This window comes from Sarcophilus harrisii, chromosome 1 (genome assembly GCF_902635505.1).
Source record: "Sarcophilus harrisii chromosome 1, mSarHar1.11, whole genome shotgun sequence".
Taxonomy (NCBI): Eukaryota; Metazoa; Chordata; class Mammalia; order Dasyuromorphia; family Dasyuridae; genus Sarcophilus; species Sarcophilus harrisii.
In genome coordinates this window covers 611,538,651-611,660,546 of record NC_045426.1, presented here as the reverse complement: position 1 = coordinate 611,660,546, position 121,896 = coordinate 611,538,651, and the positions used below count along the sequence as shown (strand labels likewise).

At 34.4% G+C, this 121,896-nt stretch overlaps 1 protein-coding gene across 3 annotated transcripts; it reads left to right on the top strand.

The window, feature by feature from the left end:
- Positions 1–1,513: 1,513 nt before the first annotated feature.
- Positions 1,514–49,417, top strand: TMEM65 (transmembrane protein 65). 3 transcript variants are annotated; one of them, XM_031947169.1, is made up of 8 exons: positions 1,514–2,330; positions 12,866–12,946; positions 27,904–27,948; positions 33,311–33,378; positions 37,068–37,122; positions 40,763–40,805; positions 43,695–43,800; positions 44,809–49,417. In XM_031947169.1, exons 1-8 carry the CDS (start codon positions 2,033–2,035, stop codon positions 44,908–44,910), a joined length of 798 nt encoding a protein of 265 aa, XP_031803029.1. In that variant the 5' UTR covers positions 1,514–2,032; the 3' UTR covers positions 44,911–49,417. The 3 variants fall into 3 exon arrangements, with proteins under 3 accessions (XP_031803029.1, XP_031803028.1, XP_031803030.1); XM_031947168.1 differs by lacking the exon at positions 12,866–12,946 and adding an exon at positions 26,360–26,443 and having other exon boundaries at positions 1,515–2,330; XM_031947170.1 differs by lacking the exon at positions 12,866–12,946 and having other exon boundaries at positions 1,518–2,330.
- Positions 49,418–121,896: the final 72,479 nt, after the last annotated feature.

The window sequence follows — 121,896 nt, the reverse complement described above, 5'->3', positions numbered from 1 at the left end:
ATTTACATTTGTCCTTATGTAGTAATCAAGAATGAGACTGCAGCAAACATCAATAGCCCTGAATTTTGGCCAGGGCAGATAAGCAGGAATAATAGCTGAATACTAGACTTTTCACTCACATATCCACAATACAGTGATCATTATCAGAGGCATGATTTTAAAGGGTAGGATTGTCAGAGTTCAACTTCGACAAAACTTTAAAGTAGGTATATTTGTTTAGAGTACATTCAGACCTCTCTGTAGTGTTTACCTATTTTTTTCAGTCCCAGGACCTTCAAGATGCTCATTATAGGATGATAAATCTGAATTCGGAAGAATTCTCGGATACCATCTAATCGAATCCTCTCCTTTCAAAGATGAAGTCCAAGGAAGTGACCTGCCCAATGTCTCTGCCCAGAGCCTTTACTGGTTCTCCCTATTTCCTTCCCGAGGGATACCTGAATTATGCTCTCTTCCTGTCTCTACTCCCTCCACACTGTCATTTTCATTGAAAATCTCTTTAAGAAACTAATCCACATTAAAGTTCAAATGTCTTAACCCTCTTAGGGGTATATATATGACTTTTTAATCCCAGACTATTAATTCAAAGCAAATCTATTTTCAATAGTTAGGGGGGATATTTTTGGATGGAGGAAGCTTGTCCTGTCTTCTGACCTATGAATAACCTTCAGAGAAGCATTAGAAAATAATGCATTTATTGCCGTTTCTTTAGCTTTGGAAATTTAGGGTCATAGAGCAGACAATTACTAGCTATAAGAAGAAAAAGTTTTGCTTGTATGAATGTTTGTTTGTGGACCCATCATATGTTGTGCAGCTGTCAGTAGAGTTAAGCAAAGCTTTGGGGAGCTGAATGGGGATTCCTGTTCTTAAACACCCCTCCCGGAAGCAGGAGAGGGGGGAATGAGAGGTGGACTGTGCCTCGCCCTCTTTTGGAAGCATCTCGGATGGCAGGGAGTGGTTGGACTTGTTCAGCCTCGCTTTGCTGACTTTGCAATGGACCGGGCTGGCAAGCAGGGGTGGATATCCGGGATGGGGTTGCTGAGGCACCAGAAGCCTAACAGAGGTTCTACAGCTGGGGTGCAAATGTCACGATCACCCAAGGCAGGGCCTGCACAGCCTGACCCTGCAGCCCAGAGCTGTAGGCAGTGACAAGGACGCACGCGGCCCCTGGGCTGGGGCATTTCAGGACGATCCCCATTTTTAGGCATCCTCCCCCCGCGCCGCACACCGAGGGCAGCTGCTCGGCTCGGGCCGGGCAGAAGGCCCGAAGCCCTTTCTCCCCATTCCAGCCGCCCAAGGCTGGGGAGGACAGCCTTGAGCTCCTGGGGGCCCGATGGGCACCTACCGGCCCCTAGGATTGGGCTGCGAGCGCCTCACTCGGGCCGAGGGTGGAGGCGAAAGAAGGAGAGAGGGAAAGAGCTTGCGCGGCTGGAGAGGAGAGCTAGCGAGAGCCTGGAGGGGACGGGACTGGGGCGGCGGAGCGGCGCCTGCGCGGTAACTCCCTCCTTCTCCGCGGCCCGCCCCTCCACTCCCCCACCCCTCTCCTGCCTCGGAGGGCGGCGGTGGCAGCGACCAGGTCGGGGAGGCGCGGGTGCCTTGAAGACGTGGAGCCGCGTAGACTGAACGCTGTAGTCTGGGAGGAGAGGAGGAGGAGGAGGAGCCGCGGCGGCAGGAGGGCGGCCTGCGGCTGACTCATCCCTCTCGGCAGCCGAGGAGACAGACAGACAAACAGACACACATAAAAATACACACAAAACCCGCCCACCCGCCCAGCCCGCGCGCGCCCCGGCTCCAGCAAGGTCTACTCGCCACTGCGCCCGCCCGCAGAGAAAGTTGTGCCCGGAGGAGGAGCCGTGGGGAGACTCGAAGTCGAAAGCGGCAGCCCGCCGGTCCCGGGGAGTGGATGGTGCCGGGCGTCCCCGCCGCCTGTCAGGAGGGCTTCGGGGCGGGGTCGGGCTGAGCCCGGGTCGGAGTCCCTCCCCCTCGGCTCCCTCCCTTGGCCTCCCTCCTGCGCCCCCTCCCATCCCCCAGCATGTCCCGGCTGCTGCTGCCCCTGCTGAGGAGCCGGACTGCGCACAGCCTGCGGCCCCTGCCCGGCTGCCGCCCGCGCGGCGCGGCCGCGGCCCCGGCGCTGCTCCTCCGGCCCCCTCCCGCCCTCGCCGCCGGGCCGCTCCCCTCCCGAGGGCTGGGAACCCACCCTAAGCGCGAGCCCATCGAATCGCTGAACACGGCGCAGGGAGCCCGCGACTTCATCTACAGCCTGCACTCCACAGAGAGGAGCTGCCTGCTCAAGGAGCTGCACCGCTTCGAGTCTATAGCCATAGCGCAAGGTAAGGGGCCCGAGCCGAGGATGGGGCCGCCAGCCCCTCGCCCCCTGGGCACAGCTTTGCCACCTCGCCTTGGCCAGCTGCTTGTCTGCTGCTCCCTGCGCGCGGCCCCCGGGGCCGCGGGCGCCTACATGTCAGGTGCCCCCCGCCCCTCCCGGGAGAGTTAGATAAGTGAGAAACCTGCCAGGCTGCGAGGGGCGTGACCGACAGGATGCTTCCTTCGCCAGCCTGGGAAGCCTCTGCCTTCCCTAGGCTTGGGAAGTCTGGCGTGGGATTTTTTTTTTTTTTTTGGTGGTGGTGGTGGTGGTGGTGGGTGCTTTTTCCTCTCATTTTCCCAAATTCTGAACTTCGACCCCTTCCCCTTATTAGTGTAGGGTGTGGCAAGTCAGCTTCTTCCCATAAGTGCCATGTACAATCATTTATGTGATGACACTTAGGTCTATTCAAGAAACAAGGCATTGACCTAGAGTTCAAGATAGTCTTACCAGTTTGTTGTCTTATGGTACAACTTGTATCCATTTAAGCAACTCAAAGAAATGTTTCCTTTGAATGGATAGAAAGTAGCTCATTTGAGTTTGGTTTTGCACAAATTAAGCACCTATGTAAGAATCAGTTTCCGGAAAGGAGGAAAAGAAAATCAATAATTCGAAATTTGTTCTGTTACAGATTAGTGTGAGTTATTAGTTCCTAGAAAAACCAGAGGATCCCAGGTAAACCAGTTAAGTTGAAATAAATGATCCAAACTACTGACTCAAGTCAATATTTTCTTTAAGATGGTGACACTATGCGGCATTTATTTCATAAGTTTGAGCTTAGGAAAAAATGTAGGAAACTGAAATGATGCACAGCAGAGGTGAAGACCAAAGTGAGAAGAATCAATTTTTTTGAAAAAAAAAAGTTACTTAAGCAGGCGAGAAGGGAGTGTTAATCCGGGAATATTAAATACTGATATGAACTAAAATAAAAGGACTATTTTTCCTTCAGTAGAAATAGCACATTTTAAAGTAATTCACACTTTAGGATACATTGATTTGTGATCTCCTGAAAGCATTACCAAAGGATGACCCTGGCTTATTTGCAAAATGTTGTCTATATTAACCAGGTGATACTAAACTGGTTTTACACGATTTATCTGTGCTACCTCTTCTGGAATTCAGTTGTGGTTTTTTACCTGCTTTCTTAGTGCGGGAATTTATAATAGATTGGTATCCCAGTTGCTGTTTACATTCACCTGCATTGCACTAAAGGTAACACCCTAAACTTACATTATTAAACATTTAGAGCAACATAATGCTATGTAAAAACACATAATTGCATGCATGTGTGTAACTGGAATTTGTGTATTATTATAAAGAGATACACAGACTGAACATTTTCAGTGACCAGCATATCAAATATTTTCTACAAATCCTAATAGTTTTGATCATATTGTAAAATGTTATTTTTCTGTATTTCCTCCATAAACTCACACAAAGTTGAGGTTCTTATCTGACATATAAGTTACTACTCTAAAACATTTATTCTATGTATGTATCTAAAGATATATTTGCATTTGAAAATTAACCCTGTTTTGAGACTGATGATTATATAGCAACTCAAGAAAAAAATGCTCTCTGCGAAACTGAAAAATTATTTCTGTATTAAGAGTTTATAGGGAAACTTACCTAATTTGAATGTAAGGACAGAAACTATTATATTCATCCCCATTGGTGTTTTGCTTGTAGTAGTGCTCAATAAATGTGTGTTTGAATATAACTGAAAAGTATGCACTATGTTGTCCATTTTTAATAGAATTCTTTTGTATAAAGGGCTTAAAACTTAGAGAGTATAGCGTTAATATCTATTTTGTATAAGAAAAACGAATACTATTTTGTGGATTTTTATTAAAATTAGTGATAAACACTGGACATGTATAGAAATATTGGTAAGGATACAGGAAATAATGCATGTTAGGAATGAATGAAATACAGCAAACTTTCATGAAGAATCCTAGCAGCTAAATAGTGCTTATTAATCATAAAACTTTGTGGGTATTCATGATAATCACTAAACTACTACATTATCTTTAAGTGCCATCTGAATCATTAAAGATTCAGTTATTGTATTAAATACTATTTATGTTAGATATTTTATTGTACTCTAATCCAAATTTCTAATTTGGTATAGCACATTTAACTAGGATATTAAGTTTATCATATTCTCTAATTCTTTTTGCTGCAAGAGAGTTTATATTCAACATATGTATAGCTCATCTTGAATTACCTAATGCACACTGAAAAACATTCTGATCCTCGTTGTGTATGTTTAAATCATCCCTGAATAGATCTTAAGTATTGCAAGCTTGCATGCTAATGAAATAGGTTCATGTTTAGGATGGGCCCTTCATGAGATTAGAAATCCTCTGTGTCCTTGAAAAGACTTATATAGTTAAATGATGTACAATGTAATTGACGAGAAAGCATTACAGAAAATAGAAATTGTTACTGGTTAAGTTTGATTCTATGGTATTCTGGCAAAATTTGAGTGTTTCTACTTAACCATTTCATCTGTCCTATTGAGATAAAGCTTAAGAATATGTTTTCTTGGAAATAAAGCAATTTTTTTTTGGTATTTTGTATATATTTATGTAGTCCAAATTTGTGTATACATTGTGAATTAAATAGTTTAAACATTTTAGAATATAATTTAATTACTCAAACTTTATATAGTACTATTTAATATATATTTTTTGAAATCTTATGAATGCTGTGATTACTAGGCAGATTACTTAATATAATTTGGATGTTATACCTGTTTAGTTTTAGTACATAATTTTCTAAATAGGTACCATGTTTAGTAGAAAAGCAAGAAATTGTATCTTAAGTGATAATTTGTAGTAAAGAGATAATCTCTGAGATTGAAAATTTCTCCAAAAATTGTCATTTAATTCAGCTTAATATATTGAAGGCAATATATTGAAGATTGAAGGCAGTGAAAAATTGTCAGAGAAAGCAAATAACTAGAATTCTTTAATGAGATGAAAATTGGGCAGTTTTTTATCTTTCATTTTCCAAGAGGACTATTACTTTAGGGAGTTGATACCATGACATGCAAGTGGATTAGATTTAAGTGAGTGAGAACTGTGTAAAGTCATCAGCCTTACTTTCTCCTTTAAAGTCATCTGGGTTCAAGGGGGCAAGATAATAGATCAAGATATAGATGACTGGAAATGGCCCTAGATGCAGTGGGAGACCTTGGCCTTTTTGAGGACAGTAATGTTTGTTGCACAATCATATATGTCTTGTGATCATATGTGACACTAAATTATAGACTTCTGGATAGGTTCCCAATTGGGATCTGTGCTCTAGAAGCAGGATTGATAAAATACTGAAATAAGAGAACTTTTGGGGCTCTAGGGTGATTCATAATATATCAGGATGATTTGAAAATAATTTTCATTTTCCTTTTGTTACTTCCCTTGTTGTCCTGATATAGATCCAGAAGATAATGTTATTCCAAAAGTCAGTTTTGGCTTCATTTTTTAAAATAGTTTTCCTGGCAGCAATACAGTTTTTCCCCCTAGATTACTCTTTAAAAATTTTAAAATAGTATTTTATTTTTCCAAATACATGTGAAGATAGTTTTCAACATTCATTTTTTTAAACCTTTGATAATTTTTCTTCTTCCTTTCCTTCCCTTCCCCTCCCCAAGACAGCAAGCAACCTGATAGAGACTAAATATGTGCAGTGTTTTGTTTTTTGCTTTTTTGGTTTTTTTTGGCTGGAGCAATTGGGGTTAAATGATTCAGGGTCACACAGTAAGGAAGTGTTAAGTGACTGAGGCCAGATTTGAACTCAGATTCTCCTGAAAACAGGGCTGGTGCTCTAGCCACTGTATCAACTAGCTGCCCCATGTGCAGTCTTATAAAACATATTTCCAGATTTGTCATATTGTGCAAGAAAAATCAGACTAAAAGGGAGAAAAAAACCACAAGAAAAAAATTAAACAAATGAAAAGGTGAAAATACTATGCTTCGATCCACATTTGGTCCCCATAGTTCTCTCCCTTGATTTGATTGGCATTTTCCATCTCAAGTCTTTTAGAAAGTAATATAGTTTGAGGAGAAAATTATACCACCACAGCTCAGAAGACATCTAGCTCAATCTTTGCTTGAACATAAGGCTTCTCTACAGCGTCCTTCACCTTAATGATCTTTTTTTTTCTTTTCTTTTTCTTGAAGATCTCTAGTAGAGTATGAATGTATTCAGCAGTTTTGATACTACAAGATAATGTATCTAAATATTTTTCCAATAATGTTAGATGTGCAATCAAAACATCAAACTGCCAAAAACAGCCAGCAACTTAGCTGAAGAAAAAGAAATAGCTTATTTTGGGCTGAAATGGGTCAACTTAGTGACTAAACTAGTAAGGCTTAGATTAGGAAAAGATCAGTGATTAAGGAAGCAGTATACATTCATATTGCTGATTAGAACTCTTCAAATGCTCAAGATTTTGCTTTCATGATATGGCAATTCACTTTTTCATTTTATCCTCTATATCGCTTGTTTGTGAATAGTTTGCATATTTTCTCCCTATTAGCCTGTGAGCTCCTTGAGAGCAGGCTCTTTTCCCTTTCTTTGTATCTCTGGTGTTTAATATAGTTCCTGGCACACTGTAGATGTTTATAAATATTTATTGATTGACTGTTCACTTACAATCTTTTGCAATGGCTGAAAAAATCCTGGTATGTTACAGATTCAATTTATAATCATTCATAAATGGTTTTATTTATGAGTTTGTCAAACTAGTAAAAATGCCTTTGTAGTTTTTTATTTCTTTTGTAAAGGGCTTCTCTGTAGGTTCATGAGTATGTTTGACATTAATTTTCTAGACATACCATATTTGAATTATGACAGTTTCTTAGTTGATAAGACTATGAATACTGGGGAGACCTGGGTATTAGGATCATTCAAACTTATTTCTATTAGTCATTTTTCAAGTGCTTTTAAATTCCTTATGATTTTTTATCCTCACAAAACTCATAAAATAGGTCCCCGAGACCCAAAAGTTAAATGGCTTGACCAAATAATGTCTAGCCCCTTGCTCATAGGTGATAAGGTAGGACTAGAACTTAAGTCAATTTTCTCCACAGTCCAGATGCTCTTTTTATATTATACTATAATGCCTTTTATTTTCTGTTATTGTCCATGGAACTATATATTCCACCCAAAAAATGTCTACTTCCTTGGAAACTTCCACTGGCTTCTTGTACTTCTATCATCTAAGGTCTAAATTTATGATCCATTCTGTTTTTATAATCTTCCCAGATCTCAAGTGAACAGGTAATAGGAGTGTTTCTTTGGGTTTCTAAAGCTAACTTCTATAATCTCCTACCACTACTGAAAGAAGCTACTTTTTTTTGATACTAGACACATAGGTTACACAACTAAAGGCTGAATATGTTAATAGGGAAAAAAATGAGTCAGTCCTTTCCCTTAAGGGACTCAAGTCATGTCTGGAACTAGCAGGTAGAGGTTAATCTGAACCTTATATGTTAGAAATAATTTTAGTTAATCTGCAAAGATATTAAAATTATTACTAGTTATGGTTCAGGCACTGTGCTAGGTGTTGAAGATGAAAATACAAAGAATGAAACAAAGCCCACCTGCAAGAAGCTTGCATTCTAACGGAGAGAGACAAGTGTGTGTATAAATATGCACAGAACATATAATGTTAATATAAGTTGAATACTGGGAGTCAGGGCACAAATTTTTGCAGGTGGGTGGGAGGATCTGGAAAAGTTTCACTTCATTCATTAAATGGTTCTTAAGCTGCTTCTTAAAGAAAGTCATGGAGGTATGAATCTATTCATTCTAAACTATTGATAAAGGCCTGTGATACTTTTTTTGAGGAGGGGAAGTTTGAGGGGAGTTTAGGCATCACAGTGGAATTTTTAGCTATTGTCTCTGCTGAAAGGTAAGTGTCCTAGAATAAATAGTATGTGCTTCCATCTGCTGACTCAGCTGTAGTCTTAGTTTGTTCTTACTATTCTCCTATTTAGGTTGGCTTTTTGTGTACTATTTACTAAGATAAGAATAACGGACTTTATAAACCAGAAAGTACTTGATCTCACTTCATCTTTCATGAAAAATAACTCTTATGCAGAAAGGGTTAATTCACCCTCTAGGATAGATGTGGAGAACCATTTTTCTGCCAAGAGCCATTTGAATATTTATAACATCATTCCCCATACAAAATTGTTAACTTACAGAACTTAAGCAGTGGGTGGTTGTTGTACCTACCTTTCAGCTCATCAGTGCCTGTGCTTGCCTTCTCAAATGATTTTGAGGGACTTTTGTGGATGAAGGCCAGACATTTCCAACTCCTTTTCTAGGAGGAGGAGTAAAGGGAAGACTAGGGGAAAATGTGCCTCTACTGGCAATTTTTTCCCCAGATCAGTGGTGAATTTGGGTCACTGGAATGATAGGGGGGTTGAGTCTTATTTTATCTCATTTACAGTGGCTCTATCCTTTGTTTGATTTTATTCTTAACCCCATTTTTGGGTTGGTTTTCCTTGTCAACCTCAACTCATCTTGGGTTTTAGTGTTTGGCACTATTCTTGAAGTACCATGCTGTGTTTTTGTGTTCATATTCCATTGCCTGTCTCCTTTTATTATTTCTCTTGTCTCTAGATGAAAGGACCTAGAGAAAAAATGACAAATTTTAGGTTGATATAAAGAAAAACTTCCTAACAGTCAATTTTCAAAGTGAAATGCTTTTTTAGGAGGTAATGATTTCTTTCTTTATGGAAGCCTTTAAGAGGAGGCTGAGATGACTATTCAAGAATATAGTAAAGGGGTTCCTGTTCAGGTACAGGTTGATCTAGATGAACTCAGATTCTTTCCATCTTTGGTTGTCTGAAATATCTAGTATTTTGTAATTTGCAAAGCAGTCATTTTATATTACCAACCAACTTATCTACAATCTTAAAAAAAAACAAAAACAAAAAACAAACACAACAAAACAAAAACTCATTATTGTTTGACTTGAATGACTGCTACACAAAACTTCACTTTTTGAAAATTAGTTTTTAAAAAATCAGAGCATTTAGTTTGCTGAATTTTTGGTCACTTTGCACAAACTAAATAAAAAAAATTTTGTCAAGAGCCTTGAGGTCATAAATTTAATTTTTTTCTTTGAATAGAACTATTTGTCTCCCATGAATATTTCTTCTTTCCTTCCCCCACTTTATGAATATTTGATGTTAAAACTTCTTAGCTTAAGTGTATTCATATAGTTAGGGTTATAAAGTATTTGCAAAGAACAGTCAACAGGTAATTTCACAGAATCTTAAGGTTTCAGAGGGATCTTTTGAAATTACTGAACCTTAACTTTACCTGAGTTTAGATCATTCCTGATTAATGGGTACCCAGCTTTTTCTTGAAAGTAAAATTTAAGTGGATTTCACTACCTTTTAACGTAGGCCACTATTTTTGAAACTTGGATACTTTATTTTTAATCAACTGCTCATTAAAATATTTTAATGACAGAGACCTATAGTATTATTGGATGGTTGTTCTTTCTATAAAAATTTTGAATCTTTTTTTAACTTAGTGAATTTTCTTTGGGTGTGTTAATTGTGGCTTAGAAATTAGCATCTAAAAACCAACTTGGCAATGAGCCTTGAATTTACTGGAAATGATTCTTGGACTGCAAACATAACTAGTTATGTACTCAAAAGCTTTTCTGCCTTGATTGACACTGTGTGCATTGGCTTGACTGGCAAACTGAATAATGCTCAGGCAGGGGAAAAAAAGGCAGAAAATAACTATAGGAGAAAGAGAATTGTAAGACGAGGTATTTATTGAAAAAGACACAGGATAAGACCAGAATCAGTAGCTCTGAAGTACATTCCTGCTAGCTTTTAGTAGATAACCCCATTATTTACATAGTTGGCCTGGGACCTAAACTTTCTGTGCTCTGGGGTAAGCTAGTTTCACAGATAAAATGTATTCATGGTGATATATGAGACACTGTCTAAACATTGAACAGATCAATTCTCCCTTTTTGTCTACCCTTCTTACAGGCTCACTGGAGAAAGAAATATCCATAAGAATAGCATCAGCTAGATTAACTCACTTGTGATAGTTGCTGGTCAGTCTCCAAGGGGCCTTTAATCTCATTAGTAACCCATGATGTCTCCACATTAAGTCTGGTATTGGCAGTTTCAGATAGGGACAGACTGTCTCAGTGAGTACCATGAGGAAAGGTGGGTATCTTCCCTTATTTATTCTGCACACCTGTGTGATTACTTATACCAAATTATTTTATTACTAATTAACAGAGCTTAGGTTCTTTCTAAGAAAGATAAACATTGTGTATCATGTTGTTTATCATTCCAAGGAAAAATTAACTGGTCTTGGATACCAATCAATTTGTTCCCAGGTTGGCTGTGACTTTTCTCTGAGCAGAATATCTTTGGGGTAGAGAATGAGGGTTAGGCATTGTGTGCAGAGTCCTTATCTCTAAGAAGGTATGTGGTACAAAAGATAGTAGAAACTAGTTCTTCAGAAGTAGAGACTTAAATGTAAAAGCAAGGCATGAATATGTGACTATTACAGGGTAATGGAATCTCTAACATTTGCTGTAATCATAAAACTTGTGCTTCATTAGCATAAGAATTTTAAGACCCCAGCCTCTTTTCTCAATAAGTGATGCATCAAAGGAGTACTTTTAGTGAAATTTTAACCTCAAACATATACATGTGTAAGGAGTTCTTGTTTATTTTAAAATGCTTTGTTTAGAAATCTTAATACATGTGAACATAGCCTCATTCATCTGTGGTTAGAAAATATTTTCCAACTGGAGAAACATGCTGTATCAATTCTATAACATTTAATTTTGAAATTACTTGATAACTGAATGATGATAATAATTATAATTAGCATTTATATAGTTCTTTAAGGTTTGTAAATGTTCTAAAACATGTATTATCTTATTTGATTCTTAAAAAACATTGTGAGGTAGGTACTGATATTATCCCCAATTTACAGATGTGGAAACTGAGGCTGAGAGGGAAGGTGAATCCCCAGACAAAAGCAAATGCTACTTCTCTGATATTTTTCTACTCTTTTCTCTGCCAGTTTCCTCTCATTCATATCAGTGCAAAAACTTTTATTACATGGAAGGCACTGTGTGTGTATTAGGAAAAAAAATTAATACAAATGAAACCTCCTCAATTGAGGATTTAACCTATAAGCCCCCCCCCCCCCAAATAATTTGAGGTGAAAAAGACTAATAATTGTAGGAAGTAGAAAAATTTCCAGGGCTGGTGCTCTATCTACTGTAGTATCTAACCACTCCATGTGAACATATCTTACAAAACTTTTTTGGATAATTTTATTTGTCTCTTTGGTTTCTTCCTTTGAAGAAAACATAGGATACTATGTTCAATGACACAGAAAAGTTAAGAACCCCTGATAATAGGTTGTACAAAAGTGATCACTACAGTTATAGAGGATGTTTTATGCAGAATTAAAATACAAGTCACATGTCCAATAAATGGTAAAGTCTATTACAGTTCTGTTTGCAGATGGCATTTCCCTGATTGCATTAAACCCCAGAACAGTATTAGGCTTTGTTAGTGAGCCTGGGTCTCCCTAGTAGATCAGTATAAAAACTAATATGGAAAAAACTCAAATGGATCAGAAATCTCTATTGTCCAGAGCAGGGGTCCTCAAACTACGGCCCCGTGGGCCAGATGCAGCAGCTAAGGACGATTATCCCCCTCACCCAGGGCCATGAAGTTTCTTTATTTAAAGGCCCACAAAACAGAGTTTTTGTTTTTACTATAGTCCGGCCCTCCAGGAGTCTGAGGGACAGTTAACTGGCCCCCTATTTAAAAAGTTTGAGGACCCCTGAGCTAGAGTATGGTGTGCACTTGAATGACTAATCTATTGAATTAGTTTATAAGACTTCACTAGCATTTTTTTTTTTTTTTTTTTGGCTTCAGTCTTTTAGGTCATTAATCATGTAATATTGCATATTATAACTATATTTATTAGTTTCTTATGCCCTTTTGATTTTGTTTTCCATGAGGATGGAGGCTTTGTTGTATCTAAGCTTATCTACATCAAGGCCTAGATCACTTAAAGGCATGGTGTGGTTATGGTTTGCATCCCTGATGAGTCCACATATCATTGGTTGAAAATGTATATAAACTAGCAGTACTAATTTTTATATATATATATATAGTATATAAATTAATAGTACTAATTTAATATTTAAGTAGGATTCAGTTCCTTAGTCTTGTGAGGGGTTATTGTCTCTTTTTGACAGCCATTGTTTGTCAGACACTTTGTTTTACTGAGCTTTTCCCAAATATAAATGTATATGGACAAAAATATGCATACTATATTTTATAAAAGATAATATTTCTTTTTCTGAGTGTATTTGTTGTGTTACATTTATTATTTTGTTGTTAACAAATGACAATTCAGAATAAAGGCATATATTATTATGAAATACATAAAAATTATTTGCTTTGAAAATATTTTTAGCATCCAGATATCCCAAACCTGAGATTGCTCTTATTCAGAGAGTGAAGCAGGCGACATCAACTGAATCCCCTCCTAGTTTTGGTATAGTAAATCTTTTAATATTTAACTTTGACAGATGTCGGTATATGGCTATAAATACAAGTCTGACAAAGCTTTGTGATTGTTTGGAAGAGAATGCTTTGGTAATGATTAAAAAGTTTGTATTTTAGTTTATTTCAATTTTTATGTGTTTAATATTTTTAATGGGTGTACATTAAACTTTCATTTTAATTATCTAACATTTTGTGGATGACTAAAAAATAGAGTGTTTTTGCTGTTGCATGTTTCAATAATCTAAAGTCTACTTAGCTTAAAAACTACTACAAAATTAGGTATATTTGCACTATAGTAAACTAGCAAAATATTCAGGAAATGAAACATTTGTAAAAGCAATATCAAGAAATTGTTTATACACCCATCACCAACGTAATGGGAAAATGGAGCCTGAAAGAATTATGTTAAGGATATAATAAAAAAATAGTGTTTTCATGAATAAAAAGCATAGTAAAGATAATAAACAAATTACATAAAAAGTCTTAATAGTTTAAGGAGTTAAATATTCAGAAAACTAAACTAACATTTTACAAAACTGATTGAAGGGGAGTATAAGTTTTATAAACCTAGGTTAAAAAACGAAATAAAAAAGTATTTACAAGTTTTTTTTTTTTTTTTTTTTTTTTTTTTTTAAAGAATCTTTCAATTGGAAAATAGTATGGTGGAAACTAGGCGCCTAATACCTAACACCAAAATAAAGTTGAGATGGGTTCATGATTTAGACATAAAGAGTGATATTATAAACAAATTAGAAGAACAGTGTATAGTCTACCTCTCAATGGAAAAGGAATGAATTTATGGTCAAAGAAGAACTAGAGTCCATAATGAAATCTAAAATGGATAATTTTGATTACATTAAATTTAAAAAGTTTTTGTACAAACAAAATCAATGCAGAAAAAATTAAAAGGTAAGCAAAAACCTGGGGGAAATTTTTATATCCAAGATTCTGATAAAGGCCTCATTTCTAAAATACATAAAGAACCAACTCAAATTTATAAGAATACAAGCCATTCTTCAGTTGCTAAATAGTCAAAGAATATGAACAATTTTCAGATGAAGAAATTAAAACCATTTCTAGAATATGAAAAAATACTTTAAATCACTATTGATCAGAAAAGGTGGAAAAACTAGGACACCAATACATGCTGGTGGAGCAGTTTGGAATTATGCCCAAGTGTTATCAAATTGTGCATATCCTTTGATTCAGCAGTGTTACTACTGGGCTTATATCCCAAAGAGATCATAGAAAAGGGAAAAGGATCCACATGTGCAAAAATGTAGCAGTTCTTTTTGTAGTATCAAGGAACTGGAAACTAAGTGGATGCCCTTCAGTTGGGAAATGACTGAATAAATTATGGTATATGAATGTTATGGAATATTATTCACTAAAACTTTTTATTCCACTTTAATTTCCACTTTAAATTAAGTAGAAAAATAGGAGTTGTATTTAAGTGCTAATGACTTAAGATGTTTGAATTGTTCTGTATGAATTTAGAGTTCATATTTCAGTGGAGTCAGAATGTAGGAATCCTTATTTTTTAGAGAGCATTGCAGTTTTACCTTATTCAGGTTTCTAAATTGATGCAAATTCTTAGATTTCTCTCTCTCTCTCTCTTTCTCTCTCTCTGTGTGTGTGTGTGTGTGTATGTATGTATGTATGTATGTAAAACTTGTTTCTCTTTTTTTTTATATTATTTTTCAAAACATGTGTGGACAATTCTTCAGCATTAGCCCTTGCACAACCTTGTGTTCCAATTTTTCCACCCTTCCCTCATGCTCTTCCCTAGATAGCAAGTAGTTCAGTATATGTTAAACATGGTAGAAATATATATTAAATCCAATATATGCATACATATTCATATAATTATCTTGCTGCACAAGGAAAAAAAGATTCAGAATCTGGGGGAGACAACATACAAAATGAAACAGAAAAGCAGAATGGAGGATCTGGAGGAGAGAACAGGGGTTACCTGTAGAGGAGGCCGAGAAGGCATCTTATTTGATAGAATTGGAACCAGGCAGAGCAGCAGATAGAATGGAGAGAGACTTTAATCACTTAAGATATTATGAAAATGAATTATGAGTTTTAATTTTTTGGCCCAATTTCTGGTATTTAAGGAAACTTCCAGTTACTATATGATTTTCAGTTAATGGGTGATTAATTCCTTTTGGGGAATAGAGGATAAATTCCAAAATTTTAGTATCATCATAGCCCACTATTATTATAATGTGATGTTGGTATATTTTGTGTTTTTTTTTAATTTGAGCTATTATTATTTTAGTTCTTTGTTCTTCAGATGAAAATATTAATAAGAGCAATGATAAATTTCTTCTTTTAGTCTTATTTCCTCTTTTATTCCTCTATTTTAGAATAGCTGTATGGTTCTTTCCCATTCTTAATCATAGTACGTGATTCTCATGTACCTAGAACAACCAAATATTTTCATTCTTCCACCCAAAGAACTTCAAGGATATTTTTCTTAAATTATTCTTGACTTATTTTAGGAAGAACATTGAAAAAATTTTGCCTGAATTTCAATTCTATAGAATTGAACATATCATCAGCTCTGCCCCCATCATCTAATTTTGATAATTTTTGTTTAATATATTCTTAATGAATAGAGTGGGAGTTTGAATAATTTGAATAATCAAGATGGTAATTTATCTGTCATTGTGACCTCCCTTAAAGCCACTTAATTACATTCCATCTCTTTTGCCAAACCTTTTCCCAACCAGGAATAGAACAATGGCCTCACAAGTATATTGATTACTCTCAGATCCCCTAACTCTGTGAGTGTTATTGAAAGAGGGTAGTGTAATGCATTGGGCCCATGACTACATTAAAATGTTAGTACAGGGTGGGAGTATATAATGTTGTCAAACCTTACACTCTTGAAAGCTTTGAAGGAGATTAGGTGTTGTAGTAAACAATGCTCTTGTGGATCCTTTCCTCAGCCACCATTTACCATTTATTAAGCATTTATTATGAGCTATTAATTCCCAGATGTACTATATGAGGAGATGGGGTAGGGCCATTACTTGTTGCTGATTTAGGGCTGATGAATCTTTCTTTTTAATAGTATTTTTTTCAAATATATGCCAAGATCGTTTTCAACATTCACCTTTGCAAAACTTTGTATTCCATATTTTTCTTCCTCTCTTCTCTCTCCCTGCTCTCCAAGATAGCAAGCAGTCTGATATAGGTTAAACACATGCAATTCTTCTAAATTCTTCCATATCCGTCATGCTGCAGAAGAAAAATCAGATCAAAAGGCAAAAGTATATGAGAAAGAAAAAGAAACAAGCAAATAACCAACAACTACAAGGTGAAAATATTATGCTTTGATCTACATTCAGTCTCTATAGTTCACTTTCTGTATATAAATGGCACTCTGTTGGAATTGCCTTGAACCACTTCATTGTTGAAAAGAGACAAGCCCATCACAGTTGATCATCACATAATCCTGTTACTGTGTACAGTGTTCTTTTAGTTCTGCTCACTTCACTCAGCATTAGTCCATATAAGTCTTTTCAGGCTTTTCTGAAATCAGTTTGCTCATCATTTCTTATAGAACAATAATAATCTAGTACATTCATATAACATAATTTATTCAGCCATTCCCCAACTGATGGACATCTATGAATATTTCTTTCATGTGAAAATAGTAGAGATTTGAAATGATATGAAACAGATGTAAATCCTTTGGTCACTAATCTAGGTACTTATATTGTAACCAGCTTAAAAGTCTCTTTAGGTTGCCTCCTAGTGTGAACTCTGCTTCTGCACATAGATTTCTAGTTCTAATTAAGTGCTTTTGAATTTTGGCACCATAGGGAAACCCAAGTTTCTGACTTCCTGACCTGTACAGCCTTTGGTTTTATACTTCCTTAGCTTCTCCTCCAGTTTTTTTTTTTCCCAGGAGGTAGGGGTTGTTTTGCTCCCATTCATTATTGGCCTGTCTAAACCAGTATAGGTGGTCAGGAAGTCTCTGCAAATGTGAGGTTACTTACTAATTTTACAATGAGGTAAAGGTGCATGTGGATAATGAGATGCTAGAATTTTTATTTAAAAATTACTAAAACGCATTTGGAGAAGTATTTTCACTAACATCTCTTATGTGGAATTCATTTTTTGAGAGATTTGAAAAATTTCTTTGTTGTTTTTCTGCCTTTTAAAGTTTCTCATTTCATTTTTTAATGCATGTTTTTTTTTGCCATATTAATTTTCATTTGTTAAAACTTGGTTGTATAAGTTATTTTTGCATGTTCATGTTTTAACTTGGAAGTACATTCAATTATATCTTTTGATTTGTGTTTTAGTAATGTGCCTTTTCATTTTTACTTTTAAAATCCATTGTTGTGATCAATCCTTTGTTTTGGGTCAAAGAATATGCACAGTTTGATAACTCCCTGGGCATGATTCCAGATTGTTTTCCAGAATGACCGGACCAGTTCACAGTTCCATCAAAAGTGTAGCTATTTTCTTTTTTCATCATTGCCAATTTGATAGGTATGAGGTAGAACCTCAGAGTTGCTTTGCTTTGTATTTCTCTTGGGAACATTTTTCATTTGCTTGCATGAAAATGTCTTAAAAGACTTTAGAACTCCGATCAGCTCTGTGATATATTGCCAGTCCAGAAGACTGAAGATGAAACACATATATATGCTCCATATAATATGTACCTCTTGGCAGAGAGCTAATGAACCTAAAATGTAGAATGTGTATCACATTTTTTGGACATAGCAAATGTGAGAATTTGTTGTACCTCAACATGTATCTATGGTCTTCTAATTCCTCCATCCTTCGGCTCTTTCTCTGTACTTGACTACATTCTCCTTCCTTGCCCAACTTGATCCTTTGATGAATAAATTCAATTCTACTTTGTCTTCTCTTAAGTCCCTTACCTCCTTATATGGTTAAGCCTTGTCAAGCCTCTGGTCTTACCTGCTTCCTAATGAAATCACAAAACCTGACTAGATCATTACAAATTTGTGTTACATAATTGGTACATAATTGGTCTTCGATGAAGAAGGCAATCTTTTTTTTTTTTTTTTTTTTTTTTAACTCCCTAATTGACTTGCTAGGGCAACTATGTGGTGCAGTAGTTACAGTGCTGGGCCTGGAATAAGGAAGACCTGAGTTGAAATCCAACCTCAGACACTTATTAGCTGTGTGACCCTGGGTAATTCACATTATTTCTGTTTGCCTTGTCTGTAAAGTGAGCTGGTGAAGGAAAAGGCAAACCACTCCAATGTCTTTCCAAGAAAACCCTAAATGGGTTCACAGAATCAGATACAACTGAAAAATGATAAGATAACAGTTGGCTCACTATATCCCACTCACCACAAAGGCTTTTACAAACTTTTTTGTCTCTCCTCAGTTTTCCCATGGCTCCTCCCATCCTTTCAGCTTGAGAACTTTGTTTCATACTTCACTGAAAAGAAATTGAAATAATTAGCTTTGAACTCATTGTTTATCCCTCCTAATCTCACATCATTCTTGTTCTCCTTCACCTATGTCACATGCTGAGGTGACCCTTCTCTTTGACAAGGCAAACCTCTCTCCCTACAGAAGTGGTACCATTTCATCCTGTTTCTTCCAGTAAATTGTCCCCTCTATCATCTTCAATTTCATTCATCTGCAATCTCTTCCTGTCTTCCCTATTGCCTACAAACTTGTTCATGTTTTCTCCACCTTCAAAAACTCCTCATTTGATTCATTCATTAGTGCTAACTATCATCCTATATCTCTTCAGCCTCTATAATTAATGCTTCAATTTCCTTTTCTCTCATTTACTTGACTCTCTGAAATGTAGCTTCCAATGTCATCACTCAACTGAAATTTCTCTTCTCCCTCCCTCTTCCTCTTCCTCTTTCTCTCTTCTTCTCTTTCTCTCTCCTTGTCTCTCTCTCCCTCTACTTCCCCTTCCCCCTTTCCCTCTACCTCCTTCTCTATTCCTCTTTCTCCCTCTCCCTTCTTCTCCCTCTCTCTTTCCTTCTATCTCCCTCTCTCCCCCGCTCTCCCCTTCTTTCTCTCTCTGTTAATCTTTCTATAACATGACTTACTCAAGGTCATACAGCCAATATTTTGAGGCTGTACTTGAACTCAGGTCATCCTGACTGCAGAGCCAGTCCTCTATCCTCTGTGACACCTAGCTGCCCCAAATGATCTCTTCAATAACAAATCTGATGACTTTTTCTCAACTTGCATCCTTTTTAATCTCTCTACAGTCGCTGACCACTATCAGTTACCCTCTTCTTAATACTCTGTTCTCTCTAGATTTCCCTAAACTATCCTCTCTTTGTTCTGCTTCTCCTTGTATGTGAGGGTTCCTTCTCAGTCTCTTAGAATGGATTTTTATCCAGGCCCACACCTGTTAACTGTGAATGTTTTCCCCAGAGTTCAGTCCTGTGCCCTCATCTTTTCTCCTTTTATACCATTTCATGTCATTATCTCATCAGGTTTCAATGATCATTTCTCTGAAGATAATTCTCAGATATATTTCTCTGGATCTCATCTCTCTGTTGACCTTCAGTCTTCTATCTCCACCTGCTTTTTGGACATTTCATTCTGGATTTCTCATAAACATCTTCAGTTTAGCATCCCTAAAGTTGAGTTTGTTTACCTTTTCATCTGAACCTTCCTCTATTAATTTCTCCATTGCTAAAGTGAGTACACCACTATCTTTAGTCACCTGGACTTGATACTTAGGTTTTTTCCTTAACTTCTCACTCTTGTCTTCTTTATTGTTTGCCAAGTCCTGTCATTTTCTATCTTCTCTCTTCTGATGCATCTATCACTCTGGTCTCAGTCCTTATGACCTGGTACTTGGATTATTAGAATTATTCCCTGGTTGGTCTCCTTGTCTCGAGTCTTTTCCCTTTTACTACAGTTTGTTCTCCACTCATCCATCAAATTGATCTTTCTAAAATTCAAGTTTGACCATAGCGACTCCCTATCTAAATTAACTGCAGTGACTCCCTATTGACTTCAAGATCAAATATAAAATCCTCTGCTTGACTTTTAAAGCCTGATTATTCCCTACCTTTGTACTTTTCTTGCATCAAGTCTGTGATCCAGTGACATTGGCCTCCTGTGTGTATCATGGGGTAGACACTCCTATCACAACTGAATGAGAATTTCCACTGGTTGTGCATTATGCCTAAACTTTTCACTTTCATCTTCATCTCCTAATTTTCCAGGATTTTTTCCAGTCTCAGTTAAAATCCCACCCTCTGCAAGAAACCTTTCCTACTTCCCTTTAATGCTAGTGCCTTCACACTGTTAATTATTCCGTATTGATTATGTATAGAGATCTTATTTGTACATAGTTATTTACATGTTGTTGTTTTCTCCCCTATTAGACTGTGAGCTCCTTGGGAGCAGGATTGTCTTTTCTTTTAGTATATGGTATAGTGCCTTGAACATAGTAAATGTGTTTGGTTGTTGTCCTTCAGGATCTATATGACATCATTATGATAATCAAGTTACAGTGTGTTTGGCTAGTCAGACCACTATGAGTTCAGAATGCTCTGTCACAAGGCCAACAATGTTGGGCACAAATAGTCCCTACGAACATTTGGGGTGGATTCTCTAACTTTGTGCATCTTAAGTTTTTTCTGAGTTAATTCAATTCCATTGTTCCCCAGAGATCCTCCCCATACATGGAGGATCAGCAGTTTTATGTTCCAGGTTATTTTAGTTCCCTAGGATATAGATATTAAGATATGGACAATTTGAATATCACAGTGAATGAAAATGAAGGGAAACAAATATTTTTAAGCATCTATCATGTGCTAGGCACTCTCTACTCACTTTACAAATATCACAACAACCTTGGGAAGTAGGTTCTGTTATTATCCTCATTTTACAGATGAGGAAACCAATGCAGAGAATAATTTAAGTGACTTGCCCAGACTCACATAGCTGGAAAGGTTCAATTATAATTCAGTTCTTCTAGACTTTAGACCAGGTATTTATTGTGCCATCTTGCTCCCTAGGTAGAGAGAAAAACAAGCTCCAGCAGATATCCAGATAATTGAAGTTCTCTAGCACTGCCTTTTCTGTTCAGACATATTAATTTTATTTCCCAAACTTTTTCATTGATTTCTTCTTTCCATAGGAGGAATTTCAGTCCAACTTTATTAAGTATTTTCTATCCACAAAATACTATACAAAGTCATGGTAATGCAAAAATAAGATTTGTTTGCTGTCCTTACATCCTACTTTGGGGCATTGGGAAGGGATTGTTTGATACATGGGATAAACATGATACCAGATACTATGACATGGAGGCAAAAAAAAAAAAAATGAGATCTTGGCAAAATCCTTTAAATTTGAAAAGGAAGAGAACATTCAGCTATGGGATCAGGATAGATTTCCTAGTCAAGGCAATCCCCTTTAAGCTGAGCCTTTAAGACTAACTGAGCCTTTAAGATAAATTGAGCCTTTAAGAGATAATCTGAAAGGCAAAAATTAAGAATATTTTTTTGGCATGGGTGATGTAATGTATGAAAGGGGTGATGTGAATTTGGGAAATGCCTATAGCTTCAATTTGGGAAAAAATATGGAATAAAAAGAGAAGAATAACTTTACATTCTTCTTTTTTTAAAGTTAGAAAGTTAGGGTGATACATTTAATCTAGTCCCCTCATTTTAACTATTGATAAAGAGATTACCTACTGAAACTATTTGCTGGTGTGTTGATGAAGGATTTTGAACATGCTGGCCTTTAGGAAGATTATTTTGGTTAGTATATGAAAAAATGATCTGGTTATGGGGTAAGTTGAAGAAAGGAAATGGGAAGCTATTGTAATAGTCTAAGCAGTAATAATGAAGGCCAAAACTGGGGTGGCTACAATATTAGGAGAGAGAAGAGAATGGATGTAGAGTGACTATGTGGAGAGAATCAGTAGGATTTAGCATTAGTAGGATATGGGGGCTGAGAAACAAGGAAAAGTCAATAATGATGCCAGTGTGATCAGATAGAGACATCGGAAAAGGGGCAGACTTATGAAAGAATATGAATACAGATTGGACATGTTGAATTTGAGGACCTAGAGGAATGGACAAGTGGAAAATATCTGGTAGGCAATTAGATATGCAGGACTAAAAGGCAGGTATCAAAGAAAAGTGAATATGTAGACTTAAAAGACATTTTTTTCTTCCTTGTATGAGTTTATTTGCTGAAAAATTATTTTTCAAAAGTAGCTACATTGCTACTTTAAAACATCAATTTAGAAGTGATATAGAAATTTATAGAAGTGATTGAGCTGAAGAGAATAAAATTAGGTGATGAGGCCTACACAAATTTGGGTGAAAAGAGATGGCTTCCTTTAAAACAGTTTTAAAGGAACTGTTTAGTGGGTTGCCATATGATAGGGATGAAGTTTTTAAAAGTCCAGGGGTAAAGCTCAGAGAAGTTTAATGACTTGAGCTTGCTAAGCTAGTGAGTGGTAGAAAGTCTTTTGTCTCTAAGTCCTTTGCTCTTTCCACTCTATCTTAAAAAAGTGAAAATATTTAAAGAGTTGCAATCTAGAAGAAATAATTAAATTATTTTATGCAGCTCCTGAGGCTAAAGCTAGGACCAATGGGGAGAAGCTAAAAAAAAAAAAAAAAAAAAAGTGACAGGTTTTGATATGATAAAAAGAATTTACCTATCTGGCTGACTGGCAATATCTGCTTCACAAAGGCATGTACTTCCCATTGTTGGAATGCCTATATTTTACTTGGTGCTATTCAATTTCAAAGTACTTAGGGTAACAATCGTCCTTGAGATAGCTATGTAAGTAATAGTCCTGTTTTAGGGAAATGGAAATAGGAGGCTCCCAAAGTAAAGTCACTCAAGCAAAACCACTGAATTGTAGAAATCAAATCTAGCACTCGAATATAGGTATTCTTGTTTACTACACCACCACCACCACCACCACCACCACTACCACCTCCATTTCTAGCTAACTAACATTTGTGTAACTCTAAAATTTGCAGAGTGTTTTAAATGTCATCCCATTTTCTCTTCAGAACAACCTTGAGAGGTAGGAGCTATTATTACCATTTTGTGGAAGAAGAAACTAAGGCTTCAGGAGGTTAGTGATTTGCCCAGGATCACACAGATTTTAAGTGTTGGAGGCAAGATTTTAATTTGGGTTTGTTGATTGCAAGTTCAGTGCTCCAGGCACTGCTCCATCTAGTGGTTTAAGCAAAGGTTATCTGAATATATGGCAGAGATGTTGCCAATCATTCCAGAATTGGAAGAAGGTTCGGATAGCTAACCTCCTAAGTTCCGTTCAGTTTCAAATATTAAAGAGGAAGCTCAAGATCATTTAGATCAAGTCCTTCATTTTACAGATAATAAAACTGAGGCCCAAGTGGTTTGGCCAGTCACACGTTGGTAGTAAATGACAGAGCCACAATTCTGAGATTCTCATTCTAGTGTTCTTGTTCTGTATCTCACTACTCCTCTCTATTGAAGACAAAGTATTATTTAATGAAGTGAGTTTTTTCAATAGGTTATCAGTTCTTTATTATTTCTAATGTTAACTTCACACCTGTCTGTATCAATAGAGGGAGTTTCCACACCTGGTGTTTTTTACATTAATAAAACCACAAATCTGGCTCCCCAAAGTTTCATTTTGAATATAATATAGTTAGAGTGTGATATTTTTACTAAATTACCTGCATATTTATCTATGTACCTCCTTATTTGGAGAAAATTAAGAAGTTTGTTTTTATTAAATCTTTTCTCTACTGTTTCCTTCCTCTTCTTTCCCCCAAACACAGTTCCTTTTCTGCTATGAAACAGCAACTGAGCTGCTAGCAAAAAGACTTTGTCAAAAGAAAATTCTTTGTTTTGCTAGGGCATGTAGGAGCTTAAATTGAAGCCATGTGCCTTTGAAGGAAGTTGGGATAGAGAATAGGTGGTAAACATTTGTTCATTAACCAGGCCTGGCAGCTTCTCACCTTATCTTTGTCTTTTTCTCACCTTCTTTGGACTTTTTTGCCCTTCCTCCCTACCTTAGTACACTTCATTTATTTACCATGACCTCCTTCTTCCTGCACCTACCTCCCCCTGCCTTCCCCATTCTGCAGGTGAATGTAAGCTTCTTGAAGGTTGGGACTGTTTTGTTTTCATCTTTGTATCTCTAGAGTGTAGCTCCTTTCCTGGCCTATGGTGGATACTCTATATTTATGGTTCTTAAATTGTATTGAATAGGTAGACTTAAATAATTAAAAAAAAAAAATAATTGCTTGAATCTTGATAACTGAGACCAAAGGCTGTTAAAGAGACTTGAAAGAAAAAAATTATATTTTTTAGTCCCTTACATATCATATTCTCCATTTCTCTCTTCTCTTCTCTTCTCTTCTCTTCTCTTCTCTTCTCTTCTCTTCTCTTCTCTTCTCTTCTCTTCTCTTCTCTTCTCTTCTCTTCTCTTCTCTTCTCTTTTCTCTTCTCTTCTCTCTGTCTCTGTCTCTGTCTCTCTGTCTCTCTCTCTCTCTCTCTCTCTCTGTCTCTCCATCCCCTTCTCTCTCTTCTTCCCCCTCTCTCTTCCCTTTTCTTGCCCCCTTTTTTTCTCCTTTTTCCCTCTCTCCCCCCTCTCTTCCATTCCCTCTCCCTCCTTCCCCCACCCCCTTTTTCTTTTTTGAAATTCTGCCACTGATTATTATAGATAAGTCTGCTCTTAAGAAAACAGAGATGGCAGTTAATTTAATTGATGTTCTTCAGATAGTAGTGAACAAGGATCCCACTTTGCATATAACTTATTTTTTTAATATCTGTTTACTATCCCTTTTATAGTGGAAATTCCAAGGAGTGTAAGTATAGTAATAATAGTAGAGAAAAATCATACAAAGGAAAAATAAAGATGTTCTAGATCTTAAAACTCTCATTGTATGATATGTTTTAGAATTGAGCCCCTCTAAAGTTAATTTTTTTTTATTATCTTCTTTATTTCTGTCTTAAAAATTACCTTACTTTTTCTTGGATGCATTTCACCATAGGTCACATCTGTGACTGGTTTGTCTTTAGGCCATAGTATTGAATTTCAATACATGTTTTATCTAAGTAATACTTATTTCTGTTATGAGTTATACGTTTTTCAGCTTTTGTAATGGAAGATAAAATCAGTTAGGGTTGGTCAATTAGGAATTAAGTCAAATATTCTGAAGATTTTTTTTCTCATTTGTTAAAAAACAACAAACAAAACATTCAGTATGTACAGGATAGTTTAGGGCATAGCATTTAGATCTTCAAAAATTACAATGTAAATTGTTATTTTAAAAGTTATATTTATAGATTCATTTCTCATATCTTACTTTGATGCCTCCTTGGGCCTGCAGATAAGCTTAGTTCTTAAAGGCAGAATCTGTAAAATATGAACTCTGCTAGATTCTAACAAACAAAAAGGCCTCTGGAACATGTCAGTAATAGGCACACACAGTTTGTAAAGGCTTTGCACCAGGTTGACTATGTGGGGAACTGAATTTTTTGGTCTCAAAGACTCTACCAAGTTGTAGTAGTTTTGCAATTGGAAATAGGACACACACTGATGAATTCACAAATCCTTGAAATATTTATGAATTTATTCTAACTAAATTTCTTCCACTTAATTAGAATTCATCATTCCATTTGCTAACCATATTTCAGCAAGGTCTTTAGAACATTTAGAAAAGGTCTTTCTTAAACTTTTTCTACTCATGATCATTTTTTGCCTGAGAAATTTTTATGTGACCCTGGGTAATCAAATATTTGTTGATAATAAATCATAAAGAAATTTATATTAAAACAATTTCATTATCCACAATTTTATTACATATTAAAGATAAAAGAAAATTTGCATACTAATGGAATGGATGTACATATTTTTACATAAAGAATGAAAACATGGTAGAATATTTAATATCTTTTACTGTCATGAAATTAGGATTTCTTATCAGCAAATATTTAATTTGTATAACCTATTTTATCTTCCTATGTACCTATATATTTAGGATTACGTAAACATTTCTTGGGTAAAAACGTGAATGCAAAAGTTTAAGAACCTCTGCTTTTAGATAAGAGACAGAATCTATTCTAATTATGGATTTATTTCACCTGTTTGCCACTCTACTATTGCTTTATTCTCTTTGTATTATTTATTTATTTTTCCTCTCCCTCATCTTCAGTTTTCTCATTACCTTTATTTTTTATATTATGTATAGAGGAAAGAAGAAGAATAATTATTAGAGTGACATCTTCTCTTTACTACTATACATTTATCCATAAACTTGACCCTCCACCTTCTTTTTACATAGTACAGAACACATTAATGTGTTTGTTCAATATTCAGGTAGTTTGAAGAGATGGAAGCAAAGGCTCCATACATTCCCATTCCATTGGGAAGGTCGTGCTTATTGAATTTTAGGTATTCCAAGAAGTTCCAGTCAACTGACAACGACCTCTCCTCACAGTGTCAGAACTGTGGTGATGATGCAACTAACTAGTGCTGGTATGTAATCACTTACTTTGCATGTTTATTTCATCAGAAATCTATATGGACTACAGTGGTAAATTATATTTTGAAAAATGTTTTCAGAAGAAATGTTTGCATGTCTTGAAAACAGGTTCTAGTGTACTGGTAAAAGAGAGCTTATAGGGAATAAAGCTTTATTTAATTCCAAATTTTGTGATGTCTGGTGTACCTCTAATGTCGAAAAGTTTAATTCTAGTTTGATATTGAATTTATTTGGTAGCAAATCTCTTTGTTTCTTATTTTGCATAGTTTAATGATATTCTTATTTTTAGTGAAATATGAAGTTATAAATGTTATATTGCTTCCTTATTGTCTTATAATATGGGTCTATCATATTTATTTAATTTTTACTTGAATCCTATAAAATCTGTCCTTATCTGAAATTAAACGTCTGCATTAGAAAAATATTAGCTGAATTAATATTTTTCTGTTTGATGTTTTTCATCATGTTGTAATAGATCTGCTTTAAAGCAGAGTCAAATCTTTAAAAGAAAATCATAACTTTAACACAGTTCTCCCATGTTTGTTCTAAGCTCATTCTTTTTGTTGTTGGTCGATGGATAATATGGTTTTTATCTACTATTGTATAACAGTTTGTTTTATTTTTATAGGTGGTAAAAACATTACTTCTTTCAGAGAAGCCAAGTTGTTGTTCTTTTAGAGTAATCATGTAGTTTTTATATTTGATAATATTATTTTAAACATGCCCATTCCACCTTATATCAGAAGAAATTTTTTATAATTTTCAAACAGTGTAAACTAATGTATTTGTGGTGTATTAGAAACCTTAACATTTGCAACATTTTTAGCTCTTTTAATAAAATTATGTTGTTCTTTATTGTACATAAATTGATTTTTTTGATTTCCTCAATGTAAAAAAATTAAGGCATAGGACAGATTTATGAATGTTACTGCTGTTATAAATTATTTTAAATGTATTCTATGACTGTTTTTAAGATTACTTCAAAGATATGTTTTATTTTTCCATCTTGTATTTTTTTCTTTAGAAATGTATGAAAAATTACAGAATAGCTTTTAATGTAGGCATATTTTGTAGATCATTACTATTTCCAGATATAATTGTGAATAAATAATTTGTGTTTTGTTGACACTAATTGATGCACACAGTTTTTTTTGTTGGGTTTTTTTTTTTCATATTGTAGGTAACCTCAGTAATAAACCAGAAATTATAGAACAAAGTAGATCTGGGATTATTCTAGTGCTAGTGCCCTGTGAATTATCATTGTTTTTGTGCTAATAGTGATAGTCTTGAAATAATATATGTGACTGGTTACCTAAGTGAAAAAGTATAAAAGTAAATTCAAATTTTTGCTCTTTTGTAAATTCCTGCTATTAAAAAGAAAATGTTTCTTATAACATTGAAAAAAAAATTTCTGAAGTAGTAACTAATTGCATCATATGCTTTTTCCCCATAGAAAAATTGGAGGCTCCACCACCTTCCCAGGCACAGCTGAGATATGGTAATAGTTCTATAAATGTTGAATACGTATCTTTTAGATTTTAATGGTTTTATTCTTAAGTAGTAGAAGGGCTTTTAGTGAAATAAATGTATACTATATATATCACAATGAGATATGTACTTATTGTATTGATATACAAGTTCTGTAATCCTTGTTAAGAAATCTCATGATACTGTGGATCATTTTATTGATAAACTGAGTTTAAAACACTAAGTATAATAACTATCCTTTAGAGGAGGAAAAAAACTACTTTAGTGGTAGAGAGTTTTTCAGTTTCCTAGGAAAAGCATTTGTTTGCTCTTTTCATTAATAGGTCTACCTTTTAATGAATTGGGAAACATAGAACTTGAACATATAAACTATAATGCTAGATCACAAAAAAATTTTTTTTTGGAGTGAGCTTGGAGTATTCAGAAAAGCCTCCTTGGACAATAATTTGTGACTCAAAGTATACTATCCTATGGAAAATATTGAAGAGCTGATTTTAGGAAAGTTGAACTGGAATTTAAATCTAGACATTTGATTCTTAATTGCCTTGAGAAAGATGCTGTTTTTCACACTTGATAATTAATTTGAAAAAGGTTAAAATATTGAGTTAAGTAGTAGATGTTGATATAACAGATATATCATAACTAACTTGTTGAATGACTCTTTCCAAAGGATTTTAAAACACTCCTTATGACTTACAAAATTCACATTACTAGACTAAATAACAGTAATGTAGTACAATACTTTATAACATACACAGACATTCCATCTCTCAACTGTGTGCTTTTGCATTGGTTGTCCCCTTTGCCAATGGTAAAATTGGTAGAATTTCTACCAAAGAATAGTTTAGATGTTGCTTCAGTTTGTTAACAAAAAAGCATTTATTATGTGCCTGTGATATGCCTAGATACGATGTTAAACACTATGGATAGGTAGAAAGGGAAACAAAAGACAGTCCCTGTCTTCAAGGAGTTCACATTCTAATGGGGAAGACAACAAGCAAACAAATATGTAGAAACCAGCTATATAGAGAATAATGTACAGAATATATAGAATAATATACAGAAATTCTAATGCTTCCTCTCTTAACTATTTCCTGTTTATTCTGTATATAGCTGGTTTCTACATATTTGAATCAGCTATATACAGAATAAATAGGAAATAGTTAAGAAAGGAGGTACTAGAATTAAAAGGAGTTAGGAAGATTCCTATAAGAAGGTGGGATTTTAGTTTACTTTTCAAGTAAGCTAGGATGAGGGGGAGCATAGTAGGTGGTGGGGGACAGCCAGAAAAAAGTGTCTGGAGTCAAAAAATGGAGTATGTTGTTTGTGGAAAAGAACGGAAGCCATTGTCTCTCAATTTAAAAGTATATGTTGGCAGTAAGATGTAAGAAAACTGGAAAGGCAGAAGGGGCTAGATTATGGAGAGATTTTAATGTCAAAAAAAGAATTTTGTATTTGGGAGCCATTGGAATTTTTTAGGGGGAGGATGACATGGAATAAAGAGTAGGGAGAGATTTGTGGCAGCATTCCATGGTAATGAGAGGTGAGGTGATGAGAGTTTCCATCAGGATGGTGGTACTATCAGAGAGAAAAGAGAATATATTTGAGAGATGTTGCAAAGGTGAAATCAGCAGGCCTTGGCAACAGATTTGATGGGAGTTTCAGGATAGTGAGGAGTTGAGAATGTATTTTAGATTGTAACCCTGGGAGGCTAGGAGTATTCTGGTATGACTTATAATAATAAGAAAGTTTAGAAGTGGAGAGGATTTAGGGGGGAAAGATGAAGAGTTCAGTTGGACATGGTAAGTTTAAAATTTCTACTGGACATCTATTCTGAAATGTCTAAAAGGCATTTGGAGATATGAGATTGGAGATCAGTAGAGAGTTGGGGCAGGATGGGTAGATTTGAGAATATCAGCATAAGAGATGGTAATTAAAATCATTGGATATGATGAGATCACCAAATGAAGTATTATAGAAGGTGAAGAGAAGGTTTAGGATAGAACTCTGTAGGACACCTACTGTGAGATGATGTGCTCTGGATGATGAGCCCACAAAGGGAATTGAGAAAGAGCGGGCTGACAAGTAGCAGGAGAACCAATTCCTTCCCATGGGAGGCTTTGTGCTACCTGCCCAGGTGTTTGCAGTCTCTACTCCCCACTTCCACGACTTTGTATTCACTCTTTCTCTATTTTGTGTGTACTTAATGTTGTATGAGTTGTCTTTATACCCTCTTCCTTTGTCCCTTTCCATGTGAGCTTTTTTGTCGTTGCTTTTGTCTGTCTTATTTGGAGGTCTAATATTGTTCTAACACATAACAGTTGCTCAACAAATTATTACTGAGTTGAGTAAGGTATGATATGGCAATCCTTATTCTTTTTTCCCCCTTTCCTTATCTCTCTCCTTTCTGTACTTTTACTAAATGAGTAACTACCTTCTTTTTACAAGTAATAAGGAAATACTTTCCCCAAACATTTTGAATTTTATCTTATTGTTTATAAAACTTAAGTTTTTGTTAAAGGACATCTATCTCAATTAGTAAACATAAAGTTAAGATTTCAAAGTCCCTCTTTGCTACTTTGTTTTTTCTTAATAACTATTTCTTAGGTAAAGGATAGTTGTTTTGATTCCATTTTGAAATAATTCTTGACCTACTGATCCTTTCTTTTTTAAAATTTATTTTATTATAGCTTTTTATTTACAAAATATATGCATGGGTAATTTTTCAACATTGACCCTTGCAAGGCCTTCTGTTCCAAATTTTTCTCTTGTTCCCCCAACTCCCTCCCATAAATGGCAGGTAGTCCAGTACATGTTAAATGTTAAAATATATGTTAAATCCATATATATACATATTTATACAGTTATCTTCCTGTATAATCGGACTATTGATTCTTTCTTAAAAATTAAAAAAAGATTTGTATAATCCCTCAATTTTCTCCTGTACCCTTCCCTCCACTCTCCCAGAGAGACATTTTGGGAATCCTAAATATTAATTTTTTTTCTAAAATATTTTCATTACTACTAAAATACTAAAAATATTTTCATTATAATGAAAGATATGTTAAGATATGTTTTATAACCATTGTAACTCTTATCTTTGAAATTCAAATTAACATACAAATTATAAAATATCCTACATAAGTCAGTTTTACTTAGCTCCATAAATTTCATAGTTATCTCATTTGAATCTCATTACTGTATATAATATGTATTTGACAAGTTAAGAGATATTTTTCATGAAATGTTTGGGAATTTTAGCATCTACTTTCATACTGCTGATTGGTCAGTATATTGTACTGGTATTTAATTGTCAATGACTCAATTTTGTTCTTTTAATAAGAACTGTTGTTGTCTTTATCATCTTGTCTGACGTTTATCTGTCAGTCTCTTTTTCTGTCTTTCTTCAACCTGCCACTTATTTCTAACCCAACTTCTATATTTCTCCTTATCAACCCTTCCTCCTCTCCCAATAAGATTTAGTTGAAAGAACTGCAGAAATAGGAACAATGTGTTCAGATTTCAAAGTAGCAAACTTAGGTTTGAAATAAAGAAAAACTTCCTAAAATTAGAGCTAGCCCCAAGTGGAGTGGGCTTCTTTCTCAGGGAATGGCTTCCTTCTTGTTGGAGATTTCAAACAAAGATTGTCCAACTGCTTTTCTGGTGTGTTATGGATGTTTTCTTTTTTTTGGATTATAATTTGGATTTGATGTACTCTCAGATTTTTTATAGCTTGGAATTCAGTGATTTTATTACTATTTATAACATTATGGATTCCTTAAAATATTAATTCTGAAGTGTTGAGTCTAGTTAAGGAAGGTGAATGATTAATAACCAGGGCTGGGTTAATTTATATTTCTTTAATTGAAAGTATCTCTTCCACTGTTTTGGAAGTTTGCTATGTTGTTTATTAGACTTTTCTCTTCTCTTTCAGCATTTAGTATATTAAACATGATGCTTAACTAAAGTATATTTTCCAATAATTTCTACCAAAAGCATATCATGAGAAGTAGAACATGAAAAGAAATTATAGTTACTTTATGATTCACTAATTTTTTTCTTGTCCTTAAAATCCTTGCTGTTTGCCATGAGTAGGAAATTCTCTTTACCATTGCATCTAGCCAAAAAAGCTTTTCTTTCTTTCCTTCCTTCCTTCCTTCCTTCCTTCCTTCCTTCCTTCCTTCCTTCCTTCCTTCCTTCCTTCCTTCCCTCTCTTCTTCCCTCCCTTCTTCCCTCCCTTCCTTCCTTCCTCCCTTCCTTCCTCCTTCCCTTCCTTCTTCCCTTCCTTCCCTCCTTCCCTTCCTTCTTCCCTTCCTTCCCTCCCTCCCTTCCTCCTTCCCTTCCTTCCTTCCTTCCTTCTTTCCTTCCTTCCTTCCTTCTTTCCTTCCTTCCTTCCTTCCCCTTCCTCCCTTCCTTCCTCCCTTCCTCCCTTCCTTCTTTCTTCCCTTCTTCCTCCCTTCCTCCATGAAAACTGGCATACAATTTCTTATTAACCTTGAGTTAACAGGAGTTAACAAGAATCCTAAAAGCATTAAAACACACCACAGAACTCCTTTGACTATCTTTTGGCTTGGCTTTATAATTAAGGGTTTTTACATTAATTTTTATGTCAATATCTTTAGTTGAACCTATATATTAACTGTTCCTTGATATATGTTGTCATATGAAATTTGTTTTAATGGGGTACTCTTGATAATTATCTCTTGATGTTAATCTTTAAGGAAAACAATAAATTGAGAATAAATCCCCATAAACCCATTTATCCCGATAAATGTCTATTACCTGTGTGAAGTTATCAGTCAGTCTCTCTTGATATTTTGAATCTTGTTATTTGTTTACCAGAATCATTTTACTTGAGTTTACAGATTTGGTAGGTTATTATTCATTACTAAAGCTTATTCTTTTCCCCCAATTTTGAAATCAGTTTAAATGTAATTTTATTTATAAGAGAGAAGCAGGTTAGTTCTAGTGGTATTGTGTCCAGGTTAAACATGGAAAAGTTATTTATCTATTTGTTTTTATTTCTGCCTCTATGAATGTGAACTTGTTATATTTATATCAATATAAAACATCTAATCATAGTAAAGAAATCTTTTTTTACATATTATATGAAATGTTTAAAAGAGTTTGGAGCTTTAATATTGTTTGTACCTGTTAGATACTGTGACTATACATATTTATTAACTGCTGTTTCATTCTGGAGATTACAGAAACGTTATATTAAACATAAGGTCCATGAGTTACAAGGACTTTTGGAAGACTTGACCATATGTTTTTTTTTTTTTTTTCCTTTTTTTTGTGCTAAAGTTGTGGCAGCCTTAAACTATATAAGGTATTTATTGCTTTTCTGTTTTTTTTTTGATGTTTTTCAGTATTCATCCACAATGCATTACCTTTCGTAGGGTTTGGCTTTTTGGATAATGCAATTATGATTGTTGCAGTAAGTTCCTTTTTTTCCCCCCCACTTCTTATTTAGTAAAGGAATTAATATGATCTTATTTTCTTGTTTATTCATATATGAAGTCATAATTTATGTACTGAAATTTTGTATTCAATGTATTGAAATATATTTTGTTTGTATTAGCAACTGTTTCCATAGTTAAATTTTTAAAAATGGTTCAGAAGAAACTTTTCACAATGTAATCTGCAGCATTAATTATATCATCAATTTGGATTAATTAGGTTTATATTTTCAAATACTTTTTATGTTCAAATTTGTTTTGAATAGTAAAAAAAAAGTGCTACAAATGTGTATACACATATTGATCTGCATGTTTTCTGTTTTTTAGAGATATATACAGATAATTCCCATTTTATAAAGAGGTTTATATTTTTAAAAATGTACTTTTTCCTTAAAGCATTTTATTTGAGCTTATTTGACCTCATTTAATTTTTACAACAACTCTGAAGTGTACTATACTTATTATCCCCATTTGGCAGATGGGGTACCAGAGACTCAAGGAAACTAAATGACTTAACTTAGACCTACTGCTAGTAAGTAACAGAGATAGTAGTTGAGCCCTGGTCTCTTCCAGTGCTTCAGCCTAGAACTCTTTCCACCATAAAATACCATCTCTCAAAGTTAATAGGAGAAGAGGATTGTCATTTTGGGATTGACTAGTATATATGTAAAAAAAAAAAAATAAACAGAAATGAACTTGATAATAGAGAATGACAAGAAATCTTGTTCTTTAAAGCTGTTCTAAAGCTTTTGAGAAAGAAAGGAGTGAATTAAATCTTTCAGTTCCCTAAGGTATAATGAAACATATAAATACATTAAATAGTATAGTTTAGTTGTAGTGTTTTGTGCTTGTAATCCTTCTTATCTAAAGAGGTTAAAATATTTTATAATTGTGACTTCTTAGTGATAATAGTAACCCAAAGAAAAAATGGAGTGTTTACCAGATTAAAAAAATATATAGACAAACTGGAGATCCTGAAAGATTGGAGTAGGATACATGGGTGTATCAATGGATTTGATCCCTAAAGTTTAATTTTTAAAAGTCTAGTCATTTGAAAATAATGCTTGTTATTTAGTTGCTTCCATTTATATATTAGAATTTACTATGTAGTCTTGATTGCTTTTATATATCTGAATATAACTTGTTATATTATGTAGTTAATGCCCTATAGTATTAAAGTGTTTAATAGTTCATATATAATTATGATATAATCATGATGAATAATTGATTACAGAGTTAACTTAATTCACACACACACACACATGGCAGATCATATGGATCTATGCTTTTTTTTTTGGTTGGCAAATCATATTGTGGCTTTCTTATTTTATTTTAAATAAATGCCCTAAACATCCTATTGTCTGCTTAAATGTTTACTTTTAAAAAAAATATGCTCTGAGGCCAAAGATAAATTTTTTGGAGGGATATTTAGCATTTCAGATTATCTATTACATTGCTTCTAAAAAATATGAGAATTACTTAGATTTATACACTCTAGAAAAATACCTTAAATAATAGTGTTCATTGATTCAATTATGCTCACTTATTGAATACTGTGATGTTTGTCTCCAATTCTTATTTACATAATACTGTAGTGAAAAAGTAATGAAACACATTATTTTGTATTGGGCAAAGAAGGAGGTTAGAAGATAACTAAGTTGAAAGAAAATTCATCCCCTAATAGTAATAGCTAAAACAAATACAGAATGTCCTGTATAATTTCTCCTCAAACCAATAAAGGAAAATCATTATTGAGGAATTCTTGCTTTATTTTACAGCTACCTTCTAATAAAAAAATCTTGGAAATTCTTCTGTTTCTATAATACATTTATTTAATCCAAGGAACATTAATATAGTGTTAATTCCCTTGGATTAAATGTATAAAAACGGAACAATTTATAAGATTCACCTTTTCATTGTGGACTTTTTGCTTTCCCATCAGTGTTCATGATAGAATTCACAGTCAGAAGTCTGTGAATCTCACTGAACTAGGATCTGGTCTGTATGGTGTAAAGCTTTGGCTTTTACAAAGATTTCCTCATATGACACCCTATCCTATCTTCATATTATTCAACAGCCTGTTTCTTACGTCAGTTGTTACATACATTTAATATTGGTTCACATATTGTACAGCTTTATTAGAGTGGATATTAGCAAAATTTTGAAATACTTGAACATAATTTAAGTTGGGTTTAAATTAATAAGCTATATTTAAATTGTTCCAAAAATTATCTTTTGCTTTATCTGAGAATTTTCAAGCTCTTTATTGTTATTTAGAAGACAAATAAGTTTCCTATATGAAACTGAGTTAATGGCTACTTGAAAAACCATTTTTATTTAAAATCCTCCCTCAGACTTCACTAATGTTATATATTTGTCTTTTCATTGCTTTCAAAGAAGCAATATGTATTTTTTTTTATATTTCTGAATCTGTGAGTCATTTTTCTTTTGCATTAATTCAAGTTACTTTTCCTTTCTAGCACATTAAACTACTTAGCACGATTCCTTTTTTATTTTTTGCTTGTATTTTCTATTTTATTTTCACAATTTATGTTTTTGAAAACTTACTTGGGTTACCACTTTGGAATTAAAAATGCTTCACATCAACTTGTTCGGTTCACATATACAATAAGTATTAGATATTAAAGTGGTAAAACAAAGATGTCTTGCAGGAAAATAAAACAAAACCAATCAAACAAACAAACTGAGGTAAAATATAATCTAAAATATTTTTCCTTCAGTTGTTCCCTTATGTCAGAGAGCATGATATTTTTCAGACACAGGAGTAGAGGTTTCTGAACCCTTATACCTTTTTAGACAAGAGTGTGAAAAACGTCTTTGAGAGGTCAGTTTCTTTAAGTGTAGCAGAGTGGATTGGATTGGGAAATGTGAACCTGGATTTACTTTCCAATTCTACATAATCAATTCCAATTGAATAATTTAATATATTGTTATCTCAAGTCGATCATTCATAAAATGGAGTCAGCAATATCTGAGCCCCTTTTCTTTTTAAGAAGAATAATGGAATTTCTATAAAATACCTTTGAATTCTTTGGATTAAATATGTTATTGAAATAGAAGATTTTGTCTTATGCTATAGCATTATTGACTCAAATATTGCTAATTCTCTTCATAAATGAGTTATCTAACTTCAGATTATCTGAAGCTTTATAAATGAATTATAAAATTAACATTAAATAATAATTTTGGGGGCACTCTAATCATAAGGATCTCTAGGAAGTGAATGTCTTTTTTTTAGCCTTGTAGTAGAAAGTAAGTTCATAAAAGAATTGCCATTTAGTGTTAAAATTATCTTAAGTTTTCCCTTAGTTCAAGGATTTTCCAAAATGTCTTTGTAAAGTGTGCCTGATTTTGTTTAATATTTATGGTAGTATATATTACTTTTTCTCCCCACAAAGAGCATTACCTAACTTTAATTAAAATATCTTTTCTGAGGTCACCTCTGCTATATGCTTTAAGTAATATGAAAGTCTATGTTAGAAATATTTGATACTAAAATTTTTTTGATGTCATCATTGTATAATACATAATGGTAGAATAATAAGAGAGTCATCTTATCAGCATAATGTTTTATAGTTTTCTATGTTTTATTTTAAAGTTTCATTTTAAAATATTAAAAACATCTTTTTCTCTCTTTTGCTTTTAGGGAACCCAAATAGAGTTGTCTATTGGAATTATTTTGGGGATTTCAACTATGGCAGGCAAGTAACATGAATGAAAAAGTATCCCTATCTTACTGTTTGTGCACTGAACGTTTTTTCTAAAATTCTTATTGAGGAAGATAATTTGTTCTAATAGCTTTTACTTTGAAGTGTTGTTTAAAATAGGAATTATTTATTTTCTCTCACTTTGTATTATATAGTACCTTTCTCAGGAACTCAAAACATTTTGGTATATTTTCCTCCTGGAAAACCTAATTATTCCCATTGAGACTCCCCTTATAGATCATAATTTTTTACTTGTCTCTCTTTTACCTTCTGCAACCCAACTTGTTTAATAAAGACTTACACTTTAAAACATTTTTCGTTACAAATCTTTTCATATATATTCTTACATGTGAAACTCTATGAAATAGGTTGTGAAAATAGTGTTTTTCCATTCTGAGGCCCATCTGTTGAATAGCTCAAAATAAAATGGCTAAGTGATGGAAGCCTGATTTGAACTGAACTCTTTTGACTCCATGTCTGTAGTCTTTCTGCTATTAATTTACTTAATTTACAATTAAGTAAAAAATTATATAGAGAAACAAAGTACCACAAAAAATGATTTCCCCCCCTCCCCTTACCACTACTTTTCCATTTTTGATGGTGAGACTTAATAGCTATATTTATTACATTGAAGACAGATAATGAAAATTCAATTCAATTCAACAGAATCACTTCCTACTGTGTGTGAGACTAGCCTTACAGTTGCAAAAGCTGGGTTTAAATCTTATCTCTGATACCGATTGTGGATCCATGAGAAAGCCATTTAAATTTTCAGATAGCTCTTGAAAAATATGTTATGATTAAATTGCCAACCTTCATTAGTGAAATTTCTACACTGGAACTTTTCTGTATATATCTGGACCAAAAAACCAAAAGGGACAAGATACTCGTAGGTAATTGGGATATAGAAATAAATACAGCAATACACTATTTTTTAAAAAAGTGATTACAATCTAATTTAGGGGAAAAATATTCAAATTTTGATTTGGGAAAATATGATCAGGATAGAGAAGAGGTTCAGGCAGTGTCCCTTTTTCTTTCTTTTTCTTTTTTCTTTTTTTAACTTTTTTCACAATCTTTTTTTTTTTTTTTTTAATTTATTTAATAGCCTTTTATTTACAGGTTATATGTATGGGTAACTTTACAGCATTGACAATTACCAAACCTCTTGTTCCAATTTTTCCCCTCCTTGCCCCCACTCCCTCCCCCAGATGGCAGGATGACCAGTAGATGTTAAATATATTAAAATATAAATTAGATAGTGTCCCTTTTTCACTGGACTCTGTGGGATTGAAAGATTTGAGTGGGCGAAAGACTTTGTGGAATTCAGTTTTGAACATTGTGAACTTGCCATGTCATAAGACTACCTAGAAGGCATTAGAAATACACCACTGGACTCTAGACAGAGGCTGAGGGCAGAGTCCTTTCTATGGAGGTGACACAGTGAAGACACAGTAGTAAAGGAAGTCACCAGAAGAATGAGAAACGAAGGGAAAGAATGCTTAGGGACTGAACTGCACAGTCCACAGTCTTGGAGTCCTGTGCTTCTTTAAGAGTGCTCTGTAACATCTTTGACAAATGATTCTTCAGCCTCTCAGAGACTGAAGACTGTAATATGCACACTATTCTTGAGTTACTAAATATGTAATTGGGGGAGAAATAAGTATACAGATAACGTTGATGGGGGAAGAATGTGATTAATGTAGTAGAGTGATATACTATACAATGAGAAATATTGATTGAGTTATTCATAGGGACTCACTGGAGGACTTCAAGTAGACTTTACATTATTGTACAATGAAAGAAGCTGTGCCTTTGAAATCAGAAGATCTAGGTTCAAATCCTGCCTTTGATGTTTGCTTCTTGAGTTATATTAGTTGAGTTACTACCTTCCTTAAGCCTCAGTTTGCTTATGCATAATGAGGTGGTTGAACTAGATGGTTTTTGAGAGCTCTTTCAGTTCTAGATTCAGGATATTTTGTATTCTACCATCTTCCAGTCAATACCTGAATCATTTTCAGCTCTTCATGTTCCTGCCCCTTACATAAGCAGAAATGTAAGGAATATTATTAGCCCACTAAGAGAAACCTTTTGAGTTTATACATCCCACTTTTATATATCTGTACCTAGAAAGTTTTTTTTTTTTTTTTAAATACCAGTACCAAAGTTTGCTTTTCTATAACTTCTATCCATTGCTGCTACTTTTACCTACTGGGATCAGGCAAAACAACTCTTAATTTCTTTTATGTGTGATTGATCTTTTGCTATCTGAAGACAGCCATCATGGCACATATCAATTTTCTCCAGGCTCAATGTCCCTAATTTCTTCAGCTGACACTTGTATAATATGTTCTTCAGTTCTTGTTCCAGCCTACAATATCCTTCCTAACATATGACATCCAGAAACAAAATACTTCACAAATGGGCTGATTGGGGAACTTCTCTTATTATAAGATCATAGATTTAGAAGAGGAAGAAACCTTAGAGTCATCTAGTTCAACTTTTTTGTTTAACAGATAGGGGAGTGAGAGAGACCTAGTAACTTGCCCAGGGCCATACAAGCTATTAACTGGCTCAGGAAGGATTTGATTAACTCTAACTGACTCGAAGTCCAGCACTCAATTCATTGCACCATGTGGCCTTTATGTAGTGATTTAAAGCTTCCAAAGTGCTTTACATAAGATGACCAAATGAGATGATATAATACATTTATTAGATAAATGCTGAACCTATTTTCTTTTCTTTCTTTCTTTTTTTGAGACGAGATTGAAACTCAGAAATTTTTTTTGTTTTTTGTTGTTTTTTGCTGAGGCAACTGGGGTTAAGTCACTTGCTCAGGGTCACACAGGTAGGAAGTGTTAAGTGTCTGAGGTCAGATTTGAACTCCGGTCCTACTGACTTCAGCGTTGGTGCTCTATCTACTGTACCACCTAGCTGCCCTCAAACTCAGAAATGTTAAAGTGATTTAAACAAGTATACTTTACCTCTCAAGGCACACTTGCATGGCATTCAGAATGCTGATTCTTGCTTTTTGGCTGTATTGTCACACACTATTGGCTCCTTAAAATTGTGCTCTGATACCATTCTGGGCTTTATCTTTTTTGGACCATCCACCTCTCCTAAATCCTTTTAAGTTGTTGGATTTTTTTTTCTTTTAGCCCAATATAGAGCTTCATATTTATACCTATCCCATTTCTTCTTACTTAGTTTTGCCCGATCATTCTAGCCTCTGATATTTTTGGATCCTGTTAGTTGTACCTCCCAGTGTCTTGTCATCTGCAGATTTGACAAGTATGTTTTCTTTGTTTTTGTCAGAGTCATTTAGACACATGTTATATGCTTCATGATCAAGGAAATATCCCCTAGGATCTCCACTAGAGACCTCCCGCCAAGGTGACATCAATTGCTAGAACAAAATTAAAAAATGCTAATTGTTAGAGGTAGAACACTATATCCTCTGTGAAATTGCTTTTGCTTTTTAATTTGTGGAGCAATTTCTGTCTTGGTAAGATAATTCTATTGCCATAAGTTCACATACTGTGGGAAATATATTAACTGGGAGCCTCTGAATTATGGTGTTTTTAGTAATCATTTTTCTAATTTTAATTTTCACATAATCTTTCCTATCTTTTAGCTGCTGCTTTGGGGAATCTTGTTTCAGATTTAGCTGGACTTGGGTAAGTTTTTTGTGTTTAAAACTTGAAATATTTGAAAAAATATAAAAGTTTTATTTTTAAGTGAAATTTTTAGAGTAAGGCTTTATGAAGATGTAAAAACTTTATAATAAACACAGTACTATAGTTATTATTCACTTAATGCTTTAAGGTTTGCAAAATACTTTATACACATTCTCCTCTGATCCACATAGCCACCATGTGAGGTACAGGTACTCTAAAGGAGGCCATCAAGATTTTGGAGGTAAAGTGACTTACCTGTACTTGTATAGGTAACATGTCAGGACAAAATTTAAAAAGTCATTTTCTTATTCCTTACAAAGCTCAGATGGGCTTCTAGTAAAGAGGTGCTTTTAGACTGGCTCTTCAAGGAGTAAAAGCTAGATGAGACCTTCAAGGTCATCATAAGTGACTTGTTCTAAGTCTTACAGATAATAAATTAAATGGCAGAGCCAGGGTTTAAAACTAGTCCCTTCTGCTCAAATCCTTGTACTCTACTAGGTTGGGGTAAGATTCATCTTAGTTATCACATTGTGTAATACTATGATAAGCAATCCTAAAGTTTGTCATCTAACTTACTCTATCCCTTCCATTGATGCTTTCTGATGTGTTGAATAAAGTCAGCCAAATCAAGAGAGAATGTTTTTGAGTTAATTCAATTCACTATTATTTTATTAAATAACTATATGCCAACCACTGTGTGAGGTGCTAGGGGAGAGACAAGGTTTACATCATGATCTCTCTCTGCATGGATCTTATAATCTAGTAATATTTAATTTTTTTTAATATTTATAAAATTATCTTTGAATTAGAATACAGCATGGCATGGGTTTGATAAATCTTTTAGACTTCAGAATCTTTGTTTTTCTTTTCTGGTTCCTTTAGGCACTATCAAATCATGAGTGCTTCAGTTTTTTCTTAATGGTCTTTTATGTATCCTTAATGTGTTCTATATGCCACACACATATACAAAGCTCTGCAAAACCTGTTTAAAATACCTTCATAATCAATGAATTTTTATGAAGATAAAAGAGTTGCTCATATCAATTAATTATATTTGGTTTTGCAAGAGTGAAAACAAATTATAGGTATAATTTCAAAGTTCTAGCAAATACTTTAAGGCTGTTTTTTAAAAGTGTATCTTAATATCATAAAATTACTTTCATTCATCTTCTATTTTCTTGGGAAACTTGACCTCTCTTTGCCTTTCTCTTTTTTATACTGCTGATTATTCTCAAATGTTTAAAAATGTGTCTGGATCTTTTGAATCTCTAAAAACTTTCACTTGATCTTACCTTCCCCTAACCACCATCCTTTTTTTTCTTTTTCACAGCTAACTCTTAGAAAAATCTGTGTTCTCCCTTTCTTTTTTTAAAAAAAAATTTCTTGGTTCCTTGCAGTGTGGCTTCATTGTTTAATCAATTATCAAGACAGGAAACAGACATCTTTCATCTACTTGGTCTTTTTTTGTGAATGGTATGGCTCATCTTTGAATGATGACAAAACTTTTCTGAGGAATGTACAGTATTCTGTTGTTTATCATGAATAGTACAATGCCATCCATAAACAGGAGCATCCTGACCTCCAAAGGGCATTTCTCTTCAATCTGTACCCTGAATTGGATTTCTTCTATCACAGTGTCAGACACTTTAGAAAAGGATGCATCTCTGTTGATATGTCTTATCTGATCAATGAGTCAAGAGCAATCATTTTGTCAAGTATCTACTATGTACCCCAGACAACATAAGAATCAATCCCTCCTTAAAAGGATCTTACACTATCAGGATGGTTGAACAGAGTTATGTCTTTTAAGAGATCATGAACAATTGTGATGTGTGGATGGGAGAAACCTTTTAAAACAGTATATATCATAGTGCTTCTTTTTACCTAATCCAATGTTTTTTTCATAGTCAGCAAACAAGTGACTTTGTGAAATTGCAGAACTTCTTTAATGGCCTTAAGCTTCCCATGAAGTAAAGGCTTGTCTTTGCAATATTATTTTTCTGTTGACATTGCTACATAGCAAAACAAAAAAAAAAAATCGGCCCATAAGTATTTATTAAGTAAGCATCCGTTATGAACTTAGATACTATGCTAAGTGCTGAGGATACAAAAGACAAAAGTGAACCACTCAGTCCTTCCCTTCAAGGAACTTAGATTCAAATGGAATACAGCAGCCTCAAAAAATCATATAGAGGGCACTCAAGGATAATGTGGTGGAGATGATTAGGCTACAACAAATGATGAGGAATGTCTATGGATATTATTTAAAAAAATGTTACTAGAACATGATCTGGTTCAATCTATATCCCACCCAGTTCTCAAAGAGTCTTTGGATTTTTTGAATCACAAATGTGATTAGTCTGCTGTGTAAGGAGATATTTGGGGGTATCCTCAAAGAAAAAATGCAAAGTCCTCTGCTTGACCCTTTACAGTGAGGCTGTAGACTTTCTTTTCAAGGTTTCTAGATATTACTTTCCTTCATATACTTTGTATTCCAACTAAACTGACCTCCTTGCTCTTCCTTGTATTCACATTCTGGCTATCATCTTCCTGTATGTACTTTTTCGTCTCCTTCACTTCATAGAATCATAATATTCCTTCAAAGCTCAGCTAAAGTGCTGGAAGACTAAATTCCTTTTATTTATAGTATTATTTCTCCCACCCCCAATTCTTTTGTAAATATTTTGTGTTTTTTTTTTCATTGTATAGTAAGTGCTGTTTCCTTCCAATAGATTATAAACTTTTTGAAAGAAGGAAATGGTACAAAGCAGTTTGTTCAGTCTTATTTTTGTTTGGAAGAAAAATTGAATGATTTCCTTCCTCAAAAAATTATCTTTGTATCTAAAGAGGTTACATTGTATCCTACTTAACTTTTTGTTTGTTTTTAAGTCTTGCAGGCTATGTTGAAGCTTTAGCTTCCAGGTTAGGCCTGTCAATTCCTGATCTCACACCCAAGCAAGTTGATATGTGGCAAACACGAGTTAGTGCGCACTTGGTAAGCATTTTTGTAAGCACTTGGTAAGATTGTAATAACATTGGTATTTGGAACATGATTCAAACCTTTGGGGAATTGCAGAAGACAGATTTGATTTTTAGCAGCATTTTACCGTTTTTTGGGGGGGAAATTCAGTAATTGACTTAATAAGAAAATAATTTTATGTTCTTAATTTCTTTCATCTTTATTTTCTTCAAATAATAATAAATACAGATTTTCATAATTTTAAATTTTTGTTGATATCTTTTCTTTTTAGATCATTTTCATTCTTAAGTGTTTCCCTCCATCCCATACTCATTTCTTATAACAAAAAATAGAGAGGAAAAAGTACTTCAGCAAAATGCATATATTCTACCAAATCTGATTATATATGCAGTGTTCAACACATTGTCTGTGAAGAAGGAAGGGAGGTGCATTTTTTCCTTTCTTCTGCACCAGTGGTGGTTATCCTAATTATTCATTGTTCAGTTTCATTTTTTTATTCTTTCCATTTACATTGTTGTCATTGTAATAAATTTTTAAAAATTACAGATTTTAATAAAATTCAGTGAAGAAAGTATTAAGCTTAATTCAATATTGTGTTAGTAGGAAGTGAACCAAATGTGAAAATAAGAGAAATCTTACCTCTTATGCATTGAAGTTTACATTCAAGAATAAATTCAGAAGTTTGTTACAGTATTATCACAGGTGTTAATTATCATGTTTAAAATTGACCACGATTTCTGAGCATAGTATTTTGTGGGTCAGAGGAGGGATATCACTTTCCTTGAGCTGAAATTGTGCTTTTGGCTCCAGGCAGCATGCTTTAGGATTGAGGGGGAAATGGGACTGTCAGAAAAGAGAAGGTGGGTTCTATCAGAAAAACCACAAAGCCTGAATTTATAACATATTTCAATCACTTTTCTGATTACATGGGGAGTGAAGCAAACAAATCTCTTTCAGGAATAAAGTAACTAAAAGAAGTGATATTAAGTATTTTTTATTTTTTGTTCTCCTTTGTTCCTTTAGGGCAAAGCTGTCGGAGTGGCTATTGGTTGCATTTTAGGAATGTTTCCTTTATTGTTCTTTAGAGGAGAAGAAGAAGAAAAAAAACTGGAAGAAAAAAATTAACTTTTAGAATCTATAGAAAGATGTAAAATAATGTACCTCACCTATTAAGTATGCTGTCACAATATTTAGGATTAAGACAGTAACTATGTATAGATATGGGAACAAGCAATTAAGCATGTTTTATTAAAACACTAACTTATTGTGGCTTGGTGTTCTTAGTACATCTTTTTATAAAAAAGATAGCTTCTTAATTTCATAAAAATTGTTAAAATGCCTTTTCATTAGTGGCAATCAACATTTTCATTTTTTTCCATTTTCATTTTTCATATGTTATAGCCAGGCTAATTTTTTTAGTCATTGATATACTGTATAGATTTGGAATTTGCTTATTTGTTATTAATCATATATGCTTGCATGAAAACATCCTCTTTTATTCATGACAATTCCAAATCAGCTTTGGACTTTTCCCATATACAAAAACTATTGCTTATTTTGGTAAAGGTTTTTAATTCCATCATTGTTCTTGCTCCTAGTATCAGTTTTGGCTTGATTTGAGATAATGAATTTCCATTCATGCATAGTGTTTCTCTTTCCTTATTGACTCATTCAACCAATGTGAAAATGAATTGTTTTAACTGTTGCTGGAGGTTTTTTTTAAATTTTTTATTTTCTTTGCTCTGATCTTTTTGAGTCTTAAGAGCCAGAAGTTAATGAGCTTATCTTCTTCACACTTACATAAAATACACCCCACATTATAAAATGTACTTTCTGCTTCATTTTTTCCCCTATTTTTTGCCTTAAAACTCCCAATTGTGAGTAATTATGTTCTGTTTTTGGCTCATAGAAAAGAAAAAACATAATTTTTGTTATGTTTTATGGGGGAAATTATCACAGAATTAAACATGGTATTCTATTTTTATAGTTAAGGGAATCAAAAGGAGAATACAAATTATATGTGAGAATTAAAAATTAAGGATACATGAATTCTATAGGCAAGAAAAATTAGGAAAAGAAATTAGAATCTAAGAAAAAGATTAGAATCTACAGATAGTGAAATTCAGCAGAATTAGAGAGGTTCTTTTGCTCTCCTGAAGAGAAGAGGGTTTTTCAAAAATTTCATCTTTATCATAAGATTTCCGTTGCTGAAATATCTAAAATTCTCTTCCTACTTCAGATCTTCACATGTGTACTTTTTTATGGATAGACTTTCAGAAAAAAAAATATTTTGTGGGCAAAACTAGCCTTTGTGTGTGTGTGTGTGTGTGTGTGTGTGTGTGTGTGTTTTCTTTTTTAAATTGTGCAGTCAAAACTTATGAGGAAACTTTTTTTTTTTGCCTTTTTTGTTATTCAAAATATGTTCTGAATAGAAGTTGCTCATTTCTATTTTTTTGTCGTTGAAATTTAATCATGAATGAAATGTAATTTTCTCAATCTTTATAGTTTTTCAATATAGGGAATATTAATTATATAATTGCAAATGGATATGTTAAGCCAATTTCTTACCTTGTATGGTGTTTTAAAATGTTATGGGGAGAAATATCAAATGGGGATTTTATTTTGACCATTCAAGGTTGTTATATTGCTGCATTGGCTTTTAAAAATTGTAGAATGACTGTAATATTTACAGTCATACTATGTTAGTTATATTTGTAGTTGGCATTTATTTACTTAATAACCCATTTTTAAAAATGAAGAGTTAAACTATCACATAAAAAATTAGTTATAAATTCTCTCAACTACTTCCACATATTCAGTGCCATTCTTTAATTGTAGAGGAAGAGAAGAAAAGAAGTAGAAACAGTAACCTAAAAAATTATAGAATGCAAAAATAGGGAAATATGGAGAAAGTATAATTTTTAATATGCAGAAATAATTTGACACTCTCATTTACCATGGACAGAAGGATAGAACTTTAAGCCTTTCTAAAAATTGTGGTTTATATCATTTCTCCATTCAGGAATTATCAAACCAATGCAGAATTATGTTGATTTGTTTGATACATGAGTAGTGTGATGGTGTTATTTTAAATGAAGACTTATTTAAATAAATGTTTTAGATACTTTTGATGATCTTGTGTACAACCAATCCCATTTATTTTCATACAAATAATTAAGTGTGGTGCTTGCATTTTTTCAAACATATCAAAATTCCTATTGTTATCCAGAAAAAGTCTGTGTGATATGTTTTCCCTCCTCAAACTAATGAAATTTTAACAAGAATCTGACCTTAACAGGAATTTTTCCCCCATAAACTTGAATGCAACATTCACAATATAATTTATCATCTCATAACATAAAGTAAATAAATTCCTAATTTGAGATTTTTAACAATTTGAATCATTCAAATAATGAGTTCTTGTTAAAGTAAATGCAATGTCTGTGCCCTTACCAAAGGTTTTTGTTGCTCAAAATCATAATTCTAAGTATGGTGCTTTATACAAGGTGGTTTGTTGGTTTGGCTTCCCAATATAATGTCTTCATATGAGTTTTTTTTTTTTTTTCTTTAAATCCTTGGAGTCTTCTGTCTATTAGAAAAATGGGTCCTTCACTTCTCATGCTAGTTATTTATTAATGTTTGAACATTAAAATAATAATGGAGCCAAGAATAGTATTAACTGCTATAGCAGTGTTCATTTAAGTCATAACATGTCCATGTATTGGTTTTTGTTTAACTTGTGAATGCATGTAAGTTGAATGTATTTTGTTGATACTGTATGCTTAATTGCAACCACTGTTTTTTAAATGAGATAAATTGAACTAAAAATATTTTAAGAAGTTGAAAATGTAGTTTTGATTTTGAAATGGATACTATTAATTATCTGCAGGTAGTGAAAACTTTAGACTTATAGAAAATTTAAGATAATATATGCATAAGTAAAGAAGATATAATCCTGCTCTGGGTACCTTGGTCTTTAATAGGGAAAAAGTCAGAGATACAAAGGTACTTGAAAATGATCAGAGTCCCAACTCTGCCACTAATAATTTTTGCTGCAAATCTTTCTAAATTGAACTCAGTTTACCTTCTTAAGAATATAGTAAACAGAATTTGACCTTTTAAACAAATCCTTCCGATTTTCCTTTCAGAACACCCCATTATCATTATATTGTATTACAAGGAAGTGATGCTTTTAAGGTTTATTGAAATTTGCAGGACTATTTGACCTTATAATAAACATCCCTAGACAACTATGCTTTTTGAGTTTTGTTTTCTGCTTTTTATGATTTCTCCTGTTTCTTCTCTAACAATTAAACTGTAAGTTATCATATGGATTTTTTAAAAATATCTGAACCTGTGATTTCATTTGTTAGAGAATGCCAGTGAGAAAATTCCCTTTACCAATGTACATTGGCAAATGTTCTGGAATTTGTAGTCTTAAGAGAATTGTCTCGAGCACTAAACGTTTAAGTGAATTTGTGACCCTGAGCAAATTCTGTATTTGTTGGAGACAGGAGTCAAGCCCAGTCTTCCCATCTGAGGATAGTTTTCTACTTACTGTATAGAACAATGTTTTGCTGCCTTTCATATAGAATGATTGAAACTTAAAATTGGAAGGAACCCTAAGGATCATCTAGTCCAATCCTCAAATGAAGCATTAATCTGTTATGTAGCATCCTGGACAAATAACCATCTAACTTCTTAAAGATTTCTAATTATAGTGAACTTATTATTTCTAAAGAATCCTGTTTTATTTTTAGATTTTTGAATGAACGTACGTTGGGATAAAGTCTATATTACTTTTATTTCTACCTAATACTCTGATCCAAGAAAACCATGCAGAATAAGCATTATTCTTTCATATGACAATTTGACAAATATTTGAAGACTGTAATTGTCTTCCTCAAATCTTTTTTTATTGGTTAGATATCTCTAGTTCCTTAAACTGATCCTCCTCCTGACTTGACTTTGAGTTTTCCTTGATATCCTGGCCATAATCATCTGGATGTGTTCTAGTATATAAATGTCCTTCCTCCATTTGTAACGTTCAAATCTGAGTATACTATTTTATTTGTGGTCTGACCAGGGAAGAATACTAGAAAATTGTGTCTTTCATTTGGGACATTATAACATTACTGGTTCATGGAATTTCATGTTATTCATCTCTATTAATTCCTGGCCCATCTTTGCATGCATACTTCAGAATTTTCAGTTTATCATGAGTTGTGGGCCTAGAAACAAGGCAACCAACACTACAGTTAATTGTCTTTAAGTGTTCAATGGGTTTTGAGTGAAAGTTCTTGAGTTTCTTGTATGAATATGTAAATGTTTTAGTGCATAAACTCTTAATGAGCCAAAATTTAAATTCCAGAGTTTTTTCTTTTTAAACATTGCTTGTTTTCTCATCTGTAAAATGAGGTACTGATTTAGATCATAGAATTTACAAAAGAAAGAAATTATTAAGAACATTAAAAAAACCAATTATTTATAATACTTAGAAGTAATTTTTTTTATTATTAGTGATTTCTGAACAAGACTGTAAAAAACCATCCTTTACGAATGTACTTTGAAGGAAAAAAAATCATGATAAATTTTAGTACCCTCACTCCCCAATAAAGCTCCTTCCCTCGGCTTTTTTAACCCCTGGCTTCATTCATTTGTGGTAGAATTTTATACAGATCGATTAAAGAACTTGATAGCATGTATAGCACACTTACCAGATTTGCTGATTATATAAAACTAGAAAGGATTGTTAACAGGGATAAATGAGCCAGGATCCAAAAACATCTTGGCAAGCTAATTGGGCTTGACATCCAGTAAGGTAAAATTTATTGAGGATAACTGTAATATCTTACATGTGAGGGCTAAAAAAAAAATCCACAAGTGTAGATTGGAAGCATATGACTAGCTAGCATTTAATCTGAAAAAAGAGATTGCAAACTCAGTGAGTCTCCAGTAAAGCGGCTAAAAATTATTTTAAAAGCCTAAGTGAATTAGATCCAAGACTGCATTAGAGAGGCATAGTATGTATGACTGGGGAGTCTATTATATTGCTGAATTTTGTTTGGGTCAGACCACATTTGAAGTGTTTCATTTCTTTTGGAAAAGGAACCCCCTTAAAAAGGCATTCATTAATAAACTAGAAAACATCCAGAGAGTGGCAACCAGAATGGGGAAGTACCTTGAGATTATGCCATATGGGAATTAAGTGAAATAATGTGTGATCTTTTGTCTAAAGAACAGATTTAAGGATCTGAGAGGGGAGTTTTTGTGTATCTGAAGGGTTATCCCTTGGAAGTCAGAGTAGATTTGTTTTACTTGTCACCAGAGGGAAGTAAGGGCAAATATGGGTTAAAAAGTTACAGAAATGGATATTGTGGTCTGAAGTATCAGGCTTCTAACAAGTAAAGTTATGCAAAAGTAGAATGGGCTGTTTGAAAAGGAGGAGTTCAAGAAATGGGGTAATTTCTTGCCAAGTAAGAGGGGGTGGAAAGGGAAGACTCTTATCTAGGCATAAATTGAACTAAATGGCTTCTGAGGTACTTTACAACTTGGGGATTCATTGAAAAATCTAATATTTCAGAGCTAAGTATTGTGGATGGATAAGTTATGTAAAGAGCATGATTCAAAAGCACCTTGTCATCTTATGCTTTGACACAGTTTGATAAAACAGTCTTGCTCCCATGCAATTTTTATTATATTAACTACTGACTGATTAACTGGGCAAGAAATTTACAAAGAGGGGAGGCAAAAGAAACCAAAAAAACCAATCCATATTAAACCTTTCAAACAAGCTTAAGAAAAAGAAGCCTAACACCTTTCAGAATTCATGTAAAGCAGATAAACTCCAGGGGAAAAAAATTTATAAGGGTGAAATACTGAAAGTTATAAACATGTTTTCTTTGTCTTAAAGTAATATTTTCCATAAAAGTTGATCCTCTTTAATGGATGTCAAATAAAATTGTGGTTTGAAGAATGGTAAATATAGTGGCATTGCGGTAATTAAAATTCTCATTGGTGACCATTTTTAAAATGCAACCCTTTAAAAGGACGTTATTTATAATGGAAACTTTTAAATGGGGCACTTTGTATTACAATTTAAGCCTAAGTCATGATTTATTATTCTAAAAAGTTTGTTTAAATGGATGTTTTTAAATAAACATGTCAGAACTTATTTATCCAAATGACTGTTATCCTTTAAAGTAACTGAAGTTTTACAAGGATTGCAATTAGTTTTTTATTGTTTAAAGCACTTTGGAATATCTCTTGGAATTGCTTTCACAACCAGTTTTCCAAGTTATACAAGAGGACTAAAGTTTATTTTATAGCACATATCTTTTTGTTCCAAAATGTTGTCACATTTTATTTAGCACCTAACCTCATAGCTCAGAACTAAAGCATGCTTTGACATGGGCTAATTTTAGTCTTGGGACTTCTCATTAAATATTTGTCTTTGTGTCATGCACATCTCTTTTGACTTGTGCTTCCAATCCAGGATTCCTCTGTAAGCATTAAAATACTGTCCACGTTAAATACTCTAGTTAACAAACCTTCAAATATAAGAAATATTTTTCTTTTACTTAGACCAAAAAACAGATTCAAACTCTACTGAAGACAACTTTACCACTTCATTGTCTGTCATCCTCCCTGAGTTCTATTCAGATTTATAATATTACTCTGGGTCACTTCTTATTAAAACAAAACAATAAAGGAAAAAATTCATTAAAGGAAAAAACCCTTTTCTCTTTTTCTATCCTCACAGTGCTTATATATGATCCAAATTATATTTTAGAATTATCCATATTTATTAAAATATGTCACAAATTCCTTATTAGTGGTCAACTAGTTGATACAATGGATAGAATATATAGGATTTCTAGAAAACCAATTATACTGAAATAGAAGTTATCAAAATATTTCTTTTGAAAACCAACTTCATGGACTTTACATTCAGACTATGTGACCTAAAATATTCTTATTTATCTATGAACTGTCCCTATATGTTTTCAGTCATTTAAAAAATTTTAGAAGTAAAGTCATTTTTATTAGCAATATATTTAACGAAGTTTATAAAAAAGAGAGATGCCATAAAAAGTTGAGCTCTTAAATTCACATCGTATTAGAATAAACAAAATAAGTAAAGCTTTAAGAAAAATCACATCAGAAAGTAAAGCACTTTTTTCTACATGTAGGTCATTTTCTTTTTTGCTGAAGCAATTAGGGTTAAGTGACTTGCCCAGGGTCACACAGCTAGGAAATGTTAAGTGTCTGAGCAGATTTGGACTCTGGTCCTCCTGTTTCAGTGCTGGTGCTCATTCTACTGCACCACCTAGCTGCCCCCATAGGTCTTTTTCTTAATACTTCCCCCCACTCCCCCCGGAAAAAAACCCAAAAACATTCATAGGATTTTATTTCTAATATATTTTGAGAAAACATGGTTATTTATTCTTTGATATCCATTTGTGCTTTGCAGATCCTGGTTGCTAAGAACTCTTGTTTTCCACAGACTCCAATTTAAGTTTCATGCTTCTGTTGGAAGATTCTGGGCTGGTATTAGCTTTCTTTAGTCAATAAAATCCCCCAAAGACGCATTTTGCTAACATAGAGATTATTTCCAATGTGCTTTTAGTTGAACAAGTTTTCACATGGGGGTTTTGCTCCCTGTGTACTCCTGTTTATGGATCCAGTTCTAATCCTTAGGATAGTCCCATGTCAAACTGTAATATTATAGTAGGGGGTAACAACCTCAGTATTTGGGAACATATCACATTTTTTTTTTCCTTTTCTTTATTTTTTTTTTGCTGAAGCAATTGATGACTTGCCTAGGGACACACAGCCAGCAAGTGTTAAGTGTCTGAGACCAGATTTGAACTCGTGTCCTCCTGACTTCAGGACTGGTGCTCTATCCACTACACCAACTAGCTGCTCTATGTATCACATTTCTTAATATTCTGCACTTTTTCCCTCTAGGACAAGATTTAGATACCCACTGCATCTCTCCATAAATCAAACATTTTGCAAAAGGCAATTCTCCAATAGACAGATTCACTTTGTTCTGCATTTGGATGTGTCTTGCTCAATAAACTGCACAGGCATGAAAAGATTCCTGTTCCAATATCTAGACTTCAGAAGACCAGGCAGTCTGAAATTCTTTCTACAATAATCACATTTATGATCAACTTAGACAATTACCTCCACCCTACTTAAAGCAAGTGATAAAATACCATGCCCTGATATATTGGGTAAGAACACTTTTCATCTTTCACTTTGTCAACAAGGTGTGAACACAGTTCCTTAGGTGTGATCAGAAGTCTATTCAGATTGGTTGAGACGCTTGGTCATACCCCTGAGGACCTGTGAAAAAACAGGAAGCTTATTGGAATCTGAGATTGAAACTTTTGGTAGCAGAGAGGAGTGAGTGGTCCAGCTAAGCTGCTATAAAGTGGGGAGGGTTGTGGGGCAAAAATAGAAGCAGAAGACTAGGTTGGTATCAGTCTTGGTCTCCTCCCTTTTGTACCCTTTTTAGCCAGGGGAGCTTTGTGAAAGTAGAGGCATCTGGGTGATTTGAATTCTTTCTTCAATATACTACTAATAGTGTCTGCATTAAGAACCAAGGACAGACTAGGCACATTTAAGGTTCTACAAGGATCCCAGCAGAAAAGCTGTGCTATACCTCGGTGGACTCTTGGGGATTCCAGCAAAAGAAAGTACACAGGATGTGAAGTACTTCTTTGCCACATATTTTTAAAGCTTTATTACATACACACATACACACACACACAACACATTTATTTACATACACATGTATAACGTATATATGTGTGTGTATATAAATAATGTACGTGTTTATATATACATAGACACACATTTATATACGTATAAAAAAGACCCTGACAGATATATGATACGTGATATGACTGACTCCTCATTAGGATGAAGACTTCCAAGGAAGGGAAACCTATTACTTCTTGAGGAACCCCTTCACTTCAGGGCAAGTCTAATTGTAAGGAACGTTTTCCTGACATCAAGCCTAACTTTGCCAACTTGTAACATCTAATTTCTTTTTTGCATAATAGTCTATAAAATTATCCAAAATGGCTCTGAAGTGTTTTCCCTGAGCCTTTTCTCCAAACTAAATATGTCAATTTATTCAACTGATCCTTCTTATCCTCTGATAAAAATCCTCTTTATCCTGGATATCCTCTGATAAGCACTCCCCAGATTAATCATAGTGTCTTAAAACTCTGGGGCCTAAAACTAAACACTCCTCCAGAGTCTAAGTCAGAGTTCAGTGACCTTATCATTTCTCTATTTTCATTCTCTTCTTAATGCAGCCCAAGTTTGCAATGAGCTTTTTGGGAAGTCACATTATGCTGACATAATCAATTTTCAGTGCACTAACCCTTTCAAAACTCCTCTACCCATTTTATCCCTTTGAATTGAATGCTTGGATCCAAGTGTAAGAATTTACATTTCCCTGTTGAATTTCATCTTATTACATTTAGCCCTTCTCTACCTTTTGGAATAGTTTTGGAGCCTATCTGATGTCTAGTGTATTAGCTACACTTCCTAGCTTTGTATCATTTGCAAATTTTGTGAGTATACAATCCATACCTTTATCTAAGACATTAAACAGCAAGGCCAAACACATTTCCCTGGGATTCTTGGAGATTACTCCTTAACTACTTTTTGATTCTTATTCAATTATTTTAGAATCTATCAGAGTATATTATAGTCTAATTCATATCTCTCCAGTTACACCAAAAAAGACAATATTAAATACCTTATCAAAAGATTTATAACATCTACGGAAACTATTTCCATTTCTCTACTGATTTAAAATAATCTTGTCCAAAAACCTGAAATTAGTTCTTGATTAAGCCGTTTATCCCAATATTCATTGCTTCCTTTTCTAGATATCACTAAATGGGCCTTAGATAAACTGAAACCTGGGAAAGACAGGTTTAAAAGGACAAGGTCTCCCATTGCATCCAAGGCCATCCATCTCCAGTTGTCTTGATCTGTGTCTTTACCACTGGACCTAGATGGATCTGGAGGAGAGACTGAGGCAAGTGACTTTGCACAAATCTCCTTACTTAAATCCAATTCACTTTCAAGCTATGACATCACCTTCTGGATGTCTGAGGTCCTCTTTAAGAATGAAAGACAAATGACAGTGATCCTTTATTGATTTTGTCAAGAATTGAAGTGAGGTACTAACAGCATTGTCATTATCGTTGACATTGATAATAACATATACTTCTATTTTTTCTTTCTGTTTTCTTTCTTGATAGTCTTTTAAAAGTTGCCATTTTTGCTCATTTCTTTCTTTTTTTTGAGGGGGGGCGTTACTGTCATCTAACTTATTATGGATCAACAATGAGTTATGCCATTCACATCTTGTCCCCTTTTCACATCTCCTATCTTGTCCTGCCAAACCTCAGCCCTGGATTACTTCCACCATCTGCTGTTATTGGTCATAATTACATGTTGCTGAAAGAAGCTCAAGACACAATGCTGATGATCCACTGCAAATTTTTGTCATAATCTCAATGGCACTCTCCCTATAGCAAGGCAATTCTTTTATACCTCCTTAATTGAATCATTATCTCACATAACAGTAGCCTTTTTCAGACATTTTTATTTCTCCTCAAACTTGCTATGTCTCCCACCCCCATGCTCTCAGCTTTTTGGAGAGAGCTTTTTGTCCCATGTTTACTGAAAATATTGAACCAATTCTCTTCAAATCTCATCACCTAGATGACTTACATTATTATCTCTACCTTCACTCTCAAATGATAAAATAGCCTTTTCCCTGAGAAAACAAGCCTCTTTGTGCATACAAACGATCCCTTTCCATTCATTCTTCTCCAACAGACTGTCCCCTATTATTTTCTCTTTCTTAGTTTCAATATCTCCTTGTCTACTGGCTGCATGCTTTTCTGATGCTAACAAACATTCCCATCTCTCCCCCATCCTCAAAAAATAAAAGCAAAACAAAACAAAAAATCCTCAGTAAATCTACCTTTTCCTTCTAGTGATAGTCCTATCATTCCTTTTTGTGGCTAAACTGTTCAATAAGGCCATTTACAGTAGATGCCTCCAATTCTTTTTCTTTCATTCTCTTTTTTAGCTCTTTACACTCTCTTTTCTGACTTCATTCAACCAATACTTCTTTCTCCAACATTACTAATGATCACTTAAAAGCCAAATTTAATGGCTCAGAAAATGTTCAGAGATGGGAGATGGAGTATATTGTATAAAGAACAAGGCATCCAGTGTTACTAGATCAAGGAGTATATGAGAAGTATAAGGAGTAAGATGATTGGAAAGGAAATATCCGGATTAGGTTATGAAGGGCTCTGAATGCCAAACAGATTTTAAAATGTCATCTTGGAGGTGATAGATAGCCAGTGGAATTGATTCAGTAGTAGTATGATATGTCCAGACTTACTTTAGAAAAGTGGCTTTGGAGAACGAATGGATGATGGATCGAAGTGGAAAGGTACTTGGAGCAGTCAAACCAAACAGCAGGTTATTGCAGTAGGACAAAGGAGAGGAAATGAGGACTTGCACCAGGGTGATAGTGGTAAGAAAGGACAGATATAGGTGTACTCAAGGTGAAATTTATATGTTTTGGCAACAGATTGGCTATGGTGGTGAGGATGAGATTGAATGAAAAATCAAAGATGACACATAGGTTGCAAATGGTGGGATAAGGAGACTGTTACTACTTTAGACAATAGTATAGAATTTTGGAAAGAGGAAAGGTTTGGGTAGAAACATAGTAAATTCTTTTTTTTTTTTTTTTTTGCTTTGTTAACTATAAGATATCTACAGGATATCCGGTTCAAGGTGTTTATTAGTCAGTTGGAGATTTAAGAGATCACAGAGATTAAAATTATAAAAGTAGGTTAGAGAATCATTAGCATAGAAATAGAGATTAAATCTCTATCTTCATCTCTTCAAATCTCTTCACCATGGGAATTAGCTCCCAACTCATGGGAGCTAATGAGATCACCAAGTGAAACATAGAGAAGAGAAGAGGGTCCAGGCCAGAGTCCTGTGGGACACCTATGTTAAGTGGCTGTGACCAGGATGATGATTCAGCAACTGAGAAGGCATGATCAGGCAGGTAAAAGGAGGACTAGGAGAGCCTGGAGTCCTGGAAACCTATAAAGAAGAAAGTATCAAGAAGAGAGTGATTGACAACATCAAAAACTTCAGAGAGGTCAAAAAAGAAAATTGAAAAAACATTGGATTTGGCATTTAAGACAACAACTTTGAAGAGTGTAGCTTCAAATGAATGATGAGATCAGAAGCTAAATTATAAAGAGTTAAAAAAGAGAATGTAGAGCAAGTGTTTACACTTATTATAGCTGGCCTTCTCAAGGAGTTAACCATGAAAGGCAGGAAAGATATGGAATGATAGTAGGGATGAAAGGATAAAGTGAGGTCTTTTTTTGACAATAGAGAAAACATGGGTAAATTTGTAAACTATAGGGATTTAATCAGTAAGCTGGAAGATATTGAAGATAAATGAGAAAATGGGGACAATAGAAGGGACAGTCTACAGGAAGAGATGGGATGGAATGGTATCACTTCTGCATGTAGAGGGTTTGACTTTGACAAGAAGTGCCAAATCTGGCATATGAAACAAGGTTGGGAAGGAAATAGGGATTTACATAGTGCCTACTGTATACCAGATGCTTTGCTAAATTATTCATGTCTTATTTGATCCTCACAATAACATTGGGAGGATCATACTATTATTATGTCCATTTTACAGTTGAGGGCATTGAAGCAAATACAATTAATGGATTTGCCCAGGATCACAAGACTTGTTAATGTCTAAAGCCAGTTTGAATTCGGGTCTCCAGACTCAGCACTCTATTCCATATGTTCCCAGATACTCCATCATCCAAGGGAAGGAGAAGATGTGACCAAAAACTATCTGGGTGATATGAAATATTGAAGAGAGTAGAAGAGAGAGCATTTGTTTTTGCAATTGGAACTAAGTTCTCACTGAATAAGTTCAATTTTTTCAGTAAAATATGAGACAAGGTTCTTAGTTGAGAGAGTGGGTAAAGGGAAAGACATGGCAGATTTGAGGATGAATATAAAGGTTTAGCATAACCTCTGTAGAGAATGGGATATGAAGGTGTATAAGCATTGCTTAGCAATAGCGAGGGCTCAGTTAAGGTTATGTTATGTAAATCTGTAGTGGACCCAGACAAGGTGGTTGTATGTGGTTTTTTTCCTACTTGTATTCAGTAGCAGGTATCTAGGAACAAAAGCAGCAGATGGTAAGAGTGATCTAAAAATGAAAATTGGTAGGACACAGTCAATGATCTGATAAGGGGACAAGGGTCTCAAGATAAGATGACAATATAAGAGTTCAGCTGGTTCACTAGGGGGTCAAGATGTAGAAAGGAAGAAAGTGTAGCTAGTGTTGGGAAGATGGTTTAGAAAGAAATGAGGGATGAGGGACTAGAACTCAGTGTGGATGAAGAATAAGGTTTTGTATTGGAAGGCATAGCGAGAGGTGGAAATCTAATTGTGACCAGATAAGGGAATTTCAAAATTCATGAAGATGGTGGTACATTTATGGGTAAGTAAGAGTATGACCATCTTTGAGTGTGACTGAAGTGGCGTGGAAGAGTAAGTCATGGGAAATGAGTAAATTGATGAACTGGGAGGTTACAATGTTTGAGGAAGCATGAATACATGTGTTGAAGTCCCCTAATATAAGGGAAGGCATTGTATAGGTGAGAGGTTATAAGCCAGACATTGAATTCACAGAGTAAGGAAGGGGAATGTACTGGAGGTCAGTGGACAATAGTTATAGGTTTTGATTAAGTGGTGGATGTGGTTTGTATGAATCTCAAAGAAGAAGAAATTGACTGCGTGATGGTAATAGGGAGAGGACCTAGAAGTGGCAATGGAGAGCAAGGAGTTCTTTGTAATTCTCTCACTTTGACCAGAGATTTGGTGGGAATGAATAAAAGTCTAAATCAATCCTGCAAAGGAATATTGTGCCATTAGGAGGGAATGAGAGCTCTCTGAGAGGCAGAAATAGAAGGGAATAGAAAAGGAAAAGATTTAAGATGTAAACAAGTACGTGTGGAATAGATTGGAAGGGGATGAGTGGTTTTTAGTTGGGATAGATTAAAAAGAATGAGAATAAGGAATCAAGCAGTGCAGGATGGGAAATGAGGTTTGGATGATGATTCGTGTTATTTCTGAATTATTGGAATGGAGATGATAATAAATTAATTAATGAAAAAGATATTTTTAAAGTCAATATGATATTTTGTTGCTTAGGGAGGAGTCCTTTCAGAATACTGAGCATTCAAGCAAGGGAGCAAGAACTTGGAGGAGTATACCAAACATCTTCAGAATGTATATTTAGAATATCATTTGTACTATCTTCAACAGGAAAGATACTGTTAGACCACTCCTTAGTCTCTTTGGCTGCATCTTTGTCCAGGTCCCACCTAACTATGTGTGTGTGTGTGTTTCCCAATGAAGCTCTTCTTTTCTCTACAATGTCACCTGGTGATCTCATCAGCTCCTCTGGATTTAATTACCATCTTTCTTCTAGCTATTCTCAAATCTACTTATCTTTTCTTAACTTCTCTACTAGCCTCCAATCTCACACTTCCAACTGCCTTTCAGATATCTTGAAATGAACATCCAGTAGACATCTTCAACTCAATATTTTCCAAATGGAATTTATAATTTTTCTGCCCAAACCACTTCCTATTCCTTTCAAGAACATCACCATTCTTCCACTTACCCAGATTCACAACCTAATTGTCATCCTTGATGTCTAATTTCTTCTCATACCTCAAATCCAGTCAATTGAGAAGACCTACAATTTTACCTTGATCTCTTGTATATGCCCCCTTCCTTCCTTTGATACTACCACCAACCTAATGCAGATCTTCATCACCTTATGTTTGGACTATGGTAGTACTCTACTGATTGGTTTCTCTTTTCTTGGTCCAATTCATCTTCCAATCAGCCATCAAATGGTTTTTCCTAAATCCCAGGTCTGACCATGTCACTTCCTTATTTGGTAAATTCATCTAGCTCCCTGTTACTCTTAGGATCAAATATAAAATCTTCTGTTTGGTTTTTCAAACTCCCTTTCCAGTCTTTTTATCTCCTAGGAAATCTGTCCCCTAGGAATCCAGTAAATCCAGTAAAATTGGTCTCTTTGCTGTTGCTTGAATAGAATACTCCATGTCCTAACTGAGCATTTTAGTGGTTCTTCTTCATGCCTGGAATATTCTTTCTTCTCCTCTCCCCTTCTTGCCTTCCCCAGCTTCTTTCAGATCTCAATTAAAATTTTATCTTCTTTTAGAATCCTTTTCCAATTCCCTTTAATATCAGAATCTTCCTTCTAAAATTTCCTGAGTGTGTCCTGGACACACCTTGTTTTTATAAAGGTGTTTTCATGTTCATACTAAACTATGAGGGCTTTGAAGATAGGCATCATATTTTCTTTTGCCTTTTCTTTGTATCCCTAAGGCTTAACACAATGCCTGGCATATTATAGGTGCTTAATAAGTGCTTTTTGACTCTTGACACTGACTTGACATTGAGGATACATATACATATACAAAATAAATCTATGGTAATTTTGGGGGTGGAGGATAGACACTGGTAGATCAGGCATAAGGAAAGGCTTCATATAGAATGTAGAATATGAAACTAGGAATTCTAAGGCAAGAATGGATCATCTTCCTAGTATGGAGAGCAGCCTTTCCAGAAGCAAAGAGATGAATGGAGAATGTTGCATTGGGAAGATGTTTGCATGCAGCAAAAGAGCCAGTCTGGCTGTATCAAAGACCAAGGTAGGGGAAGTAATGAGTAATAAATAATTCTGAAATTTAGATTGGGGATACCACCATCCTGCCAGCTATTCAGATACACAATCTTACAGTAATCATCAGTTTTTTGCTCTACTCTCCTTCAATCCATCACTATATCAAATCATTCCCCAAGTCATTTCAGTTCAATCTCTATATCTTCTCTCCCATCTATTCACCCATCTCCATTTACACTTTAATTCAGGCCCGTTATTACTTTCTGCCTGAACTATTATAGTAAACTCTTATTTGGTCTCCGATTCTCATTTGTTTAATCTGTTTTATGTCTAATGCTTACAAAGTGTGAGATAGATTAGTATAATGAGGCTGAGAGAGGCCTGAGGTCACATAGCAGATATGCATTAAGGTAGAATTTAAGGTAACTTTTTGCGGTCATTCCAAATCTTGTGCTCTAGCCTCTGAGCCACCTACCTGCTTCAGTAATAAATCCTCATTGAATGAGTGAATGAAAAAATGGCATCTCAACTTTATCTGCTTTTCTATTATGTTATATAAGGGTTTATAATCCTCAACCTAGAGGATGAGAAATGTTATTTTAGAATTGGAAAAAAATATTAAAAATCATAAAGTAAACCTAAAAGGATCTCTATTTAAATCTGAATCACTTTGGCTTTCCCTAGGTTTTTTAATACTGTAGTAAGAAGTGAAGAAAAAGTACAGTATTAAAATTATGCCTTGTTGATATCAAATAGAGTAATCAGTTTGATTTTCCTTAGCAACATCTATTAGGGGTGTTGATTTCTTGCTAATTAATAGACTTCTTGCAGAAATAATAGTATGGAAAACACTGACAAATCAAAATTACGAAGTATTTCATTTACAATGAACTAGTGGTACATAATGGACAATGAATTGATTTTTCTCTTTGAAGTCTAAAACAAGGTTTATTATGTAGAAAGATCTGTATTTTAAAAAACTAAGATTTTTTTCTTGAATATTAATTGCCTAAATATTAATGTATTCCAGCTTTTATAAACTTAAAATGTATTATACTATATTATTATGTATTACATATTATTATGTAATATATTATTATATATTATATGTATTATTAATATGGTATATATTAGGACTGGTACTGGTTGAACCCTTTAGCTAACTGCATTGTTATGTTTGTAAGAAGATGTCAATATTTAAATCAGACATTTTGTCACCTTTTTACTTCTCTGTGTGCATTGTGTTGCACCTATACTGCATAAATGTGTGCACTTTTATTTTTCAAGATGTAAACAAACTAGATATACATGTAGCAGCCAAACTTGCATGGAAATGGACTGTGTGCATATAAAACATTCCATCCTGACTTTGGGTTTTGATATTAATATACAACAACTATGTCTTCCATTTAATTTTTTGTTGTACTGGAAAAATACTTTTCCATTGTAAGATAATCTTGCATACAATGATAATTTATGTTCATAACCAAAATAAAACATCTGTGTACAAGCTGGGGGAAAAAAGAATTTACCAAGTCTAGGGGATCTTGACCTAGAGTCAGTGAACTTTTAAAAATATTTTGATAACTTTCTTTAAAAGAATTATTTTTATTTTCAGTTCCAATTCTTTCCTTTTATTCCTCTCCCATCTGTTAGAAGGAAAGAAATACAATTCCCATTTACACATATTAAATCATTCAAAGCATTTTTACATTAGCCATGTTGTAGGGCAGGGGTTTATGGGTAGGAGTAGCAAGAAAAATAAAGAAAAATAATATGCTTCAGTCTTCACACAGAGTTCAACAGTTTTGTTTCTGGAGATTGATAGTAGTTTTCATTATGAATTCTTTACAACTTTCATGCATCATTATATTGATCAGAGTAGCTAAGTCTTTTCACAATTGATTCCTATTACAATATTGCTGTTGCTGTTTACAACGTTTTCCTAGTTCTGTTCACTTCAATTTGTATCTGTTTACCAGGTATTTCTGAACCCATCCTGCTCATCATTTTTTATAGCACAACATTATTCTTCACAATCATTTGTTCAGCCATTCTGGAGATGATGAACATCCCTTCTTCCCCCCAGTGTCCAATTTCTTGCCACCATAAAAAGGCTGCTATAAATTTTCCATGCCTATGGGCCTCTTTTCTTTTTCTTTGATTTCTTTTAGATACAGACATAATAGCGTATTATGGATCAATGAGTATGCACAATTTTATAGTCCTTTGGGCATAGTTCCCAATTGTTCTAGGGGTGATTGGATCAGTTTACAACTCCTCTAATGTTGCATTAGTGTAACTATTTTCCCTGTCCAGCATTTGTCATTTTCCTTTTCTGACATTAGTCAATGTGATAGGTGTGAAATGGTACCTCAGAGTTGTTTTAATTTGAATTTTGCTAATTAGTGATTTACAACATTTTCTTCCCATGACTATTGATGGCTTTGATGTCTTCTTCTGAAAACTACTTGTTTATATCCACTGACACTTTATGCCACTGAATTTATGGCTCTTGTTTTTATAAATTTGTTCCCTATATTTACTATAAGTAGTATTGTTATCAATTATTATTAATTCAGGTAAAATCTAAACCCAAGTCCTCCTGGTGCTGAGTCTTGCATTATTATCTCCTAATATAATTGATTTCCTTTTAATCCTATATATTTTTGAAATTTAAATATATTATTCTGAGGAAGTCATGAGCTTCACGAGACTATCCAAAAGGTCTATGGCACACATACATAAAAGGTTAAGAACTCCTATTCTCTAATTTAATTTTACAGATAAGAAACCAAGCATAGAAAAATAAAGTCACAGAATAAGAGTGTGCCAGAAGTATGACAAGTACCTGGGAATCTCTGGCTTTTAAGAATTTTTTTCCTCTTCAATTAAAATTGTAGGTCTAATATATATTTCCAAATGATGTGACTGTTGGATAAAAATAAATCCCCAGATTGCACTTGAGTTATTTTTATTTCTCTCGGTATTTTTGGAAACAAAGTGAAAGCAAATCTCTGTCAAACAAGTTTAATTAATTCTATTTCAACTATAAAGACCTTATTCTTTTGCTGTTATGAAGCTCCTTTAGCTTTTTAAAAACCCTTTGTTCCTAGATAGTGTTGAGAGAAGAGAAAGATACACACACACACACACACACACACACACACAGAGACAGAAATAAAGTTGAATGGGGTTGGAGTTCCCACTTTGGAATAGAACATATAACATACTCAAGCTCTTAAACTTTTATTGATCAAGGGAGGTGAAAGTAGAATGGGCTACCTCAGGGGGGCAGGGAACTCTGTTCCTAGAGATCTTTGAATAGAGGTTAATTGTAGGGATTTTGTTAGGAGGTTTGCATGTTTCAGGGAAGAACTGGACCATATGCATCACAGCATCAGAATTGAAAGCTGTGTCTGTAAGGGGGTCTCCTAATCCAACTCTTGCTTGAACAGGTGTCTTTGCTAATAAAACTAGTTGATATTTTTGAAGTTCTTTATATTTACAAAATCAAATCTCATTTCATCCTCACAATTGCAAGGTTTGGGATCAGGAAACCTGTCTATATTAGAACTCTCAGACACTTATTTGTTGTTTGAGCCTAGTTAGCCTGACTATTTCAATTTTCTCATCTGTAAAATGGGTATAATTTAGCACCTACTTCCCCTGAGTTTTTGTGAGGACAAATAGGATGATTTTTAATATCATTTATTTAACTTGTATGTATATGTAATTCAATGAGCAAAAGTATTCTCATACAAAATGGCTTGTCATATTAAATAGATCCTTAAAATGTTAAAAGAAAAAACCAAACAAACAAACCCAGAAAGCATTAACTGCCATTATTCTATTTCATTTTAACATAAAGGAGAATGACATTTCTATTTTCAACACAACTTTCAGAGATATTAGTTATTCAAATAGTATCAACAATTAGGATAATTAAAAAATTAAACTGAAAATTTTAAAACACTAGATAAATGCTATAATTATCATTATTATAATTTATTAAAAGTTCTATTTTTAAATCTTATTTTACACATAAGGAAACTAAGGAAAAGAGACTGTGACACACTCAAGGTGCAGCAGATAGAATATTGAGTCTGGTGGCAGGAGGACCTGCCTCAGGTACATATTAACTGTGTGAATTTGAGTAAATCACTTAATATCTGTTTGCTTCAATTTCTTCATTTATTGAATAAGGATATACCAACTAACTTCCAAGGTTGTTGGGAAAATACAATGACATGATATTTATAAAGCACTTTGCAAACTTTTAAGTATTATAAAAATGCTAGAACTGTTATTATTAGCAATTGTTGACTATTATTAATTTGAGTTCAGATCAAATCTGAACCCTAGTCTCCTTAGCTCTGAGTCTGACATTGTATCTATTATACCTTAGAGGTACAGTAGACAATTATAAAGTTTTAAGAGACATAGTTATTAATCCATCTTCCAGAGTTCAAATCTGACCTCAGTTACTTACTAACTGTATGATGTACAAGTAACTTAATCCTGTTTAACCAAATCATTTCCAATGGAGCAGTAATGAACTGAACCAGCTACGCCCAGAGAAAGAACTCTGGGAGATGACTAAAAACCATTACATCGAATTCCCAATCCCTATATTTATGCCCACCTGCATTTTTGATTTCCTTCACAAGGTAATTGTACAATATTTCAAAGTCTGATTCTTTTTGTACAGCAAAATAATGTTTTGGTCATGTATACCCCAGAGAAAGAACTCTGGGAGATGACTAAAAACCATTACATCGAATTCCCAATCCCTATATTTATGCCCACCTGCATTTTTGATTTCCTTCACAAGGTAATTGTACAATATTTCAAAGTCTGATTCTTTTTGTACAGCAAAATAATGTTTTGGTCATGTATACTTATTGTGTATCTAATTTATATTTTAATGTATTTAACATCTACTGGTCCTGCCATCCTGCCATCTAGGGGAGGGGGTTGGGGGGTAAGAGGTGAAAAATTGGAACAAGAGGTTTGGCAATTGTTAATGCTGTAAAGTTACTCATGCATATAACCTGCAAATTAAAAGCTATTAAATTAAAAAAAAAAAAAACAAAAAACAAACAAACAAAAAAAAAAAAAACTTAATCCTGTTTGCCTTAGTTTCCTCATATATAAAAATGAGCTGAAAATCACTCCACCTGTATCTTTGCCAAGAAAAGTCCAGATGGGGTCATAAAGAGTCAGACGTGATTGAACAATAATAAGTATAAGGGAGAATTTCAGGAGAGAACCTGAAAACTGGAAGCCCGGCTACTCCCTGAGGTCTGCAAGAAAGAGCACTGATAGGATTATCCTAGTCTGAAATAGGCCTTTTGTTCCTAGCATTGACAATGCAATATCTTGCACTGACAAAATCAACATAATCCCACAGTTACTATAATCAGAAAGCCAAGTTATGATATCAAACAGGTAATATTTCCCTATAAAAGACTTACTTCCCCCAGTGCCTATTAGGACCCTAACTCCTTTTAAGAGTTAGTTTGCCTGTCAATGGCATATTCCTGCTTGATGGTTTCAGTCTCCTTGTTATGGCTAACATAAGGTTAGTTCACTTTATGAAGTCAAGGATTCATTAGGAACTTACCATGTCTCAAAGGGAACTTCCTCAATGGTGTCATCCTCTTGGTTAATTGAGTTCAGCTAGGAACTTGTCTTTTCTTTGTTAATTGCTAAAACTCTCTTTTTTTTTTTAGCTAAACACTCTTGTAAATTTAGCCTGTTCTTAATATCATAATAAAATCTTTGCCTCTTTATTTGGAGAATATCTAAGCCTACAAATTCTTTTGAGATAATCCGAGACACTGGCCTGTAACCCCAGTATACTTTTGGGATTAAAAAAAAAAACCTCTATCCCAGCATTTGGTGGTAAATACCATCAATACTTTTAGTTTTTAAATCATTTATATTTCTAAAAGTTTTCTTCCTCTCTCTCCATCTACTCTCAGAGAATATTCTTTTATAAACAAACAAACAAACAAAAAAAAAAAAACAAAAAAGAAGGAGAAATTAGTTCAGAAAAAACTAATCATTATGTTTTAAAAGTTTGAAATTATATACAGTGCTCCACATTCACAGACTCCACTTCTGCAGAGAATTAAGGGATGCCTTCTTATATCTCTTCTTTGGGGCCATGTTTGTTCATTCCAATTCTGCAGCATTTATTTTATTGTTGCTCTTCCCATTTACATTGCTAGAACCGTTCTGTAGATTGTTTTCCTGGTTGTACTTAATTTTCTGTCAGTTCATATAAATATTCCTATGCTTTTCTATATTAATCATACTATTTCCTACAGCATAGGAATAGTCTATTATATTTATATACCATAGCTACTCCCAAACAATGGTTATATATTTTATTTTCAATTCTTTCTTTCTACAAAAAATGCTACTATAAATTTGTAATCTGTTGCTGTTTAATTGTATCCAATTCATTGTAACCCCTCGGGGTTTTCTTAGCAAATACACTGGACTGGTTTGCTATTTTCTTCTCTAGTTCATTTTGCACATGAGGAACTGAGTCACACAGGGTTAAGTGACTTGCTCAGAGTCACACAGTTAGTGAGTGTTTTAGTCTAGATTTGAACTCTGTTCTTCCTGATTGGGCTCAGTGCTCTATTCATTGCATCACCTAGCTCCCTACTTTTTAGTATATCTAAAGTGTTTATGGTCATTGGATACCTTGAGATAAAAAGAAGATGCTCTTCTTTTTTAAATGCAGATTATTGGGTCATGTTTCCCTAATTTCATATTCATATAGGACTTCACATTTTTCCTACTGATTTTTGTTTTAGGCATTAAAAGCATAGTGAATACCTAAGATTCTGGGTTCAAGTCCCCCCTCTGACACATAATAACTTGCCCAATGACCCTGGGGAAGTCACTTAATCTCTCACTGCTACCAGCTAGGTAAGTTTCTAAGTCTCCAAGTGAACAAATAATTGTTCTGCATTTGTGAGAAAATCATCACATATGAGATTGATGCAAGTCTGGATCAAAGAAAAAAACCATCTCTTTGTTTAGCATATTCTAGCCCATTTGATCTTTTTTATAGGAGGACAGTCCTGTTTTCCATCTTGTTACCTAATCCTTTCAGTTAAGTCATCTGCTAGTTTGATGAATATACCATCTATGCCTTTATTGAACAGAACAGGGCCAACACCAGATCCTTCCAAGTTAACATTCATTCATTTATCATTATTCTTTCATGCTGGTTTTCAAACTAATTTTGAGTCTACCTAAGTCAACCCTAATCACTAGTTTAGACATCTTTCCACTTTTTACATAAGGATAGTTTGAGAAACTTTGTTAAATGTCTTGCTAAAATCGAAATATATTGTGCCTGTTAATTTAGGATTCCAATTAAAGAAAAAAGCTGTAATTAGTGTGTTTGTGACTCTTCCTTCCATTTCAAAGTACTCACCATCCCTCTAATCAGCTTAAGGACTTTTCAAGCAATTAAAATCAAGCTTTCAAACTATGGTTTGACTTCTGAGTTTTGGTCTTGTTCTGAGAATCTACTCTCAAGGCCTTTCTTAAGAACTTTAGAATTGAGTTATATCTAAATATTGCAAGAATATCAAGTGCTCATGGATAGGATGAGCTAATATGATAAAAATGACAATTCTATCTAAATTAATTTGCTTATTTAGTGCCATACCAATCAAACTGCCAAGAAATTACTTTATAGAGTTAGAAAAAATAATAACAAAATTCATCTGGAAAAGCAAAAAGTCAAGAATTTCAAGAGAATTAATGAAAAAATATGCAAACAAAGGTAGTTTATTTGTACCAGACCTAAAACTATATTATAAAGTAGTAGACATTAAAACCATTTGGTACTGACCAACAAAGAGAGTAGTTGGATCAGTGGAATAAGTTAGGTTTACAAGACACAATAGCCAATGACTAAAGTAATTTAGTGTTTGATAAACCCAAAGATTTCAGCTTCTGGGATAAGAACTCACAATTTGACAAAAATTTCTGGGAAAACTGGAAAATAGTATGGTAGAAACTAGGCGTTAACCAACACCTAACACCTTATATCAAGATAAGGTTGAAATGGGTGTCATGATTTAGACATAAAGGGTGATACCATAAGCAAATTAGGCGAATGAGGGACAGTATATCTCTCAGATCTGTGGAGAAGGAAGGAATTTATGGTCAAAGAAGAAGTAGAGAACATTAGGAAATGCACAATGGATAATTTTTATTACATTAAATTTAAAAGTTTTTGTATAAACAGAACCAATGCAGCCAAAATTAGAAGGGAAGCAGAAAATTGGGGAAAAAATGTTTTACATCCAATTTTTCTGATTAAGACCTCATTCCTAAAATATGTAGAGAATTGCCTCAAATTTATAATAATACAAGAGATTTCCCAATTTGTAAGGTCAAAGATTATGAGCAATTTTCAGATGAAGAAATTAAAGCCATTTCTAGTCATATAAAAATACTCTAAATCACTATTGATTAGAAAAATACAAATTAAGACAACTGTGGGAATTCTGTGTAGCCCAGAGTTCTTTCTCTGGGTGTAGCTGGTTCAATTCATTACTGTTTTATTGGAACTGATTTGGTACATCTCATTGCTGAGGATGGCCAGGTCCATCAGAACTGGTCATCATATAGTATTGTTGTTGGAGTATATAATGATCTCTTGGTCCTGCTCATTTCACTCAGCATCAGTTCATCCAGGCCTTTCTGAAATCATCCTGTTGGTCATTTCTTATAGAACAATAATATTTCATAATATTCATATACCACAATTTATTCAGCCATTCTCCATGGGCATCCATTCAGTTTCCAGTTTCTGGCCACTATAAAGAGGGCTGCCACAAACAGTTAATGCATTGTTGATGGAATTGTGAACTAATCCAATCAATCTGAAGAGCAATTTGGAATTATGCCCAAGAGGCTATCAAACTGTGTATACCTTTTGATCTAGCAGTGTCTCTCCAAAGAGATCATAAAAGGGAAAAGAATCCATCCACATGTACGTAGCAACACTTTTTGTAGTGATAAGGAACTGGAAATTGAGTGGATGATCCTTAGGTTGGGAATGATTGAATAAGTTAGGTTATATATTAATACAATGGAATATCGTTCTGTAAGAAATTATAAGCAGGATGATTTCAGAAAGGCCTGGAGAAACTTACATGAACTGATGCTAAGTGAAGTGAATAGAACCAACAGAACATTGTACATAGTGACAAGATCATGTAATGATCAACTGTGATGGACTTGGATCTTTTCAACGATGAGGTGATACAGGGCTATTATAATGGGGAGAGCCATCCATATCCAGAGAGAGGACTATGGGGACAGAATGTGGATCACAGCATAGTATTTTCATCTTTTTTTGGTTGTTGTTTGCTTGCTTTTTTTTTTTTTTCTCATTTCCCTCCCTTTTTGATCTGCTATTTTTGTGCAATATGATAAATGTGGAAATAGGTTTAGAAGAATTGCATATGTTTAACCTATATTGGATTGCTGTCTAGAGGAAGGAGGAGGTGGGGAGGGAGGGAGAAAAATTTGGAACACAAGATTTTACAAAGATGAATGTTGAAAACTATCTTTGCATGTATTTTGAAAAATAAAAAGCTATTATAAAAAAGAACTCTAGAATTTATTGTATGACATGGGAGACACTGGCACAAGACCACTCAGCATGGCATGCTATCATGAGAAAAAATGCTGTACTCTATGAGCAAATCAAAATTGAATTAGCTTAAAAGAAATATGAGATGTACAAATTAAGAGAGTCCATCTCAAATGTTCACAGGAACTATTAGTGTCCAGCCTGTGACAGAGTATTCCTAGCTCATATTGTTCTGATCAGCTGCAATTGGACACACTGTAACTTCACTCTAACATTTTGTCCTCTTCAAGAATGAAAGACAATAACCAAGCAACCAATAATTCTAAGACTATTGGTGAACTATGGTAAAAATGACAATAATCATAATATAGCCTATATTTAATAAAAATAATGATAATGATAGCAAATGTTTATATGACACTTTGAAGTTTATAGTACTTAATAAATATCCCATCCAAACCTCAAAACAATTCTAGGAAACAGATGTTATGATTGTCCCAATTTTAGATATAAGGAAATTGAAAGACAGCTCTTAAGCAAGTGCCCGAGGCTACATTTGAACTAATTTTATATTCCAAGTTCAGACATCTATCCAATAAAACAATAATAATACTCATAAATAACTCATCCTTGATGTAGCATTTTGTAGTTTACAAAGTATTCGACAACAATGCCATAATTTGGATAGTGCAAATATTAGTTTTGCTTTTTTACAGATGAAGAAACTTTTTTTTTTTGAAAGATAGAATTTCTATTTTTTAATATGCTAACTTTATAGCTTTTTCCATTTAAAAACTTTAAGGCTGTCACACATACAGAACCATATACATGAGATTTATATACACAGCAGATATTATAGGAATGGTTTCCTGTTTGATTATGATAGCAAGGTTAACATACATATAGTTCACATGAAAACTTAGTTGCTTATGGAATCCATATACATACATAATAACAGGATAAGGATTTAAGAAGGAATTTGAAGGAACTGATGATCTCAAAAATAACAAGATTATGTGATGATCAACTGTGATGGACTTGACTCTTTTTAACAATAAGATGATTCAGGTCAATTGTAATAGATCGTGATGGAAAAAGTCATCTACACCCAGAGAGAGGACTGTGGAGACTGAATGTGGATCATAACATAATATTTTCACCTTTTTTGTTGTTGCTTGATTTTTTCTTTTTTCTTTTTTCCTTTTTTGATCTGATTTTTCTTATACAACATGATAAATGTAGAAATACATGTAGAAGAACTGCATATGTTTAACCTATATTGGATTACTTGCTATCTAGCAGAAGAAGTAGGGGAAAAGGAAGGAGAAAATTTGGAACACAAAGTTTTGCAAGGGTGAATGTTGAAAACTATTTATCCACGTATTTTGAAAATAAAAAACTATTATTAAAATGAAAAAAAAAAAGAACCGATGACCTTACCTCAGATGTGGAAGTACAACTATTTAAAGTTATAGAGCAAAATTTTAAAGTTGAAGCCATAGTACTAGATTCATAAATCTAGATTCCTAAATTATAATCAGTCCTAGATTAATAAAGAGTTTGATGTATAGCAATTCTTGATGCATCCATTGGATTTGGTTCCAATAAATTTCTTGTTGGATGATAAACCTTCTAGTACAATTCACTTGAGGTCATTTTTACTTTACTGCTGGCAGCATCTATAGCCAAATAACTGACCTTTGAAATTAAAGTATTTGTTACCAAGGAGGAAAGGTATAAAAACTTTAGAAAAAAAAAAGGAATTCTCAGTTGAAATTGGTCAACATGAGATGATTCTGTTTCTTTGTCTTTCTAATATGTAGTAAAGATGATATATATATATATATATATATATATATATATTTACTTAAATCTTTTTACCCCTTTTCCACTTTGAAGAAGACATTCTTAATTCCTCCTTCCCCAACAATAACAAAAACAAGACACCAAAATATCAAAATGCTATTGAGAGCAGTAGTAATTCTGAACTTCTGACAGCTTAGTAAGAAGCTACAACTAGCATTTCTATTATGCCCTAAGGTTTGTAAAGTACTCGATGAGTGATACTGGATCCTTCCCACAGCCATGTAAGGTAAGTGCTATTATTATTGCTACTTTATAGATAACACTGAGAATGAGAGAGGTTAAGCAACTTGTACAACATTGCACAGCCAGCCATTAAATATTTGAGGGAGAATTTTAATTCAGGTATTCCTGGCTCTTAGTTAGCTAGCATTTATTAAGAGCCTACTGTGTGCCAATTACTTTGATGGGGATACAAAGAAAGACAAAGACGGAATCTGTTTACAAGAATCTTACCGTTTACTATAGTACATCAATGCACAATTCAGGCAGTAAAAAATATTAACCTTACTTTCTGAAAACAAATGAAAGTATCTAACCATTATTCAGATCTTCTCAGCTGCTCTTATGAAGACTTTAGTGGATGCCCTTAAGTGGATACCTCTGATATGGAATCAGAAGGATTTAGCAACCAAGATATATTGAAAAGTAAAATACTAGTACTTTTCAGATTTTTCTGGACCACTGCTAATGACAATTCTACTTAAAAAAGAAATTCCCAAAGAGTAATATTCTTTTATGATTGCTCCCATCTTTTCATTTTAGATGTAAAAATGTTTGGAAATCATGTGAATGCATAGATTTTTTTTTTTTTTTGAACTAGGAAAAACAGAATACATTTAGGATGAAGCTAGGTTTCTTCATTCTTAGGCCTCTAGAACTGTACTTCATTATTTTGTCTGAAGTGTGACTACATTAGGCTTGTTGTAGAAGGAAAATTAATACTTTCCAGAGTTGGGATAGATACTTTCAGCTGAGACCGATACTCAAGGAATTTATGGAATCTGAAGGATTCATTAGCCACAGCACATTTTAAAGTTAAATATTAATAGTTTTTTAAGCTTTTTGGACAACTCCTAACCATTTATTATCAGGGCATAAGCAAAGGTCACCCTTATTAGGGGCATCAAGATAAGACAGTGGATAGAGCACTGGCCCTAAATTCAGGAGACCTGAGTTCAAATCTAGCTTCAGACATTTAATAACTGTGTTTCCCTAGGTAAGTCTCTTTACCCTGATTGCCTTAAAAAAGGCAATTTTTAAATTATGTCCTTTAGCTCCTTTTCAAATGGTACATCTGAACAGTTTGCCTCAAGTTTTGAGGAAAATTATTTCCTTGAGTCAAAGAAAAACATGAAATTATTCAGGTTATATCCTTGAGTTTATAGACTCTCCAGTGCTTCTGCTTTTAATGGTTCTTAGTGTTGCCTCCAATTCTTCCAGGAATCACTTAGAAAAGATTCCTTTAGCTACTGAGGGATGAATTAAATTTTTTATTTGCTAAAATCTTTTTTTCTCCAGTCCTCTGCACCAATGGTTGGAATGATTTTACTCTCTAAAAAGTAGTTAGAGATTATTACCATCTGCTGTCCAGGGAATATACAAATGCACTGAAACATGATTTTGTTGCTGATAAAAAATAATAAATGGATATTGAAATCGAGGGCATTTGAGTACTACAGGAAGGGCATGTCTATTAGAAGGAAGAAAAACTATGTAAGATGGTTTTGGAAGAGTAAGTGACTTCTATAGTTTGAGTATAAGGGCAGAATTGGACAGAGAGGGATATGGTTGCAGAATATAAAAGAAAACACTTGAAAATATGATATTACCATATGTAGATACTATATGTATAGGACTTCATTTCTTATGATCTTTTGTATTTGTGGTGATGCTTAGTTGTATCATTAGTTTTATTATGTCTACTTCTAGAACTCTGAGGGACCTGAGATATTCATCTATTAAATGTGAGATTTAGGGAAAAGATCTTCAGAGTTTATATGGGCTACATTTTTTTTTTTTTTTTAAAGAAGAGAATTAGAGAAGAGAAAATATAGCCACTTTTGCAAGGATTTTCATTTACAAAGTGTTGGGGGTAGGGAGAGGGAAGATACACTGGGTGATAGATCAGGAATTTCATTAGTAGCAACTAGGGAGATTTTTTTTTTTTTAAGATGGTAAAACCTTATTCAGAAGCAATTCAGATAACAAATGGGGGGAGGGGCAGGATTGAAGATTAGAGAAAGGAAGAATCCTAATGGAGTCAATCTGTTAAAGCAAATTGAGGGAATAGGATCAAGGTTAAACAGAGAGCAGTTGGCCTTGGTGAGAAGAGATACCTTTTCATCAGAGAATTAATAATTGAGGAAATAATGAGAAATAAAATCAGTGGTTTGTAAAGTGAGAAGAAGCAGGAAAGAGGAAGCTGTCACTGAATGCTCAATTTTCTCCATTAAAAATGAGGCATTAGTGTATATATGTCATCATGTTGATGCTTTGATGAAACTCCTTCATTGACTCCTTTTCCCTATCAAGCATATTATGGTGACATTCATCCTTTTTAATCTAAAATCATGCTACTTTCCTTCATGTGTCCCACTATTCCTCTTGCCATCCCTACCTTGCTCACATTATTTCTTATCCATAGAATACTTTCTCTTCCTACTCCAACAATTTTTCTGTCAGATGAATTCTTTTTTGATCTCCCAAACTTCAACTCAAATAACACTTTACCTTTACAAAAGCCTTTCTTGATTCCCTGCCAGTTGTTTTGATTCAATAAGTATTTATTTACTAAGGGCCAACTATGTGCAAGACACTAAAATGGTCTTACCACCTCTGACTTTACATAGCACTTTGATTAATATGTGTGTGTGACTGAATGCTCAATTTTCTCCATTAAAAATGAGGCATTAGTGTATATATATATATATACATATATATATTACATACATGCAAATATACGATATGCATTTATATTTGTATATTATGATAATATATATGATAGATACAATGCATTTATATATTATTTTGTGCGTGCCATTTCCCTATGATATTGCAAGCTCTCTGAAGACAGAAACTTATCTTTGTTGACCTTTCTGTAGCATTTAATAATACTAAACAGTTTCTCTTTTAGATTTTCTCTCTTCTACTCTTTTGATTCTTCTTTTCAGTTTCCTTTATCATTATCTATGTTGTGCTTCCTAACTCTTGGGGTTACACAAGGCTCAGCCTTGGGCCTGTCTCTATCTTTTTCTGTCTTTCTCTGAAATCATTATCTCCCATGGATTCAGTTATCATATCTGCAGACAACCCCCAAGATCCTTAGGTTCAGCCATACTTTCTGCTAAGTTTTGATCCTGCATCAACAAGTGCCCATTTAACATTTCTGACTGTACATCTGGAATGTTTTGACTGTACATCTGGAATGTTCTGACTGTACATACTTTAATATACCCAAAATAGAAATCATGTCTCCCCTAAAACTCATCCTGCTTCCTAACAATTTTGTTTCTATAAAGGATACCACCATTTTTTCCATCTCTGAGGTTCACAATCTTGGAGTTGTTTTTAATCCTTCTGTCTTCCTTATCTTCCATATTAAATTAGGTATCAAGTTTTGTTGATTCTATATTCACAAAATTGCTTGTATCCATATTTACTCCATTTACATATGGCCACTCATCATTTGTATCGCTTTTTATTTAGACTATTTTAATAGTCTCTTAATTACTTTCCTTATAGCCTATCTGCCACCTCTCCAAAATATCTTCCCCTCACTACCTAAATAATTCCTTTTTAAAGCAATATCTTTTTATATTGTAATGCTGAAGAAACTGAGCAAGACAGAGATTAGAGACCAATTCAATAATTTATTAAATGGAGAGAAATACTGGGACCAATGGATCCATTTTGATCCCAGGGCTAGAAGAGACTATCATCTCAAAGAGTCTAGCCCCAAGTATCCAGGCAGCAAGCTTTTTATGGAATAACAAGAACAATGACATTACTGATATTCTAATGACATCTGAAATGGATAAACTTTATCTTGTCAAACATTAAGGAATATCTGTAAAACCTTTATCTCAAACATTAAGAGGGGATCGTTATAACCTAAGGCAGAGTAAGGAACCAGGACAATTGGAGGAACTGGGTCACCCCATTAAAAGGGGACTTTGACATAACATTTTCACCTTTGCAAAACTTTGTGTTCTGAGTTTTTTTTCTTCCCCTTTCCTCATCTTCCTTCCCAAGATGGCAAGTTATCCAATGTTAAATATGTGCGGTTCTTCTATACATATTTCCATAATTATGCTGCACAAGAAAAATTAGATCAAAAAGGAAAAAAATTGAGAAAGAAAATAAAATGCAAGCAAATGACAATAAAAAGGTGAAAATATGGGGGCATCTAGTTGGTATAATGGATAGAGCACCAGTCCTGAAGTCAGGGGGACCTGAGTTCAAATCTGACCTCAAACACAATACTTCCTAGCTGTGTGACCCTGGGCAAGTCACTAAACCCCAATTGTCTCAGCAAAAAAACAAAACAAAAAAATAAAGAAAAAGGTGAAAATACCATGTTGTGATCCACACTCAATCCCCACAGTCCTCTCTCTGGGTGCAGATGACTCTCTACCTCACAAGTCCACTGAAACTGGTCTGAATCATCTCATTGTTGAAGAGAGCCACGTCCTTCAGAATTGATCATTGTATAATCTTGCTGTTGCTGTGTATAAAGATCTCCTGGTTCTGCTCATTTCACTCAGCATCAGTTCATATTAAGATTCTCCAGGCCTCTCTGAAATCATCCTGCTATATTCTTATAGAATAATAATATTCCATACATTCATATACCATAATTTATTCAGCCATTCTCTAACTGATGGACATCCACTCAGTTTCCAGTTTCTTGTGTAATGCTGAAGAAACTGAGCAAGACAGAGATTAGAGACCAATTCAATAATTTATTAAATGGAGAGAAATACTGGGACCAATGCATCCATGTTGATCCCAGGGCTAGACGAGACTATCATCTCAAAGAGTAGTATCTGGGCAGGGAGCCTTTTATGGAATAACAAGAACAATGAAGGGACCTAGGTGGGGATAACCTAATAGAAGGAGGTTACTGATATCTGATATTCTAATGACATTAAGGAATGTCTATAAAACCTTTATCTCAATCATTAAGAGGGGATGGTCATAACCTAAGGCAGAATTACGAAATAGGACAATTGGAGGAACTGGTCACCCAATTAAAAGGGAACTTTGGTATAACACTTGCCACTACAAAAAGGACTGCAAACAACATTTTTGTACACAGAGGACCTTTTCCTTTTTTAAAGATCTCTGTGGGATTCAGGCCCAGTAGAAGCACTGCTAGATTAAAAGGTATGCACAATTTGATAGCCCTTGGGCCCAAGAAATGTTTAAAAAACCATTTTAAAGGATGATAGAAATCTTTTTATTATGAATGGGAAGATGAAAATAAACAAAGGAGAGAATGTAGAAATATCCAGCTAGTGTTTTGTTTGTTTTCTTCAGTAATGAGAATGATCTTACAGATCAAGAGGGAATCAACAAAGAGTTGGAATTGAAATAAACATGATAGTACCTAGTTTCTTGCAATAAATTCAGGATATCTGGCCTATGTAGACTAACCCTGCTGTCAGGGATTTTTGAGGAATCTGGCAAATTGAAGAATGGGGATTGGGGAAGATTTTCCACATTTTAAGAAGGGAGAAGACATTCTTCATACTAGAGGCCTGTAACAAACTAGAATAATTTCAGAGAAAGGAAGCAAGGGTAATGAAGGGACTGAAAATGGAGCAGCAGGATCATTTAAAGTAATTGGGGATGATTAGCTTGAAAGAGAGAGTTTTAAATGGTACATGATAGTTATGAAAAACTTTTTAGATTATGTGGAAAAAACTAGACTTCTGCTTGGCCTTATAGGGAAGAACTAAGGTAGAAATTAGTGGTAAAGCTACACCCAGAGAAAGAACTCTGGGAGATGACTAAAAACCATTACATTGAATTCCCAATCCCTATGTTTTTGCCCACATGCATTTTTGATTTCCTTCACAAGCTAATTATACAATATTTCAGAGTCTGGTTCTTTTTGTACAGCAAAATAACGTTTTGGTCATGTATACTTATTGTGTATCTAATTTATATTTTAATGTACTTAACATCTACTGATCATCCTGCCATCTGGGGGAGGGGGTGGGGGGTAAGAGGTGAAAAATTGGAACAAGAGGTTTGGCAATTGTTAATGCTGTAAAGTTACCCATGCATATATCCTGTAAATAAAAGGCTATTTAAAAACAACAACAACAAAAAAAAAAAAAAACCCAAAAAGTGATATAACTATAACATTAAAAAGGTATTTTAGTTAAAAAAAAAAAAAAGAAATTAGTGGTGAACAGTTTTTGATTCAATACAAAACCCAAATGGTTTTCTCAAATGGGTTATCTCAAAAGTTAATGACTTAGTTCCCTTTCACTATTTTGATGCAGAGATACTAATTAGAAGGCTATTGCAAATCCATGAGAAAAGAAATAAGAACCTGAATGGAAACTATATGAGTACTTAGAAGTGGATGTATGAGAGAGAGAGAGAGACAGACAGACAGACAGACAGACATTCCGGATGTCTGCAGGGAAAGAGAAGAAAGTAGGGAATGATGAGATGGAGATGTTTTGAGATGCAGAAAGGGAGACGTGGAACTTCTGGCACATGTAGAAGCATTGTCTTGCAGCAGTGAAGGCTCAGTTGAGATTAGCTACTACTTAGATTTGTAGTATATCTAGTTATCTTGGCTAAAAGACTTTGAATAACTCTTTTCAGTAAGCTGTGTGTAGAAGTAGAAGAGACAGATGGGGAGTGATCCAGGGATAAATTTTGGCAAAAAAGAGAGAGAGGGAGGGAGAGAAAAGAAAAGAGGGAATAAGGAAGGCGAAAGAGAAGTAGAGAAAGGGGGGGGGGGGGCAGAAATAGATATACAGAGAGATAGTAAAACAGAAACATACAGATGAGACAGAGACAAAGAGCTTGATTAATTAACTCATCCAGATTCACCTAGCTATTAATTGTCTAAATATGGATTTGAATTCGTCTTCCTAATTCATAGCCCAACACTCTATCCATTGTAACTCTAGGCTAATAGAGAGACCATCTCTGTGAAAGACTGCTATAGCGGTGATAGGATTAAAGAGACTGAGAAATGGAGAAATTAAAATGTTTGAGGGAGTATTAACACATAGGGAAAAATCTAGCACTTCCTAGTCCCAATAAAAATATCCTAGATATAATGCGTAGTGTTAAGAGAGAGGTGAACAGAGATGTCACATTGGGAGATTAGGAAAGTTGTTCTGAGAGATAGCCTTTGAGTCTGGTCTTGAAGACTGAGTAGAATTTTAACAGTAATGCAAACAAGTATTGATTGTCTGTATTTTCTAGTTTAGGGATAAATTACATTGAATTCTGTATATGCACTAGATCTTAGTAGTGTGACAACTAGCAAGCTTGAGTTGGTTTTTAATTTAAAAATATAAAAGTTGACTTAAAATTGGAAAAGACAACCACCTCTCTGAGTTTATTTCTTTATCTATAAAATGGGATAAAACTTGCACTATCTGCTTTGAAAGGTGATTATGGGGAAATTGCTTTGGAAATCTGTGGTTGCCATGTATTTATTGTTATTATTTCACTGAGTCAAGCTCCCAATTCTACCATAAAAAAGCAAGATTAGATCACCCAGATCATTAGTATGGCAGAGACAGTACTAGCACTATTCTTGATTAGGCTTTCTTTTCTTTTTTTAAGTTTCCGCTTTTCTCTCATATTTGTGCACCATTTAGGCAAAGGCTCAAAGTACTGAAATAATTATGACTTTGACCATCTGTGCAATGATTGCCAGGCAATGTCTAAATAAAACTGCAGTGATAATGACCATTGCAGAGCATCTCTGGGATCAAGTGACTATCCATTATGATCCATCTGGTACCTTTACCTCAAATCACTTAGGTATTTTTGCATGGATCTTTTTGGAAGTTGATGAAGCTGCTGGAAGCAATCCTTGCCCAGTGCTTTTCAACCCTATGTTGACAAGAAAGATCATTGTAGTCCTGATCTGGCTTTGCAGTTTGAGATCATACAGGTAGTTTTATAAGACTTAAGTGGTGGATGCTGAAATAATAAAAAAAAAAAAATTGATGAAATTAAGGCAGAAGTGGCATATGTTGTCATTAGGCATCTAGGAAATTGGGTGAATGTGGATATAGCTACGGAGTGGATTTCAGAGTTAAATGACCAGACTTTAAAACTTGGTTCTACCATGGATTTGTTCTATGTCTGCATCTATAAATATTGTCTCTCTCATAAGAATTATTATGGTAATCAAATGAGATAATTGATATTAAGTGCTTTAAGCAGCCTTTCCTAATCTTGCTTTAGTAATTAATGACCTTCTCCTTTATATTTTAGATAGTATTTTCCTAATGTTTCTCTCATATATTAATGATGTGATATGGATTCTACTGACTATATTTATATCTTGACTCCTTACCAGGCTGTGAGCTACATGAGAACACTGATTATGTCCATTTTTAGAAATAAATTTTAATTTAAATCTTCTGATTTAAATAACTTACATTTCACAATATATTCCTTTTCTTTCTTCCTTTCCAAAGAGCTATCCCTAATAAGGAAGAATAAAAATAAGAACACAAACATTTTCAGTAGAACTAATCCATAATAAAAAAAGTCTGCTGTTATAAAAAGTGTATATTGACATATCTGTTGTCTCTTACTCTGCAAAAAAAAGTAGGGAGCTAGTTTTTCATATTTCATCTTTGTACTCAATTTTAGTCCCATGGTATTCAGTTTCTACTTTTAGGATTATTTTTTATCTTTTCATCTACATTGTGTATATTGTTGTCCTGATTCAACTTACTTCACTTTGTATCAGTTCACATATATCTTCTCATGATTCCCTGTATTCATCATATTAATTTTTTCCTACTAGACAATACTATTCAGAATCATGTATCACAACTTGTTTACATTAATGTACTTATCTGCATTTCATAGGCATATATTTTGTTTGCACAGTTTTGCTACTACAAAAATTCTGATAAAAATACTTGGGTGTAGGTGGGATTTCCCCTCCCCATTATTGATCTCCTTGGGCTATACCTGTATATCTAGCAGTAAGATTTCTGAATCAAAGGATATGGATGTTTTATTTACTTCTTATATGATTCCAGATTGCTTTCAAAAATAATGGATTTTTCACAAGGACTACATGAACATCTAGAAGATATTAAGCAAGAAATAAAAAATGAAATAAGATTTCTGGAGGAAAGAATTGGAAAAATAAATAGATTAGAAGAAAAAGTAATATATCTAACCCCCAGTAACACCCTTAAAACTAGAGTAAATTGGGCAGAAATCAATAACTTTATGAAACCCCAAGAAATGGTAGCATAAAATCAAAAGACTGGAAAAAAAGAAAATGTATAATGTTTAATATAAAAAGTGACTGACCTAGTAAGAAGGTCAAGGAAAGACTATTTAAGAATCATTATACAGCATGAAAATCATGATTTTAAAAAAGTCCAGATAGTATATTTCAAGAAATCATAAATGAAGATACCTTTTTCTAGATCTGTTAGAATTAGAAAGCAAAGCAAAGGTAGAAAGAATCCACCTAACTTTCTGAAAGAAGTTCCAAAAGGTAAAATCCCAGTAATTTCACAGTCAAATTTCAATTCCTCCATATCAGAGAAATATTGTAATCATTCAGAAAGAAATAGTTTAGGTACCAAGGAACCCAAGTATCATCCTAGACTTAGCAGTTCTACTCTAAACAGGAGTCATTATTCCAAGAGTCAAAATGTAAACTTGCATTTCAGAATAATTTACCTCTCAAAGTTGAGTTTAGTAATATAGGGAAAAATTGACCTTTAATGGTATAGAGGACTTCAAATATTTCTGTTTCAAAGATTAGGGCTAAGAAGTGACTTTGAAACATATGAATCAAAAGAAACTTAGGAAGGTAAATGTATTTGAGCAATTGAAAGGGAGGAACTGTATAATGATGTAACGTTTCAATAGGATGAGAGGACAATTATCCCTTCAAAAAAAAACCTTAATGTCTTCAAGTAGTTTTGAAAGATCTAAATAAGAATTCACCTGGGGAATGGATTGAATCTGTTCTGGTAATTTTAAGAGGAAAAAGAGAAGAGAAGGTAAACAATAGATTAGTGTAAGAAGGAGAAAGAAGTAAGTAGAACCTGCTATTTTTTATAATTATGGTGTGAGAAGAGTGTACAAACATGGAGAAAGGGATAGAAGAAGTGGGCAATGCATGAATTCCTTTATCATTAAGTGTTAAATGAACATACACAAATTAAATTAAATTGGGAAACAAATAAGATTGGGGATGGGGTGGGGTTTCGAACTAAGACAATTCCAAGGAAGGAGTAGTGTCAAGCAAAACAGACTTCATCTTAAAGGGAGGGGAAGTAGGAATTAAAATGAAGCAAACAATTTTAATCCAATAAAGCACCAAATGGTGGAATGTGGCTTTAAAAAGTATGTATACAAATGTAATAGAATATTATTGTAGCTTAAGAAATAAATCCTGAGTAGTATTAATTGAAGCAGCGTGAAATGAACAGAACCAGATGAACAATTTATATAATGACAAGAAAAAGAAATTTGAAAGATTTAAGAATTCTATTATTGCAATGATCAATTATATCTCTAGATTCCCTATGTTGAAGCATAATACTTATTGCCTAACAGAGAAGTCTTAGATTCAAGATGCATAAAGAGATATACATTTTTGAACATGGTCACTGTATGGATTCACTGGGATTGCCTATGCAATTTTTTTTTTTTTTACTTCAGAACAAAATAGAAGTTTGTCTTTCTCTCAGTTTTTAAAGGGGGGGGGTAGTTTAGGGAAAGGGAATGTTTAGCAAAAATGATGATATCCCCAAATTTTTAAATATTCACAGAAGCAAGGAAAAAGAAAGGAAAAAAGGAAAGAGAAAAAAGACATTTATTAAGTACCTATCATATTCTAAAAACTACGTGTAAATACTTTACAAATATTATTTTATTTACTCCTCACAATAATCCTTGAAGATAGGTGCTGAAGTTGAACTGTTCTAAAAGTAATATATGAAATTTAGTTTTTACTTATATTTTTAAAGCAAGTGATATCAAATGGAGATTCATGAAATGCTTTTTGTGTGTGTCTTTAACTTCAGAATACAAAAACTAAAATTGCTTGCTGAATTGTTGGACCAATTTGTAGTTCCTTCTACTAATTATGTACTATTTTTCTATACCTCCTCCAACATTATTTACATAGTGTAGATCTTTGCCAATTTGATGGGTAAGATTGTTTTGATCTGAATTTCTTTTTATTTAGAATTTCTAGCTATTTTAACTACCTGGAGTAATATGATGAGGTCCTCAATTAGACTAGTGGCTATATGATTGGAACAAAGAGTATTAAAACAAGAAATGTAGAGGAGATGGAAACAATGATGTCTTTGAGACTAAGTCTGGAGTCAACTAAGTGCCATAGTGGATTGAATGCTGGGTTTAGGATTAGGAAGTCTTGGATTTAAATCTAGCTTCTGACACCTACTAGTTCTATAACCCTGAGGAAATCACATAATTTCTGCCTGCCTCAGTTACTTCAACTGTAAAAGGGGATAATAATAGCACCTAGCTATGAGGATCATTGTGAGATTCAAATGAACTAATGTTTCTAAGAAACTTTGCAAACTTTAAAGAGTAATAAAAATGCTAGATAGCTATTATGATAATTTATATACATTATATGCTTAATAAGTTTTTGTTGGATGAATGCACAAATTTTGAGTTTTAATCTGTCATTTATGTTTGTTGAGTATTTTATATGACAAAAACACAATAGGCAGGTTTGGTGATAGTCATGAATTCTTAATTGTTCATAGTTGTAGAAGACATGGGTTCATACTTTTACCATTTGTTCCTGCCAAGTTCTTTTACAAATTACTATAATCATTTTTACATACTGTTGAGAAATTTAAGTTTCAACTTCTCTTGCTTTCTTTTTCTACATAAGATTTGTAAAACTCTTAGTATAGTGCTTGATATATAATAAGTGCTTAATAAATTCTTATTCCCTTCTTTCTTTCTCTAATTTCTTTATTAATGAAACAATAAGTAAAGCCTGTGAGAAACTCAAGAAATATTAGTAAAAATGAGTCTCTATTCTTTAGGAGCTTACAACCAAATCATAGAGATTAGTCAGGAAGACAAACATTCAAAATAGTACATAGGTCCATAGGAGGAAATATAAACCCAAGTGCTAGGGAAAAAGATCCTGAGGAAACTAGGAAAAGCATCATGTTAGAGATGGCATCTGAACTGAACTTTGAAGGACAGGGAGAATTTCAACAGTAGGGATAAGAAAACAGGAAAATTTAATCCAAAATTAAGAGAAATACAGGAAGACTAGAAAAGTTGGGCTGTATTTGAGTAACAATGAATAGTATAATTTGAATAACATAGTGTAGGAATGTGAAAAGCCTGAGCAGAGTTTGGAAACAGATTGGAGAGGCCTTGAATATTAAATCTAACGACTTTAAAATGCTAAAGGTTTTGAGTAATTGAAGTATGCATTAGAATGATTAAGAGAACAATAGAAGGGAGAAAAATAGAACCCAGGAAGAGGATAATTCATGAAATGCATATTAAACACCTGGAAAAGCATGAGAAAACTGTTTCTAAGAATCAGAAAATTTAAAAACCAAAGCATTCCTAGACTCTGTCAAATCCTATCCCTTAAATTTGTAAAATAAACTGCTTAGGCCTTACCCAAGGCCTGATAGATATTTCATAGCATAATTCATTCTTCCTAATATATTTATTTATCTTAGATAAAAAACCTTTATCTAAGAAATTTGATAAAAATATTTGTTCCCAGAATAGAGTTTGCTCCTTATCTTAGATGCATTAATTGTGTGTGTGTGTGTGTGTGTGTGTGTGTGTATGTGCAAAAGTTTTTAAATTTACTATCTGGTCCACACTGTTATCCAGGTATAGAGTCTCTCAATTTCCATATCTGATTCTCTTAAAATGGTATATTTGTGAAAAGCTTCTTAATGATGAGTAAATTCTAAATCAGCTACCATTTTTATTTCCTACTCCTCATTGATAATAGAGGCTGCTCCCAAGAGAAGGAAGGGATGTGGTTTTCTACATCAATGATTGCTAAAGGATTTCTTAAAGATATTTGCCCTAACCTGTATGTGCAAGAATGTTTGTGGCAGCCCTCGTTGTAGTGGCCAGAAACTGGAAACTGAGTAGATGCCCATCAATTGGAGAATGGCTGAATAAATTGTAGCATATGAATATTATGGAATTTTATTGTTCGGTAAGAAATGACCAACAGGATGATTTCAGAAAGGCCTGGAGACCTGATGCTGAATGAAATGAGCAGGACCAAAAGATCATTATATACTTCAACAACAGTACTATATGATGACCAATTCTGTTGGACCTGGCCATCCTCAGCAATGAGATGAACCAAATCAGTTCCAATGGAGCAGTAATGAACTGAACCAGCTACGCCCAGCGAAAGAACTCTGGGAGATGACTAAAAACCATTACATTGAATTCCCAGTCCCTATATTTTTGCTTGCCTGCATTTTGGATTTCCTTCACAGGCTAATTGTACAATATTTCAGAGTCTGATTCTTTTTGTACAGTAAAATAACGGTTTGGTCATGTATACTTATTTTGTATTTAATTTATACTTTAATATATTTAACATCTATTGGTCATCCTGCCATTTAGGGAAGGGGGTGGAGGGAAGGAGGGGAAAAATTGGAGCAAAAGGTTTGGCAGTTGTCAATGCTGTAAAATTACCCATGCATATAACTTGTAAATAAAAAGCTATTTAAATAAAAAAAAAAAAAGATATTTCCCCTAGTCAATGTACTATAGGAGAATAGATGACAATGAATTAGTTAAATTAAACTTTAAAAGTTTTTTTTTAAATTGTAAATTCATGCAAAATGTCCAGATCAAGAATTTCATATGTACTTTAACAGGAAGATCAAAAACATTTCCTGCTCCTTTAGTTTACCGCAGAGAAAATCTCTGCCACTAACAGCCTAGTGTTGTGCTAATCTCAAAATATCCAGAAGGTTAATGTGAATAAGAAAGACTTTTGACTTGTGAAATTCAAAGTTAAATTACACTGAGTTTCACAAACTGAGCTTCCCTGGCAACTATCCCCTCTTTTTCTCTTTCACATAATCACTATAATATAGACTCACATTTTCTTTTGCCTGGGCTACTATAATAGGCTCCTAAATAGTCTCCATGATTCTAGACTTTCTCTTTACACTCTATTATAGTTATTACTGCCCCAGTAATCTTGGCATATTATTTCTATACTAGACAAAACAAAAAACAAAACAAAACAAAAAAGAATCAAGGCTTCCTTGATGTCTATGAAATAAGATATCAATTCTGAATTCTGGACCTAATTAATATCTCCTCAATTTATCTTTTCAGCTTGTGTCATATTATTCACTTCCATATACTCCATAAATTCCAATATTAAGAATAGTTAGCTAGGGTAGTGTTACTGGAACCAGGAATGGAGAATGATATTAGACTAGAAAAGTAAGTGGGAGCCATAATTAAGTAGATTTGAAACACTAGATTGAGAAATCTATATTTCATCCTAGAGGCAATAGGAAGCCACTGAAGAGTTTTGAGAGAAGGTGGAGGGAAGCTGGCATGGTCATAGCAGTAATTTAGGAATTTTGATTTGTCAGAGATATGAAGAATGTATTAGAGAGGGGTTTGCTTGAAGTAGGGGGACCAATTAGGAGAGTATTGCCATAATCCTGGAGAGGGGTGATGATGACCTAAACAAGAGTAGAGACAATGCTGTGCTAAAAACATTTTAACACATGACTCTTTGAAAAAAAATTATGGTGCAGGAATAAAGCAATGGCTCTGAAGTTAAAAAATCTGAGTTCAAATATGACATTGTTGAGGTATGGAACCAAATGTTGAGGTGTAGACCACATGTTTTGAGGTCTACATTTGGGATACCTAAATGAAATTAGGGTTTAGTTAGGTCTAGTGGCAGGTTTGGGGTACAGGGAGTCAAACAGAGTTCCCCTGCAACCCCCTTAGATTCGGCACAAGGATACGGCGGTACATGAGGTCTAGAAGCGGTGCGGATTCCCAATAAAAGCATTTATTAGCCCAGAGAGCTAGATTAATAAAAGAGGTTTATTATTGAGTTTAGAAGTAGGAGATAGGTGAAGGTAGAGATAAAGAGGGCACTGGACAGAGGGTCCAGTGGACAGAGGGTCCTCACATGGCGACCATGTTTGGAATCTCTGCAAAGAGGGGTTCCCAGTGTGGTCCTTTTAAGTCGGAGACTTAGCTCGAGGGGCTTTGGGGTGTAGCCCCAAAGTTGGCTCAGATCCGGGTGGGGCTGGGATAGGTCCGGACCTTCTATTGGAATTCAAAGGGACCAGGATTTGTGAGTCAAAGGGTAATTTACATTAGCTAGGGGGGTTGGGAATCAAAGATTGGAATCTTTCCCGCATCAACATCAGGCACTTAACACTTACTAGCTGTGCTACCAAGGGAAAGTCACTTAACCCCAATTGCTCCCCTCCCCCCCAATATGAGAAAAATTATGCATAACACATTTTTTTCTTTTAAAATTTTTATTTTTAAATTATGGACGAAAGCATTTCCATAATATGGTACAATTTTTTTCCTTCCTTCCTCCCAACTTTCTCTCCACTAGAACAAACATTTTATATAGGTTACACATGTAATCATTTCAAACATATTTCCATATAATTTATATTGTGAAAGAACAATCAGAGCAAAAAGGGAAAACTATGGGAAAGATAAAGGAAAAACAAAAAGGTGAAAATAGTATGTTTCAATCTGTATTCAATCTCCATAGTTCTCTTCATCAATTTCTTAAGTCTATTCAATCAATATAATAATGAATCAAATCCTGATTGGTAGAATTTGCTAATTCCTGAGGTGTTAAAGCTCAGAATGAATATTAAACAGTTTATCCATAAGAAAATGCTCCAGCACCTTGGATAGAAACTCTATGTATGGAGAGAAGTGGGAAAAATTCCCTACTATAATCCTAGTTCCAAAGCTCATTGACATGGGCTCTTAATGTTAGTAGAAATGAATATTCTGCCCAATATGAGGGCAAGGGTGGAGCTGGCAAGAATGAAAGCATTCTTTAATCTTCTTCCAGATGTTTTTATGTCACTTTGGGTCCTGCAGTCACTCTAGAAGTTTGTTATTTTCAGTTTGGAGAGGAAAAGTGAAAGAAGCTAAATCTACTTTAGAGTTCTAAAGGAAAAGACTCCAGAATGATATGAGAGGAGTGGATATTCTTTATCACACCCCTATTCCTAACTTGCTACACTAGAGACTTTGGAAAATTTCTCTTGGGTGATATCAAAGATACTTTCTATTAGTTGAGTTATTTCACTCCCAATTTCAGACTTCTTTTGTATTGCCGATTTTATATTCTCCTATGTATACTTTATCTGATTTCTGTTTTGTTACTGATCCAAATAAGGTAGTCTGAGTATATTATGGCTTGTCTTAATTATGGTAATAAGATATTCTGGGAAACTAGGTTTCCAGGATTTTTTTTTTTTTTTTTTTTTTTTAGCATTTCTTGACAAGAGGAGAGAATAAAATGGTTTCAGAATTCCTATCAAGAGAATGTCACTTGCACCTTTTGGGACCTATGGAGAAAATATTTACTATTAATTCTTTATTAAAAACATTGAGCTAGCTTTAGGTAGCTAGAAAATTGTCTGACCTAAAAGACTACTGCAAAGGTCAGGCTGACCTCAGAGATGGTCCAGGGAAACTGAATGGCTGTGAAGAATGAGTAGATATCATGCAGGTCTTTTTTAGGATTCACCCTAGCTTGTTTTTTGAGTTCTCCAAATAAGTTATCCTGCTGATGTACAACTCAAACTGCCCTTAGATACTACAAACAACTGATAGAGATCACTTTAGCTCCATGGTTTCATAGCTAAGAAGATCTTCCAGTCAGAAATCCAGGTTACATCACACCCCTGAAACCCACCCTCTGCAGGAGTCTTGGGCAGTCTCACCTTGCCATGTCCTTTCAGAAATCCTAGTCATGTCCCTGGGATTAAACTCTCCCTGTAAATTTACTTATGGCCCATCCCATGGCTGCTGCCTTACTTTGCGTCAGTCTGTCAGAGCATTCTGCCTCTTGGTGTCTTTCCCTTTACCCTTCCTCCATGACAACCCCATCATTCCTGTATGTCCCTCCTGATCTCATTGCTCTTCCTTAGAGCTAGGTATGCTAAATCCCTTTCAGGTGCTCCAACCTCATGGGGTGCTCCCTTTCTCCTGGGTAATTGTGAGTTCCCCTGAGGAACTTGTCTTTTTATGCTCTCCCAACTCTATTTTATATTTGCCATTCCCAGTATCTATCATATCTCTTTATTTTGTCTGTAACCTATTTCTTTTTCTTTTTTTTTTTTTAATAACTTTTTATTGACAGAACCCATGCCAGGGTAATTTTTTACAACATTATTCCTTGCACTCACTTCTGTTCCGATTTTTCCCCTCCCTCCCTCCACCCCCTCCCCCAGATGGCAAGCAGTCCTATACATGTTAAACAGGTGTAACCTATTTCTTTAAATAAATCTACCTTTTGCCAGAGAGAATGGCTGTTGTGAAGTCTTCACATGATTGAACCCCAACTTTTGGTGCCTACCATCATCTAGTGTCTACATCACCCACATCACTTCTAGAGCCATCTCTAGTCCTCCTGACCTATATCTGGCCACTAGATCTAGATGGTTTTGGAGGAGAAAGTGAGACTGGTGACTTTGCACAGTCTCTTCCCCTCAAATCCAATCCACTTGTATGTCATGCTATCACCCCCCTGATATGATGATTGTCTCTGAGAATGAAGGACAAACAACATTTTATGTGTCAGGAAATTGAAATCCAGACAGAGAAAGTGATTTGTCTGAGTTCATACAGATAGTAAATGACTGGGCTAGAATTTTTACTCAGGTCCTATGATTTCAAGTTTAGTAGTTTATGAATGTCCTCTTCTACTGTTTCTTCATAAAATAGAGATGACCCTGGATCCTCAGAGACTGTGACAGAGTAGGGCAAATTCTAATAGTCTATCTAGGCAAGTTGTAAAGCCCAGTGGATGACATATGGAACAGGAGCTTTAATCAGCCCTTTTGGCTTTCATTGTCAGAATTTTTAATCTACCCATCCAGTTCCCATAGATTATCTTGCTAGCAGATCCAAAGCATACTCACAGGGGTCCTCAAACTACGGCCGCGGGTCAGATGCAGCAGCTGAGGACGTTTATCCCCCTCACCCAGGGCTATGAAGTTTCTTTATTTAAAGGCCCACAAAACAAAGTTTTTGTTTTTACTATAGTCTGGCTCTCCAACAGTCTGAGGGACAGTGAACTGGCCCCCTATTTAAAAAGATTGAGGACCCCAGCTACTGCCTTCTATCTCATTGTGCCTGGCAAGTTTGTTCTGTACTAGATCTTTTCTTAACCCCTTTCCACCTCCTTCCCAATTCCTCTCCCTATTCTTTATATCCTGCCCTTATTTCTCTCCCTTTCTCCTCTCTGACTTTAAAAGTCTCCACCCAGAAGCATGTTGCTTAATCATATTTGGTTAGCTTTGCTTAATCATATTTTATTTAGCTCATGAGCTATTTTACATAATAAATGGCAACCTTCGTGATCATAATAAATATCTCATGAGTTCTTCATGTTTTGGACCACACTCTCATATATACTACTTCCAAGGATCCAATTATCCAAAGTCAGTCAAGTCAACAAGCATTTAATAAGTACTTATTATGTACCAAGCAATTCAGTAAGTACTAGAGATACAAAACCAAGCTTATAGAAAATACTACTCTCAAGGAACTTTTATTGTAATAGGGGAAAATATAACACAAAAAGAGCTAAAAATATGTCATGTGAGAGGATGTTTGATGCTGAAGTCCAGAGAATGAAGGATGGCTGGTCTGGACCTTCCTCAAAATACAGATTTAGAAAATAATTCACCCAGGGGAGAAAAGGGCCACAGGAGAAAAGTTGAGACACAGTGCTGACATCTGCAGAATGAAGACAAACCTAGTTAAGTTCCAAGAGATTCATCACCAGGTTGGTAGGAGGGAGATGACTTTTTGTTTTTTTTTTTTTTTGCTATAATAACAGAAATTACAGAAAGGTTGCAAACTATGCCATTGAAGAGAAGTCATGCAACTTTGAAATACTTGAATTAAGAACTGTGTCCTTCCAGGGAACATGCTTCACAAATAGTTTCTTTAAGAGCACACTTTCCCCCTTACTTCCTCATGGGGGATGAATCCTAGAGAAATTATTTACCTACATAATACTTCTTCTTTATTGCCTAAAATTGCACCAGCCCTTCTCCATTTGATTCTACTCATTGAACCTTTATTGAACATTTGCTCTTTGCAAAGACCTGTGCTGGGTATTTGAAAACACAAAGATGTATGAGGTATGGTCTCTGCCTTAAATGAGGCTATATGTATTATCCCATAGCATCTCAGGCCAGGAATACTTCAAACCTCCACTGACCTTCTGGTAGAAAGTAGGATTCCAGCTAAGATTTAAAGGCAATCAAGGAGGTCAGTAATCAGATTGGATGAGGGAGAAAGTGAAAGAAAATCAGAGAATTCCCAGAGTCAACAGGTGGCAAGACTTGTTTGTGGAGTAGCCAGGAGGCCACTATCCCTGGATAAGAGAGTGAATGTCAGGTAGTAAGGTGTAAGAAGACTGGAAAGGTGTGTGTGGGGGGGGCTAGGTTAAAGAGATAGAGAGAGACTTGAGGGAAGTAAGGAGAGAGAGGGAGAGAAGGAGAAAAAGAGAGAGGAGAGAGAGAGAGAGAGAGAGAGAGAGAGAGAGAGAGAGAGAGAGAGAGAGAGAGAGAAGGGAGGGAGGGAGAGGGGAAGAGGGAAAAGGAGGGCTCTTATTTTGACATTAGAGAACATGAGTTCAAATTCCACTTCTGCCACTAGGGTGGCACATTGGATAAGTCACATAACTTCTGTGAGTCTCATTTTCCTTATCTGTAGAATGAGATGGTTGGATGAGTTGTTCTCTGAACCTCCTTTCAGTTCTAATTCTATCATCTATGATAAGGGAGGAAAGTGAAGAATTAGAATCCTAGAATCAAACAGTTGGAATAAATCTTAAATGCCAACTATTTCAATGTCTCAGTGCAGAAATTCTATCCTATAACATGCCCAACATTATTTACTTTTTGCTAGAAGCCTTTCAGTGATAGTGAGATCACAATCTCCCAAGTCAGTCCATTCCATTTTAAGATAGCTCTAATTATTAGAAAATTCTTCTTTAGATTGAGTTGAAATCTACCTTCCTCTCATTCCACCATCCATGTGGGACAGAGACTTAGGGAAAACAAAATAGACAATATTCCCTTGGATATATAACACATGGGGGCCACAAATTGGGGAAGGAGAAGTGAGGCACAGCAAGGAATAATCCATCATTAATATTCTATACTTTTATGAATCCATGAGCTTATTGATGTAGACACTCCAAGCATGCAAATATTACTTTATAATAAGTGAGTACATTTTGATACCAGAAAATATCATAGAGAAATAGTCTTGTTTGTGGCAATAGAAGGAATTCCTTGATAGGAAACACCCTCTACACTTCAAATAAGAACCTGCGCTCCCTGTCTTAGAGAGCTGCCTAGAACAGTGAATTTAAATAAATTGTTTAGGGTCATTGTTTAGGGTCACACTGATAATCTTTGTCAAAGGTGATATTTGAATATAAGTCTTATTAGCTCTAAGGCTAGCTGTTATACACTATCCCATTACTAATACTGTTTCTGCTGTTACTGCTATTGCTACTGTTACTACAACTAGTATTGCTACAATTATCACTCCCATCACTACCACTAACATCATGACTACCATTGCCATCAATATTCTAACAGAGAAAAGATTCTTACAGGTAGAATGATTTGCCTGTGGTCCTATAAGTAGTATCAGAGCCAGGATTCAAAACCAGTTCTCTCGATTCCAGATCCAGGGCTTTATTAAATTGTGCTTCTACCCTAGAAAAACATTATGTGGTTATTTATTTGTGGTATAGTGGAAAGAGCAATGTTTTCCTTCCCCTTTCATGTGACATTTTAATCCAGCAATTTTACTCAATAAATAATAAACATAAAGAGACCTTGTGTTCTCTATACCTTTCAGGAAAATTATGTGGCTATAAAGATATGGTTTGTTATGGAATATTATTTTTGAAAGCCTGTTCTCTGCTCATACCTTCATCAAGTATAGCTTATACTCATAAAGATTTCATGTGTAGGGCTTTTAAAGATCCTAAACTTCCCCTTGAAACAAAAGCCCATCTGTTGCATATTAATATTTTCCAGTGATACTTTATGATTGTGAGTCATAGAATACCATAGTCTCCAAAGAATTGAAATTGTGGGTAACTGAGAAGGCAAAAGAGATGTATATGATAGAGAGTCAAACTGATGTCATGGCTAGAGTCAGGATGATTTGGGATTAAGTTTAATTTCTGACACTTTCTGGTCATTTATTCTCTTAGTGCTCCAGGATACTCAAGAAGTCTTTTTTCCTCCAATTAGTTAGGTTATTTTTTCACTTTTAAAAAATACACATTATTTATTTATTTTAAGCATCTTTTTCTTTTTAAACATTAAGTTCCAAATTCACTCTGTTCCTTCTACTCCTAGACCAATCAATATGATATTAATCATACATTTGAAATCATGGAAAACATATTTCCATATTAGACATATTGAAAAAAAAAGAAAAAATAAAGTGAGAAAGTTATACTTCAATTTGTACTTAAAGTTTATGAGTTCTCTCTCTGGAGGTGGGCAGAATTTCTTCATCATGAGTCCTTTGGAACTGTCTTGGATTATTGTATTGATCAGAATAGCAAGAGTTTTGCAGTTCATCATGATTGCTGTTACTGTGCATAGTGATCTTCCACTTCTTACTTCACTTTGCATCATTTCTTATAGGTATTTTCTGAAATCATCTCTATCATTATTTCTTATAGTGTGATGATACTCCATTGTAATTGAATGCCATTTAATGATGATACTTCAATGCAATTGAGCCATTCTTCAATTGATGAAGATCTCCTTGATTTCCAATTTTTTGCCACCCCAAAAAAGAGCTGATATAAATATTTTTAATTAAAGCTTTTAATTTTCAAAATATATACACAGATAATTTTCTGTAATGTTCTCATATTTCGGTTTTCTTGGGGTCTCTGGGAGAAGCCTTCATTTCAGTTCAGTAATCACCACATGAGTAGCCAGGGGTTAAAGTCCAAATCCTTTATTGTCTCTTTTGAAGTCTTGTCTCCTTTCCTGAGGCCTGATTAGCTTTCTTAGAATCCTGTCTCTCTCCTTAGTTCTGAGAGTTTAAGCTCTTGCCTCCTCTGCCCTCTGAATCTCTCCGAATCCAAAGGTTTGTGCTTCAGCCTCTAGCCACCACAAAGGTGGAAGATGGAATGAATCTGTCTCCAACTTTTCTGGCTGTTATATGCTCCATTATCATAGATGTGAATTTTGTGGAACTATATTAATACTAAGTACACGTACTGAACTAGAGAACTGTTAAGTCAATTCCACTGACAACACTTTGTAAGAATCCTTGTTTCAGAGTTTTGGCCCATAACAATTTTCAGCATTCACCCTTACAAAATCTTGTGTTCTAAAATTTCCCCCTCCATTCCCCCCACCTTTTCCCCTAGATGGCAAGTAACCCAAATATATGTTAAACATGCACAATTCATCTATATATGATATAAACATTTTTGCACATATAAATTTTTTTCTTTTTTCTTTGATCTCTTTGGGATATAGACTTAGTAGTAATATTTCTGGGTCAAAGAGTATGCATAATTGGGCATGGTTCCAAATTGGTTAAAGGATAGTTAGACCAGTTCACTGCTCCATCAAAATCTATAATTTCTGATTGGTGTGAGGTAGGATCTCAGAGTTGTTTTAATTTGCATTTTACCAATCAATGGAAATTTAGAGCATTTTAAAAATGACTATAGATAACTTTGATATTTTCTTCTGAAAACTGCCCATTTCCATCCTTTGTCAATCAGATCAGAATTGGCCACTAATCTGTGAGTGATTGGAACTGAACAAAACAAGTCAGAGGCAGATGAGTCAGGAATCAAATAGCAGTTTAATTTTAGGGTAAATAAAACAGGCTTGAGCTCAAGTGAAGTTAGCTTGAGAAGGAGTACTTGCTCACTTGTGACAGAGCAGGATATTTAAGTATGAAAACCACAACTAGGCAAGAGCCAACAGTCATTTTTAGGTCTTGAGCAAATAGTTCCCATGGCAGACCCATGCATGCAGGCATTTTGGGGGCAATACAAGTGCTCTTGAGTCCTGTGAGAATAGTTTTCAAATTATTAGAATTGTTGAGCCTTGTGATTGTTCAGTGGGTTACACAAACCAGAGTTTGCATGGTAAGAAAAGGAATGAAACACCTGATTTGGTTCATTTAGTCATTATAAGTACAGTGATTTTTCAGTGTCAGGAGATGTTGCTCACTTTCTTTTTTAAATTCAATTTATTTATTTAATATTTTCCTCTACTTACATTTAAAACAATTTTTTTTATGTTTGTTTTTAAAACTTTTGAGTTTCACGTTCTTTCCCTTATTCACATCCCTATTTAAGAAGTCATATGTGAAGTTATGCAAAACATTTTCATAAAAGTCATGTTGTAAAAGAAAACATAGATCTCCCACCCTAATTAAAATAAAAACTCTCAAGAAAAATAAAGCTAAAAAAAAGAAAGAGAGGTAGAGAGAATGAGAGAATGCTTCCATCTGTATTCAGACACATTTCTTCTCTGGGTATGGATAGGATTTTTCATCATAAGTCCTTCAGAATAGTCGTGGATCATTTTACTATTGAGAATAGCAAAGTCATTTACAGCTGGTCATCCCAGAACATTGCTATTACTTTGTATACAGTACATTTCACTTTGCTTGAAGTTTTTCTGAGAGAATCCTGCTCATCATTTCCCACAGAACAACGATATTCCATCACAAACACATACCACAATTTTTTTCAACCATTCTCCAATTGATGGATGTGTGGAATAGAGAGAGATAAGGTGAAGAAGAACTTACAGGAATGGTATGAATTCTTTTTCTGTATTTTATTTTTGTTATTTCTGTGTTTCCCCTATGACCTGTATAATATGTGCAGGCTCATATTTTGATCCTTGGCCAGCTATAAACATATTTACTTAACCCTGAGCTGATGACATTTATTGGTATTTGACACTTATCAATATTTAGTCTATTAGCTTGACCACTATCTGCTTGATTAAGCCTGAAGGCCTGCTATTCTGTTTTCTGGAAATCAGGAGATTTCGGAGAAACAGAAACCTTCCATTTCAATTTTCCAAATAGCAACAAACAATTAGATACCTCCCCCTCCCCTTCGCAATGCTCTCTTACTTGTCATGTTACAAAAGCTATGTATCTTTACTACTTCTTTAGCCCTTCTACCATGAGCTTTCTCTTTCTTATCTCGTGATCAATAAACAACTTTTCTGCTTTCTACTGAATGATTTCTGAGTAGTCATTTTGGGTAAGGGTCTTCTACATCCCTCATGATGGGCATCCCTTCAATTTCCTTTTTTTTTTTTTTTTTTTTTTTTTTGCCCTGAAAAGAATATTGCTCACTTTCTGTTGCAGTATATTGGCTGCAGTTTGAGATCTCTGGTCAGAATCTCCTGGGAAATAGAGAAATCACAAATCTCAATTCTGTGGTCTTGTTGTGGCTGAAATAATCTACAGGATGACCACAAAGAATTGTTATTATCCTGAGTTCAAGTAACAGCCCACTTATTGGTCCTTAGATCTGGAAAACAGGGTATCTTCTAATATCTTGACACTTTTGATCATTTCTCATTTCTTATTTTTATAAATTTGACTCAGTTCTCTATGTATTTGAGAAATGAAACTTTTACTAAAGAAACTAGCTATGTACTTAAAAAAAATCTTAATTCATTTTCTATGGTGCTCTTTTACCACAATGTAGTTTTGTTGATTGATTATCTCTTTTAATTAGGTCTATTTTCACATTTCCTTTGCTTGAGATCATGATTGCTGCCCCAGTTTTTTTGGTTTTGTTTTTTACTTTAGCAGGAAGGTTGCAGAGAGGGCAAGAACAGAGAAGCTGAGAACTGAGAAAAGGTCATTAGGCTTGACAATACAGAGATCATTAGTAACTTTAGAGAAAGTAGTTTTAGTGAAATGATGAAGAAGAAAAGATGAAGTGAAAAGAGGAAGTTACTGAGAAGAGTGGAGGAGGGAAAGTATATGCAGATGGCCTTCTTAAGGAATTTAGCCATGAAAGGGAGGGAAGATAGGATAATAGCTAGTATTAAATGAGTTTTTGAGGATGGAGGAGATATGATCACCTCTAATTCTCAGTTTTCCATGATTTTACGATCTTGACTTATAGCCATATAGAATGACTGAAAGAATGTTGGTGTGGGAAAAAATGTATTTTTTGGAGAGGTGGCAGGTTGGGTATCATTGAAAGTGTCATCCAAATCCCATCCACATCCCAAATATGACCCAATCTGGTCTCTCCATATTTAATTCTAGGCCAGCAATATGTACTAATGAACTAACTTAATAACTTATTTATTGGATTGTATGTTGTAATCTGAGCAAAATGTATCCTTCCTTTACTTTATTTTTCATATGCAGTGACTAGACTGACATTTTGATTAAACTTCTTCATAAGTAAATAGCAGACATGGTTGGACACATTAAAACTCTAAAAGATAGCTCCTTAAATGTGGAACACATGTGAATAGGCTCCCTCTATATGGTACTCTCCTTACAATTTATCAGATGGCTAACTTCAATTAGCAAATAATTAAAATATTATGTTTTTATTAACTTAAATTTTTTAACTAATGATGTCATTATTTAATTCTATCAAGATTTTAGCATTTGGAAAAAAACAAAAAAAAAAAAAACAGCATAATTTATCACTTTTTGGCTTAAGTAAAAAAAAAAAATGGATGATTAAAGTAGCCTTACATAAGTCAAAATTCATCAATTCAAAATAAACCCTGAGAATCATAGATCTAGACAGCGAGGAGAGTTTAGAGGTTAGCTTGCACAACTTCCTCATTTGTATCCTTAATCCTTAGTGTAGTTAAATCTTGTTTAATAATGCAAGGTGTTTAATAAATGTTTATTGACTGACACTGGGTGCTTATTTTATTCTTGGGATGTGCTAAGTCTTGTGATAGATTCATGTGATCTCTGACTAAGAAATTTCCAAACTAGTCCTAACTTTACTACTATTACTGAATTTGGGGTGGGGGAAATAAATCATAGAATTGCAAATCTATTTTTAAAAAATATACCTATCTTTAATATCTCTCCTCTTTTATCTCATTATGTCATGGTTGTGATTCTGGGTTCCCAAGGTGTGTGCAAGTCTTCAAGTACAGTTTCCATTATGGAATCTCTCCTGTCATCTGGGGACCCATCTAGTTTAATTTGGAGAGGCTCCTTGATTGACTAGGACTGGGATAAGAATTAAATCCCAGCTATGATTGAAGAGCATTGACAGGATTGTAAAGGGGAGTAATCTACATTGATGAAATGAGTAGCCACCTTAATGAAATCACAGCTAACTTGAAATATTGAAGTACTGAGTATAATTAAAAAAAAAAAAAGAACCCTTGGGAAATTGGATACATCCTTCCTAGGCTTCAGTTTTCTTATTTGTAAAATGAAAAGAATGGATTATGTCAAGATCTCTAACAATTCTAGATCCATACCCATGATCCTTCTTGAAGCATAATGGAAGGGTAGGTTAGTAAATGTATATTGAGACCTTCATCCATGCAAATGGACACTGGAAAAAGAAGAAATTAAACAATGAAGAGATATTTAAACTCTGCTAAATTTTTGATATTTAGCTGATTCCCCAAACTCTTTCCTGGCTGTTAAAGAATGGAGAGGGAAAAGATTAAGGGGAAAATCCATATTATAGATTTAGAAGTTTGAAAGGATATCAGAGAAGTCATCTAGCAAGTCCAATATCATATATTAAGTGATAAAGAAAATGCATCCAAGAGATGTTGTTAGTCAGTAAACATTTATTAAGCACTTACTGTTTTGCACGTAGTGTCAGATTTATAAAGAAAGGCACAATACAGAAGAAAGGCACAATACAGAAGAAGTTTGAAATCTAGTGAAGAAGATAATATGCAAACAATTATGTACAAATAAATTATATACAGGATAAACTAGAGGTAATCAATAAAGGGAAGTCACTAGAATTAAGGTAGAACAGAAAAGCTTTCTTAGGGAAGTTGATCTTTTATCTGGGACTTAAAGGAAGCCAGGGACTTTCCCAAAATCACTTAGGTAATAAGTTTCAGCAGTTGGATTTAAAAGCATGTACTTTCATTTGAGAACTAAATACTATGATGTCTCTTCTCCCAAACTGGTTTTTTTTTTTTGTTCTCTGATTTATTAATTGGTTAACAATAATGTATTCCAAGCAAAAATTATCCAACGCTTACAAAGAAAAAAGTCAGCATGGTTTAGTGGAAAGAGTTGATTAAGAACAACTTGATCATAACTTCAATGATCAATGTGTGTTGACCACAAATAGGTCAACTAGTCCTTATTGTCTGCTTAGTTTATCAATTTATAAAATGGTCATGGTAATATTTTTCAGACATTTTGCTGTTGTTGAGTCATGTCTGATTCTTCATGATCCTCATTTGGAGTTTTCTTGGCCAACATACTAGAGTGGGTTGCCCTTTCCTTCTCCATACATACCTCATATCTTTTCAAACATACTTCATAGGAATTGTATGAGAATAAAATCATCCATATAAAATACCATTGAAAATAAAATCAGAATGCCTTTATTACATTAATTCTTCTAAGTCTTCTAGATCTTATGATTTTGTTGTTGTGTCTATTTTCTCTATTAATGTAACTTTAACATGACTTACTTATCATGCTTTGTGGGAAAAGAATTTATCTCTTGGTGGTTAGCAATCTCTCTGAATGTTCCAAGATTAACAGACAACTATTCCTTTTTTATTTTTTAAATAATTGCTTTTTATTTTCAAAATATACGTAAAGAAAGTTTTCAACATTCATTCTTGCAAAACCTTGTGTTCTAAATTCTTCTCCCTCTCTTCTCCTATCCCCTCCCCTAGATAACAAGCAATCCATTATATATTAAACATTTATAATTTTTCTATACATATTTCCACATTTATTGTGCTCCATAAGAAAAATCAGATCAAAAAGGAAAAAAATGAGAAAATAAAAGAAAAAGCAAGCAGACAAAACAAAAAAGTGAAAATATTATGCTGTGATCCACATTCAGTCCCCATAATCCGTTCTCTGAATGCAGATGGCTCTCTCCATCACAAATCTATTAGAATTGACCTGAATCCTTTCATTGTTGAAAAGAGTCAAGTCCATCATAATTAATCATCACGTAATCTTGTTGTTGCTGTTGTGTGGAATGGACAAATAAGGAAAAGAACTTACAGGAATGTTTAAATTCTTTTTCTGTATTTTTTATTATTTCTATGTCTCTGTGATTTACATAAGTATGGTGTGTGCAAGCCAATATTTACTTAAAACTTTAGATATATTTATTTAACCAGAAATGATGACATTTATCCTTGTTCAATGTTATCAATGTTTAGATTATTAAATGCCATCAGCTCAGTAATCTGAAGTTTGAAGGTCTAACTGATGATTCTTCTTGGAACCAGGGAAACAAAGCATTCCGTTAATAATCTGCCTTTGGCACCAATGTTTAACATTCAATTAGAGGAGAGGGCACTTATTTCTCAATGCTCCCCAACTTATGATGTAATCCTTTATAACAGAACCTATAAAAGCTGTATATCTTTACTAATTCTTTAGCCCTTCCACTGCAAGCTTTCTCTCTTTCCCTCCTTGCAATGGAATTACTCATTTTCATGAGAATTTATTAATAAACAACTTTTCTGTTTTCTATTGGATGATCTCTGAGTAGTCATTTTGGGTAAGGGTCTTCTACATCCCTCACACTGTGTACAATGTTCTCTAGGTTCTTCTCACTTCATTTAGCCTTAGTTCATATAAATCTCTACAGGCCTTCCTAAAATCATTCTGAAGATCATTTCTTATAAAGCAATAGTATTCCATAATATTAATATACCATAACTTATTCAGCCATTCCCCAACTGATGAGCACCCATTCAGTTTCTAATTCCTTGCCACTACAAAAAGGACTGCTATAAACATTTTTTGCACATATGGGCCCCTTTCCCTTCTTTATGATCTCTTTAAGATACAAGCCCAGTAGAGACACTGCTGGATCAAAGAGTATGCACAGTTTGATAGTTCTTTGGGCATAGTTACAAATTGCTCTCCAGAATGGTTGGATCAGTTCACAACTCCATCAACAACATATTAGTGTCCCGATTTTCCCACAACCTCTCCAACATTTTTCATTATCTTTTCCTGTCATCTTAGCCAATCTGAGAGGCATGTAGTAGTACCTTAGAGTTGAACAGACAAATATTCCACTAGTTGACCCTTTCTCAAAACTTTTATACCATGGTAGGGCACATTGGAGCTATGCTACCCTGGAATAGCATCTGAGAATCTAAGGTTAATTTTCAGTAATGAGATATAAGAAAAGACTATTTGTGGAAGTTTGCTTGCATTCCATGAAATAATGGTAGTCTATGATTTACAAGCATTACTTGATTTTAAGAATTTCATGTCATAGATGGCTTACTGAGCAAGGTCACATCTAGAGACATCTAGGGAGCATTATTGAGAATATGATAAACTACTTGATAGCCCAACTTCTAGGTCTATGTTCTGTTCCCTTGGATGATTTAAAAGGCTGGTAATGAGAAGACTGATAATGAGGCTAAAAGAGTTGAATGATAGAATGCAGGAATTTTTTCAGTCTTAGTAACTGATTAAATCCTTTTCTTTTTGACAGTGACAGATTGCTGAAGGGAAATGAACTTTACTCCTGCTTACCACTGGCCAGCTGTTCATATCTCCAAACTAACTTGTAGTGTTATCGCAAGTAGAACTTGTTCTTCCACTTTTCCCATGCTTGTCCCTCTATGTCCAGGGCAACTGGGCTCACACTGTATATATACTCTGAAATCTAGAACAAAAACTGTTTGGTTATTCCTAAGGAGGGAACTGTCCAAAGTCCTCAATATTTTAGCACTTTGGATGGTAAAGCTAGTCAGTTCTTAACTCGTTTCACATAAATTGCCTGAATAGTCTTTACTACTACAGAATAGATCTTTTACTGTGCTCTAAAATCTCTACTTCCTCCCTACTGCATATAGAATACAGCTCAGATTCTTCTTCCTGGCATTCAAGGCCATTTGCAATCTGGCTATCATCTCAAGTGTTTATCTTATACCTTTTTACATCCTCTCTACTTCAATCAAACTGGACTATTCTTCATTTTCAAACTCTCCCTGTGCTTTCCCATTGCCATGCCTTTGTTCATCTTGTTCCTGATACCTGAAATATGTCCCCTCCTGTCTTTATCTGTTGAATTCCTGCTGTTAAATCCCAACTCTGATGCTATTTTCTCCATAAAGCTTCCATAATTTCTTTGGTCAGTCATGAATTCCTCACTCAGACCTCATACTGTGATTTGTTTTCTCATCTCTTTAATGTAGTATTATATTTGGTGGACATTTGTATTTATCTTTTTATCTTACTAAGGGAAACTAGGTGGCTCAGTAGATAAAACAATGGTCCTGAAGTCAGGGAAACCTGACTTCAGTTCAAATCTGACCTCAGATGCTTATTAATTAATTGTCTCTAAGCAAGTCATCTAAATTCTGTTTGTCTCAGTTTTTTCCCTATAAGATGAAACTAATAATACCCTTCCTGGGGTTATGAGGATAAAGTGAGATAATATTTGTAAAGCACTTGGCTTATACTAGGTATTTAATAAATACTTTATGCCCTCCTTTATTCCTTTCTAAGTTTTCTCTTTGATAGCCTAAACATCTTAACTTGCTTCAAACAATTCTTATATATCATGGTCTCCAGTTATCTTACTATTCTGGTTGCCCTCATGCAATCATAGATTCAGAATTGTAAGGTATTCTAATGACCATCTAGCCCAACCCCTTCATTTTTTTTAAAAGTGAGGAAAGGAGTGTTAGAAGAATTGAATAATTTTCTTAAAGTATCAATCTTAGTAAATTTTTTGGATAGAATTTTAGTTTAGATCTACTTGACTCTAAAATCAGCCATTTTTATATGGTCATGTATTCAGGTTTTTATGAAAAAGTACTTTTTCAAAGTACTTTCTAAAATGTGGAATCCAGGACACAATTCCATGATCTGGCCAATGCAATATTAACTTCTTCATTTTAATATTATACCTTTAGTAATTCAGCCCAAGATTTTATTGGCTTTTAAATCATATTTCCTCAATCTTAAGTGATCTGAACATGATCAGAGATTAAAGATCAGAGAATGGTTTAACTCCCTGAATCCTCGAGGAGCTTCCTACTCATATAAAGAGCCCTATGTGCCAAACATTGTACTGAATGCTTTATATATATTATTTCTTTTTATCCTCACATTAACTGTGTGACACAGGTATTATTATCTCCTAACATTTGAAGAAATTGGCAGAAAGATGTTGTGATTTGTTGAGGGTTACACAACTACTGAGTATCTGAGGCCAGATGTGAAATCAGGTCCTTCTGATCCCAGGCACAGTACATAATATACTAGATTCCCTAAATTCAATAATCTACTTCAGGAAACTGTCTCAGCAAAATTTATGTGTTTGTCCTATTGTCAGATGCTGCTGCATCTCTGTATTGCTTTTAGCTTCCAGGAATGCCCAAAGCAAAGAGCTATATAAGCAAAGAATATGAAATTATTAATAATCCTTCAGACTATTTAGGTAGTACTGATAATGATATGGTGGAAAATTTGGTCACTGATTGTTTCTGGCTGAATGGTATGCAGGATGTGTTGGTGAGTTAGGGAAATGTCTACCTCACACACCTGAATGGTATAGGTAGATGAGAATAATTTGTACCAATGGCCATGAAGATGGCATCATGGGGAGCTTAGAGCTTGGTTAGTTATTAGAGATGTCAAGGTTATGCACTGCATGCTGGGACATCCCAGATCATCCTGAGTTTTAAGCCTTGCCATTGGACGTCAATGACTCTAGAAGAGAGAGAAACTGATTTTGTGTAGCTTTGCCTCACTTAAATGCAATTCGCTCACAAGTCAAGACATCATCCCATGATGGCAATGATACACTGAAAATACAGAAGGAGCAATAAGATAAAAATGGTGGTCAACGAATAGGGTAGTGTGAGTGAGTGAGGAAGTTGCCTTGGTGAATAAGGAAGTGAATGTGGGTGAATAAGGAAGTGAATGTGAGTGAGTCATGGCATATTCAGGTCTTAATATGATTCTAGCTTGTATGGGGAACCCTAGTAGCTTTTGAATACCTATTGATTTATATAATTTCTTTGGATATGGTGATTCGGTGGGAAGAGAGTTTCCTCTTTAGAAAGCCAAGGTTATTCCCTTTCTTAAGGAAAATCTAAACCAAAGGGTTGTTTTGAGTTTTGAGAACTATGTAGGTCTTTTCAAAGAAAGTTGAATTTACTAGAGAAGGAGGTCACCACATAAGAGTATATTGACTAAAGTATACTGAGAGTCATATATATATATATATATATATATATATATATATATATGTTAAAATAAGAGTCCTCTTCATTTTTCTACAGAGGATATATAAGCTATTATGGAAAAAAAAAGAATCAGTTCACTTGAAATATGTACAGGGATCCATCCAGATTATAAACCCCATCCATGGGGCTCTTCAGGCAGACATTTTACCATTTTTACCATTAGTTGGGGGTCCTACAGGAAATTTTTGCTCAGATAATCCTTTTACATGAAACCTTTTCTGTTTTTCCCAACTGCTAGTGTGCTCCCTCGGTAACCATCTTTATTTTCTCTTTATACATATAGATATTGTTTATACTGATATGATTACATGTTATTTTCCTCAAGATAAGGTAAGCTACTTGAAAGCAGATCTCTCTCTCTCTCTCTCTCTCTCTCTCTCTCTCTCTCTCTCTCTCTCTCTCATATATGTATATATATATATGTATATCATTAATAAATGTGTTTATATATTATCACATTTGTCTTTATGTCCCCAGGGCTTAGCACATAAAGTTCCTGCTTAGAGATTGTATCAGTAGTCCCAGGTTCAGAGTCTGGAAAGAATCCATCAAAGAACACATGAAAACTCTGGGTAAATGTAAATCCCCTAGCACTTAGCTATTGTACAGTAGAATCTTAAAGATCATAGCCATCTAAGCTCCCTTTACTATGACTTAGGTAGTGGTGAAAAGTTTATAATCTGGTAAAACATCTGAAGCTTAACTGAATACTCAATTTATTTAGAAGTTAGATGAAAAACATTTTAAGAAATAATACCAAGCTGTGTACATCTTGCCCACTCTGGAAAAGGGGTAAATTCTTATGATGAATTTATTGAGCTGTGTATCTTGCAGGATAATATCAGGGACAAGTATCCAGAAGTAGCAATAAGTTTTCTCATTTGTCAAGACAAGAAGCATTAATTAGCACAGAGAGCAGGAAGGAAATGTAAAAAAACGTGCAAATTTTGCTAAATGGCAACTTCTGGATGGAGTGGGGGACTGGAGAGAAGCCAAATTCTTATTAAAAAAATTCCTCTTTCATGACTGTGTTCCCCTTTTCAGCAACATCTTTCAAGAGGAATTATTTTAGGGCCTAGCTCACTCTGATGGAATGTGGAAATCCCCTCCCTCTTCAATAAAGAAAGGAGAGAAATTTACAATTCAGTTTTCACTAGGAGTCTTATTACTGTGGTCAACAGAAAAGAATGAAACTATATAGGAGAAGGAAGCAGCAGCACAACCAAATGTATGTATGGAGTGGGACATACCATGGAGGATTCATTTCTCCTTACTCTTCTCTTTTTCTTTGGTCAAAATATATGAATTTTCACCCAAAGCAATTCTGAATAAATGTTTACATCTATCAAGTGCTTTTAGAACTCAAAAAAAAAAACTCTGTGAAATAAGTATTATCATCATCCTCAAATTATATCTGAGGAAATAGTCTTAGAATGAGTGATCTGCCCAATGTCACATAAGTAACATGTTACTAATGGGAGATCCAGATACACATTTTTCTTACACTATTCAGCCTGGTATATCACATTGCCCTTCATACCATGGGATTGTATTTAAGAAATTTTGAGCCATTCTGTTATGCAGAATAAGACCCAATTTGCTCTTTAACAAACTTGCTTTGGTCATTTTATAGAGTCCCCTTCTTCATTTTCCCTATAAAAACATAGAATCACAAAAGCTTAGAATTGAAAGGGACCTCAGGGATCTGATCTCAAATATAACTGATCATTAATTTTCTGTGCATTAATTATTTAGGGGCATTTATATATTCAAGTAAGCAAGAGGATGACAGCTCTATTTTTTTCTGGTTTCATTTTACTGTTCATTTCTTTCCTCTCTTGGTCCCCATTTACCCATGCAAGATCCTTAGTACATAAACTAGTAGTCATTCCATTTCTTCTACTAAAATGAGTATATCAATATTGCCAAATTAGGTGCCTAGTACAGTGTCAATAAGCACTACATAAATGCTAATTATTACTATTATTTTTTAGAGTTCTAACTAGACTGCAGTGAGAAGACATTTGTCTCAGAGCAGCTAATTGCCTAAGAATGGGAAATTGCTCACCAGAGGATTTTATAGGATTTCTGACAAACTGTTTTTTTTTTCCAAGGAAGACAGGAGTAGAGCCCGGTATTTTGAGTGGGTAGAGTTAAGGTCAGGAGGAGTCCTTAATAGGATAATGAGAGTAGAAAGGGATATTTGTGATAGGAGGGGTATGTGGCAAATTGATTATCTCCTGGGTTCCCGATATCCATTCTGGCCTAGAAGTGGAAACCCTGAGTCCTAGCCCAGAAAGCCTGATCTTATCCTTTAGATTCCCTAAATTTTAATGAAAGGGTCATCTAAGGAAAAATGGCAGCCCAAGGATTGGGAACCAGATTGAGAAATACTTGCCTCACTCACAATGATCAGCTTGAGGCCCTGGATAGGGTTATACAGAGAAGGAAGATGTTATTTCTGTTTCTACTAGAGAATGCCTTCCTGGGGATCCCTTAGTGTCTTTGATTTCCTTAAACCTTATTTATCCTAGAAATTTTATATTTCAAGTTTTCTAAGGCCTGAAACTTGGAGGATTAAGGCTCTTTGGCTCTTGTAGGGATAGGATTGCCTCACGGATGGAGAAATGCTTCCCAACTCCTTAAAGTTCCTTATATCCTCTCAGAATTATCTGCCCCAGAGATGGCTTGGAAAGGGATATTAAATTAAGGAAGGGCAGAGAAGGGAGCTGAACTTAAAATTGAAGACTTGTTATGGAGTACAAAGCAGCTAGGTTGGCGCCATAGTGAATAGAGGTCTGATGTATGGAAGACTCCTCTTCCAGAGTTCAAATTTGGTCTCACTTACTTGTGTGACCCAGAGCAAGTCACTTAATCCATTTGCCTCAGTTTCCTCATTTGTAAAATGAGCTGGAGAAAGAAATGGCAAGCCGCTTTAATGTTTTTGCCAAGAAAACCCCCAAAAGGGACACAGAGTCAGACACAAATAACAACAACATTATGGAAAACATTGCACAAATTACAAAAATAATCATACCATTGGTTCAATTTTCATTTTCAGAAATATAATCTGCATAGCAATGAAGATTAGAGGTGTAATTTTTCATTGATCTTTGGGAACTCCTAAATGAGGGTATTCCTTCTACCAATGCAGATGAGAACCTTTTCTTCAACACATAGTTTAGAGAGTTGCCATAGGCATAAGAGGTTGTATGACTTGGCAAGAATTTTACAGTCAATAGTGTTGAAGGTAGGACTTGAATCCAGGTGTTCCTGACTTTGAAGGAGCATCCCTCTTCATTATGCTAAGGCTACCCTGGAAACATCATGAAAAATAAAACAAAACAAAAAGCTATCAATTTAAAGATTTTCATAGTGTAAAAGAACTAGGCCTATGGCCAAAAAATCATATCCAGCAAAATGATTATAATATTGAATGAGAAAAAATGGATATTCAACGAACTTGCAGATTTTTAGGACTTTCTATTAACCAAAACATAACTTAATAGAAAATTTAACATATCAACCAAAACAGAACTTAATAGAAAATTTAACATGTAAGAGTCAATATCAAAGATCACTTTCAAGAAACTCAACATGAACAAATGATTCATGATTTTTTAAAATATGAGAAATTTATATCATATGTTTAAGATTGAAATCAGCAATAAGGTAGTTCAAAAGAAAGATTGGGGCAGAGTTAAGATAAAAATAGTAATTATATTGGACAAATTAGATGTAGAGGAAGCAATAGACACAGAAGCATCAGAGGGAAGAGGAGGGCTTATAGTTCTGAAAACCTATTCACAACAGGAATGTGTTAAATAATACATTTAAATGGGTTAAATAAAAAAAAGTTTAAAAATAGGCAACACTACATATAAATCATTAAGGGTATATCACTCTCCAAAATCTATAAAGAAATAAGGAGGGGGGGAAAGAGGGAGAGATGGGGAAGCAAAGAGTGAGGGAAGAATACAAGGAAGGGATCCATGGGTAGGGAGAGGTTAAGTATTAACTCTTCTCTTGAGTCTTATATTTGAAAGACAAATGTATCATTCAACTCTTGCCTATTTATGAGGAATACTTAAAAATCTTCAATTTCAGTAAATGTTCATTTACCCCCCCTGAAGGATTATACTCAGTTTTGCTGGATAGGTGATATTTGTTGTAATCCTAGCTCTTTTGCCCTCCAAAATATCATATTCAGAGACCTCTGCTCCTTTAATGTAAAAACTGCTAAATCTTGTATTCTTACTCTGGTTTCATGATATATGAATTATTTCTTTCTGGCTACTTGCAATGTATTTTCTTTATCCTGAGAATTCTGTTATTGGGTTGTATTGTTCCTAGGAGTTTTCATTTTGTCATCTCTTTCAGGAGGTAATTGGTAGATCCTTTTAATTTCTATTCTATGCTCTCATTCATTCTATCCTCACATTTTTTTTTAATTAAAAAATTCATCTAGTCTCTTTTTATGACTTTTAGGCAGTCCAATGATTCTTAAATTCTTTCTTCTCAATCTCTTTTCCAGGTCAGTTGTTTTTCCAATGAGATGTTTTAAATTTTCTTTTATTTTTTCATTCTTTTGATTTTGTTTTATTGCTTCTTGGTGTCTCATAGAATTATTAACTTTTGATAAGTTCTTGTACCTCCTTTTTCATTTGACTAATTCTGCTTTTTAAGGAGTTCTTCTTTTCAGGGAATTTTTGTATATTATTTTCCATGCATCCAATTCTGCTTTTTAAGGAATCCTCTTTAGTAGATTTTGTACTTCTTTTACCATTTGGTTTATTCTGTCTTTTATGGCGTTATTTTTTTTTTTCATTATTTTATTGTCTCCTTTACTAAACTGTTGACACTTCCTTTTGTGTGATTTTTTTGCATAATATATGTTTTCCCAACTTTCCCTCTACTTCTCTTATTTGATTTTTAAAATTCTTTTTGAGCACCAACACCTGAAACCATTTCAGATTTTTCTTTGAGGTTTTGCTCCTCTTCTTCTGAGTAGATGTTTTAATTTTCCCTATTTCCATAGTAACTGCCTATGTTCATGTTGTGTTGTTGTTGTTGTTGTTCATTTTCCCAGCCCATTTATTAACTTAATTTTATGTTAAAGCTGGGCTCTGCTCCTGAGATGGAAGGAATATTGTCCAAACTTTAGAGTTTTCATGCTGCTATTTTCAAAATGAGACTCAAAATGAGTCTGTTAATTTTCAGTTCTTCCAAGAAGGCATAATTTAAGGTCTGTGCTCTGGTCAGTGAGTGACCACAAGCATTCTTTTTAACCCTGGAACTTTGACCAGGTAATTCTAGTCAGGTACCTTTCCCCTGCTAGTTCACTTTGCCTTGAGACTGTGACCCAGAACCATGTATAGGTAATGCAGCAGAGTCCTACTCTCAGTGACAGCAAAGAATCCCTTGTACTCTCTGACTAGTTGTCCTATCCTCTTACCATGTGAAATATGAGAGGCCTGGAAATTGCCACCATGTTTTATTCACTATGGGACCTGTGTAAAACTGTCACTCTCACTCTCTTTCCAGTGAGACAGACCTGTCCTGCTCACTTTCTAAGTTGTCTTGGGCTAGAAAGTAGTTTTGGCCTATCTTTTTGTTGATTTTGCTGTCCCAGAATTCATTTTTAAGTATTACTTTAATTTTGTTTGGAGGGAATGTGAGAGAGCTCATGTGAGTCCCTGCCTTTGCTCCACCATCTTAGCTTGATAAATTAAAAAAAAATATTTTTAATAGATTTTTATTTTTGAAATACATGCAAAAATAGTTTTCAATGTTCACCCTTGCAAAACCTTGTGTTCCAAATTTTTCTCTCTCCTTCCCTCTCCAGACAGCATGTAATCCAATATATGTTAAACATGTACAATTCTTCTATACATATTTCTACATTTTTGAAACATTTTTAAACATTCTGAAAAGGGGTCATTAGGCTTCACTAGACTGCCAAAGGAATCCATTGATATAAGAAAAGTAAGAGCACTTATTCTAGGCTGCATCACTTTTTAATCCCATTCCCTCCTATTGGTTCAAATATCATTTCTATTCAAATGATTCCAAGATTTACCTAGATGATTCCAGTTGCCTTGTTGTCATCTCAAAATGGATGTTCCATAAACATTTCAAAATCAACATGTCCAAAACAAAACTCATTATCTTTTTTTTTTCTCCAAACCCTCATCTTTTCTGAAGTTTCCTGTTTTATTTAAAGACATCACCACAAACTTATTCAATCAAGCTTACAATGTTTAAATCATTTTCAATTCTTCTCTTTTACATTCATGCACTACATCTAGTCCATTACTGAGTCTTATCATTTCTGTCTTCACTATATTTCTCATATATCCCATTCTTTCCACTCACATATTGTCTAGATTGTGAAATCAGAATAGATGAAATAGTTCCTAGTATATAGATCTAGATAGTCACAAAGGGACAATGATCAAAATCCAGGATTAGATAAAAGGAAATAGAATAAGAAATTATCGGCTCTTCAATTATCTCAGTCAACTTCCTGCTACTAAAGCTCATTTAAAAACTGTTCTCTGGGTGGTTTATGGTTGGAAAGTTTGAGTACCCTAACTAATGAGGAATTATGATCGAAAGTTAACCGTAGGGAAATGGTAAGACATATAATGTCCATAGATAGTCACAACACATCCCCAACAATGACTTTCATGAAAGAAGTAGCTTAAATATCTTCAAGGTTACATAATATGAAAGAAAAGAGAGAATCAGACATGTAGTTAGAATGAAGGATAACAAATGGATGGCGTTGTACTGTGCCCATAAAATATTAAAATAATCAGTTGTAGATCTCCAGTGCCCTGAAGGATGGGGTACCATGGATTAGGTAGAACACTGATCAACTGGAGAGCTTATTTACTAGAAGGAGTTCTATTAGGATGATAAAAGCTTGATTTCATATCACATGATCATTTGAATCATATGGATTAGTATAATGTATGAATAAATGGATTTAAAAGCAAATAAAAATAAATAAGAATTGCCCTACTTTCTTGCACTTTTATTTTATTTCAACTTTCAAATTCTTTCCATCTTTGCCACTCCTCTTATGTTAAGAAATCAAGAAAAACAAAACTCATTTTATATGTACAGAATCAAGATATACATGTTTCTTTTGCAAGCCCATGTTTTATTGTTATATATGTGTTGCCATATATGTATACTTACATAAATATGTATATATGGTCACATACTTCAAATTTCCTCATTAGTCATGTCTAAAAATAATAATAAAGGAGAAGAAGGGAATAAAACAAAATATGTTTTATTCTGTACTCTTGAGTTCATCAGCTCTCTATCTGGAGGTGGATAGTATGTTTTATCATGAGCCTTTAAACTTATGTTAGACCATTATGTTAATCAGAGCTCCCAAATGGATAGTTATTATTAATTTATTAAATTATGATCATACCATTATCATTATAATATATTTTATGACATGATATATTTAAATTAGATCTTTATTTATTTAATATTGCTAAATATTAATTAAACTATCCATTTATTTAATTAATATTAATATATTTGAGAGATTGGTTCTCTCTTAAGAATAAATATTCTTAATATTTATATTTCATATAACTATTATAATTATATAATTTCATATAACCACCATTTATTTATAATTGTTAATTCTATGCTGTTATTTATTATTAAAATATCAACAAATTATTAGTTCTTAATAAAATTAAGTATATTTACAATATGTTTGGTATTGTATAAATTATTTCCCCATTTTTTCTCACTTCATTTTGCATTAATTCATATGTCTTCCCAAGGTTATATATAATGTAAGATCATTTCTTACAGCACAAAAAGTTCCTGCTTTTTTGCTAACATTCTAATGAGAAAAAGCAATATAAAAAAGAGGAGCTACAAGGGGTAGAAATGATGGCATAGTTTAGAAATGGTGAGAAGATGAAGTGGAGGCTTGGTTCTGGGTGAGATAAAGTATAAGCTTATCCATCCAAACTCAAAGCTCCACCCAGAGCACAGATGGCCTGGACAGGGGTTTTATCATTGAAAAGACAGACTTGGGGTAGGGGAGAGGAAGAAAGACATAAAAACAGACCTGACGTGTCTGAAGGACTGTCATGAAGAAAAGAGGTTATACTTGTTCCTTTTCCCTCCTGAAGTAAGGACCAAGATTAGTGATTAAAAGTTGCAAAGAGTCAAATATAAGCTTACTGTCAATTAGAGTTATCTGTAACTAGAATTGTCTTCTTTGGTAGGTAGTGATCTCTGCCCACTTTTCCCCTTTAAAGAAAGTCTTTAAGTAGAATCTGAATGACAAATGTTGGGTGTATTATAATGAGGATTCTGTTTTAGGCTAGATTGAACTATATCACTGCTGAGGTCTCTTCCAACTCTAAAATTCTATGCTCCTGAAATTTCCCAGGTGAACAGACTCACAGATAGTTTAGATATTCATGTACAAAAAAGCACAAAAAAGACTTGACAATGAAGCAGGTTGTGGTCCCTTTAAGAAACGTATTTCCTTTTGATCTGTGATCCTTTCAGATTGTCAGCCCCTCTTGGGGAACATATCCTCCCCAGGTCTTTCCAGGATGCCAGGGCCTTTAATTCAATTAGAAATCCTGGTCAAAAAGCATCCCTTTTGAAGTGTTGTTAATTCCAATAGGAGATCTGGGCTGATTAGCATTTAAGCCTGGGAACCTGGGCTGTCCCATCTCCCTCCAAGACACCCAATATAATAGCTTCCCTCCACACAGGTCTTTTGCAGATAGACCTTGGTAGCTCACTTAGCTGACACGACCTTCTGTTCACTTAGAAAGCATTCTCAGTGCAAAACTCCATTTTCCCATAGATCTGTCACTATAGAAGTAGGTCTCTTGGTAAACTGATTTTTATCCAACAATAAACTTTCATTTTGCAACTAATAATTTGGGAATGACTAAAATCCTTCACTCCTAAAACCTGCAGCCGATTTAAAGGGGATTCTTAACAACTCTCTTATAGCCACTAACCTCTAGAGCACTAGGAATCTAGACCACTCAAACCTCATCAAGAAGATATATATTAGAATTTTTTTTTAAATTAACAGAGGGTATCTTTTTATCCACGAGAGCATATCCATCCAAATAGCAGCATATATCTGCATAGAATTAACTGAGTGAAGATGCTCTCATGGAAATATAGTCTTCCCTTCCTATTTCTCACCACTTCTTAATTAGCATTTAAGTACTTCATTTGAAAGTGATGATAGCTTTGAATTCTATATCTGCTTATATATCAGTTCTCTAGGGAAACTTAAATTCAGAGTTTATTACTATTGACTTGTATTCTTTTGTTTCTGGATTAGAGTTCCATGATTAGAATGTAATCCTGAACTTCTGCAAACCATGGGAAAAAAGGCCAACCTGGGAGGAAGGGGAGAAGGAGAAGCGGAGGTTCCGGACTTTTGCATTTAGGCTATTTATTCTTATGTTTCAAAGTTATGGTTTATATTCCTTTTGATAACAAACAGCTTGTCAGATGGAAAGTACCCTTCTTGTGAGATCGTAATAACCCCCTTTTTGCTTTTTCTTACTTTGAGAGTCTCTGATTGTTTTTGTGGATGGTATTGTCCCACACATATCCATTTTGTTCTCCATTTTCTTTTATTCTGAACTGGAAACCTCAATTGGATAGCATTTCTTTCTTTTTTAATGTATTTCATGTTGTGTGTAAGAAGTCATCCCTCTCAAGGTATCATTTAAATAAAAAAAAATAAGGCTGCTCTATTTTTCTCAAAGTCTTTGTTGGAAAAAAGGAGAGCTGTCCTATTAGGCTATTGTTTACTGCCCATATCTGACTAGTGGCACTCCCCAGCTGGGCATTGCTCATTTAGAATGAGCCACTGTGTAGTCTTAAAAGTGTAAAGGTACTACTAGGTATACTATTTATTTAGTATTTAATTTAGTTAAATTTAATTTAATTAGTTAAATTTAATTAGATTTAGTATTTAAAGGTATACTAGGTAAATTTTTTGTTTTCATCCATGCAGCATGGATGGGGATAAAATCAGCAGAACACCCTTCCAGATGCAATTAGTGAGAAACAGGCAAGGATGATGGACTTCTTCAGCATCTTCAGATTTTACTTCAGATCCTCAGTGCTTAGGTTGCTAGAGAACTGAGAAAACAGTGCATCTATCTGTGTAAAGGGCTTCTTCCTGAGGTCAATGCATTGTTTTTGTTAATGCTCAAAAGTGATGGTTTCCAGGGAGTCAGGAAGCACCCAGAGTACCTGACTGGGGGCAAGTAAATAGTCTCAGTTTTTTTTTTATAGTCTAAGCATATGTGGGTGGTTTGTATGGATGCTTAGTATGTACTGTCCTAGATTTCCTATTTCTTTCCCTATCTCCATTTAATTAAAAGAAAGGGTCAGATTTCTTCACAAACTTTGGGGGAAAATAGTGGAATCTTATTAATTAAGAATCTGCTAATTTAATATGGTATCATGCAAAGAACACTTGATTGGGAGTCAAGAATATCATTAATCCCAGGATTTCAGCATTGGAAGGGATCTCAGAGCCCACGTAATCCAATACTTGATTTGAATGAAAATTTACTTTACAACATAGTCATCTAGATTTTCTTTGGCCAATTCAAATTATAGGAATCAGATACCTTCCAATTCCATTTCACTTTTAGCTAGGTCTAATTGTTTGAAAGATTTTCCTATGTAAAACCTAAATCTGTCACTCTGCCAACATCTCCTCATTATTCCATGTGTCAGTCAACTTCAGATCTGAATCACCTATTTATGGTCTCTGCCATTTCCTAATGTCTTTCTTTGGTCTTCAGAGGCTATTCTCAAATAAAAGTTGCCTTGAATTGCCTGCTCCTGCCCCAAGTGTGGCCTTTCCAGGCCAAACTTTCCCTTGCTCCTTCCTATTTTGAGCTGGGGTTCATGGACCAAATAGGACATAATATTACTACCTGTCACAAGGCTGGATCTTTAGAAAGGGCTTGAAGAGACTAATCCCATGCCTTCCTCAATTGACTTCTTTCTAGCCAAATGATATTTTATCAACTCATTGAATGCACTCCTACTACCTCATATTCTCCCTATCCCAGTGATTTTGAATCTGTTTCACTATACTATGCAAACCATATTTCACATTCCAGCCACTCAATCTCTTATTACCATTCCTGTTAATCCTATTCTTTAAATGTCCACTTCAGATCTACCCAATTTGTCCACTGTGCTATCTGGAAAGTCTGTTTGTTAAATAACAAACTTGCTTTCATCTTCAACTTTGTCCAGCCTCATTCCTTCCAACTTCCAACTCCTATTGAGTTCCTTTCTGAAAACATGGATCCATGACAACCCTTTCCAGTACCAGTTGCACTTTTCTTCATATTCTCTCATCCCTCAACCCCAATTTACTGGTTGCAATGGGTCAGTCAGAATATTCTTTTCTTATCATGTAATGCCATAGAAACTGAGGCAGGAGAGAGATTAGAGAGTTTTTAATATTTTATTAATTGGAGAACATAATTGACTGGACAGGATTCTTGTCTCAATTTATCCAGTGAAGAATTGGGAAAATCCCACTTCTTAAATACCTTTTACAAACAAAGAAAAGGGGGAAAAAGCGGGAAACTTCTTCACAGAGCCATTTGGTCCTGTCAGGATGGGGGGCCCATAAATTCTTACTAAAAGCCAGAGACAGGATGTCTGAATAAACAGAGGTAAAGATGTCAGTGAGTTATCCGGGATAATCTCATCTCTTGGAATATTTTAGAGGGATAGTGTAAATTCTTGAGGGCAGAAAGAGTCAGGAAGTCTAATAACCTTAAAGCAAATGGTCCCTAGCCTTAATGGACCAGAGGGGGTTACAACTAAGGGGAACAGTTAAGGAAACTGAGACAAGGGAAACTAGTAGAGGGAAACTGAGGTAGAACAGTTCAAAAGAGATTGTGGCATAACAATCACTGATACTTCCAGATTCTCTTTTAGACCCATCACTTAGCAACTTCTCTTTTGATGTTCATCAAATCCAAATTTAACACCCAATAAAGACTAGTAACTGTTATCTAGTAACCCTCAGAATATTCTCTTTTATTCTTCCATGTGTTTAGTACCTGATTCACAGTCTTCCCACAACTCCCATTTTCACCCTAACAGACTTGAACATACATTTACAAATACCTTACCTTCCCAGTTCCTCAATCTACCCATTTTCTAAGACCCTCTCCTATATTGTATTTTAGCTATCTACAGACTGATTTTGCCCTCACCTACCAGTATTCCCTATTGGAATTTTTCTTTTTCATTTTCATGAACTTTAAAATTCCTTCATCAAATCATAATTTCTTATTATTCCAACATTTCTTCTATCTTCTGACTTCTTAACCCATCCTTGATCATTGTAATGAACTTCATCCCTTCACTCCCCATTTCTTTTCCAAAGTTCTTTTCCATGTTGTCATCCCCATACTCTTTCTTTCTATACCTGGACCCAATGATGAACCAGTTCAATTCTACATTATCATTTATACTTGTTTCTAGGACAAAACATTCCATCTCTTGATTGCAGTTTTGCTTCCTGCTTCTGATGTTTAGAATGTTCTGCCTTCTCTTGGTTACCCCAATTTCCTTCAAAATTTCGCTCAAATCTCACCTTCTGCTGTTCCCTCTCTCTCCCACAGTTTTCCTTTTAAGATTATATCCCATTATGTTGTCTCTCCCATTAACATGTGAACTCTTTGAGGGGAAGAGTTATATTATACCTTTCTTTGTAATATTATGTCTTAGCACTGTGCATGGCATATAGTAAGCACTTAGATACTTATTAAGTAACTGTTCCTAGTTTTGCCCTCTGGGGCCAAGCAGATTAAGACCTATCCCTTATTTACAGGAAAAGCCTTTCATATACTTTATATATGCATGAGCTTGTAGAAGCAATTTCCCCTCTTTTCAAGTTCATTTGCCTCATGTGCAAAATGAAGGATTTAGTCTACTTGTCCTCTAAAGTCACTTATAGCCCTAATGTTCTTAGAATCCATTTATTAATCTCTTGCTATATGACCAGCATACAAATTATTTGGAAGGTAGAAGAAAAAAATCTAGTCCCTATTTTAGATCACAACTCTTTAAAGGAATCAGAAAAGAGAGGAGTAGATGAAGTTTCTTGTTATTGTCTACATCAACCAGACAGAGTTTGATTATTGAAAGGAAGAGGGAATGAATGACCATGTTATAAAACCTAGGAAAATAGTGAGGCTATAATAGAAAAAAGCCTGAATTTGAGTTTTGAATTTTTACTTTGCCAATTTACTAACTTTGTTATAGAATAAATACTATATGTTGTTAGAGCCTAAATCTCTTTCTATATAAAATTAAGGAAATATTATTTGCTTCTGTCACACAGCTTTGCCATCAATAAAACAATATTAATTTTTTAATGGGTGGTACACTGGTTAGAGTGTAAGTTTTAAAGTTAGAGAGTCTTAAGTTAAAATCCAGCCTCAGACAGTAGCTGGATGATTCTGGGCAAATCACTTGACTCTTTGTGCCTCAATTTCCTCATCTGTAAAATGGGAATAACAATAGCACCCTTCTCTCAGGGTTGTAGTAAGGCTAAAATGAAGTGATGTTTGTAAATGTAATGCAGGAGAAATTGAGGCAAGACAGAGATTGGTTTTTAATATTTTAATTGTGGAGAGTTTTAGACAAGCCGATGTTAGCCAGCTGCATGGGACTGTTATCCAAAGCATTCAGCAGTGAACAACTAAGTCAGGAGACTTTTATAGCTACAATCTTATAGGGGAAACAAAGGTAGATAAGGGCAGGGAGGACACTGGGTGAGCAGAAAGCCATAATTCCAGGAAAGAATCATAATTTAGTCCTGACAGGATGAGGGTCAAGATAAGAAGATCAAGGGCAGCAGACAGTGTGGTGAGGGGCAATGCTCAAATAAAGGGGGAATTAACCTAGCAAGGGTTAACATAATGCACCTGGATTTTTATGATACAAAGGAATATAAAGCAGCCAGAGCTTGGAGCTTTTAATTCTCTCAGTCCTAATGGCAAGGAAAGGGCGGGGAGGAGTGGCCATAATAATTTTATTCAGGGCATAGCATAATAATGTTAATAATTCAGGGCATTACATAAAGAACTGTAAATCTCAAGGTATAGAAATAAATTATTTTTATTATTATTATTATTAAATGTGAATTATTCTCCTTGCTTGGCTGTCAAAGTGGCAGGTGATTTAAAGTCCTCTAAGATCCTAGACCTAGAGCTAGAAGAAATCTTGAAAATATCAAGTCAAAGATCTTTGTTATATAGAGGACATCAGTCTCAAGAATTCTTGAATAATTTGTCTAAGGTCTTGGAAATAGTAAGTCATAGAGCTGGAATTTGTATTCAGGTCTTGTGACTCCAAATGCCGTGCTTTTCCTACTGAATTTTTTCCCTTAGGCTACACTGCCTCCCTTGAGAAAGATGAAATCTGTAATTGAATAGACATAGCTTTTTCTTGGGAAATTTGACTATTCTTGCCAGTCCTGCAGGAAAATAAAATCACCACACAGGTTAAAGAGGAGTGATGCTGAAAGTTTCCTTCTATTACAACATTACCCTGATAGTGGATGTGGACGCTTTTCTAAGTAAAGACTCTAAATGGTAACTCTCTCTTGGTTGGAAAGTTACCATACAAAATAGGAGGAGGCAGTCATGACTCCTGGGCTGAGTATTCATTTTAACCATCATCAGTTTTCTGTTCAATAACTATATGTACCTCCAAGTATCACCCAGATTGAACTTTTGACAAATGTGTACCAGGATCACTGGCAATTAATTGCAGTTCAATTAAGCAAGGACAATGTAGATCTTGATGTGAAATCATTAGAGGAAACTAAGTCCGAGGATGTCCTGGAATGGGGAGTGTTCAGTGATTTAGAATCTAAATCCTCGCTTTTTCCTTTGATTTTCTGAGTTTTAGAGCAAATCATACTTGGTCTTGGTCCCTGCATTGGCAAAATGGGTCACTTTCCTAGGGTGACTGGAAAAAGATTGTGATGAGCCTTGTAACTGGAAAGATAGCACAGGGAAAGCTGGATGAGCATAGGTGGATTAGTTACTTAATTAAGGGCAAAATTTTGCCTTTTCCTCTTCAGAATCTCTTCCAATATTCTGATATACATATATCTGAAATTTTACCATTAGCATTATTCCTGAAGAATATTCTACAAATATGTGCATTTTAGCTTAGTTAAGGCCCAATCTTACCTGAAAGGTAAGGGAGAGAGAAAAGATAGTGCATTCATAGAACAAACATTGGAGCTGAAGTTAAAAGAGATATAAACTCAGATCCAACTTGTGTTACCTATTATTTAGGCAAAGTATTACCTGTGAACCTCAATTTCTTATCTATAAAATCAGGAGAATAATATTTGTACTACTTTTTCTTAGAGATTGTTGTGAGGATGAAATGAAATAAAATAGATTAAGCATTTTTCAAACCCTTTTAGCATCACATAGAGTAACTAGCATTTATGCAGTGCTTACTGTGTATTAAGTGCTGTGCTAAGCACTTCACAAGTTTTATCTCATTGTAGAGCCATTGCACACAGCAACAACAAGATTATGTGATAATCAACTCTAATGGACTCAGTTCTTTTAGACAATGTGGCCAATTCTAATAAGATTTGTTGTGTTGGAGAGAGCCATCTGCACCCAGAGAAAGAGAGAGAAAGAGAAGACTATGGGGACTGAATGTGAATCACAACATGGTATTTTCACTTTTATTGTTATTTGTTTGCTTTTTTTTCTCATTTTTCCCTTCTTGATCTGATTTTTCTTGTGCAGCATGACAAACGTGGAAATATGTCTAGAAGAATTACACATGTTTAACCTATGTTGGATTATTTGTTGTCTAGGAGAGGGAGATGGGAGAAGGGAGGAAGGAAAATTTAGAATGTAAGGTTTTGCAAAGATGAATGTTGAAAACTATTTTTGCATGTATTTTGAAAATAAAAAGCTATTATTAAAAAATAAAACAAATATCTCGTTTGATCTTTATAACAATCCTGGTAGGTAAGTGCTATAATTATCCCCATTTTATAGATGAGGAAACTGATTTGTCCAGGGTCACACAGTAGTAACTCTCTAAGGATGGATTTGAACTTAAATTCTTGACTCTAAGCCCAGTGCTGTATACATGGTGTCACTTACCTGCCCTGTATCAAGAATTATTAACTCACGTTGTAGTCCATTACAATGGATTAATTGAGCAGAAATAAATATTCTTTGGATATAAGTAGAGATCTGATTAAATTCATAATAGAGAAGAAGAAAAACTAATAGACAGTTCATAGTAGGGAAGAAAAACAAGCAGATGAAAACTGCTCATTGTCCAGGTCATGTATATGTTCAGTTGAATGGTCAACTTATTGAACCCATTCATCAGTACTGATATCTTGGCAAGACCGGAAAGGGACAATGAACTCAGCCTTGAATTAAAAAGGAACTGACTGGTTCAACTCTTGGAAATTGCAATATTCATTTAAAGGTTCCCCAAATTCTCCCCAAAGCAAAGATCTGCCATTTTAAATGCCACATTCTTTTGGTGATTTTGTATTATTGTGAATTATGGTACAATAGAAGTATTTGATGATCTGAAATTATGAAGAAATGAGCTTTCACCAAGTTCAATGTTGATCAGTTTGGGAATATGATAGTTGATAATTGCTTCATTCCTAATGGCTCTAGGGTTTAGGACATCCCAAATTGGGGTTCATTGGA

What these genes read in the sequence shown, in the direction of transcription:
- TMEM65 (XM_031947168.1), top strand. Translation starts at nt 2,033, where the DNA reads ATGTCCCGGCTGCTGCTGCCCCTGCTGAGGAGCCGGACTGCGCACAGC. An exon ending in GTCTATAGCCATAGCGCAAG is followed by an intron (nt 2,331 to 26,359) that starts GTAAGGGGCCCG and finishes ATTGAATTTTAG; the next exon opens with GTATTCCAAGAAGTTCCAGT. An exon ending in TCAGATTTAGCTGGACTTGG is followed by an intron (nt 40,806 to 43,694) that starts GTAAGTTTTTTG and finishes TTTGTTTTTAAG; the next exon opens with TCTTGCAGGCTATGTTGAAG.